General features: G+C 46.5%; 1 protein-coding gene and 1 long non-coding RNA gene across 6 annotated transcripts; both read right to left on the bottom strand.

Moving 5' to 3' along the window:
• Nucleotides 1-9,638: 9,638 nt before the first annotated feature.
• Nucleotides 9,639-15,891, bottom strand: LOC134129065 (uncharacterized). 4 transcript variants are annotated; one of them, XR_009956251.1, is made up of 4 exons: nt 15,204-15,891; nt 14,652-14,759; nt 12,048-13,768; nt 9,639-11,974 (listed from the first exon to the last, which is right to left on the bottom strand). It is a non-coding gene; the product is annotated as an uncharacterized LOC134129065 (long non-coding RNA). The 4 variants fall into 4 exon arrangements; XR_009956252.1 differs by having other exon boundaries at nt 9,639-12,114; nt 12,210-13,768; XR_009956250.1 differs by having other exon boundaries at nt 9,639-13,768; nt 15,204-15,365; nt 15,750-15,891.
• A 26,366-nt stretch (nt 15,892-42,257) lies between these two features.
• sema6a (sema domain, transmembrane domain (TM), and cytoplasmic domain, (semaphorin) 6A) lies at nt 42,258-131,094 on the bottom strand. Of its 2 annotated transcripts, XM_037483412.2 has the most exons (19): nt 130,661-131,094; nt 91,768-91,925; nt 90,889-91,006; nt 81,938-81,998; nt 80,597-80,659; nt 80,048-80,149; nt 74,780-74,870; nt 73,551-73,670; nt 72,928-73,016; nt 70,520-70,737; nt 69,072-69,203; nt 67,132-67,287; nt 64,809-64,982; nt 63,142-63,282; nt 62,971-63,048; nt 58,898-58,956; nt 58,087-58,107; nt 54,569-54,748; nt 42,258-45,214 (listed from the first exon to the last, which is right to left on the bottom strand). In XM_037483412.2, the coding sequence occupies exons 2-19, from the start codon at nt 91,865-91,867 to the stop codon at nt 44,061-44,063; spliced, it is 3,057 nt and encodes a 1,018-aa protein (XP_037339309.2). In that variant the 5' UTR covers nt 91,868-91,925; nt 130,661-131,094; the 3' UTR covers nt 42,258-44,060. The 2 variants fall into 2 exon arrangements, with proteins under 2 accessions (XP_037339309.2, XP_037339310.2); XM_037483413.2 differs by lacking the exon at nt 54,569-54,748.
• Nucleotides 131,095-144,179: the final 13,085 nt, after the last annotated feature.

Here is a 144,179-nt window from a genome sequence, read left to right as displayed (position 1 = left end):
ACGTGAAATCCAGCGGAGCATTTCACAGAAGACTTGACGATAACAGGCTGCTCTCTCCGGGCTGAGATGAGCTGACCGCCCGGTGCTGGAGGGTCTGACGGTCCCGTTAACTACACCTCACATCTCCGACATCCACGGAGCAAATTGTTACAAAGGCTGAATATTGACAAACCGACCGCAGAAAAGTTGCTTAAACAACTAACTTCTCGTCTGAAAAAGTCCTAAAATTACATTCCGTTTCTTAAATTAAGTAGTATTTAAAACTTCGATATACAGTTGTGTTTGTTTCTCTCTATCTTTGTTTCCTGTTGCTGAGGTGAAATGCATTATGGGATATTTGGCTCTCACAATAACAGACGAGCCTGCTCCGATGCACTCGCCCCGCCCGGTGGACATCACGTGGTTCCATTTGATGAGGTCATTCCAAGATATCACATGATTCCTTTGATGACATCACACGCTCTGATGTTGAACCTTCTATTCCATTCCCACAACTGAAAAGCACAGTGAACTCAAGTCTTAAGTTTTAACTTAAGTTTCACAGTCCACTGGCTTGTCTCACCTTCAAGATGTTAGACACAAGCCTTCAGGATTTGATGGTACAGAGACGGGCACCATTGACTCTTAATGAAATCCGTCCCATAACTTGTCAGCTACTTATAGCATTTACCGCACTAAAGGAAATTGGCATTCTTTACACAGACCTGAAACCAGACAACATTATGCTTGTCAACCACCAAGATGAGCCCTTCAGGGTGAAATTAATTGACTTTGGTTTGGCCATTCCAACATCCGAAGTGACTGAAGGAATGATGATGCAACCTTGTGCATACCGGGCACCAGAAGTGACCTTGGGCCTCCCCATATCAGAAGCCGTTGACATGTGGTCACTGGGATGTGTCTTGGCATCTCTGTTTTTTGGCCAGGATATCTTCAATGGAGAATCAACATACAAGGTAATGAAAACAGTTTGCTGTCTGTTGGGTCAGCCACAAGACCACCTGCTAGATGCTGGAAAAAACACTAACCAGTATTTCAAGAGAAATGACCACCTTGCCAATTCAGGATGGACACTAAAAACACCAGAAGAGTACAAGGAGCAAAATGATAACAAGCTGCAATTGTCAAAGTGGCGATTCGACCATGTCGGAAATTTGGCTGACGCAGTAGATATCTATTCAGATGCAATTGAGGAGGATGAACTTGAAGACACAAGGGCATTTTTAAATCTCCTTCAAATGTTGCTCAATTCAGATTCTGAATCAAGAATAACACCTCAGCATGCCTTGAAACATTCTTTTGTGACTATGAGTCACCTGGCAGACTACGCTCACAGAGGCACTTATACACAAACTGCCTTTGAGCTGATGATGGTCGTTTACCCTGCGTGTGAATCTACTGACTCACGAGATTTATTCTCAAACATTGACAGCTCCAACTCTGAGGAGGCACTCTGCATAGAATCCAACTGTGTAACTCCAATGCCACTGGAACCATCACAGAAAAAAAAGCTTTCTATAATCTGCAACAAGTCTGTACAATACAAAGTATTGGAGTGTGTTGGAGAAGGAGATTATGGACAAGTAGTGAAGTGTGTCAATTTGAACACAAACGAGAATACGGCCATAAAGTTCCTCAAAAACGTTGATGAATACGCCAAGGAAGTAGAAATGCTGGAAAAGCTCAGGACCCTTGACCCAGAGAAAAACAACTTGGTGAGATTCATGGACAATTTCATAATCGATGACATGTCTTTCATCACTTTTGAGTTGCTAGACAGGAGCCTTCAGGATTTGATGAAAAAGAAATTGTCATTGACTCTTAATGAAATCCGTCCCATAACACGTCAGCTACTTGTAGCATTTAACGCGCTAAAGGATATCGGCCTTGTTTACACAGACCTGAAACGTGACAACATTATGCTTGTCAACCACCAAGATGAGCCCTTTAGGGTGAAATTAATTAACTTTGGTTTGGCCATGCCGGCTTCCGATGTGACTGAAGGAATGATTATGCAACCTTGTGCATACCGGGCACCAGAAGTGACCTTGGGGCTCCCCATATCAGAAGCAATTGACATGTGGTCACTGGGATGTGTCTTGGCATCTCTGTTTTTTGGCCAGGATATCTTCAATGGAGAATCAACATACAAGGTAATAAAAACAATTTGCTGTCTGTTGGGTCAGCCACAAGACCACCTGCTAGATGCTGGGAAAGACACTCACCAGTTTTTCAAGAGAAATCACCCCTTTGCCAGATCACGGTGGACACTAAAAACACCAGAAGAGTCCAAGAAGCAAAATGATAAAAAGCTGCAATTATCAAAGTGGCCATTCGACCATGTTGGAAATTTGGCTGACGCAGTAGATATCTATTCAGATGCAATTGAGGAGGAGGAACTTGAAGACACAAGGGCATTTTTAAATCTCCTTCAAATGTTGCTCAATTCAGATTCTGAATCAAGAATAACACCTCAGCATGCCTTGAAACATTCTTTTGTGACTATGAGTCACCTGGCAGACTACGCTGACAAAAGCGCTTATACACAAACTGCCTTTGAGCTGATGGTCGTCTGCCCTGCGTGTGATTCAAACGAATGTGATGAATATCTCAACTCCAGTCCTGAGGAAGCACTCTGCATAGAATCCAACTGTGTAACTCTAACCTCACCGGAACCATCGCAGAAAAAAAAGCTTTCTATACTTTGCAACAAGTCTGTACAATACAAAGTATTGGAGTGTGTTGGACAAGGAGGTTTTGGACAAGTAGTGAAGTGTGTCAATTTGAAAACAAACGAGAATACGGCCATAAAGTTCCTCAAAAACGTTAATGATTACGCCAAGGAAGTACAAATGCTGGAAAAGCTCAGGAACCTTGACCCAGAGAAAAACAACTTGGTGAGATTCATGGACAGTTTCATAGTCGATGACATGTCTTGCATCACTTTTGAGTTGCTAGACAGGAGCCTTCAGGATTTGATGAAAAAGAAACAGACATTTACTATTAATGAACTCCGTCCCATAACTTGTCAGCTACTTGTAGCATTTAACGCGCTAAAGCGTATCGGCCTCCTTTACACAGACCTGAAACCTAACAACATTATGCTTGTTAACCACCAAGATGAGCCCTTCAGAGTGAAATTAATTGATTTTGGTTTGGCCATTCCAAAATGGAGAGTATGGGATGGAATGAATGTGCAACCTCGTGCATACCGGGCACCAGAAGTGTACTTGGGGCTCCCCATATCAGAAGCCATTGACATGTGGTCACTGGGATGTGTTTTGGCATGTCTGTTTTTTGGCCGGGATATCTTCAGTAATAAATCATTATACAATGTAATAAAAACAGTTTGCTATCTGCTAGGTCAGCCACAAGACCACCTGCTAAATGCTGGAAAATACACTCACAAGTATTTCAAGAGAAATACAAACAGCTTTGCCAATACAGGATGGAAACTAAAAACAACAGAAGAGTACAAGGAGCAAAATGCTCAGCAGGTGGTATATACAACGTGGCCATTCGACCAAGTCAGAGATTTGGCTAATGCAGTACACGTATTTTTAAATGCAACTGACAAAGTTGCACTTAAAGACAAAGAGGCATTTTCAAATCTCCTTCAAATGTTGCTAAATTCAGATGCTGAAACAAGAATAACACCTCAGCATGCCTTGGAACATTCTTTTGTGACTATGAGTCACCTGGCAGACTACGCTCACAGAGGAGCTTATATGCAAACTGCCTATAAGCTGATGGTCGTCTGCCCTGAATATCTCAGCTCACTCGAAGCACTGTAAAATGTTATGAAACCTAATCAGATCAATAAAAAGGATCAGACTTCATTAGTGAACAATGTTTTGGCAAAAAAGTATTTCAATAATGGCTTAACAGTGTGAGACAGTCTGTGAGACAGTCTCTGAGACAGAGTGAGACAGTCTTTGAGACAGTCTGTGAGACAGTCTGTGAGACAGTCTCTGAGACAGTGTGAGACAGTGTGAGACAGTCTCACACACTGTCTCACAGGCTGTCTCTGTGAGGAGTCTTCATGTTCTCCCTGTGGTTCTCTCCGGGTACTCCGGCTTCCTCCCAAAGTCCAAAGACTATTTTCAGTCTTTCTTATTTCTATATTTACAGCAATCCTTTCAAATTAAATTCAGCTTTTTTCATTATAAATATTAATTAATTAATTAATACACTTCAGCTCCTCCTTTTACGTACACATCAGATATCGATAATCTAGTATGTGGAGCTAACGTCAGCGAACAGCTAAGTTTTTCAGCAACATTTATAAATCTGAACACTGAACTGGATGAAATCTGGAAACTGTCAGGTGGACATCTGAAGCTATCAGTCACGAGACAGGAGAGGGACAGAAAACTTTTATTTATATTTTTTCACAGAACAAAAACAAGGAACATAATCTGAGACTAGGGCTAAGAAAAAAAAAAAAAAAAAAAAAAAACAGGAAGATAATTATAATCGGCGATAAAGAAAAAATAGCGCCGATAATCTATTCTCAAAGTTGGGTTGGGAGCTGGGTCTATACTACGCAAGCTATGATGATTTTCACCTTATATATTCTAGCGCGGATGTATACCTACGAGCGCGGATGTTTACCTTACCAAATTGCACTGTAGGGGGCGAGAACGAGACGTGCTAGCATGGATGCAGCTATGAAGTCACCGGGTTTGCTTCAGGGAAAATTTATTTTTAAGAAGCTTCCCAATGGAAACCTCGACAAGACAAAGGTTGTTTGCACATTTTACAAACAGGAATTAGTTTACTGTAGAAGTTCTTCAAGTCTCAAATACCACCTAAACGCAAAGCATCACTTAGCTAACACGGAAGATGCCGGGCCAAGCACTGATGTAGCGCAGGGGAAGAGTCGTCGTCAAACTACTATGTTTGAGTGCAACCGAGGCAAGAAGCCCGTCAGCACAGCTCTATCGGCCAAGCTAACGAATCTCCTCCCTCACTGGATTGCCACCAGCTGCCGGCCCATCAGCGTGGTAGAAGATGACGGGCTCGAGCTTGTTCTTCAGGCAGTCACAGGTGATCCATTACAAACTACCTGCTAGGCGAACTATCATGAGGAGAATACATGACCAGCATGCCGCAGAGAAAGGCGCAAAAGATGAGAAGATGAGGCGAGGTGTGTAGTAGTGATGTGAGGTTCGGATCTTTTTACTGACTCGGTTCTTTGATTCTCGTTCAGTAAAAAGACTGAATCTTTTTTCGGGTCATTCGTTCATTTCAACGGGGGGGGTGGGGGTGGGGGGTAGGGTGGGGGGTGGGGGGGGGGGGTAGGGTCAATTCTACGGCCAAATAGCCAATTCCCGGTATCGATCGACGGAGCCACAGTGAAGCACAACACGGGGGATGTAGAAACATTTCGGCTGATGTTTGGGGGGGTGGGGGGGCATTGGTGGTTTCTCAATAAAGCATGCGTGGTTACCCCTTGCTTGTAAACAAATATCGTTCGCGTCTTAAAGTGAACCTTTCAGTTTCCTCTCGCTACCAGTGCTGAGCCTATGCAGGTCACATGAACAACGAACAACTTACTCGGCCGACGACCGAATCGCCTCCCGACCGTGTCTTCGGATCAGCGATTTGTTCGTCTGCCGAGTAAGGGTCTTTGGATCGTTGTTCACGTGACCTGCATAGGCTCAGCACTGGTAGCGAGAGGGAACTGAAAGGATTTGTTCGTTGGTGAACTAGGTCTATGTACGAGTCTTTGGATCGTTGTTCACGTGACCTGCATTTTTTGTCGAGAAAACAGTTACCTCATTCCCTTTTGCGTGACCGCTGTTTTTAGTATAGAAAGACGTGAATTATATTGGTCACAAGTCATAGTGACCGGTTTTGTTATTTTCACTTTACATTTACACTTACAGTTTAGTGCAGAGCAATTGGTTGATGTGATAATTAAATGCCACTTTGAACATAAATGATCATTTAAATCCTTACAAACCTTCACGTTGTACTGTATTTTTCTTTCAAAAATATGATCTGCCACACATTCAAGTAAGCAATTCAAGTAAAATGGTATTTTATTATATGGAAAATTCAGTTTAAGACACTTGAATTAGGTCTGTGAACTTTGGGTGACATTGTCCGAGTAAGTGCAGTAAGTTCACAAGTTCACACCAATTAAAAGAGATCAGGTTACGCATGTAGGCCCTTCTGCACTTCATGTTGGTGCCAAATAAGGGTGGATCTGCCTTTGAAGTACAGCTGTCAGTCATGGCTGTCTCCAAGGGAACCATGGCTCTCCCCCCCCCCCCCCCCCCCCCCACAGTTTTGCAGCTGAGGAGACCTCAGACAAATTGGAATAGGTTAAGAGAATGAGCACTAGAAAAAGGAGTGATGTTTGGTTTCATTTTGAAAATGTATCCTCTACGAAAGCGAAATGCCAAGTTTGCAAAAAACTTTTATCCATTCAAGGAGGAAGCACCTCAAACTTGAGAAGGCACCTTAAATGTGCACATCCAACGGTTCTCTTAGCACAAGTTAGAGGAGACGGTGATCATGATACTGCGGCAGCAGGAGCTGTTTCTACCGGCAACACCTCTTCAACTGGGCCTGCAACTGGTACGTTGACCATGTCCACAGCATCCACTATTCCAGCTGCACTTACCACCACCCAAGCAGCAGTTAGGCCACGGAGGCCACAACAGCAAACCTCAATGGGCAGTTTTGTTACAAGGCCAATGGATTCGTTGAGACAGAGTAAACTGGATGAGGCTCTGGTCGGAATGATTGCTTGTGATTTCCAGCCCCTTTCTGTGGTTGAGGACAAAGGATTCAGGGAATATTCAAAGCTCCTGGACCCATCATACAGCCTGCCCAGTAGAAAAACAATTTCAACAAATGTTCTACCAATGATGTATCAGAAATTAAGAACTGAGATCTTGGACAAAATCAAGTCTTCCACAGCTGTATGTCTCAGACTGCTGGACCTCAGTGACTACAACAAGTTACATGTCTGTGACTTGTCATTTCATGGAGGATTTTCAAATGACCTCAAATCTCCTGGACTGTTTTGTCATGACAGAAAGACACACGGCTGACAATCTTGCAAGGGAGCTGACCAGGGTGTGTGAAGAATGGGGTGTAAAGGACAAAATTGTAGCCTGTGTCACAGACAATGCTGCCAACATGGTGTCAGCTGTGAGAGAGCTTCACTGGGACCACATACCCTGTTTTGCCCATGTTCTGAACCTTATTGTCAGAGCTGCCCTGAAGATGGTCCAAAGCATAGTGCAAAAGGTCAAAGCCATTGTAGTTCTTTCACAGGAGCACAGTGGCTTCAGAGAAGCTCAAGGCCACACAGCAACAGATAGGACAGGAGCAATTACATCTAAAGCAGGATGTGGTCACAAGGTGGAATTCAACATTCTACATGTTGAAAAGAATTCTAGAGGTCAAAGATCCTGTCATCTCCACCCTGGCACTTGTGAATGCGTCTCTGCCAACATTGTCCCTAGAGGAATGGGAAATTATTAAAGAAACTGTGGATGTTGTCAAGCCCTTTGAGGAGGTCACAACTGAAGTGAGCGCTGAGAGGTATGTAGATTAACCCTTTAAGTGATTAACACCTATTTTAAATCAAGATTGCAAACTCAATTTCTCCTTAATGATGCATATTTTTTGTTACCCTTTTTTCACAAACAGGTATATATTGGGTTTTTAATAATACATTGTATTAATTACTTTAAATAATTGTTCATTTCTTTAGGTTTGTGACTGCCTCCAAAGTCATTTTAATGGCCAGAGGCCTTCAGAGGAACCCCTCCATTCATAAACCTGTAAACAACCTCATGGACAGCCTGATGACAGAAATGTTGAAGAGGTTCAGTAAAGTGGAGTACATTGAGAAGCTTGCTGATGCTACCTGCTTGGACCCGAGGTTCAAAAAGCAAGCCTTTGTCAACAGCAAAGCAGCAGACGAGGCAGTGAAGAGGATTACATCAGCGGCAGCACATGTTAAACCCCTCCATGGTGAGGAAAAGGATCTACATTCTGCTACAGCCACCAGCACAGGGGCCATGTTTTGGGAGGACTTTGATGAGAGGGTTGCAAGCTTGAGGCCTTCTACTACCACACAAACGGTCTCTACTGATGTCATGATGGAGATGCGGCCACCACATCAAACCCTCTGGCATGGTGGATGAAGTGTTCACCAGTTTACAAAAGCCTCTGTGGGGTCATGAAGACAAGACTGTGCATCGTGGCCACATCCGTGCCTTCTGAGAGAGTTTTTTCCAAAACGGGTCAGATCATTTCGGATCGAAGAAACAGGCTCAGCCCATCCAAGGTGCGGGAGCTTGTTTTCTTAAATGCAAACCTGCCTTAGAGCAGGCCCTAGACTGCAGTTTTGTTACAGAAGGTTCCTTTGGTGTTTAGTGTGATTTAATTGATGTTAATTGTATGGATGAATAGTGTGATTTAACTTAATTTTTATTTAACCTTATTTATGTCTATTGATATAGTTTTGTTACAAAGCACAACATACGGTTGTATACTGTTTTCTATAATGTAAAGTGTCTTATTATATGCAGCGAGTAAAATATTGATAAATGTAGCATGGTGCAGTATTGATATTGGGTTACAATAAAAACATTTTACATCATGATTATTTTGGCATTTCATTCAAAGGGACACACTAACTTCTAGATGGCTTGCGAGTCACCGAGTGCAAAACTGTGGGGCAGCAGGCTGCCAGGCGTAACGCCGACCCCGGCTCGCCAGCAGGCTCCGGGCGGCGTCCCGGTCGACGCCCTCGCCGCTGTCCAGACACCGCTTGGGACTCGCAGTGGGAGGCCAGCGCCCAGCCTCCAGTCCTCAGCGCACGCGGGGAGCAGGTGCTGGAGCTGGCCGCCCTCCTCCAGGCCAGGTACGATCCCCACGTCCTGGACCTCCGCGTTCGGCGGCAGCAACACCGTCCACGATGCCCGTCCCAGTCCGAGGGGGCCCCCAGACGCCCGTCCCAACCCGAGGGGGCCCCCAGACGCCCGTCCCAGCCCGAGTGGGCCCCCAGACGCCCGTCCCAGCCCGAGTGGGCCCCCAGAGTCTCGTCTCCGCCCGTTCCGGCCCCCAGAGTCTCGTCTCCGCCCGTTCCGGCCCCCAGAGTCTCGTCTCCGCCCCTTCCGGCCCCCAGATTGCTGGTGCAATATTTGTTTACAAGCAAGGGGTAACCACGCATTCTTTATTGAGAAAATACCAATGCCCCCCCACCCCCCAAACATCAGCCGAAATGTTTCTACATCCCCCGTGTTGTGCTTCGGTGGCTCCGTCGATCGATACCGGACTCCGCGCTCCAGCTGGCGGGCTTCCAGCTGCTCGGAGCGGACCGCGACACGGAGCTCGCCGGTAAGACGGAGTGTGCTTCTACTCAAATATGTGCAACGACCTATCACTAGGATTTGTTTTATCATTAACTGCAACCCGTTTACTCCCCCGTGATTTTGCTTGTTTCATCCTGGTCGGTGTTTGTTTACATGCTGCCGCCGGGCTACGTGCAGGAGGCACAGCGGACACTTGCCGACCCGAAAATAACAAAAGCAGTCATTATGACTTGTGAATGAATGTCTTTCTAAAACAGTGGTCATGTGAAAGGGAATGAAGTAACTACTAAACCAATGCAGGTCGCGTGAAAAATGATCCATAGACTCGCCCACGAAAACCCAGTTGGGAAATGAACGAACCGTTTCTGTTTCCTTGACTGAAGTCACGAATGCGCGGCCACGAGGAAATGAACGAATCGCTTATTGAGCGGATTCGTCACTTCCGAGTCATTGTATAGATTCGTTCAAAACGAACGAATCGTTCACGAACGACACATCTCTAGTGTGTAGCACTGACTGGGGACCATTGGACATCTGTCAACAACGATAACTACCTCGGCGTTACTGTACACCTTATCGATGCCAGCTGGGAACTTCACTCCTTCGCTGAATAAACAGTTAGTAAACACAAGTACATCTTATTGAGCATGCTTTATTTTCATCACCAATTATCATAGTACAACAGCTTTCTCAAGCAGTTTGTGATGAATTTTGGAAAAAGAAAGATGAGCCCCTGGTCTAATGTGCCACCTGGCTTGAGAAACCTGTTCTCAAAGACTTCCTTTTAGCAATTATTTGGTTCGCACACTGTCGTGGCGGGCATGTTTTCAGCTCGGCTGCAGAGGGGAAAGAGGGGGAGCGGCTCGGGGTTGTAACCAGCCACTATCCAACAGGCAATTAACGTTAACCCCTGAAAAATTCACCTCCCCATCCAAACATTCACCAACCACATTACATACGTCTGGATTAACAGCCTGGTCCAAGCCCTGCAAGCCCCCCACCAGTGCTTGGCTCTGCATACTGGCGTGTTCCAATTTTCTCCCTTGCTTGGTAAAGTGAGTAACATCGTTAAGATCCGTTTTAACAATGGTGGGACAATAACGGGCAATGTGCCCACTCGGTTCACACTTAAAGCAGATTGGTTTTCCATTAGCTGTTCTCCAGGGTCTAAAGCTGCCCTCTTTGGATGAAGGTACATTACTAGGCCTTCATGACCAAGTCTAATTGAGTCTGCTGAGCCTTTGACAAAGACACTAGTTCACCATATTCAGTGGAGCTTGACGCTGCGCTTTCACGTGAAACAGACACTTCATTCAAGACCGGACTGGCATTGCACTTAAACCTAGCGGGCTGATCCCCAAACTGTGCCATCTATTTTATGGCTTCCCCTCTAACCTCCCGAATTGTCCACCGTGGATTAGCATTCGCCAAATCTCTCAGTCTAACTGTCATGGTCCGATCCCTCACCCCATCACAAAATTGGTCACGTAAATCTTTGGATGTCACTTGTGCATCAGTCTTGCCCACCTGATCCATTAAGCCCATCAATGCAAATGAAGACTCAAGCAAGGACTCATCATCTAGTTGATTCCGGTTATAAAACCTGCGTTGTAATGATATTCGCGAATTCATGCAGCCATACACTTCCTTCAGAACATTGAAAACACATTGAACTTGTTCCCTTTGGGATGATGGTAAGAACCTTATCTCCGTTCTGGCCGCTCCCTCTAGATGGTCAAAAATCATCTGTGCACGATCTTTTTCGGTTCGTCCCCGTGTCTGAACAAAGTTTCTCATTTGCTCGATCCATTCATCCAATGTTAACGAATTGACAATGTCCAGGTTTCCAGAGAACAGCGCCATTTTCCGGTCCTTTCGCACATAAATCACAGTGTCAGTATGTCCGCTGCCTTCTCCACCTGTCGCTCCCGATGAGGGGGAGGGCTGATCCGGATCAGTGGTTGACGCCGCGGTCTTCAAATTCGCCAATTCCTTTTCAAGATCCTTCATTTGCTGTAACATGGCTGGTCTGCCGGACTCTTCCTGCTCTCCGCCGCTAGAAGCACCCTCCATTTGTCTGCTATCTGTCGACCGCGCCTGCTGTCCTTATAAAGAAAAAAAAAGAAAAAAGGAAAAAAAAGATCACTTCCCCAAGGTTCTTAGTGTCAAAAGCAACGCCAAATGTTAACTTATGAATATAAGAAACAGAAGCCGAATACATTTTAACAATATTTATTGCAGATAGGTCTAATTCGACCCCACATACACCGACACATTGCAGGCTCTGAGCGCCCCTGAGTTACCCTGCAACACACCGCGGTCAAACCCGCTTAAAACGGCACAGCACACTTCGGTATAAGGCCAACCACGGCAAATCAGGGCACAACACTGCAAACAACCCCCCCCGTTCAGTTCACACTATAGGTACGGGGTTTGCCCGGGGCACTGCTGTATAACTAGGAATGTGGGGAAAGTGATCAGAAAAACAGACAAACAAACAAACTTAAAGTGGTTAGTCCGCTCTTACATCAAAAACACGCAAGAAACAAAACACAATGAACCAGGAGCGGACTAACCACAGAGAACAAAAAACAAAACTAACAAAAGGACAGCAGGTAGCGGGATAATAACTGAAACACAACACAATTACCAACAACGAACTTTAATTCATACCTTAATTCATACTTAAAATACCCAACATACCTGCTGTGTCAAACTCTCACACCCATTCGTTCTCTCTTTGCCCGGATCGGTGCCTCTCCTCCCGATCCTGTCATGCATACTCCATTAAAATCTACCACCCGTACATATGAAAGAATAAACAGAAATATATTTACAGATCAAAAGAGAATGGGGATTTCTCACCACTACTGGGGGCCCAACCATACCCTGGCCACCCAACAGGAAACTGGCACTTCATGGCAAAATGCCACTTCCCCTTTTATAGGTGCACCGCCTTGACCCCACAGCGCCACCCCATGGTGCCACCTGCTACATTAAGACACTCAAGATTTTCACATTGTTTTTGATTTTATTTGATTTTCTCTCTCTCTCTCTCTCTCAACATGTTTTTTTTACACATCATTGTCGGTCTCATCATCAACGTCCGTCTCAGCAACATCAGTTTCGTCATCATCAACATCAATTTCATCGGGTGCCTCACCCTCTTCACCATACCAGTTGAGAAGCTTCTGCAGTTGTTTAATTTTGTGTTTGTCTTCCCCGATCAAGGTCTCATACATTTTTTCGATGGCTTTGTCTGCAGATTTCAGCCCGTTTAAAAGTACTTCCGCAGCCCCCATGATGCGGGCTCCCCCAACATGGACGTTATTCATGATCATAAACATGGAGATGGAGGGTATGATGTTCTCATTCCATTGCCAGTGGTTCAGTGGTTCAAAACCCGAATGTCTAGGAGCCATGTTTGATTTCTACCTGGATCAGAGGGGGTGACCGGTCGTATAAAAACACCTTCTGATAAAACTTATGTTTATTCTTCCTCTAAAACCATTTTATTGTTTTATGACTACTAACACCTTTAACAGACTCTTTGATTACGCACTGTCAGTCATAAATTATGACAGGTCAAACCCCCATACCCGCCCTCTTATTACTACTATTATGCAGCTGGTGACACAGGCATTCACTGGAGCATGTCTGATGTTACGCATACAGTTTGTACAAAGACATCCAACACATTGGACAGGGGGCCATCAGCATTGCAACTGAACTTCAAGGACCAGAACATGTGGACATGCAGTTTAAAGGGTTTTGGTTGAAGGGTCTGTTCAGCCAAAAGTGAAGTTCTTATGGTCAACATTTCTGAGTCATTTTCATTTAGTTATTCATTTTTTCAGAACTGTGTTGTAAATATCATTGGGTTTATAACTTCCTTGGATTCTGGATGAATATGCCATGAACAGCTATGGCATCAGAAAGAGATGGATTACAATCCCAGTGTTAGGGACCCAATCTGCATATCTGTTGTTTTTTGCCCTGTCTGTGCTTTTGTTCTGTTTTGTCAATCTAGAGTTTCCACCTCTGTGTTCTGCCTCTCTCGATAGCTCAGCTGTGGCTCATTCCAGGGATCACCAGTGGCGGGCATAAAGGCTTCAGAGTTCCCAGGCTGGTCTCAGGTGCTGTCTTTAATCCATCAGAGTTTTCTTGCCTGTTTGCACATTTTGTTTTTTGGCCTCTGCAGTGCCAGAACCGCGGCGTACCACGGAGTACACGTTCTTGATTGGACTTTTGATAATGGTGCCGGACCTCGGGTTTCCACACCTGAACCCTGCCCCATCCCCTCGGACCACAAGACGTGGGTGGAGTTTCCCTCCCGACTTCAGTTGAGCCTGAGCAGCGCTTTGTGTTTCCTCCCTTTGAGAATCTGCCTTCTTCGTTTGTTTTGTTTTTTCTTGTTCACCTCCCTGGTTGGGCGGGAAATAAAAGTCATTGGCTAGAGATCGAACTGCTGTGTGCGTGCTTTTGGGTCCACCGATTACACCACATAACACCCAGAGAGCCGATGAATTCATTTAAGAAGAACAGAGAGCCATGATGTATAATCAGCTCTCTAAAACACTGCTCCTCGTTTGATCACAACATCTTAGCAAGTGCCCATGATATGCAGACTAAAAATAGACATGCTTCTGATATGTGGACTTTGGAATTCCCCATGTTATTTAAAACGTTGTGCAATGTTAGATACAGTTCATGTTGACATTGTCCCATGTAGAAAAGTATGGTCATAGTAAAAATAAAAAATAAAATGCAAAAATCTAAACTAATTTATAGTGATATTTCTGCAATATTTATTAATAGTAACCACATTATTCAAAATCAACATGTTAAGTGATCAGGCACATATTTTATTTATTTGTTAACAACTTCATCAGGTTAGTGTTAACTGGGGTTGGAGAGAAGACCTACAGGGCACCCCTGCTTCTTTTTTTTGTTAGTAAAAAAAAAGGAAACGATAGTGAGCTCAACATTAAATGAATTATTAATAATGTAATAACAATAACTTATAACAAAAACTTATTTCACCAGTAAATTACTGTTAAACGACAAAAACAATGGGAAAAGGGTATTTTACAACACCTTCGAATGCAGCACAAGGCTGGCGAGGTGAATTTCACGTGAACGCAACATCTGTTTGTTTTTCAGACAACGGCAGCTACAGACTGTTCAGTGAAACACAGACACACTTTTACACCGTTTAGCTGTCAGTATTTTAACCGTGGTTGCTCCATTGACATATTTAAAATAAGTATATACTTTAGCTGCTAGCTAACGGTAGGCTAACGTTACCTGCTGTCCAGTGTAGTGTTTACTAGCGTCCCGTGCGGCGCTGTTTCACTTCCCTCAAACGTCCGTTTTCGGAGCATCAGGGAGAAGCGGGAGGCATTTAAGTGGCATCTAAATAAGGCACCGAAATCAGAGTTACTATTCGGTCTGGTAGATAACGACCGTTAAGACACCTGTACCGTATTAGCACCGGGTCTCGGACCCCCCCCCCCCCCCCCCAAAAAAAACCTCTTCGGATCTACACGATTCACGTGGATGACATTTTCCCATTCAAAACTCACAGACTTGAATTAAGTCCTCGCTATCTTTCGTAATCACTGACTGGACAATTATGTTGGCATGCTAGCTTTGAATAACTAGTCTAGCTAACTGCTAACTGTCTGCTATTAGCTGGCAGTTTGGCTTCATTCACATACAGCAAGAAACGTTGACAAACGCACTCTTCTAATCATTATGCACAAACTAATGCAACTTTTGATATAGGAACACCAACTCCAAATATTTTACTATAATAAGCAATTATTATGGAGATATAAACATAATCGAAGCACTTACGGGATTTTCATTAGGGTTCTTTAGATTTCACTCTTTGTGAGGCTTCGTTTTTGCCGCGTTCAAGGACCTACGTGTATGCGTCACAGACTGTACTGTTTACTCCGGAGGACCACGACAACAATCTGTGACGCTATTAGCTGCCCTGATTGCTGCTCAATCGCGCTAGGAAATAAAGTAATTTTTTGTTATAAATATAAAACGTCACTAAAGACCTATAATTACACAATCATTTTTAATGTTAAAAATATTTTTCGGGGACCCCCCAAAATCTAAAAATAAATTCTTATGGGGGGTCCCCAATGGCTTTATGGGGGATCCGGGACCACCCCAGACCCCCCTCATTTCGAACCCTGCTTATATCTCTACGGAGACGTGAAATCCAGCGGAGCATTTCACAGAAGACTTGACGATAACAGGCTGCTCTCTCCGGGGTGAGATGAGCTGACCGCCCGGTGCTGGAGGGTCTGACGGTCCCGTTAACTACACCTCACATCTCCGACATCCACGGAGCAAATTGTTACAAATGCTGAATATTGACAAACCGACCGCAGAAAAGTTGCTTAAACAACTAACTTCTCGTCTGAAAAAGTCCTAAAATTACATTCCGTTTCTTAAATTAAGTAGTATTTATAAACTTCGATATACAGTTGTGTTTGTTTCCCTCTATCTTTGTTTCCTGTTGCTGAGGTGAAATGCATTATGGGATATTTGGCTCCCACAATAACAGACGAGTCTGCTCCGATGCACTCGCCCCGCCCGTTGGACATCACGTGGTTCCATTTGATGAGGTCATTCCAAGACATCACATGATTCCATTGATGACATCACACGCTCTGATGTTGAACCTTCTATTCCATTCCCACAACTGAAAAGCACAGTGAACTCAAGTCTTAAGTTTTAACTTCAGTTTCACAGTCCACTGGCTTGTCTCACCTTCAAGATGTTAGACACAAGCCTTCAGGATTTGATGGTACAGAGACGGGCACCATTGACTCTTAATGAAATCCGTCCCATAACTTGTCAGCTACTTGTAGCATTTACCGCACTAAATGAAATAGGCATTCTTTACACAGACCTGAAACCAGACAACATTATGCTTGTCAACCACCAAGATCAGCCCTTCAGGGTGAAACTAATTGACTTTAGTTTGGCCATTCCAACATCCGAAGCGACTGAAGGAATGATCATTCAACCTTGTGCATACCGAGCACCAGAAGTGTCCTTGGGGCTCCCCATATCAGAAGCCGTTGACATGTGGTCACTGGGATGTGTCTTGGCATCTCTGTTTTTTGGCCAGGATATCTTCAATGGAGAATCAACATACAACGTAATGAAAACAGTTTGCTGTCTGTTAGGTCAGCCACAAGACCACCTGCTAGATGCTGGAAAAAACACTAACCAGTATTTCAAGAGAAATCACAGCTTAGCCAATTCACGATGGACACTAAAGACACCAGAAGAGTCCATGAAGCAACATGATAACAAACTGCAATCAACCAAGTGGCGATTCGACCATGTCGGAAATTTGGCTGACGCAGTAGATATCTATTCAGATGCAATTGAGGAGGAGGAACTTGAAGACACAAGGGCATTTTTAAATCTCCTTCAAATGTTGCTCAATTCAGATTCTGAATCAAGAATAACACCTCAGCATGCCTTGGAACATTCTTTTGTGACTATGAGTCACCTGGGAGACTACGCTCACAGAGGCATTTATACACGAACTGCCTTTGAGCTGATGATGGTCGTTTACCCTGCGTGTGAAACCACTGACTCACAAGATTTATTCTCAAAAATTGACAGCTCCAACTCTGAGGAGGCACACTGCATTGAATCCAACTGTGTAACTCCAATGCCACTGCAACCATCGCAGGAACAAAAGCTCTCTATAATCTGCAACAAGTCTGTACAATACAAAATAGTGGACTGTGTTGGAGAAGGAGATTATGGACAAGTAGTGAAGTGTGTCAATTTGAAAACAAACGAGAATACGGCCATAAAGTTCCTCAAATACGTTGATGAATACGCCAAGGAAGTAGAAATGCTGGAAAAGCTCAGGACCCTTGACCCAGAGAAAAACAACTTGGTGAGATTCATGGACAATTTCATAATCGATGACATGTCTTGCATCACTTTTGAGTTGCTAGACAGGAGCCTTCAGGATTTGATGGTACAGAGAAGGGCACCATTGACTCTTAATGAAATCCGTCCCATAACTCTTCAGCTACTTGTAGCATTTAACGCGCTAAAGGATATTGGCATTCTTTACACAGACCTGAAACCAGACAACATTATGCTTGTCAACCACCAAGATCAACCCTTTAAGTTGAAATTAATTGACTTTGGTTTGGCCATTCCAGCATCCGAAGTGAGAGAAGGAAAAATTATGCAACCTCGTGCATTCCGAGCACCAGAAGTGACCTTGGGGCTCCCCATATCAGAAGCTGTCGACATGTGGTCACTGGGATGTGTCTTGGCATCTCTGTTTTTTGGCCATGATATCTTCAATGGAGACTCAACATACGACGTAATGAGAACAGTTTGCCGTCTGTTGGGTCAGCCACAAGACCACCTGCTAGATGCTGGAAAATACACTCACCAGTATTTCAAGAGAAATGACTGTTCTGTCAATTCAGGATGGACACTAAAAACACCAGAAGAGTACAAGAAGCAAAATGATAACAAGCTGCAATTGTCAAAGTGGCCATTCGACCATGTCGGAAATTTGACTGACGCAGTAGACAAATATTTAAAGGCAATTGACGGGATTGCACTTAAAGACAGAAGGGCATTTTTAAATCTCCTTCAAATGTTGCTCAATACAGATGCTGAATCAAGAATAACACCTCAGCATGCCTTAGAGCATTCTTTTGTCACTATGAGTCACCTGGCACACTACACTTCCAAAAGCGCTTATAAACAAACTGCGTTTGAGCTGATGGTCGTCTGCCCTGTGTGTGATTCAAACGAATGTGATGAATATCTCAACTCCAGTCCTGAGGAAGCACTCTGCATAGAATCCAAACGTGTAACTTTAACCCCACCGGAACCATCGCTTCCTTTACTCCGCAACAAGCCTGTAAAATACAAAGTATTAGAGCATATTGGAGAAGGATCTTATGGACAAGTAGTTAAGGCTGTCAATTTGAAAACAAACGAGAATACGGCCATAAAGTTCCTCAATAAGGTTGATTATTACGCCAAGGAAGTAGAAATGCTGGAAAAGCTCAGGACCCTTGACCCAGAGAAAAACAACTTGGTGAGATTCATGGACAATTTCATAGTCAATGACATGTCTTGCATCACTTTTGAGTTGCTAGACAGGAGCCTTCAGGATTTGATGATAGAGAAGGCAAACTTTACTCTTAATGAAATCCGTCCCATAACTTGTCAGCTACTTGTAGCATTTAACGCGCTAAAGCGTATCGGCCTCCTTTACACAGACCTAAATCTTAACAACATTATGCTCGTCAACCACCAAGATGAGCCCTTCAGAGTGAAATTAATAGATTTTGGTTTGGCCATGCCAACCTGGGAAGTATGGGATGGAATGATTATGCAACCTTGTGCATACCGAGCACCAGAAGTGTCCTTGGGGCTCCCCATATCAGAAGCCATTGACATGTGGACACTGGGATGTGTCTTGGCATGTCTATTTTTTGGCCGGAATATCTTCAATAATAATTCAACATACAATGTAATGAAAACTCTTTGCTGTCTACTGGGTCAGCCACAAGACCACCTGCTAGATGCTGGAGAATACACTCACCAGTATTTCAAGAGAAATCGCAGCTGTGCCAATTCACAATGGACACTAAAGACACCAGAAGAGTACAGGGAGCAAAATGATAACGAGAAGTTATATACAAAATGGCGATTCAACCAAGTTGGAAATTTGACTAACGCAGTAGACAAATATTCAAAGGCAACTGGCAAAGTTGCACTTAAAGACAAAGAGGCATTTTCAAATCTCCTTCAAATGTTGCTCAATTCAGATGCTGAAACAAGAATAACACCTCAGCATGCCTTGGAACATTCTTTTGTGACTATGAGTCACCTGGCAGACTACGCTCACAGAGGCACTTATATACAAACTGCCTATAAGCTGATGGTCGTCTGCCCTGAATATCTCAGCTCACGAAACGTAACCAGATCAATACAAAGGATCAGACTTAAACAATGTTATGGCAAAAAAGTATTTCAATAATGGCTTAACAGTGTGAGACTGTGTGTGAGACAGTCTCTGAGACAGAGTGAGACAGTGTGTGAGACAGTCTCTGAGACAGAGTGAGACAGTCTTTGAGACAGTTTGTGAGACAGTCTCTGAGACAGTGTGAGACAGTCTTTGAGACAGTCTGTGAGACAGTGTGAGACAGTCTTTGAGACAGTCTGTGAGACAGTGTGAGACAGTCTTTGAGACAGTCTCTGAGACAGAGTGAGACAGTCTTTGAGACAGTCTGTGAGACAGTGTGAGACAGTGTGAGACAGTCTGTGAGACAGTCTCTGAGACAGAGTGAGACAGTCTTTGAGACAGTCTTTGAGACAGTCTGTGAGACAGTGTGAGACAGTTTTTGAGACAGTCTGTGAGACAGTCTCCGAGACAGTGGGAGAGTCATTGCCCCCCCTTTCTACAACAGCTTCTGGTTGTGTTGTGTGGTAGTTAGCACTGTCGCCTCACAGCACTAAGGTCCTGGGTTTGACTCTGCTCGTTGGCCTCTCTGTGAGGAGTCTTCATGTTCTCCCTGTGGTTCTCTCCGGGTACTCCGGCTTCCTCCTTAAAGTCCCAAGACTATATTCAGTCTTTCTTATTTCTTATTTGCTAATCAAAGTTGTTAAATAATAAATGTTAAATGTATATGTAAATGTTAAATGTTATATATAAATGTTAAATCTAAATCTAAATGTTAAATGTAAATCAGAGTGAGACAGTCTGTGAGACAGTGTGAGACAGTCTTTGAGACAGTCTCTGAGACAGAGTGAGACAGTCTTTGAGACTCTCCCTGTGGTTCTCTCCGGGTACTCCGGCTTCCTCCCAAAGTCCCAAGACTATATTCAGTCTTTCTTATTTCTTATTTGCTAATCAAAGTTGTTAAATAATAAATGTTAAATGTATATGTAAATGTTAAATGTTATATATAAATGTTAAATCTAAATCTAAATGTTAAATGTAAATCAGAGTGAGACAGTCTCTGAGACAGAGTGAGACAGTCTTTGAGACTCTCCCTGTGGTTCTCTCCGGGTACTCCGGCTTCCTCCCAAAGTCCCAAGACTATATTCAGTCTTTCTTATTTCTTATTTGCTAATCAAAGTTGTTAAATAATAAATGTTAAATGTATATGTAAATGTTAAATGTTATATATAAATGTTAAATCTAAATCTAAATGTTAAATGTAAATCAGAGTGAGACAGTCTGTGAGACAGTGTGAGACAGTCTTTGAGACAGTCTCTGAGACAGAGTGAGACAGTCTTTGAGACTCTCCCTGTGGTTCTCTCCGGGTACTCCGGCTTCCTCCCAAAGTCCCAAGACTATATTCAGTCTTTCTTATTTCTTATTTGCTAATCAAAGTTGTTAAATAATAAATGTTAAATGTATATGTAAATGTTAAATGTTATATATAAATGTTAAATCTAAATCTAAATGTTAAATGTAAATCAGAGTGAGACAGTCTCTGAGACAGAGTGAGACAGTCTTTGAGACTCTCCCTGTGGTTCTCTCCGGGTACTCCGGCTTCCTCCCAAAGTCCCAAGACTATATTCAGTCTTTCTTATTTGCTAATCAAAGTTGTTAAATAATACATGTTAAATGTAAATGTAAATATGATATATAAATGTTAAATATAAATGTAAATGTTAAATATAAATGTTAAATCTAAATGTCAATGTTACATTTAAATCTAAATGAATTGATTGATGATTGATGATGATTTTGTCTCAAAATGTTTGAAAAAGTGACATGTGAATATTGTCCTGCTTTTTTAATTCATATGATAATGCTAAATGTACGAAAACTGGGCAGGATTTTAGAACGTGCAACATTTTACAAACGGCGCCCCATACAGAGGCGCTTATATACAAACTGCCTATAAGCTGATGGTCGTCTGCCCTGAATATCTCAGCTCACTGGAAGTGCTGTAAAATGTTATGAAACCTAACCAGATCAAGCACTCAATTACCAGCAACCAGCACTCAATTAGTCTGAGCCTGATTGTTGCAGCAAACCTGACTACCACTACAGGTGACACAGTGAGGTCTTCTGCCTCTGGCCCCTCCCTAAGATGCAGCGGTCAGCCAACTTTCTGTCACGGTTTGGTTCCGCTTCCTGTCTTATGTTGTATTTTCATGTCTCTTGTGTCCCTGGGTAACTTCCCTTCCTGCCTTGTCCGATGATTGCCTGATTGTTTCCACTTGTGTCCAATCACCTGCACCTCCCTAGTGTATTTAAGCCCTGTGTGCCTGTTGTCCCTGGTCGTGTCATTGTCTAAGTCAGTCATCGTTGGTGCACGGCCTTCCTCGGTTTTGTTTTGAATAAAGAGCACCTGTTTGCGAAGCCTGCGTTTGAGTCCTCCCTCCTTCAGCCTGCACCAGCAGCAACCCGGTCCTGACAGAATGACGCGACCATGTAAGGACTCAGCAGTCTCCTGGAGCGATTTGGGCCCCGACTACCTTGATTTGAGGAGCCCATTTTTCCAGCGGAAGACCAACTTCGTTTTCAGTCCCAGGAGCTACCAGCAAGAGTGCTTCGAGCTCCGGGATCTCCTCAACCCGAGGAGAAGGAGCCCGGGGGGGGGAGGAGACCACGAACCCCCCCCAGTCCCGGCTCCTGACTCTGCCCCAAGACGCCAGATTGGTATGATGGTGGTAAAATGGGCACAGCTGAACAAAATTTTCAGCTCCAAATTACCCATAAACACAGCCAAAACAGCTGGAGAATAGGCCTACAAGAACAAGAATCGTTTTACTTTTCTGAAATTGTTCTCGGTCGAAATGATTTCCAATGCCCAATGATTTATTCATCTCGCTCCTCTACATGGGCGTATTTCTGTTCATACCACTATTTTTCTCAGAGAACACTGTAGGGAGCAAGCCAATCACCACCTAGTCCACCTGGTTTGGTGGGCTGAGGATGGCCGCAGGTCCCCAAGAGAGCAGGGGCCCTCTCTGGGCTCCAGGCCTGCCTCCGAGGCCCCCCAACCAGACAGAGCCTCCAGACAGTGTCCTCGGGCTACAGCGTAACCCATCGAAAACTGGGCCACTCGAGCATCATCGTCTACAGCAGAAACACTCTGCAATGGTGTGGGATTTTAATGTTTTGGCCCAATTAAACTTTAAACCAATCACACATTGAATTGAACCTTTTAAACATTTATAAAAAAATGGATGGTAGCATGATTTTAATCATTCTTGTCCCCTGCAGATTGATTGATTTTAATTTTCGTTCCTGTTAGATTTCACAGAATGTTTCTCAGGTCCCACACAGGTTAGCATTGTGTGCATCAAGATATTTTGATTGGCGTCCGGTGATGGGTTGTAAAAACAAGATATTCCCTTTCAAAATCGGAATAGTAGAGCGTATTAAAATCCCAGTTGAAGAGATTTTATGAAGTGTGTGTTCTTTATTTACTTCAGTAATGAAACATGTTCCATTTCAGTAATCTTGATAATAAATCCAATGAAAATGATTTCAACGCATCGTAAAATTGCAAAATTACCTAGAAAAAACGTGCGTGACGGGTTTGATGGGTTGAGAAACACTGTGTAAAATAATTAAAGTAGTCAGTAATTTATTATGCGAATGAGATATATTGCCGGGACTGTATATCATATTATGGGTGACCAGTGAGGGGTCTGAGCACCTCTGTGTGCGTGGGTTTGCTTTCCATTACTAGGGTCTGATGTTCTCACGATAATTGTGCGTGTGTTTGTGTGCGATGGCCTGGCTTCTCCTTACAATCTCCACCAGCCAGGAAGACACTTAACATCTGGACAGGGACTCAGGCACATTGCGATAAAAGTCTCTGGGGGGATTGAGAGAGGGGGACGGACCACACAGTGTGCATCTGTGTTTGAGAGCAAATGGCACAGTGATGATTTTGTGTGTGTGTGTGTGTGTGTGTGCATGGAGGAGAGTGAGTTTGTACACAAGATACAGATATAGACACGGAGAAGCGCAGCAGGGGGGCAAACGAAGAGGAGGTGCAAAATAAAAGCATCCTGCAATCAGTGCTTCGCTGAACTGGTAACCCCCCCCTCCCTCCACTACACTTCGCGTCGTCAGCACATCAAATGGCTGGATGAGGGCCAGCAGGCATGTAAATGGCTGGACCAGATGAAAGGCAGGGGATGGAGGGGTGAAATGAAAGACGACGCATAGTAGAAGGAGAGAGAGAAGCTGAACAGAACACAGCCAAGAACAGCTTGGGGAAATGGGATGAGGAGAGGAGATGACCCCTGGGGAGCCTAGTCTCCCACATCAATTATGGAAGAAGTGTGTGTGTGTATGTGTGTGTGTGTGTGTGTGTGTGTGTGTGTGAGAGAGAGACAGGGAGCAAGAAAATGGTCTACTAGACAACAGCTGGAAAACAGCTCATCAAATGTCATCAAACATAATCCAAACAGTCTTCAGTCTGTCACAGCATCCAGCTCATTCTTTGGAAATAAGTTCACAACCTCAGGTTAGTAACAATTTTGATAATCAATTATTTTGGTATTTTAAGTATGCTCAAATAAATAAATACAAAAATATAAAGCAATACCCAGCTGAGAAAAATACTCAGCTATGAGTCATGCATACAATATTTGATGCCAGTGTGATCACAAACATGCACTTTTCGGTGTTCTGCTCCCGGAAGTAAACAAATGTACGTTAACTAGGGGAAAATATTTTGTTGCGTTAATATTGGCCACATTGATCGCATATATTAATGCGTTTATGTTACTTATATATATATATATATATTAAGCGAATATAATTTCCACCTATGCTGTTCATACATTTACACTATAACAGTACTTCAATAACATTGTGTTGGGGCATTAGGGAATTACTCTTCAGAAACACTATTAGTCATGAAGTGGATCAAAGTACTGATGTACTTCATTTACATTATTTAAAATGCATTACCTTTAGATGCATTAATCTCTCAAAGTAAATATTCACCATGGCTTTCAAATAAATTCATTTTATTTAAATAGCTGTCATGGAGTACAATTTAATACATTTTCCTAAAATCGATGTCAGTATAGAGTAGCAAACTAAAATACAAAAGTAAAACGAATAAAGAAATTGGAGCTCGGAAAAAAATACAGTTTATGTGCAATTTTAATCCAAAGATCAGAAAGACGTAAATTGCCAAATAATGGCCATATCAAACGGGTAAGAAGAGAATTATACAAAATGCGTCATTTTAAATACAGGTCAAATTTGTTGGGTGGAAAGCTATTACATGGCGTGACGCCACATTATGGTTCTCCTTTTGTGGTGTCTTTTAGCATAAACTCCAGCTGTTGGTGTCATCACTCACGTGTCTCCACTTACGCAGCCGTGACCTGTCAGTGGGGCCGGGGCTGTTAGCACGGCAATGAACAAGCCTTAATGGTAACCTCCATTTACAAGAAATGTTTAAAGCCAGCAATAAATGGCTTTTTCAACGTGTGGCATGGGAGTGTGGGCTGCAAATTGGATCGCGAGTGTGTGTGTGCGTGCGCCTCCACACGCCCCCCTGCGTGTGTTTCTATGCATTCCCATTCGTTGCACCTTTGCTGGTGAACTGTCAGCGGCCTCACAGCTTCCACTCTCCCCAGAGGTCATCGGCAAATGTCAAGTGTGACTGATGCTCCCTTCAAAATCTGCACGACCCCTGACCTCCTTGTGTATCAGGGCTGGGGCCCAAATAACATTTAATGTCCATGCTGCACGGGCCTCCCATTATAGGACAATTGGTTTCCTGGACCAGTGATCGCAAATGGGGATCAGTACATACATTCACGGATTCATCAAGTCCTCTCCTCTCATGCATATTGAGGAACAATCAGACGGGGGCCACAGCTCCATTCATATTCATGTGGTAAGATTGAGTAATGCTGGGGGAGACGGGTCATTTGAATTTCAATAACATTTTAGCCTTTTTTTTAATTTTAGATCTAAATTCCAGATGTAACCTTTCCTCATAACCCCTTTTGACAGTTTGTCCAGATCCTACAGAATACATTTCTGGATGTTCACTGAAACCATCAGCGAGCTGCCAGAAAGCCACCCTGAGCCCTCACCTTTTACCCGCTATCTTTGGAATCATCAGTCTTAGGATGATTAGTCGGTCTGTGTGTGTGTGAAAGAGATAGAACGACGGGGGTTGGGGATAGAAGGTGCCGGTGTACAGTATGAATTTCCATCTGGAGTGACAGGAAATCAATGTGTAAGTGCAGCAGCTTGTGCTCCAGACCTGATGCCGCTGAAGTATAATCACCTCACCAATGACCTCCAGGGCTTTAGACAACACACACATACAAACACACGCACATACTCCTGCAACATGTGCTGGACAGCTGGTACATGTACTGTACATGCACACGTTGGGCTGACGCAAGTATGCATGTATGAACACACATATTGTTGAGCTTTTCTCATACACAAACACATAGACACATATTGTCGGGTGAAGCATCATTTAAGATGCATTGAATTGACCTGAAATGAATTTCCGGTATATCTTTTTTTTTATGCCTCACACACTTTATTTAGTGTGCCAGAACTTTCTGGTGTGGGATCAAACATCACAACACAGTGTTAAAAGAATCATTTTCTTTGGCCTTGACCTCTGACTCCCACGGGTCGACCGACACATCGAAGGCAGCTGCAACGAAAACCAAATTGAGGATGCCCAATAAGGTCCCTAATTAGACAAGCTTTCCCAAATCAGATGGTTTGAATACCAAATTGTTTGAAAAAATCAGAAACACACACACACACACACACACACACACGCGCAGTGTAGAAAGTCATCCCCAGGAGGACTCACTGATCCCTGCTTCCCTCACAGAAGAGATGGCCAGGCCAGCTGAGACCCTACTGATTACAGTCCAAAGGGGCAGCGGGGGGGGGGGGGGGGGGCAATCGCGTGTGTGGGTGTGTGTGTGTGTGTGTTACAGATATCCGGCAGCCATGGCCCATAGAGTGACAGGTTTGTGGCTGAGCTGATAGTCAGGAGGAGCGATGCAGGGATTTGAAAGCAGAGATGCAGACAGAAGATGTGAGATGATTCAACAGTGGTGGGGGAGGGTGGGGGGCGAAACAATAGACATGCATGTATATCTCGGTCTGTGGATGTTATTATGCCAATGAATATTCGAGATTCAACAGTTTGGGGATTAGAGGAAAAGAATCATTTGAGCCATTCGATCTTGATTTTCTTGGTTTTCTAATTGTTACGTTCCCACCTAGGTTGGAACTCGTTTTACAGGTGGGGAACGTAAAAACCTGTGCTGGCGCCCCCTGTATAATGAGCAGTGGACAGTGACGTAGTGTGGGGGGGGGGGGTGCAGCTGAAACAAATGAGGCCTGACACGAAATATTTGTGTTTGGTCCCCGTCGGACATTTAGTTGGTGACACAAACAAACAACAACAAAAAAGGTACACACATAACGAAATCAGGGAGGAGAAGGGGATTGTGGGGATTGGGGTCAAAGTAAGGAAATAAACAAAAGGTCCCTTTTGTTCTACGCCCCTTTCCCTGCCTAACACACTCTATCCCTAACCAGCTCACCTCTCTAGTGCAAAAACTACAGGGGTGACCCCACCCAGCTAACTTAGTGTGTGTAACAAAGGTTTACCTACGTGATGGAAAATGTACACCCATGGGCAAAACTACCTACCCCTTCTCCAGACTGAGGTAGAGTACCATTTGGTCTCACTCGACCAGCTCTCAAACAAAACCAATGTCAGCCAGGCCATACGACAAAACACCGCCTCTCCTTTCTCTTTCTCTCCCTCTGTTCCTCAACGAGGCTGGTTATATGGGCCACCAGCTCGTTAGCTGATTGCTCCCCAGGTTTTATACAGCCACGCCTCCTCGCCAACAGCCAACCAGCACTGCACACCTGTAACCCATGACAAAAAACAAAACACTACCCCCACACAGTTAAAGGCAGAGACACAAAACATGAGGACATGTAACACTAATGAATTCACAAATTGACTTCTCTACTAATTTTATTCTACCTACTTCACCTATTCTCCAATGAGGGCCCCTTTTGGACTCAATGTATGAGGAATAATTTGCTCCATAGAAAACACATTTTCTTTGTAGGTTTTACAGTGTAAATAGATGAAATCAGGAACTAATTATTCACTGGAATTGAGCTTTTTCTGCATAATGCTGATCAAACGGCAGTCAATATTTAATAGTATTGAAAAAGAACTTGGCAACATGTATTGGCATACTGTATATTTTAGTTAAATCAGGATAATGCTGTTTCTGCTTTTCGTTTGCTATGCATTCAGTTTTTTATTTTCACTGTGTGTGTTGCCGGCTGGCTTGCATCCACACAATATGTATGCGTATGTGTTGGCTCAGCCCCACCCAGGCAGAGCAGATGGCCCCCGCCTTACCTTCTCCTCGTCACACATCATGTGATTATGGCCGCAGGTAATCCGTGTAATTATTATCAACACTAGAGTTGTGTGGTCTGAATTAAATATAGAGAGACAACAGCAGGGTGTGTGTGTGTGTGTGTGTTTGTTTGTGCCCCAGCAAGGGCCACACATCATCAGCCTGGTTGTGGCTAAAGGTGAACCTGCATGTGTGATGGAAACATTGTATTTTTAGTTTGTGCATTGTCATGTGTTCAAATCCAAAAATGCATATATTTGAAATAGAGGAATTTAGATAGTAAGGAAGAACTATTTTAGCGTGACCATCAAACTTGCAAGGTTCAGACAGCTTAGAAGCATCAAACCCCATTAAATCAATTGTGTATTTACAGCTCATGAAGGGGCTTTTTCATCCTTTGTCTTTTTCTCCAATGAGAAAAATCTGTGTCACGGTTTGGCCTCGCTTCCTGTTTTAGTTTGAAGTTTCATGTCTCTTGTGGTCCTGGGTTAACTTCACTTCCTGCCTTGTCTTGTGATTGCGTGATTGTCTCCACCTGTGTCCAATCACCTGCACCTCCCTTGTGTATTTAAGCCCTGTGTGCCTGTTGTCCTTTGTCGCGTCATTGTCTATATGTCCATCGTCGTTGGAGCACGTCTTAAGTTTGAGAATAAAGAGCACTTTGGATCGAGAAACTCTGCGCCTGAGTCCTCACTGCATCCTGCCCCAGCCCGAGTGTGACAATCTGCTTTTGAAGCTAAACAATTTTCATATAAACCTTTAAAAAGGGCTACATTTGTGCTGGAGAATACGAAGCTGGCCTCTTGGGACAAAGTCTACGGCAGAGCTACCGAGCAGCAGCGTGTGACTTCAGGTGTTTATTATTTCCCTCCCGTGTTTGTGAATACACCACTGCCCCACTATTTGACCAGCCGCTCCGAAAGACTCTCTCCAGATGGCCGTTCCGCCTCTGGCTCCGCGTTTGGCTTCCCTCTCAGCGCTGTGACGGCGCCACAATCAGCCTCTCCTCAAAGCCTCAGCTGTGAAAAAGGTGAATGAATTGGACGGACGTTACGGCGAGCAATCAATTCGTTTAGACCGGTGGGGGGATGGGGCCTCAGCGCTGTTTATAGCAGGGATGCAAACAGCACACTTTTCTGCGGGGGCGGGGGGGTGGGTCTGATTATAATTTCATCAACCGTAATTGGCGCGCCAACAGCTGACCAACCGTAATGGAAATGGCAAGGTTTCATTAGCCATAGGCCTGTCGCGGTACGCTATTGACATATCGCACACTCTCTGAAAGTGTGTGCAATAACATTTGGATATTTGCCGCGGGGGCGAGGGCTTCAATTGCCACTCTCGTTTTTGACCGTACATGTGAAAGAAGGAGCGTGAAGAGAAAAGTGTGCAGCCCTTTTCCTCAAAGCAGGACACGCTCAGCGACGTCTCCGCATCTGTTCTTGTGCTTTGTCAGAGGAGATGTGGCGAGCAGAGGGCACAGGGGATGAATCATCACGCGCGCTTGAGCCCGTGACCTTTAATGATACTGGTGCACATCAGCTTGCCCAACGGGACCCGCCGGTGGTGTTTTACGTCTACTCAGATTTGCAGGATTTGATTTCTCTGTCACTCACTAAAGGCGGGTTGGATTTGAAACTTTCAGTGATGTGCAGTCCTCTCGCAGACCTGCTGTGCTTGTCATCAGGATGTATATTCAAGGACCGTCTCTCTGTGTGTGTGTGTGGGTGTGTGCGGTTATGTGACCTTGACCGACCACCAGGCTGTAAGTCGCAGCTGTGAGCTGATGGATTGTACTCAGCTTTTCATCCCAGTTGACATGAGAGCAGAGGACTCTGAGCCAGCTCGGACACAAGCGACACCACACACACACACACACACACACACACACACACTCTAAAATGGCAGAGTTGAGCAGTATGGGTGCTACTTCTTAGGTAATTGGAGAAACCACTTAACCACAATATGTAGTAATGTGTATTTTCAGGAAAATGTTCCACTTATAAATGCACTGAACTTCACATTATATTCACAAAAAATGTGGGATTTTTTTTTACATGGAAAAAAGGGAAAATGTGCAGCTGTAATAAGTCGTCCTGTGTGAATAAGAGTTGTTTTGTCTTGGTTCACAATGGTCGGACTACACAGCCTCTTGATAATTTCCTTCATAAGTATGGACTAAGTTTTCACTTAGTGTGCGTGACACATCCTGGTAAACGTGGGCACAGCTAGGACGGTTCTGTGAGCAGGAGAACCCTGTTTTGTCAGTAAAAGTAACATGGACGGAGGAGTGTATTGCTTAAAAGAATACATGTACTGTTAATTAGTTGGAATGCATTAAGCATTTCAAGTATTGTTCTTCTTTTCTTTAATCAACTTATTCTTCTATTTCTTCCGCCGCACGTTTCAACTCCTTCACACTATTTACTATATTCAGCTATTAAGACCATTCAAATATTAAAATGTTCAGCTCCTTCAGGAGAGGGGGGCTATGACTTTTCAGATTTTTAGCTTTTATAATTGAATTAATATAAATTAAAATCAACCTTTTTAACATGGTTTCCAATGGATTACATTTTCAAATCCTCTCAAAACTTCTTCAACTTTTTCAGCTTTTCCAATCTTTCAGCTAGAGACACCATTTAAACTTTAAAATGTTGACACATGTTGATATCTATTATACTTTTTTCATAATCACTAATTATGTTTCATTAGTTTTGGGGTTCTTTTCGAATTTACAGTGGAGCTAGAGTGAGGACAAAGTCAGACAACAAAAGAAGGTCCATGTTTTGTAAACTGTTGGTAGAGCAGTTTTAAAACACATAGAGACATAAAAACTACACTCATGCGTTCGGTAGAGTCTTGTGTCTCTCAAAATGTCATTATTTTTTCTCATACTCTACTCCAAATAGTTTTGCTCCAGGAAGCATTTGTTTGAGGTGTGGATTTTGTCTAAATCTCTTCGCTCTCTTTGCTGTGAGCTCATTAGTGACCAGCTGGTGATCGATGGCCATTTAGACCGCAGCTCAGGAGTCATCCTGCAGGGACGTGTAGGTTTAACCGTGTTTAGCTAACCGTACATGGACGTGCGTGTCGTGAGTTGGGACGGACACCCGGGACGAGCAGACCGCAAGTAATGTGGAGGCAGGAGGTTAGATATTTGGGACATGGGAGAGCGATAAGTGCTAGCTAGCTAAACTGCTAACGAGGCTACTCCCCGTATGCTGGATTTAAACAGGGGGCGTGACGTCATTAAGCTGCTGGCGGAGCCCGGGAAGGACACCTGTGATTAAGGAAGCGAGACGGTAGGATGTCAGCCCATTGCAAGTTTAGCATCAAGTTAAGTTCAGGGTCCGTGTCGAGGAAGAATGACTGTCGGAGTGGCCGTGTGATGGACGAGCGTCTACACCTCCGGCGTTGAAGATTGTCCGTCGCTGCGGTTAGCAAAGTATAGCTCGTGTAGTGCTAGGCGGGGTCTCCTCGCTAGCTAGTGAAGTGTTTAGCTAACTTTAGAAACGTTATTAGCTCGTCACCAACGCCGAAGGCTTCACCGCGCTTCACCGCGCCAGCGAACAACGACAGCCTCTACAGCCCGTGACGTGCAGCACGCCTGCTTTCTCCCCCTCCCACGCCACTACCTGACGTAAGTAATATCTTGCCACACGTGAATCCATCTTGTCCACGAACAGCAACGTGGCCAGCTGATCGTGGCTCCTTTTTTTTTTACTGAACGGGTAAAACCGTGAACTGCAAGTGGACATAATACATAAAAGGGAGCAGTGTGAATAATAACGTTGGACTTTATTGTACACAAGGACCTCTGCGTTATGGGTAGTTTTAAATGATGTGATTACATGTTTTGCTGCATTCAGTGTTACAGTTCAGTGTTAAGCTTGGCCTGTCGTTTACTGGATCTATGGCTATATGTTGCTTATGACATTACCACGCAGTGGAATGAATTTACGTTTGAATTGTGGAATTTATTCATTTTGTTCTGGTTAATGAGCCCCCTTCAGTTAGAATAACTCCCCCCTTGAGTAAGACTGGTGTTTCCCTGTTAAAGCATGGTCATGAACAAGGGGAAATGTTTTAGTATGAAGTAATTGTTCTAAACTCCAATTAAATCCTACATTGAATATAACTTTCTTTATGGTTGGTTCGACCTGCTACATAACTGTACTATAACGAGTCTTCATACGTTTTAATGTGGTGTCAGAGACTGATGTTGTTCACCGGTTACGTCTGTTTGAGGACAGAGTTTAGATTTATAACTAGTACTAAACCTTATATTACTACAGAAAATGTATTTTTTAATTCTCAGCTTTTCCTATTTTGATTATTTCAGCTTTATTATTTCTGTGTTTTCAAATTCATAGAAGCTTCTCTCATTTCTGTTTTTTTGCAATTCTTTCAAGTTCATTTAAGCTTTTCTCATTTCTGTATTTTCAGCAATTTTTAAATGTATTTCAGCTTTTTCTATTCCAACGCATTTTCTGTAGGAAATGCATTTTCTAGTTGGAAATAATCTGCTGCATAAATGGGCGATATTTCCTTTGAGTAGCTTGTTAAAAATTGTTAAATCAAAAGAAGTTAGTGACGCTAATTACGCAGTGTACAGTGAAGGGAACTCAGCGGTGCTGCGTAGTGACGACATGTATGAAGACTGACTGGAGGGAGAACCAGACCAGGGTTGAGCAGAAACCGACCTTCAGAAGTCAGACCGGGCTGAAGTAATATTAGAAGTTTTCTACGACACGACAGCCCTTCCATCAACACGGGTTGCCAAAATGAACACAAAATAAAAGTTCCTTGTTAGTAGCTTCAAAATACACAACCGTATAAAATACTTGCACCTTCCAATTAATGTTACTTTACCACTAGTCGCTGCTACTGGTAACATCAAGTATAAAGAAAAGGTTGAAAACAGCCATGTCTGTTAGTGGAGTAACTTCACTCTTATATTAGATACATTTTAATGTGTGTTAATGATAATTATTCATCCGGTGTCCCTTTTTAGTCAAACTAAACCTCAAAATAAAGTCATTATAAATGTTTACAACGGGAAGCACAGTAACATTGTTGTTAAATTGGTCTCTATACCCTTTCCACACCTGCTATCAACAGCGCCTTCTTATATTTTCTTTGTGCTGCATTTTTTGAACTATTCCTCTGAGGAGCAGTAAAAAATGTGCTTTCAGTGGCTCAGTAAGATATCATCTTCTTTTTATTATATCAAAACTGCAGTTTACAGCCACCGCTACGCAAAGCTGCCCCTGCATACAGACGACCGGTGCCGGGCTGATAGAGAGAGAGAGAGAGAGAGAGAGAGAGCTTCTGTAAGGTGAAGATATGGGAGGAGGCTCGTTTGGCAGAAGGGGAAGTGCTTACACAGGCCTGTGGTTCATGCGCGCATTCCACTTGAAAAGGAAACAACAATGGGTGTGCCGTCCATTAAAGCAGCGAGCGCATGGGATCTGGAGACTGAGATCACCTCCTTTTCAACGCGTGCACACAAATTCTTCTTCTTCTTCTTCTTCCATGAGCGTGCAGCACTAGCTGGTACTTCCTCGTGCGTCGTTGTGCACCTGTACTCGTACTACATCCGTCTACTTGAGTTCGTCCCTCCTTTGCAGACGCTCACCTCAAGCTTCTTTGGGCAAAATAGCATCCGCTGACCTCTCCACCCGTGCAGCCTTGGGGGGAGGGGGGGGGGGGGGGGCGCTTTAGCCCGACCTTGGCCCATCGGTGCGAGGCCAAGTCTGCTCCACTGTGTCAGAGACAAAGACGTTACACAAGCATCCGTTCTCCCCGCGTTCTGTGGCTTGCTTTCTTCTCGCCCGTGTTGCTGTTTCAAACAGACAAAGCTGGTGAACTCTCTTCCATTAGCTCTAAACCTATTCACACGAGTGGCGCCGGGGGAGACGTAATGCGCTAATTTGAACAAGAATAATAGCTCAACCTTCTGGGTCAATTCTTTCACAGCTACCTAATCATAATGGGACCCCTCTGCACCCGGTCTGACGCCATAAGTTTGGCTTCTTTGCAAGCAAACCAGATGAAGTGCAAAGTCTTTAAAATGCATCTCCGCCTACCTGTGCTGCAAAGACGTGGAGTATCTATCCATCTTGGGGTGTCAAGGCTGTCCTTTTCCAGTTGCGTCTCGTCTAGGAAAGCGAAAGGTTGTGTATAGATATAGAGACAGAAGAAAGGTAATCATGTCGAGCTTTTCTCTTTTTCCATCTGATACGGACTGACGTGGATGTCTTCATCAGGCAAACCAGACAAGGCCTGTCAGGAGGTCGGACATTTCCTTTTCCTAAAGCTTGTAAGTCGTGTCTAGTGATACGCTCATGTGTAGGGAAGTTAACTAAAGCACACTTCTGACTCCACTACGTGCCAACATGGTGCACGGTGAAACATGCCCTTGAATCCCCCAGCGATCTCTGTCAGATGTTCTTGTTGTCGGGGAATGGCAGCTGGAAGAGAAGCGAGATCACAATCACCGAAGCAACATGTTTCTCCTCGCTTTTCATATCCGACAAGCCCAAACAACAGCGAGTTATCGGGGCGCCATGACTCGCGAGCTCTTGTGGACGAGCACCATGGGAGATGGATGGATGGCGGCTGCTATCTGACTGGTAACATGTTTTCATCTTCAAACATGGGTCCATTGGTTCCAGCATAGGTGCATCTTCGCCTGCATTCTGTCCGTCAACCATTCCAGAAAAACCTCCACTTTCTCTGGTACAACACTCATTGTCCCCGAGAAGACAATATAATGCTTTTCATGGTTTCTCTTTTCCTTTAGTGCCTCTGAAGGCACTCGTCCTTCTACGCCACTTATCCTTGGAGGGTCACGGCGGCTTCACCCTGGAGTGGTCGCCAGTCACACACGAGCCCTTTTGGGTTCTCGTGAAATGTTTCTGGCCGTAATCCTCTATCTTTTCGAGCTTGTTGTTGTTAAGGGAAGTAAGGATGCTGGAGTGGACATTTCCACAGTGTGGGAGAGCAAAAACAAGATGACAGAGTAGATCGGTAGATGGATGAGACCCTGTCAGCTAATAACAGCTACGTGGCAGCTTTCACACGTGCGTGTCTTCACTCCCGTCCCCTGTCGCAGCAGCGGCCCGCCAGGGTGGGACCGAGGTGAGACTTTCAACACTGTGCTCTCTTGACCTCTTCCTCCTCCTCCTCCTCTTCTTATCTCACGTTTTTAAACTCTGTGAGGACACTGAGGCAAGTCCGGGCTCAAGGATTCTTTAGGTTCTACTAAAGACGCCACTGGATCTTTACATTGAGTCAATTTAAGCTGTACTTACATGGTCAGTGTGTCATGTGTGCTTTAGATAGTTCTTATATTAAAATGCCAACAACACTAGTTGTTGTGTCCCTGAAAAGCAAAGACTTTATGGTGGCAATTGGAAATAAGTTTATGAGACAGGGATTGCAAAGAACTATTGTTGTGGCGTAAAAACAGACTTTAGAAAATAAGCAAAGGGGAATTATATAACAAAACGTTATTGTTCAGAAATAAGATGGATTTATGCCCGAATGAGGGAATTGTTCAGAAACACAACGATTAGTCTGTCCTGTGTAAAAGGATAAACATGTGCGCAAAACCATAAAAAACAAATGACATCTCCCATCTATACCTTTGCCACAGATGGTTGTGAATCCGGAAATAATTTATAATAATTCATAAATTCAGACCTTTGCGTACATGTTTGCCGCACAATTCACACGGGTCGTTACAAACTGTATAGCTATACAGCTATGCATGTTCTGACCGGCCAATCGTAGCTGTCATTTTTGAAATAGCAGAAAATGTCCTGAAACCATGAGGTGTATTTTCCCCATTCACAGATTGTCGTGGCATGAAGTTGATTCGCATCTTCTCTCAACTTTGTTGAACTATGCTTTCTCAAAGCCACTGAGACCAAGTGTCTCCACACAGGCACTGTTTCCCAGAATTATCTTTTCACCCCCAGCAAGTTGAGCCTTATGGTGTGTGTGTGTGTGTGTGTGTGAGAGAGAGAGAGCTTGCCTTCTCTCCCTTTGTGATATGCCTCTTCATTATATTTTTCATTATATTTTTCGGGTTATCTCCCCTTCTCTTATGGCCGTTATGCTCTGAGACATCTTGAAGATACGTTAGTGTGTGCATGAAGAGAAGCAGTACTCCCATCCCAAGTCCCCCGAGGTCCCCTCCAACATCCCCCATGGGCTTTGTTTTGATCCCCTCGCCAGTCGTTCTCCTCAGCCACCTCTTAAGCCCCCGTGCACACTGTGATGCGTGTGTGTGTGTGTGTGTGTGTGTGGGCACAGGGATGCATGCACAGTTCCCCCTTAAGCCTTTTGTGCTCCAAATTTACACCGTGTTGCCCTTATTCCCATTGCCAATTTCTGCCGTGCTCGCTGGTCTATGTATGCGGCGCGGGGCTTATAATGGCAGACCGAGGCTTGGCTCTTCTTCCTGCTCGCTCTGCCATCACAAGTCTCGGAGGTATTCTGTTCTTGCTGCCTCTTCACAACCCAAGGCTTCTTTTTTTTTTTTTTTTAAGCATGCGAGTTCGTAGCTCCCGCCCTCCTTCCTTGTGAATCCTTGCCGAGAATCTTCTGCTGGAGTTCTTCTGAGGAGTTTGAGCTGAGCGATGCCTGCTTCAGTGCGCTGGAAATGGTACAGGAATAGGTTGTTACTGTGGAGTCAGCGTGCTTGTGCTTCCAGTCAGTTGTACCATAACCATTGAGGAACATTTTAAGAGTTTCTTGTTAAGAGTTGAAGAAACGATGGAAGCTTTCTCCCTAACGTAATGCTAGTGACACACATTTTGCATATTGCATGAACACGGGCGTTCAAATTCCATGAAAGAAGGTACGCTTACATAATCATGCAAACACAATGGTTTGCGTCACTCCAGTTTGTTTAATCTGAACAGTTTTGCTCAGTGATGAAAGACGCTCTCCCCATTTGAATCTCTTTGGATTTTACTTTTGTCCTCTCTCTCTCATGACTCAACAGCAGCATGTCATTGTCTACACCCACGCGGACCTCTTCACAACAAGGCCACCTAAATGCCTCATGGGTGCATTGTGTGCAGTTTAACTGCCCGGGACGTGTTGTAGTTCCTTCCAGGAGAACACGTGTGCTTTATGTGTTTCTCAGGTGTGGTTACATTGACGCACCTGTAATCCTGCACTTTCTTTTATGAAACTCTAGTTCCTTGTGGTGAATAGTATGTCGGGGTGGGTTTAGAGCAACGATGAGCTATGCATCTTCCCCCGCAGTCAGGGTTTCTGAAAAGTAATGGATTTTAATTTAAAGCTCAGATGTACTTATCGCATGACACATTAACGACAAACGAACCCACATTGACCTCCATTAATGACTCCCAAAGAGCCGTTTTCATTCCCATGGGACACGCGACTTGCAGCGTGTGGATGTTTGCTGTATTTAGACTTTACTTCAGTCAATGCAGGGATTTCTTTCAACAAAGCATCTACCGTGGCCGCCTTTTACTGCTTTTTGTTGTTGTTGTGTGACCAGAAATGGAATGTGTGCCACTAAGAGCAGCAGTGGTATCGGTATCAGTGCGTGGATAATGATTGCTGGATGGGACTGCGGGGATTAGCGCATGGCTAAGCTTGTTTTGACCACAGATTGTAGGGCACTTGAAATGAGCACTGCAGGGCTACGGCCAGGCCGGATTAGAGTTTTGCTGGACTGGGTGTGTGTGTGTGTGTGTGGGGGGGGGGCACACATACGACGGTTGGCTTGAGAGCTTAATGCCTGACTGACTGGGTTAGCTGGTTAGCTGGTTTGCTGGCCTGCTTGCTGGGTGGCTGCCGGGTTTTTTCTAATGTGTGGCAGGCTGCCCTCTGGAGCTGTGGCTGGCAGGGAGAAGAGCCATCCAGCTCCTGGATGGACGCTCCAAATCGTCGGGTCATGAGAGTGACTGCTGCCCATTTACCTACCGTGGAGGGATTTGCAGCATACGCTGTTCCTCCAGCAACTGCTAATCAAAGAGCGACTCTCTTCTAGCTTACTGGATGCATTAATGTATTAGTGTATGAAGCCAGAAAGGCGCAGCAGCAATGCAGCTGTCCCTTTTGGACAGTTGGCATCGAGCAATCCTTCACTGACAGGTTTCTCTCTCTGGCACTCTGAGCTGCAGTTTTGACTGAGACGCCGCACGCATTACGCACACTCTTTGACGAATAGATATACTGCTGATGGAGTCCAATAAAACCAAGCTTTTGTAATGGTTATAATTTCCAGGTACGTTCAGAAGTGTTGATTTCCCCTTCATGGTCATGTTAAAAGCTGTAGTTGCTGCTGCCAAATTGCATAGCGTTCTACTGAGAGGGGTTTCTCATATTTCTCGTATTTAGTCTAACCTCATTGATATATTCAGGACATAAACATGCAACACAATGTCCTTTTGTTGTGCAACGAGGCTACACTGACAGGATCATTTATCGCTATCAACTACAGTAATAATTAAATAAAACAAATTTATTATACACCGGGAAACTCAACATAAACCACATTTACCTTTCCTATGATGACTGGAAACTAGGGCTGTCAAAAATAGCGCGTTAACGGCGTTAATTAGCTGTTTGTTGTTAATTACGTCAATTTTTTTGACGCATTTCACGCATGCGCAGTGTGACAAATTATTCAGGTCCGGAAAGAACCTCTTCTTCTAGGGAATGCACTTCATCCTATACAACACATTACTGCCACCTGCAGGCATATGTCAGGCCGTCAGGTTCAGCAAGTCGTTTGCGCCAGAGACCCGCCCCCCCCCCCCCCCCCCCCCTCCCTCCCCGGTTCTCGCGCAGCCGAACAGAGAAGAAAAAAAGCTCCGCCCAGCAGAGCAAGAGCAGCGCTGAGATAGAGGAAAGACCATCGGAGAGACCCGTAATATTGTTCTGAAACATGCGGAGGAAGAGAAGCCAATGCGACCTAAATCCTCCCAGGTATGGGGATATTTCACACTGAAATGGGGGCTGCTAGCGGATTTCTTTGCAGCGCCAGTCGTTCTAATCGCCGCGCTCGACTTCAAGGTGTAACCTTTATTATTGTTCGGTCTGAAACGGCGCGCCCAGTGACGGGTGGTGCAGCAATATTGTTGTTCGGGTGGAAATCGGGAGAAAGGTCGGTCCGGGAGATTTTCGGGAGGGGCTTTGAAACATCGGGAGGGTTGACATGTCTGGTCATGTCTGGTCATCGCAGGAGCACAAACTCACAGCAGAGTGGGATAAACTGCAGAGGCTCGAGACCCTTCTAGAGCCATGCAGGGAAATCAGTCTGTAACTTATCAAATAACATTGATTTGATTATTTTCTGGAATGAATTAAACCAAGTCAAATATCAAAAACATGTATTTATGTAAAAAATAATAATTATGATAATAATAATGATAATTATGTATCTGTGTCCTGTTATTTATCTTTAGTATGCATTTCAGAAAGAAAAAATGGTTAGGATTCAGGTGTGATTAATCATGATTAATCCACTGAAAATTCTGATTAATTTGATTAAAATTTTTAATCATTTGACACCCCTACTGGAAACTAATACTGATTTTAAATAAGATAATAGTGTTCTGTACCCACACACCAAGGTTGTTCAGTACTTAGAGTAAAATGTATTCTCTTAATGTTCTACATTTTGCTTTATCTACTAACAGTATACTATTACATAGCTACCAATGTAAATTCTTCAGAGAAACATGATATCTGGTGTCTAACTAAGTCTGAAATAATGAAACCACTCAGTTACATTAACTTGAGCTTCGATATTGCATTAGCATTGATTGGGATTAAGTTTCATGCTGTGGATAACTGATTTCTGCCCTGACTGCCACGTTACCTTTATCTCTGGATCCACCCTGCACGCACACACACACACACAATTAAGAATCTGCTGCTTTGGGCCTTGAACACGAAGCTGCACTCTGACTGACTCTGTGATTAAAACGGGCTCATGCCAGTCGCTGCTGGATCGCATTGTTCACTCGTCATGTCGGCAAAGATTTAGTGGTGAATATCTGGATCTTGATCTGTGAGTAGTACAACAACACACGGGGGCCTGAATGGAGGCTGAACAATGCGGCATTGTGGGGGCAGCGACAGGCCTCATTAGCTGCACCACATCCTGGTTATCTGATCTCATTCTGACTTGTACCAACGCTCGCAGCGTCTGACTCACCTCGGGGATCAAAGGGTTGAGCTGTCAACCTACACGTCAAGTGATACCAAGGATGTGCTAACATGTGAAACTAAAGACTTTCGACATGGGAGCTGTTCCGGTCGTGGTCACAGATGGTGGTGTTTTTAAGATCTTCATTAAAGCCAGTGGTGGCGTAGCAATGTGGGACCAACAGGGGGCTGTGACATGGTCATTGATATCACTATCCTACCAGGTAGTTTATTCCCCCTCTGCCAAATTAACATATTCTTTGCTTGCTTTGGAAACCTCATTATTAGTTTTTAGTTTTGTCATTCCACTGGTTCATAAATCTGAGTTTAATTTGTACAGTGTGTTCAGGACTTAAAAAATGAGGAGACTCTCGACTCAAGCAACACAGGACATAGTGACCCCGGACTGAGTCCTGAACGCCAGGAAATGAGCCGGCAACAAGTGCGATGCTAAACTTTGCCGGGGTTTGGCTTAAAGAAATACTCTATCCTGGCGACCTTTGGCAGAATCTCTGTGGCCGTTTAGGTCTTATAGAACATATATAGTTTCAAAATGGAAAGGAACTTTAGCCAGTGAACTTTTACAAACAGAATTGATATATTTTTCCCTTGTAAAGTGTCTATGACTATGAATTAACTGAAATAATAGAACCATCAGCCATATTTTTTGCAATCCTTCTTTTCATTACAATCGTCTTCAGAAAGGTTTATTGATTTCCTATATGGGGTTAAATGGATTACCTGAAACGTTCACTACACTCCTCTTAATGTCTCTGGGGAGTGTTGCTATTTAAAAGGTGATGTTGAGTTCCTCCCGCACCAGACTCCCAACAGAAAGATCTCCATCAAACTGTTTGCTCCACTTAACTGACTAGATGAGTCGGGCACCAGAGGCCTCTCCTCTCCCCTCTGCTCGTATTTTCACATATTTGTGAAGAATTTTCCTTTCAGTTTAAACCACTTCAATCCACTTGGACGTGGTTTTTATCAGAAGTAAAACTCCATTCGGAGGAAAAGTTTCTTGAATCTCAAAGGTTTTAAAAACAAAAGAAAAGTGAACTTGAGGTAAAACATAAAGCACAATATTTCCCGTAAATCGGCTTCTCAAATGAAAGAACCTTTCATGTCCTGTGTAAAACTTAGTTTTCCCTAAATAGGTAGATAATATAAAGATAACCCACCTGAGGCAGAGAAACAAGTGGAAAAAGTCAAGGACATACCACAGTCTTCATGACAAGAATTTTATTTCCTTTTTTTTTTTTATTACATTTTGCATTAAATTAAAGAGTTTTTTTTCTTTACAACATACATTAAGCTGTGAATCAGATGTTAAGGAAGTGGAGAGAGTAGGGCAAAAAACTTTGACGTCACAATATCTTACAAGTTTACAAAGTTCAAAAAGGGTTGAGAAGAGAGTTGATTCGCGTCTAGTAGCAGTGTATTATAACAAGGGTGAAAGACAAAAAAGGCACACACCAAAGAACCTCACTGTCCACAGCAGCCATCGCCGTCAGGAACCCCGATCCAGTCGTAAAAAAACCCGCTCAAACCGACCCCAAACCGACATTAAACATCGTGCAGAAGCTCGTAACCGGTCTACGGCACGCTGGAGGGATCACGCAGCCGTCTGAAGGGGGGACACCCACCTCCCGCTTTGTCCCCCCGAGCTGTTGACCCCCCCCCCCCCCCCGACCCCAACCCCCCCCCGTTATTTTGCAAACGGAAGCGCCTCTGTACACGTCGGCCGGGTTGCACGTTCCTTCTCAGCGTCGCTGTGGATTGAGACGTTGTTGGCTTTCCTCCATCGAGAAACGGAAACATCGCTTGACATCAAGAAAACTGTTACCTAGCTACACATACAACACTAAGGGCGTGCTCTGTTGATCTTTAGTGTCGGGGAGGCCAGGGGTGATGAGTACAAATCCTCAAGCTAAAAAAAACAATATGATCAGATTAGTCCGACTCTCGTGCCGTTCCAGGAGGCTTTGATGAGGAGAGTTAGCGGAGCCAAATGAGAACTCAGCTTTCTTAAACATGTCTTACAAAAAGGGGGTTCAGTAAGGTACATTTCTTTTTAAATTGTTGATTTTGAAACGTCAACGTTGTTCACAGGAACCAGCCTGTTTGTGTGCGGTCTAGAGGTGTGTTAACAGCACACCTGTGGGGTGCCTGTGTGTGTCCCACGCTGTGGCTTTTCCTAGTGTTGTATTATGATTGCAGTGTACCAGAAAGGCACCCCTACACTGGCCTTCTCATTAACATGTTAATTGTTTGGTTAATCAGTCAATGAACCACCACTTCAAACCAACAGACAGCAAATAAAACACAAAACAAAAATACCAAGACTTTAAAATCGTATAAAAAAAAACGTCTTCATCGACACTGCCAGCACAACATAAAGGGTTGCTTTAAGCGCATTAATGGCACAATCAGAAATGAACCACAAAGGTGTGTGTGTGTGTCTGTGTGTGTTTGAGAGATGCAGGAATTGAAATCCTCCTTCCTCTCCTTCCTCCAGACTGTAAGTGTGTTATGTCTAGGGACCAGAATTACAACAATAACATCTACATTCTTTAATTTGAAATTTGATCAAACCAGGGGAATATCATGATGTAAGAAAAATAAAAAAGAAGAGATACTACGAGGAGACAAAGTCAACAGCTATTAAAGAAAACGTTGTCACTACTTTAGGGTGTAAGGCACAAATTTACATGTGGAAAAAGAAGCAGGCCAGTTGTTTTTTGTTGTCTCTTTTCCCGCCTGCCCCGTCGGCGTGGCGCCACCCAGGTGGAGGCACAGCTTCCTGTACGCAGACGTCCCCGCACCGTTGCCGCATCCGCTTCTCTCGCGCTTTGCACCATGCAACGGCGAGCTTAGATGGCACCGGTAAGCCAGTGACCAAATGGGGACAAACGTCACCGACTCACTCAAAAAACCACAGTGCTGATTGAGGGGAGGGGGGGGGGGGGGGCGTGGGGGTTGCTCATTGGAGTAGTGAAGAGGTGAGATTGGGGAAGTCTATCTATTTTTTGTTCATGATTGGTCTTATACCACGGGAAGTCCGTTCCACGAAGGTAGAAGTCTGGCACAGTAAATAAATATCTGCTCCTCATAGCAGAGGTCACATCAATGTCAGTCTGCAGGTCTCACTGAGCGCACAGTACGACCCAGCCGACCTTCAGTCATCAACAAAGTTCTACGGGCTCCAGTTTAATGACTTTAAATATGTTTTTTTTTCTTCTTTTCCATACACATGATTCATTAATATTAAAAGATCTCTTCTGTGTTCTCCCTCTTCTCTCTCTCTCTCTCTCTCTCTCTCGCTGAGCCTAGAAAGTTTAGTTTTTTTCTTCCAAAAGCACTTAATAAAAATAAATACAACAAGCTATTGGTATTAACAGTCATGTGTTATTCAGTAACCAGAACAATAGACGATTTCCCCACGGTGTTCATTTGAAAACCCAGGCGGGACTTGATTGCTGTAACACTGAGAGGCCTTTTCACAGTTTGTGACACAACTCGGCAGAGACGTCTGTCCTTTTCAGTTTCTTTCCTTTGCCAGTCCTCAAGGTACTGTACAACTCTCCCAACCCCTTCCCCCAGTGCTGTCTGCTTGTGTGCTTTCTTTCTTTTCAATTTTTTTTTTTTTTACCATCGCAATAGTCTGAAGTCGCGATGGCCACAGACGCCACAAACCAGAGAGCCACCGTCTCGGATGCTACAGGGCGCCATCGGATCCACGGCTCGTCGCCTGCTCGCACAGTCAGCCAGAGCATGAGCTCTGTGATGGGAAACAAATGACGACAACCAGTTGTATAATATTTACATATTTATATAAAAAGAAAGTGTTTTGTAAAAAAAAGAAGAGAAAAAAAACTGTGTCGCACTGTACTGTACACCAAAAACATACAGACCAAAAGAACACTAAAAAGAGACGCAACTTGTACAGTATTTCCTGTTTTTTTTCCTCTCTTGTTCGAAAAAAAAACCCACAAAAAAAAAACCTCTCACTGCTGTTCACATTGGACCGACCAGAAGAGTGACCGACTATGTGCAGGAGTCACTGGACTTGACTTTTGTTGACAGCGAGACCACGGAGGGTTTCGGGGGGACGTCGGGCTTGAGGTATTTGAGGCCCGTTCGAGGCAGTGACCCGTAGGAGCTCATTCCAGGCTGCCGGGACAGAGACACGCCCTGTGCTGTCATTTGTATTGAGTCCACCCTCTGGGGAGCCGGGGGCGGCGTCTCCACGCGGTTGAAGCTGTGGTGCCTCGCCAAATGGGAGGAGTTGGATGAGTTGGTGTTGTGCCTCTTGAGGGCGGAGGATCCGGACGCTCCGGACGCCGATCCCTTCCGGAGCCCGTACACCGACGAGTGGACCTCCAGGCGTTTGCCCATCTGCGGGACGGCCGGGGGGACGGTGAGCGAGGCCTCGCGCTGGGGCACGCGCGGCGGCAGCGCGCCGTCTGGATCCACCATGTTGAGGCTGTGACAGGGGCCCTTGACCGTCTTGTACTCCAGGGTGGCCCCCTGGTCGTCCATGACGCCGTGGCCCATGCCCAGGTCGCTGTGGTGGGGCTGCTCCACGTACTCATGCTGGTAGGACTGCTGCAGGTGAGGCTGGAGCTGGTGCTGATGCTGCGGCAGAGGCAGGACCACCACGCTGGGGATGTGGCCCGGCGAGGCCCTCAGCGGCAGGTCCGTGGAGATGACGGGCGAACCCATGGGCGGCATGTCCTTGGTGCAGGCGTTGATGAGGTTCTGGTTCCTTTCCCACTCGCGGCTGCCCCTGCTGGGTTTGCGACGCGGCTGCATGGGGGTGGACTCGGGCGTCGGCAGAGCGGCGAGGTCCAGGTGGTGCTGGTCCGCTTTGATCAGCATCTTCCCGTTGGCCGTCAGCCTCCCGTTGTGCATCAGAGGCGTGAGGATGGCCTCGGGGCGTCCGTCTTTGGCCTGCGTCTCGAACAGGCCCGTCAGCTTGGTCACGCTGTTCATGGAGCCCCGGCGGAGGTGGTGGTGGTGCGCGTCCTTCGCCTTGCGGCCCGTCAGGTCGACGTCCCGCCGGCGGTGGTCGCAGACGCAGTAGACGATGATGCCGGAGAAGATGGCGCCCATGGCGAAGGCGAGGATGACGGCGATGGCCAGCAAGGTCACGGGAACGAGTTGGTCGCGACCCTTCTGGTAGCTCTCGCGGATCACACCTGCGGAGAGACGCGGAGAGGACGTTGTGACCGGCGCAGATTAAACTGCTGCAGTGCGTGGTGGGAAAGGATTTCTTAGACATGTCGGGTGAGACGCTTATTTTTAGACTAACACAATAATAGAAAACAATATTGAATTACTCTAATAAAAAAAATATTTTCTGGCTAAAAAGATTAGAGGTTTCAGTAATTTCATCAAAAACATGCAAATGCAGATGGGTTTATCCCATCATGAGGAATACCTTCTCCAAAGGGGCACAAGTGGAAGCTCGATGAAGCAACATTCAATATTTTGCAGAAAATCCAATTTTCTGAACTGAAAATGCGTTTTGGAGGAGTGATTATGTTTCACATTTTAAATCCTAGATAAAACCTTCTGCTGAAATGAAAAAAAGATATGAGCGCTGATAAAGGGAGTCTGAAATACCCAAACCCCCTTTTCTCCTCATGGATGCAAATGGGAGACTTTTCATAATTCTTGGATCCAATCTCATGAATCACAGAGAACGCATTAAAAAGCTTCTGATTAGGCATTAAATCCAATGAGCTGTATCATCAGCTTCTTGTTAAAGCGCCACTGTCAAAAGGCGCGCTGCGCGGCCGCCATATAAAAGTTAATTCAATAAAAGCAGCTGCAAAGCACCGTGCTGGTGGGGGGGGGGGGGGCGGAGGGGGCAGCATGGTGCCCGTAATAAAATGGGGTCAACAACCATCGGCGCTCACAGATGATATCCTCCACCCTGATGAATGTGAACGCCTAATGCAGCACTCTGTTGCTCGGGTCAAGGACACCGTAACGCATTCACACATGACCCGTGGTCAGCACGGATCAGTTATGGCAGACAGGGGATTAGGCAGGTGGGTTCTGTCGCGTTGAAAAGCTCCCACAATGCAGCGGCGTTCTCTGCGAGGTCGCTCGATTACATGTGTATGTGTGTGTATGTGTACACGCTGGTGTGATGGCATGTATTATTCACACTACATGTGGAAGACTCCCTGGATGATAGTATTCGTGTGCATCAACGTGCGTCCAGGAGCTGGAATAAGCACTGTGTGAGTGGTATGAGCTGAATAACAGCTTTCAGCAATCCTTTTGTATTTACCGTAAAGCTGTCAAGAACATCTAGAACAAGAAGTATGTCCTTGTTTCACTTTGACAGCATTCATGAAAGTGGGTTTTTATGTCAGATTTTCACTCAAAAGTCACTTTTAAAAGCGAAACGGAATTTGAAAATTGACTTACTGCAAGAGAAAGTTGTTAGCTTTGCAAACACAACTGTCACATGAACATTCATTCAGTTTCTCATGTTTGCTTGAAGAACACTGACGAAAAACATATACTCACTAAAAATGAGCTGCCAAGCAATCAAAACAAGCAATTGTCAACACAACATATTGCTGCAATTTTGTTGCCATGTCTGTGCCTCTATTATCGTAATTCCTTTCCCAGATAATCAAAGAAGTGTTCCAATCTGTTCTGGAATTTTCCAAAAAGAAGATGCCACAAATGAAGCGTTATTTGCAATAAATCAGTCAAATCCTGGAGGGGAGTAATCGTGTTTATGGATTTTCATCTTCTGTGTGTCACCGAGGACGCACTCTGATTATATCTCCTTTCTGCGTCTCAGCGAGACATAACACAGACACAGAGACAACGTGCTAATCTGTTCTCATGGAGGCAAAACCCAGACCGTCTTAAACAAATCCTCGCTCTCTGCAGTCATACTTCATTATGACTTAAATCGCGTAAAGCACCGAGTCTCTGCTTCGACTCTAAAGCTCAACCTGGATTTAGAACTACTGGTGTTTCTTACATTGTGTTAGATCGTTCCTCGTTAATTGTTAAATGAAAAGCGAAACGTTCCTCTGCTGACAAAACGCAGCGCAGACGTGTTAAACAAAAGGAAAAAAATGTCTTCCCGGGGCCAAAATGGTTTCTTATCAAGGGCCCTGCTGCGTAGATAGCGTGAGACGGGCTATCTGCAGTGAAGCATCGAGGGTCAAACCAAGCAGCCGGGCCTCTCCCGCCCAACATCTGCTTCCAATCCCAACTCCTGACAACCACAGAGATACTTCTGCCGGAGGCCATCTTTCATTCTGTCCTCACTTGGATCTTTTTCCTTTCCTTCTTCCCACTTTCTGCCACATCTCTCCTTTTGTAGAAACGACACGTCACTTCTCTGACTTTCTCCGTGTTTCTCTCGCACTGTCCGGGCCTCCCTGCGGGAAAAAGGCTTAAATTACAACCGTGCGCCCTTTTGTGAGTCATCCCCCTTCGGCAGTGACCACACGACGGTGGCGTTTAGACCGCCAACAGGAAGGGGCGAGTGCAGCTTCACTGCGGTTCAGCAGCCGTGACAAACGCTTTCAAAAATGCAATAAACAAATACTTTCATCCGTTGAATGAGCTGCTTGAATGTATCATGCTGAATGTTAGGGGATTCGTATTTTTTCATTGAATGGCGTAGACGAAGGGGAGCGAGGCCGAGCGGTGGTCCCGTGACCCGGTGCAGGAGGTGAACCGCATGGCTCTTCCTGTCACCCCTCCCCTTCCAGCCATCACTCACGTGCATCCCGCTCGCTCGCTCGCTGGCGCGCACGCTTCCGGATGGTACTTAGCCCGAGGCCTTCGAGTAAAGGCCTGGATGAAAAAGGGGAAACTTTTGAAGACGTCCGCCTTTCATGTGTGACACCGGAGAGAATGAAAGTAGCCGCGGAGGACGCGTTGTTCAATCACAGGACTTTGGGGTTACCCACCGAGTTGTTTGCGAAACCCTTTCAACAGCGTGACCTTGAGGAGCATCAGCTTTCCTGCTCGGGGTCCCGTCTCACCTGACTGTACGCCGGCGTGTCCTCTCCCCCGGGTGACACTCTAGCCTTTTAGCCCCAGAACGGATATATAAATATCACAACGCCTCGGGCCTCAACATTCAGATATGAAACACATAGCTCAGACCCACAGGGCCCGTCTTTGTGTTGGTGTTGGGGAATCTCCAGAGGTAGTTGAACATCACAGAGGGGTCACGCCGAGGCCCATAACCTCTGACTACAGGCCCCCGACACAAAGACAAGGTCTGCAGAGCGGTAGGAATCTTAATCAGCCTTAAGAGCGCTCACTGATGTGCCACTTGTTGAGAGTTGAAACCCTGGACCTCGATAACTAATGTGGAGGAAGAAAAATGCCGTAGAGAGCTATTATTTGCCTTGTTTTAGGACAATGCTGTTCATTATGTTGTGTTTAATCCCCAGTTCGGATATTATCCCATTAAGTCTTGTGTATGTTTACGTTTTGAGAGGCACTCGACGTAATGGTGCTATTCAACATTAAAGCGTTCATCAGACAATGCAAAGTCAGTACGGCGCCTACTGATGAGCCAGGTCATTTATAATTAAAGCGCTAATTATATCTTTCTGCGCCTGGGGTATTAACACCAGTGAACTAACCAATCCACCTGTGTGCATACAATCTGTAGTATTTAATGCCAAGAGGAAATAAAGCTGAATGACTTGGAGCTTAATCATCAGCTGTTTGAGGACTGAAGTTGACTCCAGCATGGATGGTATTAATGGCCGATAGACTTGTGACCAGCATCAACACCACAGCCAGAACAATTCATGCCATTCTTTCTGAATTCCTCGCCCATCACATGTCACACTGGTTTACTGCAAGCGATAAAATCCCCAATTCTTTCTCCTCCCCCGTAATGCTAAATCTGGTTGAGCCACGGCCCGGCGACCTATTCAAGTGCTGAAAATGTGTGACAAGATTTGCCTTCTTTTCATGACTAAAGTGAAAGGTTTTGAAATTCATCCAGTGAGAATAGATAATCATTGGTGAATGTTTTCTTATAGAAGGGGCCCTTTGTGGTCCCCCCCCCCTCCCTGGAGGACAGAGACTGCGCCCGTATCTACTTGATGAGACGCTCACTCGTGGACGTGACCATTTGAATTCAGTTCAAAGCCGAATAATGACAGCTGAGTGTTGGTTCGACAAGCTGCAAAGGCACAAAAGGATGAGCGGCCCTGATACGAGATTCGTGCGGCCAAAGAAGACAAAGCAAAGCTTTTGTATGAACCCCCGCATTAAGGCGGGAGTTCTTACTGAAAAGCATTATCAAAACATTCAAATGGAAAAGTGAGCAGCGAAAAAAAACAAGGCGGCCTGAGAGAACAATAAGCTAATCAGCGGAGGAAATTATGGCTTATTGCTTGACGTCAGTCGGGGGAAGTGCGTAACGCCGGGAAAACATCCAGTCCAATGTTTCTCTAATGATTAACAATGAAGCTGTGAATAATTCATCTGCCTCACAGAGATCCATCACAATCTCTGACCGCCGCCATAGAACAAAATCCCGCTGTTAAAACACGAATGAAGGTGTCCTAGTGCCAGGATTACTTAACAAAATAACCCTGTTATTCTTTTGCTACAGTGCAGGCGTCCTACCTTTTTTAAAGGACCACCTCACCAACTATAAACCTAAAGCCTATCATCCTTCTTTTATGGGATTAACCTAAATCCTATCATTCTACTGCAAGGACATATGAAACTACCAACATTAAATTACCCAATGTGCCCAATCGCCCGCAAAAAAAAAGTCACCAGCCGAATGCTTCACCTGACAGCGAGCAGAGTTCATGTTAAACCAAAGCGTCTAATCTCATGAGAGAAGACTCTAATCAGACAACCAAGAAATCCTTCCTCTAGCTCTTTTACTCACCAGCAGAGGAGGGAAATAAAGCTGAAAGGTAATGTGTGGTATTTATTTAATGGCCATATTGAAGAAAAATGGCGACTGAACCAGGGGGCAACGTGTAGTTCTTAAAAGTGAAGCCAAAAGGAGTTTAACTCAACTTCCTGATGGCCATCATGGGACGGCTCCTCTGTCTGGTTGTTTTATTCATGTTTAAGAGTAAATGATTCTCCTTTCCTACTTTCTACTCCTAATTTAGTACCTTTAGTAAACATTTTAAAAATGTGTTTGTTGTCACAATCTATTGTTTAAAGTCTTCAATACGTCACAATGTATTTTTAGTAAACAATGCTGCGTTTAGAATGCTAAACTAGATTGTGATGAAGTGTGGGAGTGGTCTTCTTCATTGTCATTAAGATCAACCCCTTCGCAGTGTATTATTAGGGTTAGGGAGCATAATAAACAGCCAAAGTTGACTTTTTTAAGTGTTTGTACATTGCTGGAATTATTGTCTTTGCCAAAAGTGCTAAAAGCACAGTTACAGTCACGCCCGTTTAGGGGCATGTAGTCATGGCAACAAGGGTTGAATTTCTTCTTCGTCATATTTATACTCTGCACTGCAAGGAAGTTTGAAACCAGAATATCAGGGCAGAATATTTTCTCTGCTAGCACTGGATGTATTTGACTGCCCCCCCCCCCCATAACTGCAGCTAACATTCAAGATTGACATGGTTCCCCCGATAACCATGGTGAAAAGTTCCTTCAATTGCCTTCCAGAAAGTGAGGTGAATCAGGATGCTGAAGCTATTACACTTTTTGGTATGAAAAAAAAAGAAATTGAGCTGCAGTCCCGTGTGAGCAAGGTCATACTGCCCCTCTATCATGAAAACAACCCTTGCAGAGCAGCTGGCAGTTGGTATTACCATGAAATCCCTGAAGAAATTCATATCTCTCAATAAACCTCAGAAGCCCTCTTCGAACGGCAAAGAAATGCCATCATGATGTCATGTTCTGGAAACATGAAGTTGGAAAAAATAGTATTTCCCCAGATTTTCAATCACAAATCATGTTTGTTGTTCATCAAGAGGTAATCTGCATCGTCTTCAGTTGTCAATTGTCCACCTGTGAATCACAGTGAGCATGAGGGGGAAAAAAAGATGTTCCCAAACACAGTCCTAATGTAATCCTAAGAGACACCTGGATTAAATTCACAGACATGTTATCTTTGGGGATGAGGGGTTGCATGTACGCCTCTAAGCGGCCTTCATCGTGCCACTAGCTCGCCGCTGACAGCGCTAACGGCGCTAAGGGGAGGGTCGTGCATGTGGAATCGCGTCCCAACGTCCACCAGGAGCATGCACGGACGGCCCGCGGCTACGTCAGCGATTCCAGGAGAAGCTCCGGTAACAACACACGCGGAGGAGTGTCAATTTACTCGACAATATCTTTACTCAGCACATAGACGTTCAGCGATTGGTTTTCTTTCCAAATGGATTGGCTTTGGAAGAAAAAAGTACATATCTTGTATACATTTTTACATCAGCCAAGATTAGTGGAGTTAGTTAACAAATGTAGACAGCTCAAGGTTAAGTATGGAAACACATGACTGAGAGGGATGGGCAGAGTCATCTTTGTATCTCGGTATCTTATATTCTCTCTCATCCCATTCTTTTTTTCAAATTCTGTCCTTTAGCTAGTTTGTCCACATCCTATCTCTGCATCCCCACCCTTATAACCTTCACCACTACGTTATTGTGCGGTTATGTTTAATAAATCTTTATCATGTGCCCCCCCCCCCCCCCCCCCCTCCCCCACATTACTCCCCCACCCTCATTTCCCATGTCCCTTCCCCTGTTGTGTCTCCATCTCTCTTTTCTTTCACCTCTACCCTTCTCCTTCTTCCCTGCTGTAATGAACCCATAAATTGGAGAAACACAGCGGTGGCTACAGGTCGGGTTGGGCGGGTTTAAGGGGCTGGGGGAGTTGATCCATTGACAGACAGAGAGGTAGAAAGAGGAGAGAGAGTGGGGAGGGAGGAGGGGGGGGGGGTTGAGGGAGCTTTGCTAGGATTCATTCCTGCAGAGACAGGGGAAGAGATATGACTCCAGTTGGAGAAGAGACAGTCTACAAGGGGTGAGACGTAGGTGCAGAGATGGAGGAGGAAGAGAGAGACAGAGGGGAAGGGGGAGAGGCGATGGGGGGGGGGGGAGGCTCCATAAATTGGTTTCAGGAATTAATTTGCACTAGGTAAGGTGTAGCCTTGGAACATGCCCTCCCAGTCAAATGAGAGGTCCTGTGGAAGGGAGACTGATCACAATGGCAGCAGATGGTGGTAAAGTGGCAGTTCTGGGCGATGGTAGGAAAGGGGAGAGGTGTATGGTCGGGTGACACGGGTGGAGGAAAATATAACAGAGACAGATGAGGCCCAGACAGACAAACACCAAGCTCAAATGTACTGTGAAACACAAGTGGCCACCTGGCAACCACGATGGTCCCACTGAAATGTCAGATAATGATGATGTTGGGTGCTAAATATCCTCCGCGTGTGAAGACTCATCACTTTGCAGCATTTCTAATTACTAGGGTGGTGTCGGGCTAATACATATTGGCAGCACTGTAATATTCATTAGCAGATAAGATTCCACCATCTCTCAACTGCAAATGAAAACATTTGGGGAGTAATTGTAGTTTATTTTAAATTGCCAAGTAGCTTGTAAAATACTTTGGATATGGGCTAATAGGTTTTCACTCAAGCATACACTGTTTTTCAACTTAATTTGAAAGATCGATAGCATGGTTAAAAGTGTATTCCTCATTGCTCCTGTAAAATGTGCTGCATGGATTTATTTCTGTGAAATTAAAACGAAGGAGGAAAAACGTAGCTTCTGACCCCATTATCAGTTCTCATATTTATTCCTTTTCTACTTTCACACACGCACTTTGCTAGGTTTTCACAGTACAGTTGACACCTGAAGCCAAAGAGACTGAGGCCGCGAGGAAGGAAGAGGAGGCAGGATGGGTGGAGTGGGAAATGAATACAGTTCACTGTGGTGCTCGATTTGCCATGCAGAAAAGCATCAAGCTGCAGGGAGGCAAAACGGTGCTTAATACCATCAAAGCAATCAGAGGGGAGGAAAAAGGCAAATATATAAATAGCAAAAAAAAAAAAGAAAGATGAAAAACAGTCTCAGACCAAGCCATGCAAAATATCCATAAACCAACACAAGGAAATCAAACAAATGTCATCACAGCGAACTTATATAGATAAAGGAGAAAAGACAGTTAAGCTGGAATTGAAATATAACTGATAAATAACGAAAGAAGCTGCAAAGGTGTCCCGGAAAAATCATAATAATAACTGCACAGAAAAAAAATCAGCAGGAAGCTTTGTTTTGAAATATGAAGCCCTGTTGCAGTTACCTGAGCGTCCCCCTTAAAAACCATACTGGCGTTAAATGTGAAGCTTTGAGTAGTTTTACACCTGCTCAGGTAAAGGCAACAAGGGCAGCGGCAGCATGTGGTGATGCTGGCTGCAGGCATGCTGTCTCTCTGCCACCATTGTGCTTTTGGTTCTTTTGGTCCTACCCAGCGGTGCCCTTCTGCTTCCAGCTCACACTCGAGAATGGGCGAATGTCGCTTAAATGTCGGCATAATCAGGGATTTAAAGTAACGATGTAACGCGCAACTTTCTGAATTCCCACTACGCCACACAAGTACAACACGTGTCCCTCTTTGTTTGCCAGGGTCTGTATTACGCCACGTAACCCACTATAACGCTCGCTTGATACACCACGTCTCCGTGCGTCACATGACCTGACCGACTGCTAAAGCGTGCGATGTCAAACGTTATTTTGTGACGACTCGGCTGCGCTTTGAATTCTATGTAATGTGAATAAATAACCGAAAATGCTCAGACTGAGGCTAGTTTTGACCATCAAGTCTTTATCGATTCAACTGAAAGCCCCGACTGTGACCAAATCACGGTGGAGTCATGTATCAGGGACGTTCTATTAAGGGACGAAACATGCTACAGTGACCTTTTTAGTTCTTTTCCTACTCCCTACGCCCTTCAACATGTGCCGACTCCTTGCTTCCTCTCCTTTTCCCTCGGTCTCATTTATCCGGCGAATCGTCCTTGAGGCGGTGCGGCGCTGGGCAGGTTGTTAACGGAGGAGGAAAAGGGCGTTCAATGTCATGTCATTGTGTCACAAAGCGTGACAGAGCCGGCGGGCCGGGCCATCTTCTCCGGGAAATGAATACATGTGTGGTTTTTGTCCTAGTGAGAGTGGAATGGTGTGGATATTACGTCTCCTGTGGCACATTACGGCCCGTTGATGATAAATCCATCCTGCTGAGTGCGCCTGTTTGTCCCTGTGCATGTGTGTAATGAGCGCAGGTTACGTATGTGTCTGAATGGGCCACGTAGGTGGGTTTTCATACGTTTCTTTCGGGGGAGGGGGGGCTTATGTGCACAATGAGGCAATTTGTACCCTGGGGAGAAAGCGATCCACCATCTCTAAACCGTGTCAGCTGGAAGCAGCCAGGCAGCCGTAAATCTCAATTACCCAACCCAACCCAATCCCCCCCCACAACCCCCCCCCCTTCCTTGCCACAGGTGACAATGGACCAGATTGACTGCTCGCTGTTGTGTTCCAAGGCTTACCATTGGCTTCGGGCTGGGTCTGAGAGGGCACGGCTACGTAGGGGTCCTCCCCTTTGTCTGAGCTCATTGGGGGGTCCTTCCGCTCCACCATGCGGCCCCGCCCCAGGGGGCCCTCGGCCGCCTCGGGCAGGGCCGAGGTGGGGAGGGAGAGGGTGCGGTGATGGTGGCGGTGATGGTGGCCTGCCGGACACAACACAGGTTATCCGACGCTCGAGGCAGGCTTCGGTGCATGTGAGCACAGGCCAGCTGGGGTGCAGACACGCACTCGCACACACTACACACACACACACACACACACACGCATCTCTTCCTCCTAAGCGCACACACACGTACACATGCGCGCATCTGAACATCTGCTAGACTATGCGATGCAACAACGTGTTTCATCCTGGTGACCCCGGGGAAACTCATTAGCAAATTGTGTGTGTGTGTGTGTGTTTCTCAGGAGAGACGGGTTTTTTTCCTCTTTTTCCTGTCACTTTCTGCCCCTCTCGCTCTCCTCCCTCCTGTTCTGACTGACGTGTCAGAGCTCCTTTGGGCCTGTCAGAGTAGAGCAGAGTACAATCGCGTAGCTCCACCACGGGGGGCCAATCTTTGATATGAAGGACGAGAGACAACGTTTCTTTCCATCGCTCCTGTTGATAAGTCTGCCTTAAACTTTTTCTCCAGCTGTGGAGCTCTGTACGCTCATGCTCCTCCTCTTGTCAAGCCTTATGCTAATCGCAGCCTAATTATTCAAAACTTCTCTAATTTACTTTGACTTTTGTTATGTTTTTTCTGATTTCAGATTTGCCGCTCCACGTCTTGTGGCAACTACATATAATTTGGTTTTGGACTTCAGCCTTCCGCTCTTGAAATAAGTGCTAATGAACTTAATCATTAATGGAAAAAATAATTAAGGATAAATTGTAAAATTTCTCTCTCATTCCTCCTTTTATTATGTCCTAGGTTTCCACTTGTGTATTCTTGCTTCCTCATTTACACCCAATTTCCTCCTATTTAAACCAAACATCCCCCCAGAAGTTTAGCATCTGCACGCATGGTAATCTTTATCTAGCAAGGCCTTCCTGCAGTAGGTCTAGATCAATCAGGGGAGAAATGTGTTGTTGACGGTTAATGAATTTCCTCAACTAAATTCCTTAGTGACTGAACCCACGGAAGAGGGAATCAGCCAACGCAGCCAGAAACGCTGTAACGAGAATAGCGCGAATGCAGGACATTTCTCAACGTGCTCTAAGCCCTGAGAGTGACAGTTGCTCTTTTATCTGTGGGTGATGGATCATACCTTCCTCCTCCTCCTCCTCCTCCTCGTCTATCTCCAAATGTGGGTTTTCCTGCCTCAACCCGTCCTCTTCTCTTTTTTGTCAAATTGTCTATCAACGCATTGTCTGACTGATTTTTTCTGAACCGTGCTAATCAATTTCCTCTTTTATTTTGTAGTTTCCTGCCTCTCGTGTTCCTGGGTTAGCTCCACTTCCTGCCCCGCCCTGTCATCCCCTGTGATCGTCTGCCGTGTCCCTGATTGCTCCCACCTGTGTCCAATCACCTGCACCTTCCCAGTGTACTTAAGCCACGTGAGTCTCTTGTGGCGTCGTCGAATGTCGTGTTAGCGTGTGGTCCACCATGAATGTCGTCAGCCTGGTGTAAATGTTGGGTCCTGCCTCTGCCCACCCCGGTCGTGACATTACCATCCTGCGCACTAATGCTTAAGCCACCCTACACAGGTTTGGACCAGCTACACATTGTATTAAACATAATGTTAAAAAGAAAAGAAACCTGCCCTAGATGAAGACTGACAACACTTTTATCAGCAGCCTCTGTGGAGCTCTCCCTGTGGAGGAGGTGACAGCAGTGTGTGTGTGTGTGTGTGCGTGTGCGTGCGTGTGCCTTTTCAATATGTGTTTATGCTCTTTGAAGAGGCTGGGGAGCATTTCATGGGGGCCAACGTCGGTAATGCTGCTGGTAGACTACGCACAACACCACCCGGAGCCTCGTCCTCCGTGTGCCACGGCAATCATTAAAATGATTTATTTAACTATTGGCCCAGGGCTGAGAGATTAGTGTGACAGGCCTATTTTATAATTCATTCCCCCACCGCCAGGGGAAGTGCTATTCAGGCAGATGACACACATAGAGAGAGAGCTCGGAGCCTTAAAGCTCCTCCGCGTATCAGGGAGGGTAAAAAAAAAAAAAAAAGAATACTGCCGACGGATGCACATCCTTCTCTTTCTACAGATTAAAAGAGCGGCGAGGGTGTCTAGTCGGGAGTGGAGGAGAGGAGGATGAAGAGGGGGCATGCATTTATCTTGAAATCCATATCAACCTCCAACAGATAGACGGAGGGGCTTGGGTAATGGCAAAGACTTTGTTTGGGGTGTTGTAAACTGCTTGGTGTGTGTGTGTGTGTGATTGCCTGGAAACACACACAGCCAAGCCTCTGGGAGGGTGTTCAGCACTATAGGGGTGCACAGCAACACAGAGGCCTATTTTTTACCATGGAGGGAGGAGCACAGTGGGGGTACAGAGAGAGAGAGAGAGAGAGAGAGAGATGGGCCGAGCTACGGTTTAAAACCCCTATTCTCGTCCCTCTGTATGGATCTGGCTGTTTGAACTGACAGCTGCAAGGTATGGCTTTGAGTGTGTGAGAGAAAACCATAAAAGTAAGGTGGATGTGTGGCTCCTCCGGATAAGACCGACCTTTTCCGCTGCAGGCTAATCACGTCTGTTTATTATTCTTTAAATCGAATCGAGCTATGAACGCCTCATCGCTCTGATTGTTATATTACTGTGTGCGATTATGAGAGCAATTTGCGGGAGCAGAAAAATGTGTCTGCTCATTTTTGCATTAGCCTCTTTTTTTTTTTTGTGGATGCCAACTGCACCTGCTCAGTGGCAGTTGGCAGAAAGGTATGAAATCTTTCCCGACTCTAAACAGGCCAGTCCAATCTACCTGTCCCTCTGTTCACACATGTCCTGCTTAATGTGCACACTGGGGCATTTGTGCACCATCCAAGTCTTAAAGCACCAACAACCAGATCCATCCAATTAGAAGCAAAGGTCAGAGCTAATCGATGATGTTGCACAGGGGGTAAAGAGGAGTGGGAACAATTAAGGAGGGAGAGGAGGTGTACTAGAATCTCAATGTGAATAGAATGAGCAGGAAAGGTTTTTCTTGGGTTTCTAATTCATCGTCCTTTATTCTAAACTACAAAGGGGGAATGGCGGGGGGGGCGGGGGGGGAAACACCACGAGAAATAAATTGCACAGACTGTGCATCGTTTCATTACCTTCGTAACCGGAAGGAACGTCTATGAAAAAGAAGGAACGAAATGAATTTCGTTAAAAGCATGAGTCATTAATAACCTGCCTTTACATGTGTGGGAGGAGTTTTCATTTGGTTGAGAGGGGATGATTGATTGACTAGATGAAGGGGTGTGGCCAGAGCTAAAGAGGAGGACATGAAACGCAGCTCCTGTCTTTTATTTAATTGGCTCGACAGTCAAATGTGGGATACTTACCGTTCAGCGCCACAAAGGTGTCTGGAAGAAGCAGAAAAAGAAACAAGGGGAAACGTGTTATTGCCGGCAGTAAAGAGAGCTCATGCTTCGACGTGATCAAAAGCCATGACTTCTAAAGTAATTCAGAATCGACTGGCTGCTCGATATTCTCCTAACTTTAAACCAGAGTTGATGTACGGCCTATACACCTAATGAAGGTTCAACTTCACGGCTTCCCTTGACTGAACCAGCTGATGAATTTGAAGGAAATTTGAGTAAACGGTCGAGATTGAGATGAGCGATTTGTTCAGAAGTTTCTCTTGAAAGCTGTCAAGCTCAGTATGAATCCAACAGAGTATCACATTCGACAAATCCAAACAGCTATTCCAGGCGTGAAAAAAATCCAATTTACATTGAGTAGAAGCGGCTTTTCGAGACTTCGGAGGCTGACTTGTGTTTCAAACTGAAGACTCGCAAGTCAGATCCCGTAGCCCTGAATGTTTGTGTTGTGTATTTTGTAGCCAATCTTAAAAAGGCGATACAGTCTTGCCCAAGTGGACACAACACTCTGTTGACCGAGAGACCAGAGAGGCAGCGGGGGGAGGACAGAAGAGGACGATTGCTCAAAAGGGACAGATGGATGGAAGAGGCTGAAAGAGAGGATTGTGAGGGCGGAACAGACGGGGGGGGGGGGGGGGGGGGAGAACGAGGTGACAAGCAGCAGCGAAGAAGGAGAGGAAAGAGAGCCGCTCGGTTAACAGAGAAGAGAGGAATGGTGGTGCCGGGGTGTAGAATAGAGGAGGAAAGATAAGAGTGAAGAGGGCCTGCTTACTTTGGCAGTCTCCCAGGCCATCTGTGTTACCATGCTCCACGTCCTGCTCAAAGGCCGATCTGCGGGGAACAAGAGACATCATGGTCAGCAGCGAAGAGAAAAAACAGGCCAGGACCATGCGGGCTCGCCACACCTAAAGTAACAGAGCTATAGGGAAGCGCTCTACAATAGCAGCCCCGAGCACAGCGCACCCTATGCTCGCACACAGTGTGGGCTGCAGAAAGCGCTGCACTGGAACACAATCAAAGAAAGACTTGCAGGTGCCCCGGAGGCCTCAAATCAGTGGTTATGAGGAATGCTGGCAGCCTGGTAAATCCATAACTGGCACAAGACTCATTGCCAGAAGTGGCGATATAAATAGAGTTGTATTTTATTTGATTGTAAGAAGATCTGGGTCCGTGTTTTGTGGTCTTCAAGATGACGTTTTGGGGTAACGTGCCTCTTCGCGTTCTTGCTGGGAGTTAGATGACAACGATACCTTTTTTGTCTCGGTGTGATGAATTTGAAGCTGTTGCAAGTAACCTGTTAGCTTAGCTTAGCACGAGGACTGGAAAACAGCTAGCCTGGCTGTGTCCAAAGGAAACACAATCCACTGACTCCGCCTTGAAGACATTTTATTTTGTTCCTTTGAACAAAACAAAAAATATATGTGTAAAAAGCAAATATGGGCTGGTTGTTCAGAGAGGTTGCCAGGCAACCACAGAGACTCAAACAAAGTTTCTCCGAGACAATGGACCCTTTTCACAAAAAACGTAAAGATGACATGTTCCTCCCGTTTCCATCTTCGTGCTAAGCTAAGCTGCTGCTAGCTCCAGCTTTATATTTACCATACGGACAATGAAATACTATCGTGGAAATGTTAAGAAAGATTGTTTTCATGAAAATGTATTCTCTCTCCTTTTTATCTGGTTTGAGTAGAGATATGAGGCTCTAGTCCCAATCACATGGGCAAAGAGCAGGGCCGCGAGGGGTAACCATGCTTGGGGGGGGGGGGGGCATCATATGACACGGAGGGAGAGAAAGAGCGGGCCGAGCGAGAAATTCGTAGATGTTATTTTCTGATGCAATCTGCACGGAGACCTGTTTTCCTCCTGAAAGACCACCAAGCAGGCAGTAAGGAGATATGTGAAACAGAGCGGACCAACTGTCAACCAGGATCGCAGTCACGCATGGCAGCTCCCCCCCTCCTCCTCCTCCTCCTCCTCCTCCCGCTCCCAAGTCCACCTCCTCCTGCCAGTCAGCCGGCCTCTCGTCTTCCTCACCCTCCACTGGTCACAATTATAGCATGAAGAAGAGGACGGATCTTTCCAAAACAGCATCACCCCCTTATCCCCCGCTCAGACTTGACAACAACAACGTGGAGGGTTTAAGAGTACAACATTTCTGTTGTTCTGTTCTGAAACCCTTCATGTATTTCCATGGTTGAGATCCTTGTAAAAAGCAATACATTCCTTTTCTATTCATCTTTCCCTTCAGTTTCACAGACCCTTAATCGGGCCAGAGAAGGTACATTTTGAATACTGCGAAGTCTTGAAAAGCAGCCACAATAACAATATTTTTTATTTTAATATATGGGGATACTTTAATCTGCTTATCTGATTTGGTCAGTGTCTGTCACGTAACCATCACGCTTCAGTGAAACGAAAAGAAGAAGATCTAATGTGTTTATCATCATAATCGCAGATTGCAGAGTTCAAAGGTGACCCAAAATCTCCTGGCATCCGAACTTTGTCGTTCCACCCGTCCATGAAATGTGTAGCCTCACCATAAAACCAGCGACGTCATGGTTTCATTTGTTTGTATAATAACATTATAACAGACCTTGTTTGGGAGGAGGACTACAGGGTTTCTAACTCCCATCGGCCCATCGAGATGAATCAACAATGAGGCGTCGCACTGCGGAGGCTGTGTTTGAGCCCCGTGGAGCACGCGTAAAAGTGAGTGAACTATAGTATGAACTCTTAGCTGAAGGCCCGACGTCCCGTTGTGGCTGCATTAAAGCAACAGCAATTCAGTGTGTTCAAATGTGAAACTACAGACGGTTGAGCTCCGGGCTAACGTCCTGCTGCAACCACACCATGCATATTTTAATCGGATCCAAGCGGTACTGTACATAACCGGAGGCGGCGAGGGGCACGTTTCATATCGTCTACCCGCTTATTATTATGTGGGGTTTCAATGAGAGAACAAAGTGCAGGTCAGGTGTAATATTGTTGATTATTCATATCAGAAATGAGTGTAGATTGTACATTTGCAGTGAGAAGAAGGTGTCCATTCATTATGATTAAATACGCGCAGAGAACTCCTGCTTACTCATCAGGGTTATGAGTCAGTATATGTGTGCACATTTAATTAGTGTAAGAGACCTCCGCCCTGATTCAGAGAACATTTAGTGCCGCTGGCCGTGACAATGGCTCGAATAATAAACCTATGATTTTTAATTTGCTGTCGGTGAAACCCGCTCGTACACCTTGTTTACATAATGTTAACCATACGGAATCATATGCAGTATTTAGCATGAGTGCGGGGGGGGGGGGGGGCGGGGTCTGGGGACCATTTTGCAGGAGACCAGAGTGCGAGCTCTATATGAGCAGTAGGATTGAGAGGCATAACTCCACATGAGAACGCTGGCACGCTCCGGCCGAGGCCAGATGGAAGAATAGAAGAGGGAAGGAGTGCAGGGGGGAAAGAATATGTCAGAGGAAAAATGGAGGAAGAAGGATGGATAAAAATAGACGCACGGACAGGGACAGGCAGCTTGGAAGATATATAGACTAGTGGCTGGGCAGACAAATAGAGGAACATTCAAGGTAACAGGACATGGTGAGGAAAAGAAAAGGTTCGGCTGATCTCTGTTAGAAAATCTTGTTATTTAACACCAAAATGCCTCTGACTTGCTTTCTTTTATCCCCCCCTGTGCAGCCTGGCAAAAGACTAGCTCACCATGGACCGACAGATCCTCTCGGGCCTAATCCCCCCCCCCTCCCACCCCCTCTCACTTAGAAATATTGTACAGTACGGGACGGCGGTCATTTGCCCTTTTAATGCCTCAGTGTTCGGCTTCAGCTCCAAAGTGGAAACTCAATCAGTCGGCTGCAGCTTTACGGAATAATAATAGGATAGCTCTCTGTGCTTTTTGTTATGACTTCATCAGTAAAATGTTTTTTTTTCCCACCACAAAACCCCATGTGCTGTTTGTTCATAATCTGTTTCTGTGTCATAAGTCCAGCCACAATTTATAGTCACCGAGGCTTTCCAAAAGTCTGCGTACCCAACCCTTGGCCTGTGGCAAACAACCTTCCATTCATCCTTCCAATAGCCCTTTCAGCTGGGGGGGACTCGCACTTACAGACATTAAAATCAGATGGATCACAGGCACGACAAATCGAGAGAGGAATGCCACCGTGCGTGACAGAGAAGGCGCTGTGCTGTTTTATAAAAGTTTCTTGCAAAACACATGTGTTTCAGGCTTTTTTTACAAAAATCAAAGGCATCACAGATGCTGAAGCCTCCACTGCTGCTCAGAGCCCCCCCCCCCCCCCCCCACGGAGGCCACACTGTCACCAGCGTCGCTCCCTCAATATCTATCATAGCATTTTTGGAAAGACAATTTCAGATAGAAGATGTCTTTGAAGGATAAATCCAGTATTTCAAACTTGTAGTGATAACAGGTTAAAGCCTACAGATCTCAGTGTAAAAGTGAACCACAACATGAGACCGAAGGAACAACACAGTTTCTGTGAAGCGGGTAGGTCTTTGGTGACTAGTCTGTGCCTGAGGGGTGGCACTTAGTGAGGGGTCAATTACTTTTCCAATTGCCGAACAATGGCATGTTTTATTGTATTGTCCCTGTGAATTCCCACGTGAACTCTAGATGCCAAATTTTCCTAGATATAGAATCAATAGAATCTACTCTGCAATTAAAACAACACTACTGCAGAATGATGGGACTCACAGTTTGGATTTCTGCAACTTTGATTTTGAAAAAGAAAATACATCATTTTATTATTCACACCTGCATGTGCTTTGTCACGTGGCTACAGTGAGAGTGCATTAACTGACATGTCACTTACTTTGTGTTACCAACCACCTGTTTGCAGGCTCCCTCTGACACCCAACCACAGTACGGGTCTCTGGCGGCTATACAGGACCTTGGTGGAGCAAACACACACACACACAATCAGCCCACCGTCACATTGCAAACTTGTTAAAAGAACGCGTCGAGGAGCAAACATCACACTCACTTCTTGCATCTCCCGTGTCTTTCACAGCGAGACAGCGGCACCTTCACCACACAGGAGGTGAAAGCGACCCACAAAGCGTGACTCTTGCTGTCGATCTGCATGCCGACGATGCGCTTGTCCTCCACGCCGTCTATGCTGCACCTAGGAGACGGAAGAGAGGATGGCACGTGGGTCATTTGGACTTTCCTTCAACTATCTAGGTCTGCCAAATAGGTAGAGGATGGGAGAGGCCAGAGAATCGGACCATTTAGAGAGATAAAAAGGTAGAAGATTAGGAGGCGGCAGAGAGACAAACTGCGAGGTCAGGGAGAACAGAGATAAAGCCGGACCCCAGAACGACAGAGGTCAGCAACAGAGTGGGAGATAAAGAGAGATAAAGAAAGGGGTGATACAGATACAACAGCTAAACAGACAGATGGCCACTGTGAGCAGTCAGCAATAACACTGCACTTAACTGTAAACCCCCCCCCCCCACTCCACCCTTCTTCTGTCCCGGCCAGTCTTCTTTTGTCTGCTCGCCCCCCTCAGGAGCACAAACTCTAATCCCTCTGGGCGTGTCAAGCTTTCCATCCCTTCTGTACACCCATCCCGTCGCTCCATCCCTCGCATCCAGCTCCTGGGATTTAATCTCCCCCCCTTTGCCGTGCTCTTGTCCCGCTTTAACGCTCTCAATTAGGGCTTTGAAGTCCATCTACACTGGGTAATGCACGCCAATCGGGCGAGGCACGTGAGCAGGCAAAGTCCCTTACTGTAAAGCCAGATGGCCAGTGGCCGAGGAGACAGAAGAGGAGACGCGGGCTGCAGGCAGCAAGGAGACAGAGCTGCGGGAGAGTAGAGGAGAGGGCAGGGCCCGCCCTTTATCCCCTCCATACCTCTGGTCACATGGCCGCGGTGTGTCGCGTAACAAACTGTGGTGACCTTGAAAGCTCTCCTGTCAAGTCCTTCGCTCCCCCCCTCCCCCCCGCGTCTCCTACTCCTCGGCTGTCTAACACAATAACGCATCATCCGCCGCGCTTCTTTGCATTTCCCCTGTTCACCGCGGGCCTCTGTTCTCTCCCCCCCCCCCCCCCCCCCCCCCCCCCCCCTCCTCCGTCTGTGCCGACGTTCGTTCTCCATTCATCCATTACGCCTCAGCTAAATATTTGTTTCGGCTGGGCCCACCGTGCCCGGCTCGCTCCTTGAACAGCCGCGGAACGTATTAGCGAGAGATTCGATGCTGCGCTCTGAAGACAAACACAGGCCTCGTGTGTGTGTGTGTGTGTGTGTGTGTGTGTGTGTGTGCGCGCGCGCTGGTTTCCTTTAATCAGCCAGACGCTTTTTGAGGAGCTGGGCTCCGCTGAGGTCGGGAACCACAGCGCTGGGTTATCCAGGGTCTACGTCTTTAATTTAGTCGATGTGGTTGGGCAGAGCGTAACCTGATAAAACTCTTTCAAATGATAGAGTAGCCATCTGGCTGGCTGGCCTCACTACATAGCTTGGGTCGGGGGGGGGGGAGCTGACTGGTACTGATGGAGCTGCCGGGTTTGGCCAAGTCTGGTGTTGGTTGGAAACAATCACACACTCTTAAACACACATATGCAATAGTCGGCCGTCCTTTGTATGGAGTATCCATGTGTTCCCTCTATTTATATCCACTCACACACACACACACACAAACACACACATACTTGTCCGGGTTGTAGACGTTGAGCTCCTCCAGAAACACGCTATCGTTTAGGAAGCCGCTGTTCATGTTGGCCAGGAACTTGACGATGATGCCTTTCTCTGATCCCAGGAAGACCACCGTCTGGTTACTATGGGGACCCGCTTTATTGTCCACCACGATGCGCGTCAGACGATACCTGGGAGAGACGACACCGAGCAAAGCAAATCAGTCAATTGAGAAAGAGCACTAGCCGGGTGTCAATGATTTGAACTCCATCAGGATCCTGGTGCTGATTCTTCTGGACTTCATTTGACAACTTGTGACATCAAGCCTGCATCGCTAAAAACATACTTGGGTCAAAAGAATATGCCCAAATGATGTCTGTCTGTCATTCACATCAGTTTTTTTTAAAGAAAATAAGTAAAAGCAGGCAATTACCGTCTTAATAATATGCCATTTGGCATGTGAGGTCGATCCTACGACGCAAACATTACAAAAGCAGCAGACGCTTTGAGGTCCACTTCCCTTTTTTTTGTAAGTGACAGCTGGTGATCCAAACCAGGTGGATACAACTCAATTGTCATTTCATCATTTGTGAAAAAAAGACAATCATAACACAGCAAGCAGATTCAAGTTAGCATATTAGACACCTGCCAGTCAGCATGCTCTGGATCGGAGCCCTGCTGCGTTGTTTGTGATCAGATAACAAGAACAGGTTTTCAGACACACCTCTTGAGGCTATTTCCTTTTTAGCCCTGATTTCATTAGAAGCCAGATGCCAGCATCTATTCCTCAACTAGTTAGTAGTGTCTGCACATAATTGTGTTTTAAATGCAAATGCATGTGTTGGTGATTTTGTTTTTTTACTGAGGGAGATGTGATTCAAAGATTAAAGATTATCTGAAAATCTACAATGGTTCCATTTCAATCCCCTTAAAAAAAACAAGGTGAAAGGGTTACTTTAAATCAAACCTACAAAAGAGCAGAACCTCTTATCCCTTCTCCCCTTTGTTTTTTTTACTTTAAATGCCCGTTAAAGCGCTGTGTCACACCGGCCTTATTTAATCAGAAATAACAGCAATCCGAAGGTCTGTTGTGGTCTGCATCTACTGAACCGTAACAAAAGCTCCAAGGACTGTGTCAATGGGATTTGATCCCAGCAAAATAATAAAATCTCAAGGACTAAGCTGTCACTGTCGTTCCTATTCTGGATAATAAAAATCTCAAGTGTCTCCCCGCCCCCCCATCGCCAGTTGATTCACTGTGCCCAGCCAGCTGAGGCCTTCACAGCAGTAGCCAGTCTCAGGACAGGGAAGCTTTTTCAAAATTGCAGCGAGAGCTCTTGCCAGATATTGGGGTGTCCTCTTTAGGGCGTAGCAAAGATCAAACCACTTTACTGATTGTGTTTGCAGTTGACTTCAACTCCAGAATGGAACCACAGCACCCAGAGACCATGACGGATATATATCCCCGTCCACCGCCTTCATAAAGCTCACTGAGCTTACATAATGCTTTTAACTGCTGCCTCTGACCAGCAGGCTCGGCTCTGAAAGGATGGTCTAACTGCTGATTACGTAAAGACAGATACAACGCGTTACTCCTAATAAGGTGGTATGGTACGGTGCACTAATGAACAGCGAGAGTTGGAGGGGATAACCTTGATGAAAGCTGTTCCTATTCTTACTACCGCTGGCGCGGTATGTAGGTCAGACCTCAGCAAACCAGCAAGCAAGATGTGTTATACGATGCAAATAATTAGTGAAAACCTGTGAAGAATTTCTCATGTAGCTCGCGATGCTGCCGGCCGCGGTGTCTGGCCAGCGACGCTGACCTTAAATCTGACGAAGCTGCAATCAGGTCCAAATTTAAAGCAAGATTTTTTTTTTTTGCTTTTCAGTGCTCTGATGGCTAGTTACGCCTTGCCGATGGGATCGGCCAACAGGCTGGCTGAAATGCCTCGGTGTAGCGAGCTGTAGAAGCCAGACGGACCTTTATGATCAAAAGGCCTCAGCCACAGCGCACTGGCTTTCGGGGGGGAAATGGGCTCAACTCTAAAGGAAAAAAAACGAGCAAAAATAACTTTTTTTTTTTTACTCTCAGCACCCTCTCTTTGAAAGATCCTCAGAGGACTCAAACAGGCAATTTGGGAGAAAGATTGAACAAAGCTGAAATCGTCCTCCTAATAAGGGCTCACAACAGACCCGAAACATAAAGAATAGCATTTATGAGAACTCAAATAGTTTACTCTGTCATCACCTTCTCTCCTACAGAGGAAGGAGTGTGTTGTGGCGTCTCGTTCTTAATGAGTGCCAGGCCGGGGCGGCTTCGGGCTGTGCGATACCTACCGGACCATGGTCTTGAGGAACCAGGGCCTGTTGGCGATGGACGGTACTGCCTCGTCCATCAGTGGATGCATCTTGATGAAGTTGAGCGTGTCATCTGGGAACTCGTTGGATACCTTGTACCTTTCCATGGTTGCAGTGCCGGCACAGTTTCCAGGCCTACGGATGGAGAGGAGGAGGAGGAAGAGGAGGAGGTCAAAAAACGCTGCTATGGTGCCGTTATTGGCCGTTTATTTCTTTTGCGGAGGCCCGGTTGCTGCATCCTTTGCTCAACGCCGACCAACTATGAAATACCGAAGAGGAATTAAAATGTGCGGAGCCAGGCCTTTTTTTTTTGCGTTGCATTGAATCTTTTGATTGAGCAATTTGTCGCGGCCAGAGCTCCATTAGAAGAAAGAAAGTTCTAAAAAACTACACTCTCAAGCCCAAGAGGCTTTAGTCGAGCCAACGTGAGGATACGACTGGACGTGCAGTAAAGCAAGAGATGTTCTATCTATCTGATCCGTTTACAGGGAGTTTGTGAGCTGCTTGTAAAAGAGAAGCAGCTTTTGATAGCAGATCCCCGTCGTGAGCATCTCACCTCTGAGAGCTGGTAAAGCCCCTTTACTGCATTGCTCTTTGATACCCAGCCACAGCGCGTAATATTAGCCAGCTGGCCCCCGAATGCCTGACACTGTCAACATTTCAAGTGCCGAACCCAAAATATATAAGTGTGTGGACTCAAAAGAACTGTAAGTACATTCATCTTCCAATGGAAATCTTTTTCTTTTTAAGTTGTCGGGTGTAAACGTGAGTATAAACGGAATCCAGTAATAGAGACAAATCCTGTGCATTCCTATGTCCCTTTCATGTATATAAAGGGAAAGGACAACATTAAGCAATATGAAGCAAAGTGGTTTAACTATTCGAGCTGCACTTTTATGTCCTCAAACAAGCCACGTGAGAAGCGGACGCTGATGTTAAATTAACCTCTGAACTCATATTATGTTTAATAAATGACCAGCAGAACCAGTTATCCCTGTAAGAACATGATAATAATGGTTTTGATACTATGAGACTGCTGTTGCGGCAGCTACATTTATGTCAGCGACCGTATGGCAAGCCGAATGGAAGCAGACGTCTCTTAAATACGGAAAGAAAAATCTGTCAATGATTCATCACGAGGGTGTAACACATGGGGGGGATCAGTGTGGTGCAGGGCCGGACCTCGGTGGCATCGCCACAACTCTCCGTCTGTTTGCCTGCAGATAAAAAAGCTCTGGACACAAGCGAATAAGAGACGGAAATCCAATCGCATCAGTCGGTGGCGACGTCATCGCTTCCACCCAAAGTTGACCTTGTTCAACGTGAGCAGCCGATGACATGTGCGCTCACAGAGAGTACGGCTCGGGCTGTCTTCTGGTGGGGCACCGCCTCCTCAGACATATGGGAACACACACACACACACACACCCAGCACGCGCGGTAGCAACAAACACCACGGCCCAGATCTTTGTAGTAAATCAGTTTTCTTTCTAGAGGATAGAGGAGCAGCTCTTAGCACGCTAATTAGCGAGCAATTGATGGGAGATTGATCAGTCTGGTGCATTTGTGGAATTAGCCAGCCATCTGTAAAATGATCTCATGCTTCATTTGTTGATAGTGAGCCTTTCTTTGATGCTGCTGCGTTGTGAGGTAATGGGTTGTGTGTGTGTGTGTGTGTGAGCGTGGAACTGTGAAGAAAGAGGTGATATCTGTGTGCACACAGAATGTAATCCCTCATTGAAAAAGGGATGTATTGAAAACTGACGCAACGCACGCTAAAAGTGCAGCGACATTAAGACTTAATTCAGCTAGCTGTGCGATGATACGGCGGCATGTAGCCTCCCCCCAGGGGGAGAAAGAGGAAGCGGTGGATACTCTGTGACTTGTGTGTGTGTTGCGGTTAATTAACCGCATTTGTACCTTGGCTTGGGAACCTTGTCTTCAGGAAACGGCGTCCAGGTGGAGTCTTGGGACTTCTGCTCTTTGAAACGCCCTGTGAACGCGTTGGCCACCTCTGCCATGTCATAGGCGCACACCGCCGAGCCTGGGATGCTGCCACAACACACACACACACACACACACACACACAGCTCACATAAACAGTCCTCTCATCTCAACATATCAAAGAAACACCTGGCCCAGTTTGGACCATCACCAAGTGACCGAAACGGGGATTTACGAGCCGTCTCTCGGAGGGTTAAATTCCTGGAGGACGGCTCGTTGTAGCTGCTGTTTGTTCCCACCAGGTGATGCGGCAGAGTTTGCGCTTTTTCCAGATAAGCAAGAGTCCTTTTATACTCCCTTTCCTCAATCATTCACAAAGCAATGCAGTTTCCTCCATTTCTTTCACTAGCGTTGCTGCATAGTGCTAAATATAGTCAAAGTTATTTCTATTGATTACAGCGTCAAGGCCATTACATCATAGCTCACACTGTAGCGTTGTTGCACAGTCTGTGAGCTGCAGTGTCTCTGCCTGCCAGCCTCATGAGGACACACATTCCCTAACCCGTCCCTTCTAACAATGGCTTTCCCCAAAAGCCTCGATGTGATGATGAGTTCATCACAGCTCCACTGTTGGGCAACAACGACGGACAACAGATTTTTTTTCTTTGCCTTTCACTTCACTTGTCGTGGCAGCGTTGCCTTTCTGTCCGAGTGGAATCGATGCGCCACACGACTGCAGAGTCACTTTGCCACATTTTATGATGATAAATCCAATTAGAATGGTAGGGAATTGGTTATTCTTTTACAAATAGGTTCAGCCAGCTGAGAGAGATCTCTTTCTGTCTGTTGCATCAAGAGATGGGGGAGATGGAGCAGGGCATGTGTTACAGAGAGTAAGGGCAGAGTTTTCCTGCTAACGAGGCAGATGGATGGTCAAATCCTGAGCGTTGCCCTCAGTTCGGAATGTGCTCCTGCTAATTTCACCCCCTCGCTATGAAATGGAAAATTAACACCAGGATCAAAACTGGCGCTTATAGAAATGTTCAGAGGCACTGCTTCATTGGGTTTTGATGTCCATTAACCACGCTAAATTGCATCGTCACAAGCAATTGTCTTATCGGCTAAATACCAGCCATAAAATGGGGAAAATTACAATATGTGCAAGCTATCAGCCTGGCTCGGTGCCTTTGTGGTAATTTTCAATTTAGATAACAACTCCCCCTGCCTATGAATATGAAAGCAGCTCTGCATGTGAACTCTCAAAAGGGGAAGGGACGATCTGCCTGTCAAAAAAGGGCAGATCGGGGCAAACAAACGGGACATGCAACACAGTTGATGACAACTGTTTTAAACTCATGTAAGACGAGATAAACGAAACTCAACTGTTGCTTCCCTCAAATCTGGTAAAGGTCTTTTCAGGGTACCTGTTGTAAGGTGTGGAGAAGGTCGCCATGACTACGTCCCTCCCATTGATGTGGATGACATCGGTCACGGCCTGCAGGATGTTAAAGTAGAAGTGGGAGTCGCCGGGGATGGAGCAGTTCAGGCGAGACTTGAGAAACGAGGTCCACTGCTTCTCCAGGACACGGGGCGAGCCCCCTCGGTCGTTCATACACACCCTGGCCACCCGGGGAAACACCACCTGACCGACACACACACACACACACACACTCAGTTGAGCTCATTGCCAACCAACATTGGTAATGTTGTTATATCTTTTTAGACTAGTGACAGACTCCAGTTTCATGTAATGGGTTCTAAACTTGCGGGAACGTATGTAGCTTTTTAGGGGGAATTTATTTGCAAAGAATGAATATAATATTCAAAACAATGTTTTCATTACCTCAATTACCTTTAGTCACCTGAAACTACGAATCGTAACTCCTACCTGTAATGAACATCCCCGATATGATCAAAAGCTAAATAACAGCCAACACAACTAGCTTTTTCAAAGTTAAGAATGAACTGTGAACACCAGAGGATAAGAAACATTGTCATTTGATTCCCAGCTTGAAACAAAACGCCCTTTTGGGTTGTTTGAGTGACAGAACTCATTGGGAGACACCGCAGCGTCTTAATCCAACATTTCATCACTTTATGGCAAATTAAAGACACAGTTGAGTAAATTGGTGTGTTTGATACGCCGTTAAAGAGTCAGCACCTGGCAACAGAAAATGTAAAGCACGCGGCTTCAAATAGGAGCCTGTGCTGTAATTACATATCTGTCGTGAGATCACAGAGTCAGTATTGTAATTAGCTGTTGTCACACTATAATTAACAGCAATAAATCTAACTCTGAACTCAAATAGTGCGCTAGAGTAAACAGTGTGAATGGGAGCGAACATGCATTTTAAACCAGATCTCTATACACACACACACACACACACAGGCGACGGCTGACGACCACAAATAAACACACTCTCACCCGTGCGTGCATTGCAACCAATGCAAGAGTGCATGCATAAAAGGCACAGGAAAAACTCCCCAAAATATGAAAAAACCCATCAATGGGGAAAAAAAGGGAAGAAACCTTAGGGAGAAGGTCAGAGGAGGGATCCCTCTCCCGGGTTGGACAGACCACACGTTCTCCCAGAAACTCCTCTACCACTGTTTGTATATCAGTTTTTTCATGGAGCATTGACCCGCAAGGGCATAAACATTTAGGTCAACAATTAGGTGCAGTCTGTTCCCACACCTTGTTGTCTATTTAAAACACCACAGTGGCGGCTCATTGGGTCCATTTCTCCACCAGTTCTTTTCTATTTGAGTTCATCAATGCTTGATCGCACCCTCACCTGTACCTATGTTCAGAGACAGTGAGCATGAATTAAAAAACGAATTTGCACCTCCCGTTGATGCTGTTAGCCGCAGAGTAGCTGTCGGCCTACATTTGCAAGCTCCTGTCGTTTTCATGGCAGTGACCCTCAGCGAGTATCGCCACGCGGCGTTTTCCAGAAAACAATTCAACTACCCAGCATTGACGCTAAAGCCAACGTGAGGCCACCAAAGCAGATTGATTGATCTGCCGTGAAGCACAAACCCACGGCTCACTCAGTCTATTTTGTAATGATGAATATAGAGATATCATTGGGCGAATGTTCGATTGCTCTCTGCACCATCAGCTCCACCACCACACACATAATTATACTGACGCTGCTTTTCAAAACATCCAGCAGATTGAGAAGCCCCATCTGTATGCATGCCCTGCATAACACATGCCTGTCACTTCTCCCGCTGGATCCATTATTTCTCTGTTTCTCGTTACCTCCGCTTTCTCACCCTCTCGTGTGTGTCCTTTAATTTATTCTGAAGAACACGTATCGAGTGATTCATTTCCATTACAAATGATCTCCTACCTGCTATGCAATTAAACTCGTTCGGGGCAAGGTCCAGTACTGAATTGAGAAAATTAATAGAAAAATGTCTTGACTGCTATTGTAAGACCTGAGGAAAGCCCGCCTCTCCTTCCACCTCTGCGTCTCGTTTCTCAGAGAACAATCGAGACAATGGGTCAAACATTGCTGGAAGGGACGTGCGATTCAAGCGGTATATTTAGGCTTCAAAATAGGATCTCCAGATGTCCACAGATTTTTGTTTTTGGATCTATTTTAGGTCCTGTGTCCCGCCCAGTGTTCATATGTTTCTGCAAAAAAAAAGAAGAAATATTTGGCCGCTCTACAGCTCCTGAAATCATTCTTCCAGTTCCAGCTTCCAGTGTGATACACCCATATCCTGTTTGTTTCCACAGGCACTTCCTGATGCTCCCGGTAAATAGGAAGTCACCTCTGATTACGGCTCAAACAACAGCGGGAGAACAGGGCAGGGTTCTTACCTTCCCCATTGTGTTGTACTCCATAGCAATTTCCCGAAAGAAGAAGTAGATGAAGTCCCCGTAATTGACTGCCTGGACAAAGTAGGGCTCTGCAGGAGCAGAAGACATGAGTCAAAGTGACGTTTTCACCGTGACAAAACAGTTGTGACACCATATTTCACAGTAAACAGCCAGAATATCTGTCATATTATGCAGAAAGGCACCCACGCTGTGAGCCTCAATCTATCATCCATCATATCAGCAAAACAATTTGCATGCACGGAGAGAAGTATCTCTCTATTACGCTCTGACAGGCCGGACTTGTGCTTTTTTTTTTTCCTCCCCTGGGCAGAGCAATTTAGCGGCTACATTGACTCTACCGGGCCAGTTTGGCAAAATGACTGCGGCAAACAGAGCGTGTAGCATTAGCATAAGTTCTGCTGCTCTTCATACCTAGATTCACACCCTAATCATAAATCACAAACACACAGTCAATCATGCAAGTTTGTTTTTTTTCGCAGCTTTTTAAGTCAGCCCGAGGCTTTCCAGCCCCCAGAGACTTTGTTTGTTTGTTTGTTTGCGTGTATGCATTCGCGCGTGTGTGTGTGTGTGTGTGTGTGTGTGTGTGTGTGTGTCCCTCTCACCTTTCAGCCACTTGGAGTCATGCTTGACGGTGCGCAGAGTCGGGCTGTCTCCCAGGCTACGATAGATGACCGAATCGATCGCTAGGAAGTCTGTCACGGTGGCCGAGTACAGCTTGCCATCTGGAGAGAGAGAGAGAGAGGGCAGAACAATGAAGAGACAACCGTAAAGGACAAAAACACATAAAACCACCCAAGACGTTCCTGCTCTCCGCTGCGGCCGGACGCACAAACACGGGCGGAACCACACAAAGCAGAGAGGCCTCTCCGATGGACGACCAACACACGCACGTTTGGGATCGCTCGCCCTCCCTACGAAAACACGCTTTCAGCGCTCAAGACAAACAGCGCGCAGACGCACGCTAACAGAAACGCACCCGCGCGTCGGGAACCCGCCACGTGCTCCACAAACGCAATCCGCCACCAGCGTGACCTCGGCCCCCGACCTCGGCTGGAACCGCAGTGGAAACTCAAACTGCATAATTGAAAGGATCGCAGTCAGAGGAACCCTCTGACTGATTACTCAGTGCTCCCAGCTGGTCGAGCTGGGCGTCGCCGTTCCTCCCGCGGCTTTAAACGGCTCATCGATGCCGCCGCGAATCGGCTTCGCAGCAACCGGGGCGTCCTTGGCAGCCCGCGGCAGGCTCCCTGTCGACTCGGAACAGTGTGACCCGAGCCAACGGGGGGGAGCTGACTCATCCCGATCCCAGCAGCTCGCCGCTTGGTTTCGATCTGGTGCACGGAAAACGAACGGGAGACGGAGAGGGCGACAGAAAGAGGCGAGCTGAAGACGTCCGCCGCGGCGCGTTCTGCGGGAGAATTAAGACGCCGGGGCGAATGCGGCCTCCGCTTCGGCAACTTACTCCGGCGAGGGTAACGCAGGCTGGCTTTCCATTCCTGACGTGTTGTCAAGGGAATTGGAAACAACCGCAGGGTATTAGGAACAATATTAAAACACAACCGCATCTAATCCACCCGACTCAATTTCCCCATCTAGCTCACACATGTTCCAATGTTTAATACGAGCCGATAGGAGAAAACGAGGATTAATGGCTTTGCCTCATGGCAGTCATTGAGTACTATCACACGTATTCCATCTATCATCACCTCGCGGTGTGTTGTTGCTTCGTCTCGTGTTGAGCCAGAGGAAAGGACTTGAATAACATTACTGCTTGCTTTGTGAATAGGTAAATCGTTAATGAGATGCTAGAATGATGCATTTCATATCTTACCCGCGAAGAGGGCGACGTTGGCGTGCTTGGCGTCATACGGGCAGCGTGCCATCCCACTGATCTCCTCCCCCAGAGCCTCCAGGGTGTCCGTCTGCAGGGGGACAAGCGAGTTCAGAGGTCAACAGTAAGTCAGGACATGGAGACGGAACTTTTAAATATGAAATAAAACTAACGCCAGGAAACGGTGATACCCAAGGAACAGAGCTGAGGGAGGAAAACAAGGATTTAAATGATGACCATAATACTTGAAGTGAATGGTGATCTAACCTCAGACCCCTTTGATGCCACTTTGCCGTCGGCCTGAGAGCTTGTCAAGGCCCTTCTGGACATTAACAAAAAACAGACTGATTGAACTGACTGAATGTTGTGGATGTGGTTTTCTTCTTCCTGCCAATCCATTATCCTTCAACCTCTTCAAGTCAGATCTTTAACCCGCACGCCGCTGTGCCCTGATTTATAAAGTTGGTGCTTTCGCTGTGAAGAGGGAATAAATGGGCAGTTGAACTGGGTGAGATTATGGCCCTGAGCGTGTGAAATGGGAGGAAGTCTTTCCAAACCACAGTGGTTTTTAAACAGCATTTCATCCACTCGTCATTATTACGGTTTTCCTTTGGCAAGACTTGTTCTTTGACTTGGTTCATTTCTAGTTTAATTCTGCACCTAGACAATGGAAAAGCGCATTTGGGTAATTCACTCAGTTGTCCCATTTCTATAAGCTATTCTGAGGCACTGTCCATTGTCCAAGAGGCTCTTACTGGATCAGGGCTCAGCGGAATGATCTCTGGCCATTGGAATTTAAACCAGTTTTTCTTGTTTTGCGCCAATTTTTGGCTACACTGGGCTGTCAGTGTATGGCGGAGGACGAGATGTGGGTGAAAGGTCACCAATCGTCCCTCCACGTTTTCAGCTCCCTCCCTCCCTCTCTTTTCTCCCCCCCGGCTAAACACTGGAAGAGGAGGGAAGGGAAAAGCCACACTGCGCTGGTCCAGAGGCCGAGGGCAACGAGCATCACTGCCAACGGATTATTTTCCTCCATCTCTGTTTCTATCTGTCAACCCCCCCCCACCTCTTCCACCCTCCACCCCAGCCCCCTCCCTCTCTCTCTCTCCCTCCCTCCCGACAAAGAGCGGAGCCACGGCGGCAAACTGCTTACGCCGCCCTTTCTGGTCTCTAAACAGGTCATTTTGTTTTCTATTCCTGTCTCGGCGGAAACGGTTATCATCTGCCCACTGAAAAAGGTCACACACACTCCGGCGCAATGCCGCAAAAGCCTGCCAGAGAAATTGTTGATGCTGATTTGGCAGGGAAAATTACAAGTGACCTTTAACAACAAACACAACACAACCACCGGCAGCGGCGCATTTCTCGGATTTCTCATTCCGTCTGTTTCTTCAGAAATCATTGGAGGATAATACACGGCCACGCGTCGGTTGGAAGATACGTGTTTTATTAAACAGGGCAGGCTGTAATTATAGATAAGGTTAAGTTAATCATAAGGGACGCGAGGTAAATCCACTCAATCACAGCGTCTGGCTGCAGCTTGACACCGTCAGCAGCTTCTGCTACAGCTACCTTCTCAAACGGCTCCTCCTCCTCGGACACACCCCACACTGATGCAGTGACCTCTGTCTGTTGGGCTCGGCCAGCTGTCACTGATCTATTCCTGTAGTCTGAACAGAGGAAGACACTCCCAGGCCGGCTGCAGATACGCCCACCACCCCTGCCATCGAAAACAAAACACCCCAAATCACACTTTCCTGCCTCCTAGCCTTGTGCAAAGCAATAGGCAAAAAAAAAAAGGCTTGAAAGGGGAAAGCAGTGATTCTAGATGCGTTAATTACTACGGCGGCTCAATCGTGTTTTCCATAGGCTGTGTGCCAATTAATTAGACAAACACAAGTAGATCCCAAACATGCCCATCAGGACTGTTATAATTGGAACAGCACTCAAGGTGAGGGACACGTCCTGCCTCTGTGTCTCTTGTATAGGCTTTACTTACTTACTTACTTATTTATTTATTTATTTATCATTGCTGAGGGATTTGTGAAATCTTACCGAGGACAAACCCAGCGTACCCATCGTCCCACTTGATAACCGTTGGCTTGAATCTGCTTCCCTGTTTGTCTCTTTGAAAAGTTTTCTCTTTGGAGCAAATCTCATTTCGAAACGCTCCAGAAAAATATGGGGTTTACTTAATTCATGCCTTTTTCCCCCCCTGATTGGGGGGGGCGTCAGTAAACGCAGCAGCTGACAGATTAATCGCAACGTGGATCCTGGCACGTCAATCAACTTTCCACAACGGTGTCCCGGCAGCCGGCAGCTCAGTGGAATCCCCGAACATTTCTTCGCCGCGGAGCCGTCTTCGCCTACTGTTTAGAAGGTCAAGTGCACAAGTGCACACCTGGAGCAGGAGGGGGGGGGGTGAACCAAACAAGGACACGTCTCGCTGGGAGATTAATAAGCGTGGCCCATTTCTCTGAAACCTTTAACACAAGAGCCTGCAATCAACAGAAATGTTTATTTTTTATAATATATTTCTTAAGCTATCTTTAGCGGGGGGCTTATATGGGGTGTATTGTCGTCTTTGTTGTAGAAATAGCGGGGACTGGGAGGGAGGAGGGTGTGACATGCAACAAAAGTGCCAGAATAAACGGCTAGAAAGGAAGAACCCAATGTATTTTTACCCTCCAACCTCCCATCTAAGACACACGTGAATGTCCTCAATCCACCAAAAACAAGTCGCGTCACCTGGGACCGGATAATACTACCCCTCCCAACCCCCCCCTCCCCCGACCTCCCTCGTCCCCCCACCAGCAGCACCCGGCAACAGGCAGTGAAACCAACTCCAGTCTTAGATCTGCCCAGCTGGATGGGGTGTTCATTATTACTACACAGCAAGGGAGTGACGGAGGGAGAAAGAAGCCGAGGGGGGAAAGATGGCGGAGTGGTGGAAGGGCGGGGTGGGGGGGGGTCAAGGCTGGCAGGAGAGGAGGGAGAGAGCGGCAGGATGAATAGAAGAAGAGAGGCACTTGGGCGTTGTGTGGTACCCAGGGGTGAAGATTGTGCCCTGGCTGCCAAGGTGTCTGTCTGGGTAGTATGTGGGGGTGGGGAGGGGGGGTTCTGTGCGCATGCCCGTGTAAGCTAGGCTTCGATACCAGCCCAGGGTGAGGCCGTGTTAGTATGGTTTGTAAAAATAAAAAGGTAACTGGGCAGGAAAGGTGTTGGAGCGTGAAGACATCGCGGGGGTGTATCACTCCCCTGACCCCCTCTGTAAACCCCCCCCCACACACCTTTGCTCTCCCCCCCTCCCCCCCCCGCTTGCCCTCACAGCGCTGTTGATTAATGTGGGATGAGGCTGGCCCCGAAACAGAAGCTCCTTTCAGCGATGTCACACTGGGGAGATGGAGAGGCAAACTGTAGCCAAGGTGGACTTAACCACAACACACACACACACACACACACACACACACACACACAACACACTTTTCACCAAGCAGAGTGGATGAGCCCAGCACCCCATCAAAGGCTTGGTATCTGCCCACAGAGCCTGCCAGCCTGCCCCTTGTACAATGTGTGTGTGTGTGTGTGTGTGTGTGTGTGTGTGATGATTTTGTAAAAATGTGTGTTAGCCTGTTTGCACAGTTGTCAGTGTTTCTGTGGGTTCATGCACACTTTTTTTTTTTTTCCCCGCACACACATGTGCCCAGGCATTTGAATTTCAACAGCACAATATTTTAAATGGCGTCAATATTGTTTTTTTGAACAGCCTTTACATTTCATTTAAATTCAGTCATGGCATATTGATTCAAGTTATTTCCAGACTCAAATGGCTATTTCAACCAAACATAATTACAGGGTAGCCAGTGTGTGGGTGGGATTACGCTAAAAGAGAATGAGCAGTTGGAGGCACATTAATGACTCACTCAAATATGGGGTCTGATGGGACCGAGCAGATACAAAACGCAAAAAAAAAACATTTGAATGAAACCATCCTATTTCATCACGTTGTTTTCACAAAATGGAAAAATTGTTTCTGTAAAAAAAACCTTCATCATTCCTTTTGAGATAGACATCTATCGGCCATCGTGTGCACTGGTTTGTGTGGGACACACAGTACTCTACATTGACTTTCATGTGAGCTAAATGTATTCACGGCCATGTTACCCAGCCTTAGCAGCAGCGGTATCGGCGCAGTGACAGCTCAAACACAAACCTTTCCACCGTAACCGGAGGGGATGCAAAAAACCAACAGCGCCTGATAAATGCACGCACATAAATTCATCTTTTTCCTGCCGGGGGGGGGGGGGGGGGAGGAGAGTCGGTGAAGAGATGTCCGCTCTTTGTGCTTAGGATGCAAAACCACGCAGCGATGGTGTCTTGTTTCTCGGTGTGTGAGTGCGTCCTACAGGACCAGACCCAGTCTTTCTGTTTGGGTCTGATTTCGGCACATCTCAGGCTCAGCTCTGGCCTCAAAGGGGAATATTTAATGCCCGTTCAGGCTCGGTCAGCCGAGGCGCTGCGGCTGCATCGTCTCGTGAACGAGAAGATTTACTCGACGCAAAGTAGATGCTGCTCACTTTTAGGCATCAGAAAACCTCCGATTTATGTCTGCAGGGATGTAACCTTTTTTTGTGTGAATGCAACCCATCTGCTTTACATGCCTGTAAGCCCTAAAATTGTCTGTATTTCTTTTTATTTTGTCCATCTGCTTCACTGTATGTCAATCTTTCTCGCCCCCCCCCCCCCCCCCCTCCCCCCCATACTGCTTGACCAATCTTGACGTCAACCTGCTCCTTCTCGACTCAAGGTCATCATAATGCATCGACTTCTAAGTAACCCTAAAACTATTCCAGGCGGATGCAGGCTTTAAACGGGTAGGGGGCTTAGGGGGGGGGTTGGGGGGGGGGGGGGGGAGATTCGGATTCCATGCCTGCCTCTGCAAAGAGGGAGTGTGTGTATGCGTGACAGCGCTCTAGATAGTCTAAATCAAGCGTGTCAAAGTACACCTGGAGATAAAGACATAGCAGGAGGCCTGCTGTGAGTTGTGAAAGTCATCCATCCATGTCCATCGCGTCAACGCCCCCCCCCCTCAAATTCTAAACTCTCGCATGGTTGGGGTTGCGTGTGAAACATGTTGCTGTGTGTGTGTGCCAGGGGAAGAAAAGAGACGGGTTTTAACAGACTAAATGACCAAAAGGTCAAAGGGCACCACCAGGCTGATTCCGTGCATGTCGGTGCGTGTCGGTGCGTGTCTGTGCGTGTCTCTACCTTGTAGGTCCGGCAGGAGGGGTTGAAAGCATTTGTGCCACACACAAACAAAGTGTCGTCGTTTTGCTGCAGGAGAACTTTGATGAAATTGTGACACTCATCCTTCGCGGGGGGAACAAGCCGGGTGGGACGGAAAAGAGACAAGTCGTTAGACATCAGCGTCTTTAACACTGAAACCACATCTCAGTCATTGTTTCTTTTAAAGAACAGCGCGCGGTGCTCCGCAGACAGGCGGGAGGGAGGGATGGGAAACAAACATCAAGCGTAATCGTGAAATGCAACGTTTCCTCACGGGGCATTAATGGAATCTTTATTTGTTTTGACGGAACGTAGGAGAAAAGGCAATTTCACTTCGTGTTTCAAATGAAGATTACCGTTGGTATAAATGTCACAGGAGCCGGATGGAGTGTGTTATTAAACACAAATGTGTGTGAGTGTGAGAAATGTCATCTGTTCTGCGTTGTATAATGCGTGATTTGTTCCAGAAGAGCTTTGTAAACGTACAGGGGAACATTTGTTCAGCCCGAGCCGAGTGTGTGTTTTTTCTACCTTATGTTTCCCTTTCATTCGGCAAGTGTCCACATCTGCCTGTCTGGACTTCCATGTCATTTTCTGGAGAAAAAAAAAAGATAGTAAAGGGGGAGAATGAAAAATCAACAAAAGCACCACATAGCTCAATCACCAATCCATACTGGGATCAATAATCCTCTCATTGATTCCCCTAATGAGGCACCTGCTCTAAGGTCATCTCCGCTCCAGGCGCTGAGTGGAGATTAGCTTACTTCCTTGAACTTGTAATTCGCTAACAGCGAAAGAGGAAATACGATACTGACCCCGGATCAGGAGGCGGGATCTGTCCTTGGATCCCGCCTCCTGATCTGAGAGCTCATTTGAGTGGATTGATAGGCGGGTCATCCTTGTGTGCGCACAAACACACACACACACACACACACACACACACACACACACACACACACTGCCTTGGCCCATAGGTCAGCAGTAGCCAATACGTGCCAGTCACAGTCAAACATACGAACGTACGCGGCCTCTTTCGTTGTCACACACACTTATCAATCAGTGCTAAGTTCTACCTGACAACACCCCTCCCCCCGACCCCCCCCCCCCCGCCCCTGGGGTCAGCGCCGATCCGGCGTTTCGTGGATTTCCCGAGTCGCACAGCGAGTCTGGAGCTCTGGCGCTGATTAAAGACCCCTCAGCCATCAATCAATCGGTGCGTCTCCCATCGGCCTTTCATCTGCAGCCCGCTCTCATTAAGGCCCCCCCTCGCCGGAGCAGCGGCATTGAAGTGGATGAGGTTGAGGGTTGGCGGGTTGTTGCACAAACCAGAATGGCCTTGTTTGAATTCTGGTGGCATGCATTAAGTTGAGAGCTTAAATGATGCCGGGGACAAGTGGCTGGATTGGAATGGAGAGTGGCTTATTAGCGCGTGAGTACGAGGCGCTTTGTGAACAACCCAAAAACGTCCATCTTGTCTTCCTCGCAATCCTCCCCAGCAGCTCATCCTATCTAACCTTGTGCTTTTTGTGTCCCGCTCTCCTCCTCCTCCTCCTCCTCCTCCTCCCCCACTCCTCGCTGTGTCCTCCCAGCTTCCGTTACACACCCATCGGCCTCCCTTCTACTGTCTCCGTGACGAGCACCGGTGACGCAGGCGGCTCGTTGGCTGATTGATTGGATAATCTTCTCAACGGGGTCAGCGCGGCGAGCCCGGCAGGCTCACGCCGGTGAGTGGGTGAGTAGGACTGCTGGCGGTCACACACACACACACACACACACACACACACAAAGACCTAGTGGCACCCAGGAGGCGAGTCATTAGGGGTTACGTTGCCGAGAACAACTTGCCCTCGGAGAGGCGGACGTCTCACTCACCTTACTGAAAAAGATCTCGTCACCGTTGGCGGTGTCCGTGTCCACTGTGTATATGTGATCCCTGCGAGCGAGCAAGGGAGGGAGGGAGGGGGGGGGGGAGAGGAAGGGGGGGGGGGAGGGGGAAGAGAGATGAGAACATAAGAATCAAGACAGCAGACAGCCAAAGATATTCCACGAACAACAAACCCATTTCTATTTATTCCCCTCTCCTTTTCCTGCCCTGCGGGCGGCAAACACCGTCTGAAAAAAGGAGGCTTTGTATAAACTTTGTTCCAAATTCAACAAAAAAAAAGAAATGACAATAAACAAAAGGAGGCCAGAGCTATTTGCTCTGTCAGACAGAAACAGTCAACAAAGGTTTAGAGCGATGTGGCGCAGGCCCAGGGACAAAAGCCTCTTTGTCCACGGAGGAAAGGGTCCTGAGAGGGGGGGGGGGGGTAGTATGTGGGGGGGCGAGGCAGGCGGGGAAGGGTTGAGTCGGAAGGTGCCAAGTCACTCAGAGCTGTTCAGGTCAATTAAGCCTCGTGTTTGGGCCACAGGAAATCTATACCAACACTCATTATGGCTCAGACAAGACGACCTGTGTGTGTGTGTGTGTGTGTGTGTGTGTGTGTGTGTGTGTGTGTGTGTGTGAAATGTGCAGACTGCTCCTGCCGCTACACGGGAGGCACGTGGAAGGCATAAAAGCCAACACATGGCTAGACGGGCCCCGAGACGAGGTAGGCCGCACCCCGCTCACCGCCGAGAGGTGAGAGCGGGTCGAGAGACAGCGAAGATCTACGCCCCGTTTTTTTTTTTTTTGTGAAAGGAGCGAACCGGAGGTGACCGCGCCAAGCGGTGGTACCGCTTTAATTTGTGGGAGATTAGCCGCTGAGCGCGTTTTTAATCAAAGTGTGCAACAGTGGCGTCGTCTGAACTCGCGGCTTAATTACGTTTCCAGCTCCCTAACCTGAGCTCAGCCAGCCGGCTCCGCCTCGCTCCCTCATTAAATAAATCTAATAAAGTCTTGGGATGGAAAAGGCATCTCTGAAATGAATCCACTCATATCGCTTTCCTGGAGGCCACCGTCATTTCCTCCAGGGTAAAAAAATAAAATAATACAGTGTACTGTACATTATCAGCCGCGGCACCCAAATTGAATAATTAATCTTGGAGAGCAGGTTGAGATTAAGCAAACAGCACTGCTTCTCTGGGGGGGGGGGGGGGCAAAAGACCGAATAATCTGTCGGGGAAATCCATGCTTTGTCTTTTTGTCACTACCACTGTGCTTCTTTCACCTCAGGGCACGCTATTTGTAAATTGTGATTATAGATCTGTACAGATGATGATTCACTACATTTGTATAGTATTTCATCTTTTATAGAGTGTACATCTAATTTGAGATTCCATAAAAGAATGAATAAACGTTTTGAATGGATTTTGAAGCATAGTGTGGTTCCTTGAAAAATAGAAATCCCGTTCTATAAAGTCCATTAAAATCTAAAAATTGTTCATGCAATATTCAGCCATGAAAGGGTACAAAAGAAGGAGGTTGGCTTCAGCTCGTGAGATGCGTGCCACATCCTTCCTCCATTCGACTCCTCGAATACCAAACAAATGCCACTAGTTCCCCCCGTGGAGTCTGCCGGGACTCCAAAGCGAGGGAGCTGAGCGTTTTTCATCTGAAACCACCGTCTCACCACTCGGGCTAATTGATTCGGGTTGAATTTCCAGGATTCCTGAATGGCCTCCTGTTTTAGTGTTTCTTTCACCTTGCTGCCACGGTAACGGGAAACAGAAGCGAGTGGTGTAGGTAAATGTCATTATTAAAATGTCAACTGGGATTTGTCAATGGTTATATATATTTTTTTAAATCCACACCATCCCATTAAAGATAAGACGTAGAGGACGCATTTAAGCAGAAAAGTACAATGATGGTTGATAAATTCACTGACTTGTTAATTGAACCTCATTCATATCTTTATATTCAAACCGAAATGTTATATGATTAAAGACAAAACTGAATCAAAAGCTATTAAATCGGGGGATTACGTGGCAGATTTAGTGTAATCCCGCAGGTTATTTAACTGCCTGCAATTTGAAAGCTGCTCATTAGTAATCTGCAATATACTGGACAGTAGTTCTGGAGAGTAACCCCCCCTCCTTGTGCCTCCTCGCGGGCCCGAGGCCTCCAGGCCACGTTTTGTTTTTTTGTTTCCAGCTGAGATTAGAGCGAGCCAAGCGATGAGGCGTCCCTCAAACATCCTGACTGGACTCGGAGAAGGACAATGAGCGTCTGTGTCTGTGTCAACACCAGCTCTCTAAACACACACACATGTGCAAGGAGACAACCCCCCCCCCCTGTCCCCCCCCCCACCTCCTGCCCTTTTACCCCAACATGCTCACACAAACACTCGCATCTGCACCCTTTCCTTTCTCTAGCATTGCACCTGAACTCACACCAGGACACATTCCGCTGTGTGAGTCACAGCGTTAGGACCTCACCGCGATAAGGGGCTGGTGCCATTGTACGATGTAGACCATTAACTAAAAATACAGTTGAGTTGATGGTATCGTGTACAGTTTTAGAATTGATTCCCTTCCTTCCAGGCAGCCAGTGGTTGAAGGCTTGGAACCAGCCTGAAACAAGTGGTCCATGCAGCTGTAACCTGACAGGAGGCAACTATTGCTACTATCAGAATTATTGGGAAATACAATTCTTCTGTAATTCTTCCCTGAGGGATAATTAAAATAAGTTGTTGCTGGGGATAATATGGAAAATTAAACTCATATTTACAGTGCAGTTGTATTCTGACAGCTTGATTTCTGGTAATTATTTAATTATATGCAACAACATCCAACATCCCCCATTTCACGTGTGAATATTTAAATTCGTAACACTCTCAAAGCTGGCGTCGTGTTTGGGAAAAGCTACGGCAAAGAGCAGCGATCCAACCTCCTTCTAGTGGGCAACAGCCTGCTTCCCTTTGTTTGTGGGTGTGGAAGGAAGTGCTCTATCATTTATTGTTTCCTAGAATCAATTTACATTAGAGATGTACATATTTACATCTCACTTGTAAAAAATATTCATGAGTCTGAAAAATGCTGTAACAATATTCTTCCACGTTGTTTGAGTAATCCTGGGACTAAACCAAGCATTTTAAATCAGTTAAATGCCTTTGAATAAAGTTACGTAATAGCCCGTGAAGCGCAGATCAAGATGATAAACCGATGCAGTCGGTCGTTTATTCTGTCCCTCTTTGCCACTAGAGACGTCGTCTTCAAACCCATCCACACTGCATCATAACTAATGAATAATTAAAAATAATAATACTGTGAATAATAATAATGTTTATGTCTTGAGTCGGTGTGATCCAGCCTTAGACTCGGCTGCTTTAAGTGACTTAATGCACCCCAAACTTTCCCTGCCCGACTCTGTGATTCCCATCATTTCTTCACCCTCAACCGTAAACTACAAATCAAACATGCCCCCGAGGGAGGCCCAGTGTTTTTACCCCAAACACAAGAGTCTTCTGTTTTGCAGGCTGTGCTGTGAAATATGGAAATAACACTGAGATACTGGTGGAAAAACCAAATAAAAGGAGCCTTTTAGGACCAACGAGCCCGGGACACTGGTCCCGGCGTCGCGTTTTCCCGGAACGCGGCGTCAAGAGTCGGTGAGTTTGGCGGAAGTTATGCGACACAGACATGGAGTCACTGTCAACGGACCAGCACAGGCGGGAGGAGGGGGGACCGGATGGTCAGAAGGCAGGACAGTAGACCAACTGAGCTCGGGCGAGAGTGTGAGCTGGTCGCCGTTAGAGGCCCTTCGGCCCGGACGCGACGCGTAGCCGTGCGCGGCCCGGGGGAACAACCGGGGGCTTTGTGGGGAAGAATGTCGTTTTCATAACGGCGCATTTCTTCGGCCCGGGTCCATCTGCCGGGGGTTCGTCAGGCCGTCTTGGGAGAAAGGAGAAGCCATTAGCCATTCAGGCCATTAGCATGCAGCCCGCACCTTAGGCCATGCACTGCTAAATGCCTGCACGTCTGCCTTCCTCTCCACCTCCCGCCACCCCCCCCCCCCCCCCCCCCCCCGTCTCCCATATTCCTCCCTCTAAATAACTGGATCACGGGCTGTGTGAGGAGGCTCCATTGTGCATTGTTTCGGGCTTTCTCCTGGCTCAATCCTCTTCACAAAGTGGATGGGAGGGAACCGGGGAAGCCAGCAGGCACCTTTGGGCTGCGTGGGGGGCGGAGGGGGGGAGGTGGCGGTTGTGAATGGGCCGAGGGCACCGAGGGGCCCTCGCTGATGCGGTGGCATGAAATACGTGGAGCCAGAGTTCATTCACCCCCCGCCAGAGCTGAGGCAGGCTGTTCTTTTCGAAGGCTGAGGTTCTCATTACGATTTTTAGACATTCTCTCCGCATCTCCTTTTTGTGAGTGTGTGTGTGTGTGTGTGTGCGAATGGATGTGTGTGTGTGTGTGTGTGTGTCTGGGTCAGTGGGGTGACGTTTTCAGCTTGCACACATGTTGGGCAAGCATGCATACTATCTGCATAAAAGATGTGGTTCATGTTTGTTTATCGATTGAATTTTGTCCAGCCGTCTCAAAAGATATTTTTCTACATGCTCAGGCGAAAAAGTACGTTAACTAACACCTGCTATCCAACTGACCTAAAACCATAAATTTTGCTAATTAATTAAAGATGTGTACACCAACAGAGAGAACGTGGCCTGAAGCAATATTCTTAACATTGTAACATAATGCAGATCCACCCACCCAGATCATGCTGTTACAATAACTCATCATTAGAGAACTTGAATTCCTATTTCCAGGGTTCCCTTAAACATAAAAATGATTCCACATATCTTCAGAGAAAAGGTCAGCAACTGCGTTCCGACTTGTAATTCAGGTGATGCGACCGCTGGGGCTGCGAGCCTTTGTTCCACAGTGTGGACGTGGCTGCATGGCGCTGGCGTTGTGCGCGGAGTGAGACGAGGCAACCGTGTAATCCCAGTCATTAGTGGGTTTTAACAGGATTTGGTGCTGCTACAATAATGGAGACTCTAGCGGCCTCCACTGCGAGGCCCAAAGAGACCCGACGGGGAGGAACGGCGGCCACAGAGGCTCGACTGTTCCGGCGGGACGCAGCGGAGGGAAGGTAATCGGGATTTTTGTGTGCGCGCAAGCCTTTGTGGGGATGTTTGTGTCTCTTTGTGAGTGCAGTCCCACAAATTTAGTTTCCTCCACTCTCACACTGATCTTTCCCTCTGTCTCCCACTGTCTCCCCCCCCCCCCTACATTCTCTCTCTCTGGTTCCCATGCTGCCCAGCCTCATAGAGGGGCGTAAACAGAGTGTGGTTGGCGTTGCCATGGTGAAAGCCAACCGAGGGGCCGGGAATGGCGACTATGCGCTGCGTGTGGAGGGACCTGGGGCATGCTCGCTAGGCGGGCTATACAGTAACACATTCACACACACAATCACATTCAATTACGTGTGGAATGTCGGTCTCCTTCTCGGCTTGTCTCTTCCTCTCATGAGGGCTTGATGGAAAAGTCTAGTTCCATACAACCTTGCTTTGAATCCAGTCTATCATACTATCAAATGTGCCAGTATCTCCAATAATCCAGGTGTGCTTGACTCTTGGTGTTACCTCTCAATAAATTTGTTCGAGATGACTTCCTGATTGATTACTCATCTCAGGCCCCCTTAAGTCTAGGTCTTTGGCACACACAAGAGCCCGTTGCGTGGCCCACACACACACACACACACACAGCTACACTCACACAGAGATATAGGTTTTCAAAGTTCACAATGATAAATCTTTGATGAATTCCCACTAAATGGCCAACACAGTGTATCCTGACTGAAATATGGGCCGCTGGGGCAGAAATCCTCCTGCGTCCATCTCTCGCTGCACTTACTGCATTTTCCAAACGTGACTCTGCTGCTAAACACCTTAAAACATGCATGACGCCAGAGACCCCCATAAAGCACCAAGCTTGTGCGTGGAGAAGTCTTTATGTTGCTTGCCCGCGCTCTAATACACATCATGTCTCACTTTGTCATGGATAATGTGCGGCTGAATGCCACGATAAAAATGAATGAAGCAGCAGCTGAACACCAGCCGACTTCTGAATCTCGTCTTCATCTACGACTTCACACTCTGATTTCTACTTTTTTCAAAAGGTTTCTTTACTCTGTGTGTGTGCAGGGAGGGATTTTTAATGCTTCCCTCTTTTTCAGCGCAGAGATATTTGATGAAAAGTGAAAGAAATCACCGTCCAATGCCTGTCTTGTTGAAAATGAACAAACAAGAGGCTTTTTGATAACCTATGAATAGACATATTTTTGACGTCTGATCAGGCCTCTTGATAATGCACCTGATGGAAACTCAGCCGTGGAACACAATCCAGAATATTAAAGGACTAGTCACGCGCCGAATTCCCAATTGTCATTCGATATGTGTGAGTCCAAGAGGGCTAAATATATTCTGCACATTTTGGACAAGCCATGACCGCCATTTTCTGCAATGACGGCCCACATATAAAGACTGAACACACCACTGCCAAATCAATACATCCCATTCAAGGCCCAAACTCCCCCCCCCCCCCCCCCCCCGGGGATGAATTATCAATCGCTGCATCTGTTCCTCCCTTTGCCAAAGACCGTGCCTCACATCCTCTATAAAAATAAGCCACTTTTGTCTATTTACAATTTCATCAGTTGCTATGTTTGTATGCATCTCACAGCTTAAAAAGCTTGTGATTGTGCTGTCGGCGCCCTAAACACGAGCCAAAAAGGGACTCAATACACTGAGCAGCCATTCAAGAAACAGGCTGAAACAGTGTTGAGCTTTGGACCGCGTTCATAGTGACCATCTGCGAGCTGCCGTGCACCAAGAACCCAGGCGCACTGGTCTGGAGGCATGGTGGCAAAGCTGCGAGACGTTGGCCTCAGAATAAACAAGTCATTTGACTGGACAGCAGTCATGAAAGCAACTATTGATACTGCCCAGTTTTTTTTTTTCTTCCTGCCTGCGGCATTGTCGGCTTATTTGCAGCTTGAGGCTCGCAGGGGTCGACTCTTGGCTCGCTTTCACATTGATTTCAGAAGTGGTGATTGTCTCCTCTGTTTTCCTTAAACCGCTTTGTCATTAAACTTTTAACATGTCTTCATCGATATCCTGTTAGCCACGATGGATCTTTGCTCGCTGGCTGTCGTTGGTGCGTCCATGTCATTGACACCCGCGTCCTTCTCTGTGCCCGGATCAATGGCTCGGTCTGATCTGGGTCAGCCGTTCCAGTTATTCGGGGGGGGGGCCACATACCTCGGGCCATTTGTCAGCATTCCTGTCGGCTTTGAGCAAGTATGCTAAGAGTGGGAGCGACACACCAGGTGACCTCGCACATGCAACATGCAAACACACGCGCAAGTCACTGCACCGGCACATGCTGAAGCATCCGCGCCAACAGGCGCACACACACGTGTTTGGCCCATTCCCAAAGTACCTCCGCACATATCACACTCACAAAATGACTTTCAAATCCATGCGACAACTGGCCGGCATACTGAAGTGGGCAAGCCACAACCTCTCTCTCTCACACACACACACCCCCACACACACACACATACTAACAGTTGCTAACACACCCCTCCATTAAACCCGTATGTCTGCTTTCTCTTCCATACCCCTCAGGGCCCTGGTCACCCCATGTGGAGCAGGTGGGCGACAGGCTGACCAAAGGCTCTGGCACCCCACCATACACACACACACACACACACACGCACACTTGTTCGCTCTGTTGCCTTTTCCACTCTCCACACACCTCCTCTTAATGACCACAGATACGTGAAAGAGCTCTGCCAGTAGAAACCTCCCTCGGCCACTTCATTTGACATGCTTGGGAGGAAAACAAAGGAAGACCCCTGTTGTGGCTTTTAACAGAATCCAATCAAGCCTGCCACTCAATTAGCCATGGGCGGCACAGAAAAAAACCTGATAAGGATCCATTATCTTGGTCGCTTCAGTGGTGCAGTAATGCCCGCAAAAATTGAAGACCTGCATCAAAGCATCAAACCTGAGTGCCGGTGCTTTGCACATGAAGCCCACTGCTTGTATTGAGTTATCGCTTTTCTGTGAACATTTCTAAAAAACAACAACGACAAGAGAGAACACAGAATCAATAATGGTTTCCAGGTGGTGTAATCGAGCTGTATTATCTCTGAAAGATGAGTAGCACAAAATTAAAGAAGCGCAGTCGGAAAAAACACATTGACGGACAGACATGAAGCGATAAAGGCAGGTGACGAACAAGGGAGGGAAACAACAACTATTTGTTGGAATCAATACATGGCCAACAATTAAAGAGCCTGTGTTATTATTTGTTACCATTTATTGACAACACAGAAGCTGCATTGAGGCTATCTTGATGTTACATCAATACCCTAAATGTGGATTATACCAAGTCCATAGTCTTGTCTTTTGAGATTGGTGTTTAAGTAAAGTGTGTGTGCCTCCCTGGGTGTTAAAGGAAAACATGCCCCAAGTCTGCAGGCACATCGTAAGAGGCAAAAGTGGTTCTGGCACACGACGCGCCCTAAATATGAAAAACAACAGAGACCTGGCTGCAACGTGCTCAAAGGTCGCAGCATCCTGCTCCAAATGAGTCCCACCTGATCCCAGAAATATTCAAAAGCAGCTCAACCACAGCCCTCAGCCATCCGCAAATCAAATAGCAGGATCACGTGTTCACCATCCGGGGTCGACAACGGACGAGACTCTTTCATGGCTGTAACTTCAATGAGTGGCTGTAACAGGAGAGGGGCTGGTGATGGGATTCGGCTCCGTTTAATTAATCATAATGTACATTGGCAGTCAAACAGTGTTTGGAAGGACTTCTTGAATGGATGTCTCTGTGTCTGAAAACAGCATCAGTAGCTATAATAGCTGTAAGCTTTGATCACCCACCTGGCTGCGATGTACAGCGTCCGGTTCATGATCATGATGAGCTGGATGTCCAGCTTGTGCCGCTGCGTGTTGTTCCTGCCGGGTTTGTGTCCTACAAACGCCGGGTACTGCTTTGTGTCTGCAAGGAGAGGACGAAAATGAAAAACCCATTTGCGTGCCCGCATTTATAACTTCGGTAACTGTAGTACAGTAATAACACTTTGCCAAGTCTCGCATGGGTCACGGGGTCCAATGTCAACCCGCGTGTTTCAGCTTGAAAGAAATGCCACCGCAGCTGCTGGCGGAGCTTCTCCTCTGACCACAAACTGTGGGCCGCAGCCCGGTCTGCACTCCACACCACTGCAATCCCTCTACTGTCGTTTGGCGTGGGATGAGAGGAGCAGGTCTCCGGGCCTGGGAGCAGCCAGTCCCACAGCCAGAGTAAAGGACAATAAAGGACACGCGGTGAAGCGGGGGGAGGCGGCGTCTGTCTATCGTTTGCAGCCTGCGACGGCGCGTACGCCATCGCGCGCAGCATTAGCAGCCCCGGACAGCAAAATCGAGGATTACCCTTTGATGTCGGGTGGGCTCCGTTTCAAATGCTGCTTTAAGTCCTTCCTTTTAGTGTGTGTAGAGGGCCTGTCCTCGGGCGCCAAATTATACTCCATGCCTCCAAAAGTGCGTTAAGTGCGGGGGGGGGGGGGGGGGGTGGGGGATCAAGGGTTGAGAGGGATGTGGAGGAGCGAGGAAGGGGGGAGGGGGGGTTTTGCGAGGTGGAAGACAAAGGGGAGAGGGAAAAGGAGTGCTGGGAGAGGGCGAGGGAGGACTTTGCATCGAGAGAAAGGACCCTGCGCGAGAAAAAGAATCTGGAAGAACGAGAAGACGGGGCGGTAGACTTACAGTTGCCGTGTGAGATGCTGATGGGCTCGCTGTCCTCGGGGAAGCCGGCCCCGGCTATGTGCAGTAGCGTGAAGTAAAGTAACAAGGCCTCACACCTCATGGTCGCAACAACGCTGCCCGCTGCCGCTGCTGGTCCTCTGCTACAGATCGACCTCAGCCTGCACAAAAAGAGACAGAAGCAGAAGACGAGGAGGACACGGAGGAGATGGAGAGCAATAAGGGGGAAAGAGAGGTTGGGGGGGGGGGGGCAAAAAGAAAGAAGTTTGTTAACAAATGTTCACCTGACTGCCTTCTCAATTGTTTTTCCTCCGTGGGACCTGTATTGTTTGCGTGAAACAAAGAAACAGCGGGGAGGGTTTGGGGGGGGATAACCACACAGATTTCAAGCCCACCTGAATTAGTTACAATCTGTCAGAGGTATATTTATACAAGCATTTGCAAATGAGAGCGAATTAATTGGATTAGGGGGGGGGGGTGATATGCGTCGTAGATGGATGTCAAACAGAGGAGACCTCTGTGCCTCTCTCACTCTGTGTGACAGCGTCTTAGCGGGGGCAGCTCTAGTTGGGATTAACCCTTCTGTAAAGTATCAGCGGTACCTGGAGATGGGGCCGTGTGGATGGCAACTGCCTGATTTCCCACCTGTCAGTCCCCAAGTGTAGCAGTCCCACACGCAGGCAGAGGGGTGGCGCTGGCTAAACGTGTGTACCAGTATGGATGGTAAACTCTCTAAACGTCACCTCATTTCTAATTGGTCCCATAGATTTAATGCCGGCTGTTGACTCTCTTATTCTAAATAGGAGCAAAAGAAGCGTGCAAATAAAGAGCCACCTGAATGTGATTATTTACCGTTAGAACAATGTCCTCAACAAGCCAATTTTCTAATGTAATGTATATGAGCCAGCGGAGGGGTATTTTATTGCAGGTGCCCTACATTGGTTTGATCTAATGTCTTCATTGCACAAACCATGGCAACAGAGTTTTCCCTACTGCGGTTTGAGGCAACAAATTACACCCATAAATCAACCAGGACAATTATTGCGTTTGTAATCTAATCAACAATAAAGCATTTAATTTGCATAAAGCACTTCTTTTCTTTTTTTTCCCCCAGTTGAAGCTGCAGGAGGTGAGATGTTGCCGGGTAGATAGAGTGAGAGATGCTTCAGGTATGAGGAATTGAATAAAATAGTCAATATTATTTGCTTCGGTGTGGTAAAAGTTGTTTATCCCACGCTGTATTTTCATTCGCTATTGTATGACGGAGGTGAGGAACGGCTGGGGGGTGGAGGGGAGAGAGGGGGGGGGGGATTACTTTCTCTTTTCTTTGTCATGTCTCGCTCTCTCTCTCCATGCTCCTGTGAATCTCATTCAGGAGTGGAATGAAAACACTATTCACTGGGAGAATCACTTTAACACTGAGGAGAATACCAATACTAAAGCCTGGATACGACCTTGATCCCACAAGGCGCTGCGCTCTCCTCCCGCCTTCCCGCCTCCTCGGCCCGCTCCCATCCTTACAGTTTCATGTCTCGCATTGCACTTTATATTTGATGAGAGAAAGAGAATAGAAATGCTCTAATGGATTTTTCCCTCACCCTCACCCTCACCCTTATCACACGGCGAAGGTTGACCAAGCTACACTTGTGGCGAGAGTTCCAACTGCGAAAATGTCTTTCTCCTTCGCTGCGTACTTCATTAAACCCTCTGTGAGGGGACTCAAATGGCTTTTCTCCTCGATCTTGAACCCGGAAGTCCCTTTAGTAATTGACTGATTGATGAGCAGGAAGAGGCAGGAGGCGGGGCGCGCCTGGCCCCCCGAGGGAGCGTCCACGGGGAATGACGGATGGAGGTCGCATCAAGGCAACGACGTTGTAATCCGTGCTGGAGTCTTAACCATTCCGTAATTTCATTTAAAAAGATGTGAGCGGCTTACGTCAGAAGCGAGTGTCAAACTGTAGGATGCTGTGCGTGCTGCTGTATTGTCGGTAGGAACCCGATGGGATCGATTGTGCTCCGTCTTTGTCGATGGGCCGTAATAGAATGCTAAGGGGTGTTAGCCGAAACCCCCCCCGCCCCCCCCTCACACTGCCTCTTGTGATGCACGAAGCAAATTAAGCGCGTAATGACTTAAGTGCAACTCCGAAGCCTTCCAGTGGCCGCTTTTGCTCTCCTAGCTGCCACAGAGGGGTAAGAGGAGTAAACGAGACGCTGTCGTTACCCGAATGATGCTCTTATTTTGTGGAGGATTAAAACGCTCCCCCGTGTGCGAGTCCGACAGGGTGTAGCGCGTCGAATCTCAACCCAACGTGCTACTTTTTAAAGCGGCGCCGCGGAGCGTTCGCAGGCGCACACACAACCCCGGGAGCATCAGCGCGCAGGGATCAAGCTCCGCAATGTTCTCAAACTTCACCATAAACGATGCGCCACACGGAAGGAAAACCGCACACACGACGCAGGTGGAATGTGGCGGGTTTCCTCGCTTGTAAAAATTCTTGAAAAAGGAAACCAAAGAAAAGACATAACGAGTAACACGGATCCCTGTGCCTCCTCCTCAAGCTTTTAATAGATAACATTTTGTGAACCGTAGTGTGTGTGTGTGTGTGTCAATGTGATGTAGAAAGGGGTGAGTTAATCGAGCTGCATGCTGGCAGGAAGCCACCAGCAGGTAATAAAAACACAAAGACCCCCCAGAATCCCTCTATATGCCCACAGCATCCTTAGTAATCACACGCATTCCTCGGGTCAACTTCTATCCGTGTAAGAAGCGATATTCACACAGCTAGGACCAGAAAACGTGAGTTAAAAACACATAAAGGTCGCTTTCTCTCAACAAATAGATCAGCCCCACGGGGGCGATCAACTCAAACCGCATTAGTTTGAACAATAAACACATTACCGGGCCTAATGATGTCATTACTGCTGTGGCATCAACGTGTTAGCTGTGGCTGCAGGAAGCTTGAACACACACACACACACACACATTTGTTAAGGTCATCCACGGTGGACTTCAGGTTGGTAGGAAAAGGAGAAAAAAAAAATGTTAACGAGGTTTAATTTGTCTTGTTCAGTACGCCAAGCGCCGTGGTTTCAGACTCACATCATCAAGCTCGGTTCCCAACATGCACACTTGCACGCAGCTGGTTAATCTTGAGAAGGTCCCAGCCATTCATTTCCTGAAGCCCCCCCCCCTCCTGCTGTGCACGCCATCAGAGTGCACACAATGAAGTGAGAGACTGCCATTTAATTACACCAGGCCTGATGGTAGAGCCATGCTTCTCAATGTGTTTGGGAACCGTCCCCCGGGGGGAGAGAAAGCCGCCGCGTCAGCTCTTTAAGAGAACGCCCCAAGAACAACATGTGTTTACGCTCAAGTGACGGCGGCCTCGTCTGTTACAGAGCCCCAAAGTCACCAAGTCCTGTTCGGAGCATAAGCATGAGCAAACCGTAACAATATCCGGGTAAGATCTGTCAATCACCAGGTGGCCTCGCCAGACATTCCTGCTTCATGGTGTATTTTACTCTAAATGTGTTACCCAATGCAATCGTGCTGCATTGAAGAAGACTTGAACTAGCGATTGTGAACATAAACTATACATATACACTTTAATTTTTACTGAAGTACACTACTGTGCAATCAGACTTCTTATTGCAAACAGCAAAGTCACCCCATGATGATTACAACCACTAGACTGTCAATTTAGTTCCATCTAATTGTGGAGGGCGGCTTGTGTTATTTGTATTTGTTTGTGCTGGCTTAATCCATCAGTGTACCTGAGTCTTCTGGTCACATGCTGTAGTTTGTGTGGCTGCCATGTTTACAAGGGGCTTTACGGAGTAGTTGACCTGGTGGGAAAGGACAGTAATTGGTTGTATGTCGTCTCAGGTGTTTTCAGAAGAATGGATTAGTCTTGAGGCACTCAGGTTTTTGATGGGGTTGGGTGTGGAGGAGGTTTTTCCGTACGAAGGTAGCAGCAGCTTCTCACAAATGCTGTCAGACAGCTCGGACGAGAGCGCAGCCTGCTTGTGTATATATTTGGCAGCCCGGTTAATGTCCACAGATCGCAGTGCAGAACGGACGGCGGACAAAGCCAAAGCAAAGGGGTATCTTATGGCACAAGCGCCGTTACGTTATTATTTCTTATCGGGAGTGCCAGAAGAGTATTTTAGTTCAGGAATTTTGTGCAGTAACAAACGATTTGGCTTTCACCAAATGCAAAGGGAATGTAGTGTTACTCGTGATTCATAAACACCACCGTCAACTCAACTAAACTAAACTAACCATAGTTCCAAAGAAAACTATTCACAGGTACAGCGATTAAAATGTCGTTTTCAGGAAAGTGATTTTTGTAATGCTATGAGTAATTCATTGGCATTTGTAAATGGTTGGAAGCAGTAAACCCAGTATGGGAAGGCTCAAAACCACAGATGAGCCTTTGAACATGGAAAAAAAAACGTAGAGAGAGAGGAGTGGTTGGGCCGTGTGTTGCTTTTTCTAGTCGCTTTTCATGATTGCTGGAACCAAATAAAAGCCAGATATTAGAAGATATTTTACGAATGAATGACACAAGGGATTTTCCTGCCACTTCAAAAGTTACAAATCTCACGTTGTTACGGCGCAGAGACAGACGCGCAGGCCCCCGACCCCGGACAACGCTTAGAGTGCCAAATTGTTGAACTGAACAGAGATTTGGACAATTGTGCATCGTAACATCTGTGCAGACTGAAAGAAAAGGGTGCTTTAGGAAAGGTGTAAAAGTATAAGAGAAAAAATGTGCTTAGAAAGACAGCCAGCTGAGAATAATGCATTAATCCACCATATGAGATTAAAAAAAATGGAACACATCCAACCACCTAAGGCGCCCACATGAGGAAGACACTTTGGCAGGTGTTTACACTTGTCAACCCAGGCCTGATAAATCAGAGAGACAAGACAAGTCTGCCTGAACCCAGGAGCCCATGATAACAGGGGGAATAGAGAGGGAGGATCCTGTCTGGGGGAGCATCTAATATACACACTCACATACTTGCTCCAACAAGTAGTTGAAACCAAAAAAAAAAGAATTCTTGTGGGGTTTTTTTTTTCTCACCCATTTTAGTCCCTTAGATGTGGCTTTCAAATGCTTATCTGTAAGGGTGCAATCCATCATGGCTTGATTATTAACAGACAATGAAGTGGACATGAATAAGGCACCCTGCCGCTGTGGGCCCTACATTGAAACACAAGCTCAAATGCAAGAAAGTCTCCCTTTAAAGAGGTGACGGGTTGATCCTGGAAACGGGCCAAAAAAGGACTCAAAAAGCAGGGAACAAGGGACACGGAGCGGCGAGAGAACAGAGGCAAAGTGCCAACATGTAAGAACTGCAACCAAACAAAGGGATTCGGTGACTGGAGATAAGCGGCTATCTTTAAAACTCTGCCTCTGTGATCTGAAAGCCATTAGGCCTGGACATGCCTCTGTACTTCTTAATCATTAAAAACAATTATCCATCACAAAGCCACGGATATCCTCTCTCAACATGCGTGGAGGACACTCTTTGTAGCAAATTACCATAGATTTTAAAAATAAAGATAATAAATGAAATGCAAGTGTACAAGAAGAGTAAAAGTGAAGGAGGAGAAAGGATAGGAAGGATGGGAGAACACGAGAGGAAAGAAAAGGAAAAGATGAGGCGGAACAGAAGTGGGAAGAGAAGGTTGATGGCTGTTCTCTCTGTTTGAGAATGAACTCGAGTAAACTGACATCGCACCAACCCCCGCCACCAGCCGAAATCATGCAGGCAGATAGATGAAAGGAAACAACTACCTCAGACTTTGGAAAGTAGGTCACTAACTTGTTAGGCTGCTGGGGCAGCTCTCCAAATGACTCTGGAAAACCTCTCACGGCTAAAAGGGTCAGCATTTGACCAGAGATCTGTCACGTGGAGTTTCTGGCCCAAGGCCAAGAGGTACACGATACATTGGAACAAAAACTAAAGGGAGTGATTTTAGATATAATGAAACGTTTCGACAATCGCCGAATGGGTTTCCATGGAATATGTCACGGACATTTGTGCACCCCTCAGAATAATTTATAATACCTTAACTTTCCATTTAGCGTGACGATCCCAGTCAAACATCAACCTCTCAGCGTTCCCATTTTGAGCCCTCTCCCATGCTGGTAAAAAGCCTCACAGAGCCAAGCTAGCAGGGCTGTAGCCGGTTAACTCTACCGGTCCGACATGGACACGCCGGCTGTGTGCTCCCTCGCTTCCTCCTGAAGGCTTAACAAAAACACATCTCTCGTGCTTTGTCTGAAAAAAACATTCTCGGCACGGAGTCAAAACGAGCTCCCACGCTGTGACATTCTGTACATTCATGTCACACACACACACACACAGCTGCTGCTTTGAATGGCACCACCTCTCCCAGGCCTGTCAATCATCGCTCCAGATGATACGAGTGGGGCGACCTAATCAACCTGGACGCAGCTGATAGGGAGCTGTGTGGGCAAAGCAGAGGAAATTGCTGGTGATAAAGGCATGTCTGGTAACACATGGCTTTCTCCATCTCTCCCTTTGATCCAATTATCTCTTTTGGTCTGATGGCACAGTCCTTCGCCTGCCTCTCTTATTTGTTATTCCCCCTGTTTATCCCTTTGCACTCCACGTATCTCATTACATAAGGCCACACGTTTTATAATTCCGCATTAGTGCTTCTGTGCGAAAGGCCGTATGCTCAGTGTTGAGTTTGACCACGAGTAAAAGAGTACTGCTGCTGCTGCTGGATGCAGGCTGAGGCTGAAGAGTCTCTCCTGAGGAGCAGCACAGAAAACACAGCAGTAACACAAAAAAAAAAAAAGAAGGCAAAATGTCACTGAGCTAAATGCCACATTAACTCCACACAGTGAGAAAGAGAGATGGTGGGAAGACTGAAGCGGCGCCATGTGGAGCGGCAATGGGGGTGTAGGAACTGTCACACGGTGTAGTGCACATTGTACTTGGGAGCGCGCTCTGCGGAGGGCGACTGCAGGGCCCCTTCGGGCGACTCCGAGAAAGCCACACTGCGCTTAGTCATGACACAGACCTGGGACTCCCCGGCCCGTGGGCTAATGCGGAAAAATTAGGCTGCCCGGGGAGGAAAACGTGAGACAACAGGGTCGAAGAAAGGAGCGTCCGACCCGGGAGGAAGTGAACGCAGGGGCACACCGGGCGCCGAGGGGTTAAGGACGTCCTCCTCGGCCTCTCGCCCCCCAGTAAACATCGGCTAAGCCATCAGCTGGGAGAAGCATAACAGAGAAATACATTTCTGTGGTCTCTGGTTAAGTATTTCCAAATCCAAAATGCATGAGCCCTAAAATGATTTTTTGTGTCATTCTAGAGGGGGGGGGGGGGGGGGGAACGGGGGGAAACGGGAAGAAGAGAAAGCTTGATAGACTTGCAGCAATTCATGCATAAGTACTTTGAGTCCTAGCAGAAATTAGATTGGGTATTTAGGAGAGTATGGGCGAAGCAGCTGAGGGACATTGTGTTCCTCGGGTCGTTTTCCCACAAATAAAAGAGGATGCGCAATCAATAAAACAATAGCTGTCTGGCACAAGAGTTACCGATGGATACGAACCCCTTTTCCTCCACAGACCCGGACTGTAAATGAGAAAAGTCTCAAAGTCAATATTAAACGGCGGCTCACTAAATGTTTTCCACTGTGAATATAACAGGCCCAATGAGATTTGGAGGAAAGAAATGGGTTTTTACTTATTTCTTTTTTATCTTCGCAAATAGCTATAAAGTTATAGTCCACCACGACATGTATGCATGAAGGCCTATAAATCACGTGCATGTGTGTATCGGTGACCGGCACGACCTCTGCTACTTGGACAGAGACAGAGAGACCTTGGCGATGACACAGCATCTGTTCAACCTTGTGCTTCTGGCAAAGAAGTCCAAATGCCTCAGAAAAGTATTTCACTTTCCAATGACAAGACTATTTACGTTTCTACATGTTGTACAGTTGTTTGCATGGGCAAATGATGCAGCTGTCATTTTGTTGTGTTCTTCTCTTCTTGTCGCAGCCAAACGCAGAGAACGCAGACACAGGATATGAGCGGGTGGCCTGCAGGGACCGAAATAAGAGGTGTGATGCTTTCCTGTCGTCGTATCCATCTGCTGCAGTTTTCACATCTCGCGGCATCCTGCCTCCTCATAATAGGTGTGCTTCAGAGCTTCACAAGGTGTGATACAATCTCTATCTGTGCCTCATTGTGTGCATAATGCCATCCTCTCTGCTGCTCACAGAGCTTTCCCAGCCCTTCTGTTTGCTGCCCCATCGGCTGTGCGACACCACAAACGGCACGCTGGAGACAGCCTCTATACGTCCTGGTGACCAAAAGAATGAGGTAAAAAGCCGTTAAAATGCCACGTTACCTCGTGGATAGCACATCCTCCGGCATCTGTTTCGGTCAAAGAACCCGGCGACTTTTGCATGATTTCGTTTGCCGCCGCAATCGCCATCAAAGAAACATCATTTAAACTCTGTTAATGACTTTTATTCTGCTGCTGTTGTTGCTGAGCTGCCAGCTCATTTGATGCCGGTTCCGTTATGCTAAGGGCTCGGGTCTGTGTCCCCGCTGATAACCGGCTAGCTGGCCTTCGGTTCCACAGCGACGGGCCGATCGGATCTGACGGAGCAGGATGCTAATCTCCACCAAGGTAATGTGCTTCAGAGCACAGGCCTCCCCAGTCCCTCTCTCTGTCACTCATTGTTTGTCTCTGTTTCCTATTCACTTCTTTGGGCATTAGCATTTCTCTTTCTCTTCCTGCCCTCCCTGCACCTCTGCACCACATACGTCTTCAGAGATGGAATGACACCCCCCCCCCCCCCCCCCCCATGACACAAAATAAATATATTCATAATGGAAGACAGAGCAAACTAAACCCAATTACATTCAGTGCTGGCTCCTGATATTGTGACACTGATAACCGAGTATCTTGTCCTCCGCTCTCGCATCATATCCAGTAGGCGTGCCGAACCACTGACGACGACGCATTGTGCCCCAGTAGCTGCCGGGCTGCCAACAACGTCGTTATCTCCACCGACCACATTGTAGGCGCGATGCAGCTCGCATCCAGCTCCTGGACTAATGAACGAGACGAGTGCGCCCGGGCAGGCGGGTGATTGGGCTGCCCGGGCTAATGTGCAAAAGAAAATACACCAAAAAAAAAACCCCGAAATGTATTACACGGTATTGTGTCATGGCTCTTTGCGAACGGCCCGCTGCCGGCCTGCAGCAGGGGCGGTTATTGTCGCACCCATTACTGTAATGTGGCAAGAGGAGGCACAATACGAGGAGCGCGGCGATCAAGGCGGGGAGTGCCACAGTAAACCCCACTGCATGCGGAAGTCAGGGGGAGGTAGTAGGCGGGGGGTCTTTCAAAGACACAAAACAGAATGGATATACGCATGCGATCCCTCAGGAAACCTACGTCTGTAGCCCTGATTAGAGCCAAGCCAATCAGAGCAATTAGACCAGTTGTGTCACTGCACCCACGCTCGCCTGTCTTGTCGCCTGCTGGCCGTAGGACACTTCCCAGATCAACAGGAACAACGGCACCAGCTACTGGCAAGCCGTGACCCAGTGAAGGCGAATAGACGAGTGGAAATCCTTCCTCTTTGCCCGCGTCAGACTATGAAGTGAACTGATTCTGCTGCCACAAATGTATGTAAAAGTTGCAAAATGCTTAGCCGAACGCTGCTTCTGCGTCTGTGGAAAGTAAAGCAATGTGTGCTGCACCATCACGCAGGAAAACAACCATAAACAATGAGATACAACGCAAGATGCCGAACCCATCGACAACAAATCCTCCTCAGAGCGTGGGCTAATCGCCCCGATGGCATTTTAACTACGAGCCTGCAAACCAAATCCCCTTAGGGCTGTACGTACATCGTGGTGGATTATAGGTTAACCTCCCTTAACTCAAGATGCGTTCATGGGGGGCGCAGTGCACACAGCACTTTGGGTCCCGTGCGAGCTTCATTCAACAACAACCGACACTGCGACAACAAGCGATTGTTTTTTTCGCTGTCGTGTCAAAAGAAGTCATTTGCATGACTCGCGCCGTGAGTCGACGTGACGAGCTCCGCGGGTACCACAAGAGAGGCGCGTTCTTTATAACGAGACCACGAAATCAATACGGAGAAGCAGCTCTGCGGCGCCGCCGGTTGCTTCACGCAGCCGTGTGAGAGAGAGAGAGACAGCCCCGGGATTAAAGTGAATGGAGTCAAATCTGTTGTGCGATCAGCATAGGGGAGAGAAAAACACAATCCTCCTCCTGTTGCTGCCTACTGTAAGTGATGTAACGGTAATGCAAGTGCCCACAGCGCTTTAACCGCTCGGCTGCTTGGGAAGCATGAGCGGGGGGGGGGGGGGGGTACACACGCTAATTGCAAATGTAACAGCGTGCGACATCTAAAATGTGGTTTTTCTTAAGGGATGTTAAGAGAGAAAAAATGAAGGAGGGATATATAACACAAGCAGGGCAGCTGGTGTGGCGAACCAGCTGTTTGAAGCTTTCTCAAATGCGCAGCAATTACACTGGCAATACAGCGTGGTTTCAATAAACCGCCATTACGCTTCGGAGACTTCCAAAATATCCTGTGTCGATTGGGGAACAGAGGGAAATTACATCCAAGTCTTCTCCTTTGGATTTCACGAGTGCGTAGAACATAATTGACATCGTTGGTGAAATTAATTTCAAGTGTCACGTGAGCCTTTTGACAAGAAAAAAAGGATCCTTCCCTGCGTTCAACCTGCTCGGCTGTGCCGGGCCTCGCGTCCCCGTCTCTTGTCTCCCGTCACAAGTTGTCGGCAAAGAGCCTGTGGCGTTTCTCCAATAATTCATTTTGTGTGGAGTGTCGCGCGGCCTTTGTGATCGCTAACTTCTTATATCGGCCGTGTCATGCAATCTTTCTAATGGAAATGTTACATTAATGTGAGCGGGGGCTATACATCATGGCGGTATAATTTCCCCTCGTGTGGGTTTTAGAGCTGAGTTGAGTTGGGTGGACCATGCTGGGCTAAGCTAGTTCAGCTTATAAGGTAGAGGCAACAATGGGCTCCATTGGGAGTTTCTTAATGCCAGCCTGTTCTTATTCTAAGGGCGTCTAATACCAATGCTTGGTTACGCCCCCAAGATCAAGGACATCAGGATGGAACACATTGCACGTTATGAAAAATGCATAAATCTTCATATGCCGAGAGGACAGAAACATTAACCTTTGCAAAATGATGCTACAGAAATAAGATAAACCTTTGTGACCATGCAGCTACGCTAACTGTCGTCATTTGAAAACCAAGTCGGGTAACACAATGTAGGAATTTCCTCCAATAAGGCTAAAAGAATATGCGTAGTCAGAAAGAAATAAACTCAAGATCAACTAAAAATATGAAAACAAAATAAATCATAAGCGCTAATGTCATTTCCACAGGGCAAAGGAGCAGTGAACCGAAAGAAACCCCCTCCTGTGGTTCACAATAACTGTGCATGATAGCTGCAAAGATCTGGAAGCTGAAGGATACAATTATCATTATTATTTTTAATTATTTTGTTTTTCACACCATACTCACTAAGTGTTGTTCTTCTCAAGTGTTAAAAGCTGTAACAGCCTCCCATTTCACACTTACATATTTTTTTATGGGAAAACTTTTTTACTTCAACCACTAAACAGAGTTTTTAGCAATCAAGCGCACACACACACACGCACACACACACACACACACACACACACGGCTTCTGTTAAAGAACTCAATTCCCTTGGCTTTCATCTTGAACCTTGCGACCCTCTAATCGCTTCCGTTACCCCACTCGGGCCACATCTAAGGACCTGCATTTATGACTTCCTGACAGCATCAGCACGCAGGAAGGGGGAAAAAGAAATGGAAAAGTAGAGGGAGCCAGACGGGAGGTGGCGGGAGTCTCGGCCCTGACCCCGTTGTCCTCAGTCTGAGTCTCAATGAAGGACGCAGTGTGAAGAGGCCGAGGTGAGAGAGCGCAGGGATCCAGCACGCGGCTCCGAGCTGGAACCCTTGCAGGTGTTGTGTTACGGCGGGGTCGCTCAGGTGGGTGGGCGTGTGACTACCTGCGGCTCCCAGGCTTTGCACAGTGGGGAAACCCAGAGGGGGAAACCGGAGCCTGTCAGGCCCACTCTCCCTAATGTTAGGCTAATGCCAAGATTACAGCTTCCTTTCAATCAAAAGCATGAAGAAAGAGACCCAGCTGTTTCCCTGTCTGCGTATCTTCTCTCTCTCTCTCTCTGGTTGCCTCCTGCTCTGTCCCCCTTACGGGCCGCTAGACATTCAGGTATGAAAAAAAAGGAGGTTGGAAAAAAGGCTCCTCTTTATCTTCCCAGCTCACGGGAAGATTTGATGAGGACCTTTGAAGGGAAATTGGTGACCGGTGGCTAAAATGTGCAAAAGAGGGTCGGTGTGTTGAAAAGAGAGAGAGAAAAAATCAAAATAAAGTTTGTCTGTCGTAACTGTTTATTCAGTGGATGAAGAGTTATTGCGTCAGACGGATCATGCGGAGGGGGGGGGGGGCTTTTTGTTTTGTTGAAAAAGGGACAAAGGAAAAGCTGAGTGATTGAGAGGCAGAACGCATTGACGCTCCGCCAGGTCCGCATACCTTTATTTTGGGACGCATTCCGTATGGATGACTGATGATTTGCTTTTATTACAAAAAGCCTGTTCCAAGTTTCATGACTATCCATCAGAGCGTTCCTTAAAACATTTCACTCAGAAGTACAAACGACCCCACTTCACGGCGCCGCCATGGAAAAAGTCAGGTTCTTCAAAATCATTTGGAAAATCCCTCCGGGGGAAGTTTGTACAAATTGTTACGGAATAAGGAGAAATGAGAAAATATCCAGTGTTCTTCGGGTTTAGAAAATGCATCGGGGCAGGTGAAAACATGTAGCTATTATTTCTGACACATACTGTAGGTGACAGGGGAACTACCATCATTAGAAAGAGATCAAATGAAAGGAAACGAGAGTGCACAAAAAGATGTCAGCTCTCACAAAGTTTTCCATTGTTTTGCGATGGACACGTCCTTATAGCCCACGCATGAACATCTCCTCTCAGCGCTAGAGGCAAACGCTGTCCAGACATACACGCCTACTAAGAGATGCCAGGGGCAGCTGTGGCATCTGTACACATGTTGACTACCTCACTGCGGTGCCGTGTTTACATGAGCAAACAGCCAGCAGCTCTGACTTGCATTTGCTGTACATCCAGGCGCATGGGCGTGCATTTGAGGGCATCTTCGTGTGTGTGTGTGTTTGTGAGCTCTACCTGACCACCTAATCTCCACATCGGACTTAGTCCGACGTGGAGGCCTCCTGTGGCGCACTTGCATTAACATTTCGCCCCGATTGTCTCTGTCGGGAGTCATTCATCAGGAAAGACCAGACGCCAGCTGGAGCCTCCGCATCCCTCTCTGTTAGTTTCCCCTTTCCCTCGTTATTTCCATTCCTCCTGCCTTTACCACCGGCGAGATCCTCTACTTCTCCCCCGTCCATCAGGCTCCTGAGAGAAACACAAGTCTGACTCTCCTCAGGCAGAAAAGTATATCTGTAAAGATGAGGGTAATCACCATTTGACTGGTTGGTCCGAGCGACCCTCCAGCAGAACATAATCCATCCTTCGGCTCTAATTCCCCTCACCTAAATGGTTCCTTTTTCTTTCTTAACCCCCCCCCCTTCTCACTATTGCCCGGGTTTTGATTGACAAGCAGATTATTATTCCAGAGGGGGAAATATGATTAATGAGTTTGTCTGAATAATGTAAATCAACTGAAGACGCAAAAATGAAAGTGCACGGAGGGGGTAGGACTAGAGGCTGCTGCAGGCTGCTGTCAGACGGGCCTGAGAGAGAGAGAAAAGAAGAATGCAATGTCCTCCCTTCTTCTTGTTTCCCTCATCCTGTCTTCTTCCCACGAGCCCCCGGGATACCCCCCCCCCCCTTCCCCTCCCCCTCCCCCTTCCCCTTCCGTCCATCCCTCCCTCTCTGATCCTCCTTTCATCCATCCTGATTGCTGACATGACCCCCTCCAAACTATTACAACCAGAATCCCCACCACCCCCTCCACCTCTAATCCAAGGAGGGGGGGGGCGCGTAGCGTAGCACCTTCACGCGCACGTAATGACGGAGAGAGCCCTCAAGACAGCACAATGGAATCTGTGCTCCAGTGACAAGAGTTTGGGTCTCCAAAGACGTAAGAGGATCAAATTGCTCATCCGGCAACTTAAACCATTTAACTGTTTGTGCTTTTAATTTAAACAGAAAACAACCCGTAGGGGTTACCTCGTTAGACAATGCTGAGGCTTAAGACCCCGAAAAGGCTTAACCAAAATACTCTGATGAATTTGGAGGACTACTTATGTAAAAACCCGATTTTTCAAATTTTGACTTTAAAAGCGGCATCTTTTACCGGAAAATAAGATTCAGGAGTACCACCTGTTATTGTACATGCCAACTTTGTCTCTGTGTAACTTGACTTCTTAAGCTAAACAGCAGCTGTCTGGATCGCCACAGCAACTAGTCTCATTGTTTAAGGAGGATCTGTGGATTACTGTCTTTACCTTAAACCTGTGTGGTAAAAGGGGATCACAAATTAATGGGATAACTAGCAATACGACTAATGTTTCTTTTGGACCTAAACAGCACAATACACAGTCCGCTCCCACTAATTGTAGGTGATACGGAAAATGATTTTGTGCGCCACAAATGACTGCAGTAAGCGTTGCTAAGGGTTTTTAGGTGGATGGGTCAGACGGGACTGTTGTTGTACAGTTACCTATAAGCCCAATTGTGTAGAGAAAGGGAAAACCAAGAGGAAACCCCATAAATGACCCGTGAACCTTTTGCAAATGTTCTATTCATATGCCTTCCCATGACCTTGAGTTGCAACACAATAACTATACTAATGCTTAATCCCACAAATCCCAAGTCAATAAAATATAATAAATGAAACACTATCCTTGATCCAATGGTAATGAGACTAAAGAAACGGCCAGCATGTTTAATGTGTGATTATAGTTTAGTTTTGATTAGAAGCTCAACACAAGGACTGAGGACATGATTTTGGTGTCCTGAGTCCCCTTCCCAGTATTTCATGTGTTTCGATTCTTACCCGGATTTTACAAGTGGCCCAAAATACACCTGCACCAGTAGAGAATGTTATTCATTAGCACGAGTAAATCTATTCATACAGTATGCGCTGCGTGTCTAATCAGGAGCTGTCTTTGTTTCTTTCTCAGCCCCCGCTTGTTAATTGGTTTCTGAAAGATCAAATTCAGTGCACCATTCCAGAAGGCTTCTTCTTTCGTTTCCATTTTTCACCGACAAAGATAAGCCATCTGTGGAATAATGTAGAGATTTATTCTCTCGTGGCGTATTAATGTGATGAATTAAAACCACCTGCTGACAGTTTCATGTTTTCACTGTAGCTTAAAGCTAGCTTGGAATTAGCACTAAAAGCTTGTTCAAAGCAACTTAAAAAATGTTCTCCTTAAAATCCCCCTGCGTCTGACATGTTGTCCAGAAGCACACAGACGTCGTCTTTGCCCTTTGACACCAGTTCTACATCTGTCAAGTGATGCTGACAACTGAAATGCAAAACGGCCTGTTGTGGAAGTGAAACAGCCCTTCAGTGCGCCTCCTCCAGCCTCCTGGCTGCTGGTCCACTGACTGGCTGATGAGATAGAGGCAACGGGCAGACAGGAGAAGGCAGCTAATCCCCCCCCCCCCGCGCGCGCCGTCGCCGCAGAGCCGTGAGCCTTGAGGCCACGCAGCTCACTCACTGGAGGTGGGGTCAAAGGTCGCAGGTTTCCAAGGCTAACACGGACCCTACTTCCAAGACCTTTGTGTTCAATTGACATGGAAAAGCTATGTTTCATGGTGGCCAAATAAAATAAATCATCTTCTATCCTCTCTATTCTGTATCCTCAGATTCACACCTTGATGATCTAGTGTTATCTTTGCCAATGGACAAAAGTTGTTTACTGAACATATCGGATGATGGTCACTCCATGACAGGAGTGTGTTGATCAGAGTGATCCATGCAGCATATTTATATGGGACTGGAAGTGTATTAAAATGCACCACTTTAATCCTAATGGACAGGATAATCTATAGGGCTTCACAGACTATAATCTCTTTCAAAAACATAATATAAATTAGTCCAGTTCATTTCATTACCTCCATGTCAAAGAGGTTCAAATCGCAGCATAATTGGTTGAATACATGCCCTGGAACTGTTTATTTTACTCTTTTCAAATGGTAGGACGGACTGAATACTATTTTTAAGAGGGCCCTTCTTCCTGACTTCTACAGATAGACTACAGATAAACTACGGGCGACTGTGGGTGAGTGGGGGGCGGGGGGGGGGGCGCGCTCGTCTTCCAATCAGAGGGTTGGCGGTCTGATCCCAGACCTGCATGTCGATGTGTCCTTGGGCAAGACACTTAACCCCAGCATTCCTCCCGAAGCTGGGACTGCAGTGTGTGAATGTTAGTTACTGATGGGCAGGTGCCACATGGTGTATGGTAGGTCCTGTCATCAGTGTATGAATGGGTGAATGTCATCTAGTGTTAAAGCGCTTTGAGTGGTCAGAAGACTAGAAAAGCGCCATACAAGTACAAGTCCATTTACCATAGACCCATCCATCGCAATACATGTTGTGATTTTGACTCTTTTGTAACAAAGACACAAGCAGCAAATCTGTGATGCTCCTTTAAAAGCCTGAAAAAACATCACTAGATTTTATGTTTAGTTAGGTGTATGAACACTGCAGATAACTTCCAGATAATCATCTTATTCTTCCCCTTATTGCACTGCTTACCCAGTCTATAAAACCGCTGCATTTGCATCTAGAGCTGGTGCTGTGGAGCCGAGGAGATGCAACAACAACACGAGCTAATCCAAGCAATGTGCCTCAGAGGGGTTTAGCTCATGGGAGGGACTTAGAAGAGAGAGGGGGCGAGAGAGGTAGAGGGAGGGAGAGAGAGGGACTTAAAGCCACCATTGTCCCTCCGGGAGGAGATTAACTATTTTAAAAGCAGAGGTGACGTCTTTCGCCGGCTCGCCGTGCAGGGCAGCCAAAACTCTCTGAAAAGTCCGACTGAGGTGCATTTAATTGTCTGTGTCCGCAGTGCACTCTTCCCCCCCCCCGAGTGACTCTTTTCCTCCCTCCCTCCGTCACGTGGTCGCTCTTCCCTTTTCTCCCAATCATGGACGAGGCCGGCGAGCCCCCGGCAGTGAAGGCTCGGTACCACGGAGGGCAGCACAAACGGGTGACTGGAAAGAGGGTACGCGGAGGAGCGAACAGGGGTGAGGGGAGGAGGCTACTACTTGAGAAAGTAGGACATGAGGGAGTAGAGGACGGTGTGCCGATGGGGAAGGGTGAGTTGAGGAGGCCCCGCGAATAACCGCGCGCAACGGAGTGATGAGATCGGTGCCGCACCGGGGAGGGTGGGGCTGGTGCTGGAGGCCCGGCGTGAGGAAAAGAGAGGCCAATGCGCACAGGATACACTCATGTTTACCTAAAGGAAAGACAAAGAATGGCACGGAAAAGCATGGCGTGGAAATGCAAATAAATCCCCCCTCGCAACTAAAGTGTTTTCATTAACTCCAAGAAGCAGCATGAAGGATGGAAGGGGGGGCGGCGGGGGGGGGGGGGGGGGGGGGCGTTAAAAAATAAATACACTCACATTTCTCTTTACTTTTCTTTCTGGATATGTAAGAATGTGTAAACAAAGCTGCGTGCCGCAATAATTCGCCAAGGAGCCGTACTTTCCACTGTGTGCGTGTGCATAATACGAAGTCCTGAGGAATTATTACACTCGCCTCTCAGCGCTTATATCCTGCAAACTGTAAGGGTCTTCTGCCTTCGGTGTATGAAGACGTCCCGCCTCAAGTGTTCACTGAGAGGAAACACTCCAGCACACAAGGGATGCCCGGGGAGTGGGGCCACACACACACACACACTGAATGAACATGCTGCACATGAACAAACATGAAGAACTTTATGTCATTCTCTCTCTTTATTGTGCTTCTTCTTCTTCTTCTTTTTCGCCTTGTATATACAAACAAGTCACAATGAGGCCATCGGGATGAGGGCAACGCGAAGTTAACAGACAGCCATTCATAGCACACACAGCAGGGTCCTCTAAAATCTAAATCTGTGTGTGTGTGTGTGTGTGTGGCTGCCAGGCCGGGTGGGCCTCAGTACAGAAGCCTACATGCTATGACCTCAGCAATGGACTACTCTCTTCCAGGCCCTGGCATGCACACACACACACACACCACGCAGTGTCCCCGGCGTTCCTGGCAGCGCCGGTCAGACCGGACTCGTCTAACGCGTCTTCACACTCACAGTGTTTCTACCGGTTACCCGGTGGCTGCGCGTCTCTCCTTTCTTACATCCAGAAGTGTTCCACAGAGGGCCGAAGGACACCGAATATAACGCATACACAGCTCTATCTCTATCTACTCAACTCTTAGAAGCTGTGAAAAGATTCAAGGGCAGCAGCGGTTTCATGGCTCATCCCCTTCGTCTCCTCCCAACGCTGCTGTTTCTTGTTGTTTTGTTTCCGTCTGCTGGTTTCGGTCCAAAAGCCAGAGCAAGAGAAGCCACCCTCCTCTGTCCTCCAATGCAAACACTTTGCATTCACCCATGTGTGTTGTTTGACATATTTGACGTTTGACAATGTGTGTACGCGGTGCATTATCTCTCTCCTGCCCTCACATAAACTACAAACAACTTCCTCTGAGCCCGGCGCACAAGGCTGAGTCCCAGATTTCTGCCAAACCGCAGCCGGCGATGCGCAGCGCCGCCCCGTAAGTCGCTGTTGTATTATTCATCCACTTTTAAGGTAACACCTAAGGAAAATTCAATATTAGAGCTCTGCAAAACAAACATCCAGATTAAATTTGAATGAGAGGATTCCAATGCTAGGGGATAACTCACTGGCTGTAGTGTCAAACCCGGAAAAACACAGATCTTTGTTGGTGGTTTGTGAATATTTGATATTTGGCATTTTTGCATGCACGATTTCATGGAGAAAAAAAAAGTCCCCTGAATTAAGGGCGAATGAGACGAGAATAGTCAGTTGAAAGGAGTTCATGCTCGGAGGAGATGTTGCGTTGTCACGCTAACGAAGAGAATGAATTATATATTGAGCCCGCATCGCCCCGCCCCAACCTCTCTCTCTTTGTCTGTCAAAATATGATGAGCTAAGAACCCAGAGAAGCAGCTTTGGGTGTGAAACTATCGCCCTCTCCGGGGGTTTCAGCCATTTTGTTGAATTAGCATCTTAACAACCTTTCTGAGTAATTGAAAAAGTGGTGTCGGAGCTCAGAGTCCTGATCTCTGATATGGTAATTACCTCCCATTTACGGAGGAGACTTTCAGGGGGTCCTGAGATCCAGAGGCGGCAGCTGTCTTTGAGGGAGAAGCCGTAATGGCCTGCATATGTCTCCCTCTCTCTCTCTCTCCCTCTCTCCTCGGGAGCTATCAAAACGCATTTGGCAGGGCATTTTCATTCGCGGTTGACATCTCTGATTATAAGACGCAGTAAAGTTAGTCTAATCGTCCAACAGCAGCACAGGGGAAGGAGGAAGGGATGGAAAAAAAGAAGAAAAAAAAAAGGATGGAGGGATGGGGGGGTATGGGTTGAAGGCGAGGGGCAGACCTTTCATGTGGTTTCTCCCCCCTCTCTCAAACACACACACACACTCACACACACTCACGAAAATGGGTTCCAGAGGCGGGTGTTCTGCAAACACGCAGCGTCTGAGCTTTTTGATGACATGCTACTGGTTTGGTGTGGTGTGCACTGGAAGATGCATTTGAGGATTGCTCCATCAGCGACAAAGCCTCTCGGAAAGATGTGTACCGTGTAATCCTCTGTGCATAAAAACAGCTATTTAAAGTGGCAACGTGAGCCAAAAATAGAACTTTAATTGAACAAGGTGATTGACACAAAAGTGTGTAATTCAACACTTAGCCATACGTTGTTTTTACGCTGCAAACAATTAACAGCGACGCAGCCTTTGATACAGGACCCCCCCTTTCTGAAGACGCCACCCAACACTTCCACGCTCAAGTATCTTCTGTCCAACATGAACGAGTGTTTGATCCCGCCGCTGTATCGGGAAGAAAAAAAAACATGCCACCTGACTGGCGTCAGCCGGCTGTATGATCGTTGTTGTAACCATGGCGGGCTTTCATCAGTTCACTCGGCGCCATCTTTCATCAAGCAGGACAAGCAGCTCTGCAAAAATCGTCAAAACAAATAGCTGGATGGGGTGGGGGGGGGGGGGGGGAGAAACAGAGATCTGACGGACAAATTGAGTTGCCTTTGGGTAAACATCTTATTAGGTTTGTGTGTAGAAAAGTGTGTGTGCAGTTGTTGCGTCAAGAGCCGTGTCACATCTGTAAATGTGCACGTGTGGGCTTGAGCTGCCGCGCCTTCATGTGACGCAACGCTCTTTCCTTTGTAAATCACCACCAAAATCACTTGATTAGCTCAAGTCATTTGTCAATTACATTGCTCCTTTTGAGAGCCGGTGGCGAGTCTCTAATCATGGTCAAATGGAGAGGGAGGGGTGGAGGGGGGGGGGAAACGGTTTGCGGCGAGGGGGGGGGGGAAATGAGAACGAGCTAAATGATCCGTGATACAGTCGAAGCTGCCTGACTTTAAGATAAACTATCGGTGGCAGCTTCATCAGCTGCTTTTATGCGTATAAAACGCCTGAATCTAGATTGAATATTGGCAAGGGCACATAGGCTAAAAGGCTCGTTAAAAAAACTGATGAAATTACTGTAAGCCTTTACTTCTTTCATGTGTGTGACCGGTGCTGATGGCTCTCCGGCCTCAAATGTCCCGCGAAACGTCCCCCGTCGGAGCTAATTACACATACGGGACGTAATCTGGTATTCATGTGAGTCTCCCTCTAAGTCCCAATCAATACAGAGTTTGTTAAAGAGCCACTAATGTCAGTCGCTGCGTGCTTCGCAGACGCTAACGACCTCGCTCTGGATCCAGATAGGACAGCTGAAGACACCCGGCAGCCTCTGCGATCAATACTTTCTCATGGCGCTTTTGGGTGCTTTCTGTCTCACCATCTGTCTTACTGCCTCGCTCCTTCGTCTCCATTCTCCTCTCTCGTCAAAGTTTTTTATCTCCTCCCCCCCCCCCCCCACCCCCCCCCAAGATGTAATCTCTCTCAGTCTCGTTTACCGCCAAACACTTTCCAATACCTCACCCAATCCATCACTTTAGCTACCCGGGTGACTCTCGGACCGCTCCCCATCCTCGCTCGATTCTTCACTCCGTCCATCTCCCCCCCCCCTCTCTCTCTCTCTCTCTCTCTCTCTCCCTCCATCTCTCTCCGCCGGGCCAACCGCTTCATTGTCCTTCGGTCGGGGGGGGACAATGTCGGCCCACATGGGCCCCAGTGCAGTCCCAGCCGAGAAGCCAGGGAGCACCAGAGAACACCCATAACTCAATGTTTCAACGGGGCTGCGGATAAAGGGAAGCCTCACACATGGCTGACTATGTGGGTCAGCCTTGGATCATTTGTAGAAGAGGAGGCCAGCAACTGGCACCAGAATCCCCCATTGACAGAGTGCATGTGTGTGTGTGTGTGGGCGAATGAGTGTGTCCTGTCCCCCTCTGCAACCCAGTGCCCCCCCCCCCCCCCCCCCACCTCACTTTCCAGTTCATCCCAGCCAACTATTCTATGGGAAACCTGCTCTTCTCCGCTCTACGCCACTGCACCCCAACGGCTTTTGTGAGCGCTGGCTACAAAACAGGGGGCTCTCAGGGGCCACCAATTAGCCCTCCCCCATGGAGCGACATGGCCGATGAATAGAGGGACCCCCGAACCGTCCACGCATATAATCTCCACCTACCCTTTTGGAGGCTGCGCTGTCATAGACACACAGATTCCACCTTGTTTCCCTCTTGATTTAAAGGCACACCAAAAAAAAAGAACGAGCATCCGGATGCCAGCGAGTCACTTGGTCAGGAGAACGGGATGGAGCTTGTTCCTCTCGCTGTGTGTTCATCCCGGAAGGCATGCAACGGTGGCTTTGGAAGGGGAAGGGGAGTTCGGGATGGGGTGGGTGGGGGGGGTGGGGGGGGGCGTGTGTGAAGGGAAGGTGCCTTTTTCTCATCAATCACCGTATGACATAAACAACAATAGCAACTTGGAATCCATTACCGAAAGTAAACAAAGACATAGCGGGAGAGTCCGCAGCCAGAGGCTCAGACCGGAGGGAGAGGCTATGTAAACTAAAGTGGTGACTGAGTCGGCACAGGAGGGGGGGGGGGGGGGGGGGGGGCTCTCCAGAAAACACCCCTGATTGCTGTTGAACTACAACACATGTCAGAGTGACGAGACGTCTCAATGGGTCGTTACAGAAGCGCGTCGCCGAAGCCCCCCGCCACTGTGTATCGCCGTCAGATTGGATTTTTTTTAAGGGAGAGGGAAGGCCAAACCAATTTCCATATCAATATCATCATTTACAGAAAAAGCAGATTCTTGTCTGTCTGTTGTCACGTCTAGACTCACACTCGATTCCTGCGTGAGTGACTAGCTCCTTTCTACATTCAAACATCCCTTTAAGTCTTCTCGCCTATTTGAAAAAGGGAGATTGAGAGTGCAAGCTACCTGCAGACAGTCTGGCACTGACCTTCACTGTGCACCCACACAGACAAACACATGCAGGATGTAACGTGCCATTTCCCCCTCTCACCTCTTCTAGGCACCGGACATCGGCACAGAAGAACATAAAGAGTCAGATAGCCAGAGTGGGGAAGACGGATGTGGGATGTTTGTGGGACTGAGTGTTCTGCAGCAGTTCTTTTTCTCCCGCTGCGTCACCCTCCTCGCTCCAATGTCACCGAGCACGGTCCCTACAAGTCAGGTGGAGCCTTCAAAGTGACCTCATACCTGCTCAAATGGAAACGGGAAGTCAAAGGAAATGTCCCACTGTGAGGCAGTGGTTTGACATTTGCAGAGAATTTGTGTGCACATTTTCAATTGGTGTGCGTTAAAAAGGCAGGCAATGCGCTGAAAGTCATCTTCTGCAGTGGTTTAATGGCACGCGATAGGACGTTTGCACCGGCAGCTGGTTCTCAATGCACCATCTCCTTGATATTCACATAAACTGCAATGGATGAAAACACACAACAGTTAGCATTTATTTGGGCATTTTGTTTAAATATTGCCGTAATTTGGACGGATAACTGACCACAAGGCAAAATCCCTCACAAAATGCATAAAGTAATGGGTCATTTCCCCGTCCATCTTTCATATAAAACCACTTCAGCTCCCCAGCTCTATAAAGGGTTATCCATCACAGATAATGTGCATAGTCCCTCTTCAGCTGAATGATCCACTCCAGGAAGTTGTTATATTCGAAAAAAGCTGAACATCAGCGACACAGTAAAACTGAACCAGTAAAGTGTCTGCTCTCAACCAGAGGCACATGTGCTCTTTGTTCATCATCATCAGCAGCAGCAGTGCTCGGGCCGGGCTATTTAATGCTCGGCCCGGAGAGTCACGCTGCGTTTAGCCTTTGTTTCACATCACATACCTGAGGAATAGGTTTTTATTCCCAAACACTGCGTGGGGCAAAGGTCCCAGAGTCTATAATTCATGAGGTACGATTCACAGCGTGCAGCAGGCACTAAGCGCAAATGTCTCTAACAAGGGGTTGGGGTGTTGTCCCGTCGGTGCTAAGCGTGCAACTTGGAGCATGTTCTACACATTCTTCTGTCACACTGACATTTTGTTTCTCCACACAATAGCTGGTACGCCGTGTGAAGGTGAAAAGCTGCCGGGTAGCAATGCTTTGTGGGTTCTCACTTTGAGGCAATAGATCAATGACTTCTTGTTCCCACTGAGAGGCATAGGAAGTGCAGCAGCGAGCCTCGAAATAGCTCCACTTTAACCCAAATAATGGGAAGGCCGACCAAGGTTTGCAGAGGTCTGTACATTGGTGATTAGCTTGTGACCTCCGGGTCGAGTGGCGACAAGAGAGAGATTTCGTGAGGAGGAGATAAAAAGAAAAATTGGATTTGTTCCGTCTTTGTCCGCAGCCTTGATAGTTTTTTTTTTCAAACTGTTGTTTTAAACACTTTGGAAGTAGGAGCGTCTTTGGCTTCTCTGTTTGAAAGAAGAGAAAGGGACCCAATCAAATGTGAGCTCTGAGACCGGCGGCATGCAGTTGAAGTCGGGCACCGCTTATCTGCATGTACATGAAGGGACAGAGGCAAATGAAAATCTGCTACCTTTCCCCTTTCATCTTTCCCACTTCATCTAACGACAGGTTAAGGAAGTGTGTGTGTGTGTGTGTGTGTGTGTGTGTAGCCAACAGTCGTCTGTATCAAACGTGAAGAATCCGGGCAGATACTGAGTACCAATCCATATCGGTGTTTAATTACCAAGCTGTAGGGAGGAGACTGGGGTCATTCTTCCATGTGAAAGCCAACATTAGACTTGACTTAAAGATACAATTATTATTATTATTTATAAAATAATGGTATTTCCTGACAGATTTGTCTCAATACCCATAATCAGTGAATTTATATCCAATATCCTTTTTGGTCTCCTCTTAATACTTTGTGATCTTTTGGAAGAGAAACAGCTTCAGACATGAAAGCTTAGACAAATACGGTATAATCGAAGCCTCCTCTTACAAAGTGGCTGGCGCAGCTGAGACATTAGTGTACATTGACATAAGATTAAACCTTAACGATATCACTGGATGCAACAACTTTGAGATTTTGAGTCCACAATGATCAACAGAATGACAGTGGATCACATCCACGTGATTAAATAGAATCACAGAGCTTTTAAAGACGCTTCCCACCGCTGAGCCGCGGGTTCTTTGTGTCTGTAGTGAAGCTTGATGAGAAAAGACGAGACTCAGCGTTTCTCTGACCCAGAAAATAGAAACCCGCCGATCAGCATGCAATAAATAGGAAAACGCATAAATGGAACCATAAATAAAAACAAAAGCAACTAATTAGAAAGCTGATGGTTCTGGACATGTTGGCTCATTAGCAGAGGGCACTTCTGAGGAATCCATCTGTGCCCTCACCAATAAGACTCTTTCCTGACGACTGAGCAGATAAACTGGTTCCAGCGGAGAGCTGCCTCATAATGAAGCCTCCCCCCCCCCTCCCATCTCAGCTTGTTCCTTCCCCAACCGTTGTCTTGCATTGACCCTCCTCCCCCTACTTCACCCGTCTTTGCTCGCCTTGCTTGGGGTCAATTAGGCTACAGTAACTAAACAGCAGTACACCCTGTCACATTCCATCCAGTCCCCCCCCCCCTCCTTGAGGGACCACAACTTTCCCTAAAACAAACGGGCTTTGAAGGAACCTGCTGCAGAGGCTATTACCATATGAACAACTCACTTCCCTACCGCACAATGGACTACCTTGACGGACCTTCTGTGGCCTCTGTGGGGCCGTGGTCCGTGGAGCTGTGTTATTAACGGGGCATAAAGAAGGGTCTGTGTGCAGGTTGCCTGCCCTGTTTGGCCTCCGCCGCCCCCCCCACCCCCCGTCCGCCTGGCTCCGCTTTCCCAACGCTGCAATATAGACTTCATAGGGGGGTCTACACCTAAGTACACCAGAGTTCACGGCGGGGTGCAGGCATAAGCACAGAGAAAATACACTGAAACAAGAACTTCAGACGAGAGCACACAAATTTGCACGCATGCACTTTCATCTACGGGGGGGGGGGGGGCACCACACTGTGCTCCTGAGAGGCCCGACTCCACCAGAGGCAGATCCATTGCTCCGCATCCGCCTTCTCGCGGAAACTCTTTGTCCGTCAACGACTGAAATCTTTAGGAAAGGACGAAGCAGATGAACGCTCGTTTTGTCACTATTGCTGATCACTGCCCCGCAGTTTGGTGTCAATCATTCGTTATATATAGTATTTCTGAAGACGCGGTAGAAGTCGCACCTTTTCTCTGGAACGTTTTCAGACAACAGGTGTATATTAATTAAAGAAAGAAAGACATTTTTTTTCCAAAGGATGTCACTAAATGATGCGCAAGGGCAATCTGTAAATCAGAGTAATATTTCCTGTGGAGGGCACGCCTGTGCTGGGTTTGATCCGCTCTTCCTTCCACCTCATACTTTCGTCTGCATCTTTTTCCCCTAAACGGCAGAAACGACTGAAACAGATACAGTGTGGGGGGGGGGGGGGGGGGGGGGGGGGGGATATCATGTGTTTGTTTGCGTTAATCTATACATTTGATCTGTTTAGGGAAGGAGTTGTCGTTGAATGGCTCTTTGTGATCGACCGCCGTGGCTTACAACCTTCGGCCCGCGATGCGGTGCAGAAACAGCCGCTTTAGCGTGCAAAGGAGTCTGTTCTTCTCCTTTTTTGAGCATAAAAAAAACCCATCCCATCTACAGCAGGGTTCCACACAGGACACGCAGCCTGCAATCACCTCTGCGTCGACACGGCGAGGGAGAGACCGTACATTCGCCACCCTGCCAACATGAGTAATTAAAGATAAATGCACACGGTTGGAAACCGTGACACAGTGTTCTTGGTTTAGCCCTACACTCTGGTGTTCAAATTCCTGAACGTATTGTTAATGAAAGAAAATTACAAACAACAGATGGTGTGGCAACGTGTTTATGTTACTGTGTCATACCTTGATGCAGTGCTCCTGGTTGCAAGTGGGTGATCTATGTAGAGAAAATGTTATTTTAGATGAAATAATGATAGGATTGCATAATGCGCATTCGGTACTGCGTCCGCAGCGTGGCTGCAAATATTGCATTATCCATTAATCATTATTTGAATGGCCTATTCTTCATTTTGTCCACTGAAAAAAAGCCACTATAATTTTGCACTCATCTAAATTGCTTGGTTTATCAGTCAAACAGTCCAAAACCCAGTTCATTGTCACATATGAACATATCCACTTATAAATTAAAATGGTAGAACCACGTCTCTTTGAACAATTTATTGAATCAAAATACATCAAAATATTTCCCAGTATTTGGCAATGGTCTGTACACCTGGCTGACCTGATACTTTCATCATTTAATTGTGTTCTCCGGCAGGCATCTGACGCCAGAAACACAAAGAGGGCCCGAGTCAGAGAATCCGGCTTCTCACGGAATCAGATCTTCACCTGACCGCACAGTCACCCGACTCCCGGCACATGTCCGACCCACCGACACCGGATACACAGAGCCCAGCCCAAAGCCCTGATAGTAGATACAACAGAGGGACGCGCTCTTTGCCCCGGAGGCGATATGCGCCCCGCCGTGTAGCTCTGGATGCATATGTGTGTGACATTGAGAGGCTGTGTCTATGACATGTGATTGCTTGTGTGCGCATGCCTGCGGCCCTGAGCGGATGTGTACCTCTGGATGTTATGCGTGAGGGCCCATCGTCCAGAATTCCCTGCTCTCCGTCACAATGCCGTGAAAAAAAGCCCCTCCAAAGCCGGTTATCTTTGAAACCTACTTGTTGATCAAACCCCCCCCCCCCCCCCGTTAGAGGGGGATAAAGTTCCATCATCCGCCAGGTAATAATACACACTGTTTGTCCTCTCGCACACAAATGCCTGCAATACAGGTGCGCTCCTCTCTGTGTCTATTTGAGAGATGGCTATCAGTTAAAAGGGTAACTAAAGCCTCCTCGCTTCTTGCCGGATTCCCCCCCCTTCCCCCCCCCCCCGCCCTCTTCATTCAAATAACTTCTCCTTTTAGCTTTGTTTACTCAGGGCATATGGCGGATCGAGTGCAATCAGCAAGCTGTTACCCATGACTAACCTTTTCCCGCCGTGTTTTCGTTGTTAATGCAATCTTACAGCCACACCGTACGATGACGGAACCGGAGGGGCAGCGGGACCGGTCTTAATGCTCCTATTGATTACAATACCGCCATCAGCCCCTATACCCTCCTTAGATGTAACCCAATGCGTCCTGGGGAATGAATGACCATTGCTAATGGATATAATAAGCTCCTGAGAATCGGCCACCATTCTGGCCATCAAAATCAATACCTCCCCCAACCACAATCTTTATTTAATCTCAATACAGGGGCACAAAGAATTGCCTGTTAAAAGCGGATGAGGAGTTGTTCTGTCAGAACGGAACGGGAGACTTTATTTGTTGTCCCAAAACATCTACCACATCCCGCTGAAGGTTGGGCACAGGACAGCTTGGTTGACAACTGATCAGGCCAAGTTAAAAATCCACTCCGTTACCCTCCGTTTTTCCCAGTGTCCGACTCACTCATACAGGGGATCGCAAGTAACAATCGATTAATGAAATGCGTCTCCCCTGTGCTCACTCCTTCCATTCACTTGCCGCTGTAGTCACAACCCAGACAGTATTTACTGTAGCAATTAGCCCAGTGTTACAAGCATGGAAATCACCGTGATGAAGGATCCACTATCTGACCGCCTCCGGGGGGGGGGCGGGCAACGTGAGCGCTGAAACAGACAGTCACGCCTTATTATGCGAGCGCTGGAGGTAAGAGTGAGCACTGCCTCCGTGAGGTAATCGGGGGCCACGTAGGCCGCTCGCATGCAGACAATCACCGTGAACAGGACTGAGGCGACGCTGTGTAGATTGGGAATGAAAATAGCTGGAAGCCCACAGTTTCCTCTACTCAACAATCAGCTCATCTCACGGCTCAGGATGGGATATGAACTATTGAAATATGAAAAAGGGGCATGGGGAATTGTGCGAAAATTCTAATACCAATAATAATTCAAACGCTAAAGGGAATTAAATAGCTCTTCTCATTCCGTCTCGACTAAGGGGCACCACATATATCATATATCGTTGTGGTCGAATTGTGCTACCAAAAGCACATAAAACCACGGTCAACATAAAAAAAAGAAGGAATCGCGGATAGGTACTAAATTCTACCCCAGGACGTATTTCAAAGTTGTCATCTAATTGCTCAGCTGTCACTGTTTTATTGGCTGTAGGTCCTGCTTTATGGAGCTCAAGTGTTTATGTTCATGCTGCGTTTGAGAGCATGCGGGTATGCGCACAAGAGCTGTGCAGACCTGTGTCCGTCTGTGTCATCGGCCATTTAAACAAGTGATTTGATTATTTGTAATTGCCTTCTCATTCCAAACCGCATTGTAATGACTGCAAATATCTTGGCATGTGCTATCTGGGGGCAATTATTTACAAAAGTCTGGGTCAACCAGAGTTAGACACCGTGACTAACACAAAAAAAATCGCACGCACACACTTGCAAACAAACACTAGAGTCCTTCACCTGTTAATGTGTGATCCAAATGCTCCACTACCACACTGCCCTGGCGCCATGTCCCATCTTATCAGCTGGCTGCGAGGGAGGCTATTTGTTCTGGGGGGAAATTTAGTTGACCACCGGATCACGAGACCAAAACGAAGACACGAATGCACCACGCGAGGGGAAGTCATGTACCCACAGCGGGCCTAAGCCGCAGCATCGACGCAAACCCCCAGTCTTATCTAGGTCAGAGCTGCACCTGCGTAGACTCCCACCTCCTCTACTTGCTGTCTGATTTCTTTGTTGTCAAAGTGAGGTGAGGTGATGTAACCTACTGTAACATTGCAGTGTAAACTCGAGACCAGGTGGGTAGTGGCGCTGTGAAAATGAGGCTACGACACGACTCTCTCGAACGACCGAGTTATTGGGGAGGAATGGTGAAAAATAACGCTTATGGATTGGGGTTTTCTCATTTGCACTGCGGCCCAATTGAGCCTTAAATAAAGGTTTCAAAGCAACTGGAGGCCCGGTTGAGGGCACTGCAACGTTTTCATACAGACACAAATTACATCCGTTTGTCAAAATTGTAAAAAAAAAAAAAAGCCATTCCTTGATAGGTAGACGAAGCTGCGCCATGTAAATGATTAACACATAGCAGGCCTTAGGGTCGGATGGCCCATTTTTTCCTATCTGGTTACCAAGCTAGCATTACTAGACTACCAAGCATTAGTGGAGCTCGTGCACCCAGCGTTAGCTGTGCCCCGACGCAAGGACACCGAAAGAGGTAAAACGATAGGGAGAAGGAGGACAGGAACCGAAGAGGATGGGACTAATTCATTGAATGTCATTGTTTTTCCTACCGGTTCCTACTAGACAGCGTTAGTTTAAAGCCTCTATGCAAACAGGATTCAAACACACACACACACACACAATCTCATAACAAATCTTCCAAAACCAGATAATAATTCTCTTTGATGGTGTCTAACCAATTTTGACTCATCAAACTGTCTTCAGAGGAGCCTGGCGCTTAGCCATGCCTCCTCACTCCTGACTCCAAAAGCCAATTAAATAATCCCGGGATCAAACCCTGTGTGATACCGCAATCGATAAACGGAGGATTTGTTTGTTATTTAGATGAAATGAAACAGATCCCACAAGAAACGAACACCGAGGACTTGTCAGTCGGACCGGTGAGTCGGCCCTGGGGTAATTGAGGACGGGAGCGGATCAAAAGACGGGCCGCTTCGGTGTGTGCAGCTGCTGCGCTGGCCAATCAAAGTCCTCAGGAGACCCGAACGGGCCTCAGCCCACAATTCTCAGTCAGACGAACGGAAATGAGACACCAAAACATGCACATGGCCTCAAACACGTTCACGAACCCAGGAGCAATCACCTCTTGAATAATCCAGCAAAGGCACGAATCAAAACCTGGTTTAGAAAAGCACAGAGGCTATTTTTCTTTTTTTTTAAACAAATAACACACACATTAGAAAAAAGGCCCCTGTGAGACTGTGATGAATGCATCAAGACAGGCATGCTGTGAACATTATCAGGGCGGGGGGGATGAATGAATACATTACCATGCCAGGCACTACTTCTCTTTTGCTGCTTCACAGCTTGTCTGTCCGCCTGTCAACGCGTTTGCCTGATTACCTGTCCGATTTTCTCCGGAGTAAAGGGGGCAAGGATAAATATGATTTATTTTGGTGTGAATTAAGTTTTGGGAAGGAGACGTTTAGTTCCTTGTGCTCTGCGTGCCTCAAAGAGCTCCCTGCCGTATTATTCCTTCACAACAAAAAAGTGATGAAAGAAATGGTCCTACATTTTGGGTCAATACAGTCAATGGGAAGATCAATACCTCTTTGAAGTCTGTGTGGTCAAGGTGGACCGTATTTCCAAACCAGGACCGTTTGGCGTAGCACATTCACACATTCATGCAGGTGCACATGTAGTGCCGTTTTCATCGGGATAGGGTCTTTTCATCTTTTAGCAAATAAAGAGATCCCCTAAAATCCATCAAAACATAGTTTATGGAATGCTCTCCGGTAACTTTAGGAGTCTTTATCTCCCAAGCCCCGCCTTTTGCTGCCTGTGGCTCGTCGCAGGACAGAGTTTTATAGATATATTTATTTCAGCCCTCCGTGACACCGGGACTAAAGTGTGTGCGGTAGATACGAAACTCGAGCCAGCAGGCGATTAGCTTAGCAGAAGGACTGAAAACACGGGACACGGTTAGTCTGGCTCTGTGCAAAATCTGGCTAACACCTCCAAAAGCTCACTTGTTTCTTTGAAACAAAAACCGAGGTGTGAAAATGACACCTTGAGGTTTTTACAAGGTGTTCCGTAAAGGACAAAGGCAACTTCCTGAAAGCCCTACTTCAAGCAGTCAGTCTTAACAGCAGAAAAACAAAAAGCCCATAAAACCACAGGATGCCGTTTTATATGATTTCTGGGTTTTGTTTCAAATTAAACACTTATAGAGCCAGGCTAACTTGTGTCAGCTGCGCAATGCTACGCTAACCAACTGCTAGTGATAAGATGTGCTGTCCCTTTAACATGAACGATTACCCTCCTCTAGTCTTCATCGTCCACCTTCGTCTCCACCTACTTTCCTCCCAGTGACGGCTCAGTCTCCTGTCACACCATATATCTAATCAGTCCAGTGGACCCGTCTATAACCAGCAGTCAGCCTGTGTGGACCGTGTGTGTGTGTGTGTGTGATGTGAGTAGGCCATTGTGAGGCCGCCACTCAGCAGAGTGATGATAAGTACTCCCAGCCCAGCGCTCCGCATGAGCTGATGGACAGACAGGCCAGGAACACTGGGGGCCTTGTGGTTAGCCATGTGTGTGTGTGTGTGTGTGTGTCTTGTGGTGAAAAGAGGGAAAGGGCTACAGTGACTTGGGAGAGTGTGTGTGTGTGTGTGTGTGTGTGTCTGAGAATGAGAGAATGTGTGTTTGTGGTGTGTGAGCCTGAGTGCATTTCTTTTTTTTCTTCTTTTTTTTTCACCAGCCACCAGGCCATGCCACATGGCTTCAATTTGTTCATTAGCTATGTAATAAATGTACACACACACACACACAGAGGTAATATTGTTCCGAGTCCTGGCTGATTGGATTCTGAAATAGAGGACCCTCGGGGGAATTACTTGTAGTCTGCCAGCCACTGTGACCAGGAGAGGACTAATTTCCTAACAAGGTTTGAGACCAACCCTGAGGAGAAGACTGTATTTTTTTTGTATTTGCTGTAAGGACCACTTCCACTGTAAACTAAAATAACGCCGTCTGTGTATGGTTTCAGATATTAACAGCAGATAAGCCATACCTGGGTTGTTTTGACTGTGTCCCAGCGGCTGAATGTGAAAGTCTGTCCTTAATTATGTCTCGTGTTTGTGTGTCAGGTCATTTTGAAGATTTACCAGTCACCTGGAAATAATTAATATTCACCCAGGGCCTATTACATCCAATCAATCATCATCATCAGCGTGTCAGATGAGCTGGGGATGCTTGTTACAAATTACCTGCTGTCCGGGATATCCGTTGATGCTGGTTTGAGCTGAGCTCATCCCTGGCAGCTTTAGTCGGCCTGATAAATGTTTGCATCGCGAGTTCCCCGCCGACCAATCGTGCGGACAGAATGTATTTTCCGTCGGCGTGAAGCAAATCCAGAAACATGGATAATAAGACTAAATCTGTACGGCTGTGTGTTTGGCCTATGCGCGTGCAAACCAGGAGTGGGTCTGTGGATGGAAGGAGACATAGAAGAAGAAGAAGAAGAAGCTGCTTGTTTCGGCATTCAGTGAAGCTTATAGCTTCTGGGAGAGAATGAGTGCTGTCTGCCATGAGCATACAGATCACCTTACACACACTGGCTTTTCCTCTGCTTTGAAGACTGATGCACACACACACACACACGCACGCACGCACACACACGCACAGCCATGAACGCCTGCTTCCCCACATACTCAGGAGCATTAACCAGCCAGATTTGCACACACACTCACACACCGTTTCCTCATCCCCCCCCCCCCCCCCCCCACCTGGATTCATATTCACCTGCACCACCTGGGAATGCGACCCCTATGATGTCACTTGAAGTCCATCACTTCAAAGACACCAAAGCACGCCCCCCCCCACCCCGGTGCCAACGGCACGAAAGAAAAGAAAGGAGCAGACGCACCCTATCACTTCCCTCCTTTGTCCTCTGTCTCCTAATGGTAGTTCACCCGCGAGAACGTCCGTACAGGGTGAAGGCAGAATTACACAGTGTGCTCTACAATCAGGTACTCTTGGGTTTCTGCCCATTGGCACTCGCTGTGCGCCAGTCATACAATGACAAGCTCCCTTTATTCCTCTGACATGAAAGAAACTTCCCCGGCGCAGGGAATCTGCCTGCACTTACACGCGCGTCCTTTTGTTGTGTGCATGAGCGAGTTTATGTGTAACCGTGTGCACACGCGTTGCAGGGAGAGCAGTCTGCGTGCCCCTGAGAATCCCCCTGATCGCGGCGCTGCCGGTCGCCTGCTCCTCCCGAAAGCTCCCCGTCGGTAATGCTCACGAGCAGGGTGCGATGTGATGAGACAAGGCGATAGTAGAAACCACTGCATTAGTGCATGGTTAGCCATTAAGAGCCCCAAATGAGATTATGAGGTCATATGGGAGGCACAAAGCCTACAGCCAAAACAACAAGCGCCTTCTCTGAGAGTAGCAGCGTGTGTTCAGTATTCCCCTCTGCACACACAGAGGGAGAGAGAGAGGGGGGGTCTAAATGTGGAGAGAGAGAGAGGGAAGGTAACAGGTCAGGGAGGAGAAGACTGGTCGATGAACGCGGAGAGACGGAGATGCTTGATGGAAAAAGGTATTCCATGACTTGAAAATGTCCCCAGTGGTTCATTTCTACATGAATGCATTATTGAATAACACATGAATTCAGCGCAATTTACCATCAACGCGTCACCAACTGAGCATGAAACAGGAGGCCCAGGCCCATCTTCCATCTCGGCTCAGTGGAGGGCTTTCCCATTGTAAAGCAGAGAGAAAAAAGAAGATGCACCGCCACCCCCCCCCCCCCCCCCCCCCCACCAGCTGATGATGCCCACTGAGAAAACGTGCTTCTTCTCTCTTCCGGGAAGGAAAAGGGCGACTGAATGGGACCTCATCTCCACGCGTGTTGCGCTAAGGAAGAGACGGGGAGCACGGACGCAGATGGAGGGTTTGCTGCTGGGATAAAAATGGAATCCATTTTGGTTCTTTAAGCGCGGCGTGAGGGCCTGCTCGCTGCGTTGCTCTTTCCATCCCCTCTTCCCTCCTCTGCTCCGTTTCAATGGTTCTGCCTTTCCCTCGCTGCTCTGTTTGTACGATTTCCTTCTCTCCTCCAAAGTCACACCTCTTTTCCTTCCCTATTCTCCTCCTCCTCCTCCTCCTCCTCCTCTTCTTCCTCTCACTTCTCTGCTCTCCAGGCAGCCAGGCACCCCAACACCGTCTCAGGTCCTGAAACTATGGCAACGGAATGAGAGAGCAAGCGCTCTCTATGATTAATAGATGAGAGATGCGGTGCCAATCGCAGGGGCCCGGGGAGGAGGGACAGATGCACTTGAACAACGCACGCGTGGTCGCGGGGAGAGTGCACACATTCAAAGAGCCCCCACCTCCACTGCCGCCGGCATTAGCCACCCTCCCTGCTTTGTGGTACAGTTACATATATATATATATATATACATATGCAGAAAAAGGGGGGCGGAAAAGGCACAAGGTAAAAGAGCAAGAGAATAAGCAGGAGAGCTCATCTCACATCCAACAAGCGAACCAATCACAGCAATAGACGGGCGGGCGGACGGACGGACGCAGCCTGAACGCACCGCCCCCCCTCTCTTCGTGACTCGCAGCTGGCCCGCCGTCTCCCGTGAAAGCTTGACAGCAGGACAGCAGCCGGGACGTAATACTTTTAATGCCCGCGCGCCCGCGATTGACATCATCTGATCCGTATGGCATTAGACTCTTGGTTCTTTTCAAGGCCGGGCCATTCATCCATCTCTCGGGCAATCGCACACAAAGTCCTGCCGCTTTCGGATTATCCCCCGCAAATGCTTTTCCTCTGCAACCCATTTGAGTAATGACAGGCCACTGCAGCTGTGACAAAGGTATTACTGCGTGATACGGACGCATGTACTGAGTATTTAAAATGTAAATCAAATTCCGTGAGGAGGAACCTGATGCTACGAGGGGATTTTGAATGTTGCTTGTTGTTGCTTTTGGCAAGTGGGCCGATCCCCGGCGATCGTCTTCGAGCCGGCCTATCACGTTCTGATTCACTTCATTTCTAACAACAAAGACGTGCCAAAAAAAACACCAACAGACACTCCTGCCAATTCAACCGCTGACTAACAGCGCCAGGGCCCCCAAAAATAAGCCTTTTCGCCTGGTTTATGGCCTCCGGCTTCCTCGGCGTAGACAACGCACTCAATCAATTATGCTAATGTAACGAGTATCAGGACTGTTTAACACATGGACCGTTAATCCAAAGCGATGCACTGTGGAGTCATTTATTGGGAGCCGGAAGGGGTTAAGGCCAAGTGCGTGCGTGGGCGGGTGGCAGTTAGAACACCCAGGAAAACTCGCTGTGTGTGTGTGTGTGTGTGTGTGTGTGTGTGTGTGTGTGTCACATCCAACGGCTGATCAGCGAGTGATTACGTTTTCAATGAGCCATGCTGTGAATGAATGGAGCACCCTCGACCGAACCAGGCGCAGAGATATATTAGATCTCTAAAGCACCCTGAATTGCATTTATCACCACCTTTAAACAGGGGCGATGTGTTCCAACCTCACCTAGGAGAGGATGGCTCGCCTGCATACACAAAGCAGACATGAACCTATAGGCACAGGTTCGTCATGTCCCGTCGGCCTGTATGGCTTCATTACGGTAGTTTTCTTACATAAAACAAAAGGCATTTATCGACTAATGAGGTCGGCTTCAGATGGTCGGTGGAGAAAATCATGACCGAGACCGAGAGGGAGAGGGAGAGGGGGGGCGCAGCAAAAGGTTAGGTTAAATGGAGAGGGGGTTGCATAATTTGTTACAGCACGTTGGATTATCTCCACTGTTTCTTTTTTTGAACCTCCTGAATCACAACTGACTCCTACTGAATCTGAAAAAAGAGAGAGCTAAAATCCGCAACGGCGTCACATAACATTTGTGATGGACGGCTCCGTTAGAATGCGTCTGTGTTTACGGTGACCCACCAACAGCTAAATGTGCTAAAACACATACGCACGCCCATGAATGTCTTTTGAAAATGTACTTTATCGTTCCACGACTAGAGCACGTTTGTCATTTAAGCAGTGAGGCTCTGCAATTGGTGCGGCTGCAATTTAGAAAAGATGTGAGGAATCAGGGAAAATGGGTTAAGGGTCCATAAATCACATCTAGATGAGTGTGAGGGGGTGTGATGCTTTCTTGCGTTGTAATCGTTGCTATAGAAAACGAACTTGAAAAACACACCAAGGATGTGCATCCATAAAACATGGCTTTTTGTTATAAAATATGCATAAATACGCATTATTGAATGCAGGATAATGACACAGTCTGAGTGAAGACCTGTGGTTAACAGCAGCTGACCGCTCTCGTTGTTTATAATAGAGCGCCAATTCATTTATCAATTATTCAAACCTACTGTACTCCTGCTGGATCTGTCCTCAGCTGGCAAACTGCCCCCCCCCCCCCCTCTCTCTCTCTCACACACACACACACACAAACACATACGGGGTGACAAATCCACATCAGTCACACACTATGCCAACCCCATCGCTATTGTTAGGGGATCGGCGGATCAAATGCTCCACGGAGCATTGCTCCAAATACAAGCAACAACAGTGGTGGCTCTGATCTATTCTGCCTCTCCAGGAGCAGAGCAGACGGGCTGCTGTGACAAAGGTAATCGCGCTATGTAATGCATGTATCAGCACCGCAACGCGGCCACGTATATAGTGAGTTAATAGCAGGATTAGCACTTGGGTTTGGGGCTCCGGAGCCTCTTGTAAAACACCTTGGTAGGATTTGCAGCCAGTGCAACATCTTAAAAAAAAAATGTGCCTGCAGGACATTTGAATGCCTGGAGGCTAATGTTGTAGGACGAGATAAAATGTTCAAACATTCTACTATTTCATGTTTTAAGTTGCCAGCATGCAGCTATGCTGACTGCAAAAATATATATATGTGAGGTCATAAAAAAAAAATGCAACATGCAGGAGCACCAATATTCCCAGTGATGTGAATAAAAAGCAGAGATCAGCCATTCCTCTCAGAGCTTCTCCAAATCTTTTTTACTTATTTATTATTATTTATATTTTTAAAGGCTGATACCAGCACTGTGTGTTCAGCTGCCAAGAGAAGCCGTTCAATACTCCCATTTATATCATAACCCTTGCACACTTAATAATCTACAACCCATGTACAGTTGCTGAATCCCTTTTATCACCAGTGGGGAGGTTCTTTCATGCTATGAGGGGAGAGGAGAGGAGAGGAGAGGAGAGGAGAGACCACTCGCAGTGACATGGGTGTTGGCTGTGAGGCTACAGGAGGTGGTTTGTGAGGCCTCTATCTCTCCTCCCAGCTTGTAAAAAAAAAAAAAATGAAGCAGCACTTCATTTAATGGCAAATCCACTTCTAAAGAATGCTGCAGTTTGGCTGCAGTTCGGACTTCCAAACATCCAATTGCTCTTTTAGCACTAGAGTAGTAGTGGCCACTCCGCCTCGGAACAACACCCAAGACACGAGGGTGTGCGTGTGTGTCTATGCGTATGTGTGTTGGAAGAAAAAAAATCAGATAAAGTATCACAGTCCAGAACAGATTAAACAATTAATTCACCTCAAATATCTGCGACTGTGATTATTTTTGGGAATTGGAGGCCACAAAAACAGAAAGAAAAGTGCAATCACCGGCTGCATCATTGCTCTACGCGTCAATTGCTGTTCTCACTCGAAATTTCCAATGATAAATAGCTAATGAAAATCCCGAAATACTGACATTCTTCATTTATATTTTTCCGTCTTCAACTATTAGTTTGGTGGCTTTATGCTTTATTGAACCATTACAGTCTACGGTGTTGAGGGGTGTTGAAGCACCGAGTCCCGCAAGTTCACACGAGCACATTTCTCATATTGCCGTACATGTACCCGCTTTATACCCGGAATAATACTGACTGATTGCTTTTGCTTGTATTTGGACTCGAGCACATCCACAATAGGTCCTGTGGGACTGACACTTCTCTGTTTAACCATTAAACCAGTAAACAGCATAAGAGGGATTACGCACCAAATCGCGGGCTGTTTACACGAGCCGCGCTTCTCTTTAAGCACTGCGGGTCGCATGCGCACAGGGAAACAGTCACTTAATATTGTTCTAACAGTGCAGTATAATAACCACGGGAAATCACCCTAAGTTAATAAAGTAGTGAGCTGGGCGCACTTGTCTCGCGGCAGCCCGGCTGCCCAGACGACGAGCCGCCAGGGGGGGGGGGGGGGGGGGGGGGCTGCGAGGAAGACTGGCGCAGGCTATCAAGCGCACCTAAAGTTTTGAAATAAACACAGGGACCCTTACCTTCAGCTCATGAATGGATATGGCCCCGGAGTTGTTTCACAGCTCGGTCCGTTAGTAATCCATGAGGCAGGGCTCTCAAAGGCAGTTCAGGCGAGTCTCGTTTCGGAATAACAACACGAGCGCTACTTTTTCTCATGCGCTTCTTTTTGTTACATGCCGCGCTCGAATCGCACCTCTTCAAATCGGAATATCCATCGGAAATCCACGCTGGAAGGAAGAATGGGGGGAGAAACGGGTTTTTTAAAAGTACCCTTTGGTGGACTGAATAAACCGGGAGGGGTCCCAGAACTAGCTACGGATCTGAATTCGGTCCTTTCCACAAAAGCCGACGCTCATCCTATTTGGAGATGAAGCTTCTTACCACAGACTGGAGCGGAGCGCAGCGATCCCAGCTGTCACCCACCCGCTACACACACACACACACACACACACACACACACACAGGGAGGAGCTTGGAACGGGAGGTATTGTGTCAATGGGTACCAGTTATGGACAACTGTATTTCTATTTTAACGCGGCGGCATTTCACGAGAATGCGCGTCGGAGAAGGATAAATCCCGGCATTTGAGACGCGGGATTAAAAAAAAAAGAAAAAAGTATTGTATTGTCAAGGTTTGTTGGAAATTAAAATGAGATTAACTGGCGTGTTGCAGTCGTGCGTGCTGGTCTGCTGGCTCCGTGCCACATGCGAGCTGTCAACGCTGATTTCGAAAGAAACAATAAAGATGCAGTTGTTGCTTTTTTTTCTGGTGCGCATCCGTCGGGAATCGGAATGTGATCAGGTTCAAAGCCTCCCTTGTCTCTGGTCTCTGGAAGGTTCTTTTCTTCCCTGGTGGTCTGTCCTGGTCCCGGGCTGACGCACGTGTGCACACACAAAGAAACGCGTGCGTTTCCGTTATATATATCAAACGGGCCTTTTCTTCCTTTGGCCCAGATTTCATCCACGGGGCCATCAGGTGAAGTCCGAAAACAACTGCAAAGTTCAAAAAAGTTATTTCCTTGAATTTGTGGTACATTTAGGCTACAATCTGATGTCAGGGTGGCCGGCTCCATGTGCGCACACGCACACAAACACACACTCTTGAGACTTAATAGCAAGACAAAATCGACATCCATTTGTCAGATTGGAAACTGCAAAACCGAAACATAACTACTTTGCTAAAGCGCTCAGACGCACAAACACACATCAAATTATGGCGCAGACATCTGGATCGTTCATATATGCCCCAAAAGAACAAGGCTGTGTGTGTGAGGCTTTGGGCTTATCATGATATAATAGCAGGCCACCTGTAAAAGCAGCGGTGTGTGTGTGTGTGTGTGTAACGTGTGTAATTGCTCTGCTGAGTTGTGGCCTGCAGGCTCTATTGCTGTCTTGTTACTGTAACTGCTCGGTACATTGCTGCCTCCACAGGCCCAGTGCCAAACACCATACTGCTCTTCTGTAATGTACACTAATGTGCTCCCGCCTGCCAACCCCTTTTCTTCATCTGATACCATTTCATTTGCTCCAAAAATGGCGAAATCCACTCACGGCCGTGCAATTGAACCGGGCCGTGCACGCTGTGGAGGAGACGTAATCTCTCTTGTGCTCTCCGGGCTGATTTGCATTCTGTTTGTGTGGTTTGTTTAAGAAATACCTCATTATAAACAGACCAGATCAAATTAGGCAGAGGCATATGCAAAGAAACAAACACTTCTCGGGCAATTAAGTTCATTCACATATCATACATCTCATTTTACTGTTTAATGTGCAGCAGGCTTCCTTCAAGTCGATTTACATTCTGTGTTAGCGGCGTGCATGTTTACTGTGTTGCTGACGGCGACGCCGCGTGCAGGTGTCTGTGACATCAATGCAAAACCTGCTAACAAAACAGTTCACACAATCTACAACTCTCAAATCTGTATGTCTCCCAGTCTATCTCTCTGCCTTTCTCCTTCACACGCTCGCACACACACTTTGAAGTGGGAGACTCGCTAAGCGTGGGAGGCGGACATTGTATTATTCAAGCTCAATAATGTCAGGGTACACACACCAGTTAGTTCGAACTGGGGAAATATGCTCGTGTCAGAGCTTATCGGCGCTTATCTTGCTAAAGTCGTCCCGGGCGAATTAGCACTCTGTGTGTGTGTGTGTGTGTGTGGAAGAGACTAAGCAGTTGAAATTGAGCAGCCATCACATCCAGGATTGGGACAGACGGTAGCGGGTGCGTCTGCAGGGACCCGGCTCATCCACAACCAGGCGTCTTTTTTCCCCCCCCCATCATAATAGACTATCGCTCTCTTCTTCCCTGCAATGGCTTGAACCCGATCTCATCGGTGGTTTCGCAAGTGTAATAGACACATTCTGCCCATTTCACTTGCCAACAGCACTTCCCACAGCGAATTCACATCCTCGCGCTGCCCTGAGGGTGTACTAAACGCCGCACCAACCTTCCTTTAGACACTACCGAGCGACATTGGAAACCTTCCCTGCAGCAACATCGGTTCATTTCCTGTCTCAGACACTTCATTTTCTCCCCGTTGATTAAAAGCTTTCGCGGCTTAAGAGTACATGCAATTAAAATGGTACCATTACAAGTAAAAGTGGTGTATTGGAAATCCATAGGCTGTTAAAGTGTGCTTAGACCACGCAGGTCTCTGGCTCAGGCCGCTGCTCCAAAAGGACGCGCAGAAAACAAGTCAAGTAGAGAAGGCAAATCACACATAAATGAGGTAACCCTTGTTGGATGTGTTCAGATGTTCAAGCCTTGTTACTGGGTCAAAGTAAACAACGCGATTGTACATTTCTGAGTGAATACCTCAGTTGCAGCCCAAAGACTAGCAAACCATATCATCTGAGCATTACCTTTGTTCAGACTGGTCCTTAGAAAGTGAAGCAGAGCAAAGTTTTAATCAAGGAATGTAATGAAGAACCTTAAAATTGTCTTTTCAGGTACCATCTGTTCTCCTGTGATGGTTAGATTCATGTATTTCATTTCACTGTATTAATTCCATCTCAATACAACTTTTGTTGTTGTTGTTGCTTTGTTCAATGGTACCTTTACATTTTCCCATTTACAGAAAACCATCCATTGGTTCATGGGGATTGCTCTGGGCCATATCAAAGCACCACGCCTGTAAGATTTAATAAAGAACCGAGATTCATCCAAAACACGAGACATGTCTTAAATCATCTTAATGATCAAGCTGTGCTGACCCGCACAATGCACGTTACAGGTCAGGCAAATGTCAATTACACGTTATAGCTACTTTTTTTGTAGTTGCATCCCTCCTGTCTCTCAGTAGTCGTTGACACCTTTAGTGTCCCTGTCGCCCTCCGCTGTTCAAACAGCAATGCAGTTTGCAAAGATTCTGCTACTTAACAAACGTAACGTTACTTATTTCACCAAACCCATGATCTCATCTTTCCCACACGTTGTGACGATGTACTTTTGGTCGCCTGAACGTTCCCCTGGTAGCAAAACCGTAATCTAACACATTACGAGACGCTAAGTTCACGCTATTTCTCAGAGATATCACAAACAAAGGCCTCGGCCTCCTTGGCTGCTGGAGAAGCAGGGGTTTTGCTTCAACATCACAATGTGATGAAGGTAACGTGCTGTTCAACGCCCACTGAGCTGGATCGGTGCAAGAGCATCATTGCCGAGTCCTAATGGCCGTCGCTCACCTGTGGATCACAGACAGCTGAGAAAGGGACAGAGCTCACTTACAGTGGTAAGTGCCTTTGTGCCGTAGCAGGCCGGGTCCCTGGAGCTCTGGCTCTCATCTCAGGACTTTAATGTGCACTGCAGGCTGCTTAGTCTCCCCAAGAGGTTTAAAGTTGGAAAGTGTAAATATGTTCTGATATACATACAGCTGATGGCTAAACTTTTTCCATATACGACTTTTGGGAGCATAGAGTGTTTCTGTCAACTCACGCTGAAAATGGCAATTATTAAGATTTTATCATTAAGTGATATTGTGGGTTTTGGAAACATTTTCTGTTCACTGCACTGCATGAGTCTGCAGCACTTCCAGGGCTGTCAGAGCGATAAAATGATTTTGTCCATAAAGCATTGTTGTTTTCACTAGTTGTTTTTTAAAATCATAAAGTAAAGGCCCCAAAAAAGTAGCAACTTTAAAGTGCTCTTAGATTTTAAGTTTATGTGTATTTCTTAAAGGACAAACTACTTAGTAATAATTGCAAATGGCCAGATAATCAAGAGAGGAGTGTGTGATGATTCTCCTTAGACACAATGTGCCACAAAGTAGTCTACAAAATCCTGCTTTGTGGGAAAATATAAATCTTTGCAGTGAATCGCATGATATGCAAAAAGCTTACATATGCAACACCCTTTTCACACAAAACACATTCTGAAGGGATCTTAGAAGTCATTATATATGAGGTGATTTTCACCCCAGGGGGTTAAATGGAGTAGATGTTATGAACACTGGAGGTGCATTCACCAAAGTGTAAGAGTCAATGTGCGACCCGTAAGGTAGAAAGGAATATTATTACAGTGTTTGATTCCTGAGTATTCAAGGTTCAAGGTTCAAGGGTGTTTTTTTGTCATTACAATAACAAGTTATGCAATGAAATGCTTAGATCCCGCCCTCCCCAACATTGCAATACAATAATAATTTTGAATTTTGCAGTCTGGCACTCACTTCCATCATCAGAGAAAAACACAATTTGAAAACGTCCCAGAAAAGGTTTAAATGAACAATTAAACTGCACTGAGCCCGGGAAAAGGAGGCGTACGCCGCTGGGCTCCAGAGGTCGGCCTACAGAGGAGGAGGGGACTCATTTAGCTGTTGCCACTGGATATTTTTCACTCTGCGTCAGATTGTGGCAGAGGTTCATCAACTGAACTGAACTCCAGAAATGATACAATATGAATCCATAGGTGTGTTTAAACAGAACAAACTCAAGTGTTTGTTAAACCATTTGCACGTGGGTCAAAAATGGAATGGCACCAGGTAATGAAGGGCAGTGAATGTATCCGACGCCCCACCACACCTGAGAAATAGTGGACACCCACATCTGTCTGCATACTTCACACTGGTGTTTCCAATCCTTCCATCCACTGAAAGCCCAAAAAACGTGGGCTATATTAACTTGCTGGTAGATGTTCTTTTTTTTTTATATTCGTCACTGTTTCTAGCATGCATGTATTCTTTCCAATTATTCAACAGATCCTGAACAATAGAGTGTCAGTTAATACGTGGATCTACATTTTTCAAAAATCTGCACAGAAAAAAATTAATCTGAGATTCTGTTTCCCCTCTGCCTCTGTATAATGATCAGTAGTTATCTCAAGCAGGGAGATGTCACTCACACATGCACTCGTAGTCATGGATGTGTGCACATTGACACTAATTAACACACACACACACACACACACACACACACACATGCATGCATACAGTACTTGCAGTTGTGAGCGGAGCTTGGAGTATATCATTAGAACAGAAAGTGACAGTCAGATGCCCTAGTTATGAAATCAATGTTGTAAAGATTCCTCGCCCACACACACAAACACATACATTTGTGTATACATGCAGTAAAAAACACACATCCAGTTTCAGAGTGTACATATTTTGATAATCAGTAGACAGTGGTAATGTTTACAGTTACTATAAATCACCAACTTCACAGAGGAGCTTTGATATTTTTTATCACCATGTCCCTCGTAACCCAAGTACGACTTTTCTCACTATTTTCATTTGTGTCTTTTTTTACCGCAAAGGCTCTGCAGGTTTAAGCTGCACTGCTGCAAGTAAAATAGTGACAGTTACTGTCACTATTTTCACCTCAGGAAATGAAGAAGTGAGCAACCGTTGTTGTGGGTGCGCGTGTGAATGCTCGTCTAACTATTTTAATGATATCTTTATTGTCGTTTGTTATAGTATTAAGCTGCTGCGTCGTTACATTTTGGTCAATAACACGCTCCTGATTATCTTGGCACTTCTGAATCTAAAGAGCTGCCATTATCTGGAGGCCAGGCTCTGCACTGAATACGCTGGAACCTGAAAAAATGATGGGATAATACTTGGAAAAAATGGATCCTCCCCCCACTCAATGTGTAAATCATTGCCATCCTGTCAGTGCGAATTCAACCGTTGCCAAAAATATTATTAGCTTCATTAGAAATGGGCTCTGGGTGTAAGCCAGAAGCATTACGTCACATACAGTACATTCTGAGTGTGTGTGATTGTCGGACCTGTAATGATAAAAGGATGTAAAGCACGGCTGAGGAAGGTACGGTACACACAGCACTGTGAGACGACCAAACACACACACACACACACAAGCAGCAACCCGGGCCTCGCCCCAGCCAGCTTCAGTTTCCTCTGTGCTTCCAAGTTTGCATGAAAGTCATGAATAAGTCAGCATTTCTGCATGATAGGTCTGTAAGTAGGAGTGACAGTTAGAGAGCATAGTCTTTAGAATCTCAGATGGGACTCGGTGTGTGTGTTGTTGTTTTTTTTGTGTGTGTTGCGGGCTGGTAGGGGCTGAGTGCTTGTGCATGTGTGCTTGTGTTTTGCCCCCCTTTTTTCATCTAGCTCACAAATGGACGTCAAGCTGCTGATGAAAACAGAGAGAGAGAGAGAGAGAGAGAGAGACAGTTTGTTGGAGCTGGAAGGTAAAGAGGGAATACCACCAAAGGCATTCGGATAAACTAACTGGGTCATTGTATAAACAGAATTATTGGTTGATTGTTTTTTGATTCCCAGGCAAAAAAAGATAATGATAAAAGGTTGGTTTTCCCATTTACACTACCATTTTCCTCATTGATTTAAACTTGTTGACCCAATTGCAGCTTGTTTTTGTGATTAATGCATCGATAGTGATAGTTTTAGTACATATTTAGTATTGTTGGTGTTTACACAGTGCACGTTTAGCTCAAAGGGTCTCTACAAGGAATTCAATGCACTTAGTTCCGCGGCTGAGCCGGCGGCTTGCTGCTGACGGTGCAGGCATCGGTAACAGTGCCAGAATCAGCAGCAGTGCACGAGTCACCGTTATTAGCACAAAGTGGCGGGAGCCGCACGAGAGACTCCCACAGCCGCCCCAGCTATGTAAACAGAGCACAGAGAAGCTCAGATTACCAGGCTCACAGAGGGAGAGAGAGTTCATTGTCTGCTCAGGTAAACATGACTTACACTATATCTATACATAGCCATTGCCGTTTTGGTGTTTGCTGAATTCCCTGCATGGAAACTTTGACTTCTTGAAAGTCTCACTTCAGGTTGATTTGAGATAAGTTTGCCTTGAGTCATTGTGATATCCATTTCAAAGAGTCACCACTGCTGCCGCTGGAGGGACGTGTTGTCAGGCAATTGCAAAAGATGCTCTGATATAGAGGAACCAGCCATCACAACGTGCCAGGCGCAAAATCGGAAAAAGTTTGCCCAATCTGACATTCATCTCCTCGCTTCGGTTACAAAGCAAAACAGGGTTTTTGTGAGTGGTCTGTAGTGTACCTTCCCTCAACTTGTCGCACCTACGGCTGCATGTCAGGTGTTGAGTAGAATTGATTTCATGAGGAAATGATGCACAGAGCACAGTAAAGCTCGAGAGGACTACAATGGCATACAAAGTGGAAGCAGATATTCCCCTGACATTGCGTATTGTTATTCCCATCTTTATTCCCTCTCTCCCCTCAATCCAGATCCAGATTCCACCCTGGTGTCTCAATTCCGCACCTAAACTCGAGCTTCAACTCCACCTGGACAGCTGGATGTGGGTGGCTGATTTAATGACATTTACACACTGAATAAGTCATCGGGCCTCTGCTTACGCATCTGAAGTGCTCATCTATTTTTCAGACTGGGACATTTCACTGTCTTCTCTTCTCACCCCCATTCGGTCTCCTGTCTCTGGCCCTTGCTGTTGGCAAATAGCGGGCTGTTTCAATACAGCCAAACAGCAGTAAGCGACATGTAATGTCCGTCAAAAGAGTGATTCTTTTTCTCCTGCAGTTGTCTCTGTGACACGATCTCTGCGAAGTGGCCTGCTGCTGGCTGCATGGCGGTGGATGAATGAGCAGGATCTGTATCACAGGACGGTGGACAATTAGTTTGAATTGGACTTTGACCTTAATGAGCATCAGTGTTTGCATTTACTGTTGACGTTCATAACAGCACTCACTGAAGACAATGTGCCTCTCGTTGATCCACTCTTGATGTTTTGTAGTCTGCGTTCCGATAACGTGACGCAACCTTAAGATGCATAATATTGCACACTTTTTTCACAGTGTCTTTGGAAAATTAATGCTATTATGATTCAGCCCTCTGTGTTCCCCCACAGACAGCCTTTGCTTTGAACTGCTAAATGATTGATGGTTGGGATGAAAGAGAATGTAGGTCACCGTGGGTGAGGATCCACAGAAGCAGTATAAATCAGAGAGGCATAATGACCAGATATCATGGTGGATAATGGCCCAACGAGAGCCATTACAGGTATAGTCAACATCCATCACACCAAATGCTGGATTGCACATCCCCCCACGGACAGGCAATTTGAAGTGGTTGAGAATGTCGACGTACACTATGTAATCCTTGATTTGAGGTCAACTAGAGGGAATTCTGTTAATACGACATCCATATCAATTGCGGAAGGTAATGCAAACAGTATAGAATATTCCTACTTGAGTTTCTTCTGATACAAGATGCAGATGATTCCTCTCGTAAAGTGTCTTCTGTACCTTATATATGATCAAATGGGTGTTGTTTGAGCGGGATGCGTTCTGGGCGTCAGCTCTGTGATCTCTCCTTAAATCATGGGGAAATATTCTTGTCTCCTCATTAAGCAAGTTACCTGTGCATTCCCTTAGACGGGAGGAGGCAGCCACAGACACAGTGGTGATGCCGAAGCATCTGATGATGAAGAGAGCTGAGTTGAACAAAGTCGAAAAACATCCAGGCGGTGCTGCTCAGAAACGAATGAACCCCGCTGAAAAACAAGAAGGGATCCGCAGTACACAGGTTTGTGAATTTTAATATCTGATAAGTAAGATGCAATAGCTAGCCTTCAGTTCTTAGTGTGATATGGTTTTGTTTTAATAAAGTGAATAAAGTTTGCTTGGTTTTCAGGCGCCCGTCCTGCTTTGCAAAGATGGCTCAGAGGTTTCCCTTCAGAAAGTTGCATGGCACCGAACATAGAGACATAAAATGATCACCTCTGTTCCTCGGTTTAGTCGATACACATACATTATTCCATCCCAGTACATTGTTGAGTATAATGAAATATTCAGGACACTATAACATCTATATTGCATCACCACTTGCCCCAGATTTGAGGTGTCATTTTGACACACATTGCGCAGCGCTCTCAGGCCTCACAATGCGCGGGTAGTTCTCTCCTCCTTCACTAAAAGACGCACCAGAGATCCTCCTCTGACAGAATGTGGTTCAGGCTGTCTGGGAGAGCTGCTGTGGGGGTATGGTATCGCTGTTGCAATCTTGACATCGGCTGCAGACTCAACAAAAGATCTCCGAAAGAGGGACCCACCCCTGAGTTCTCGGAATCTGCAAGAGAACATGGCAGAGGGAAGTTGACAGTGATGTAGAGTTATCAAAAGAGCAAAAGAGAGACAAATAAAAGGACTTTGAAAAGCTTGCTGGGGAACAGATGGAGAGGAAGGAGGGGGAGATGTGAAAATCATAAAGGCAAAGTCAGACAAAAAGGAAAAGGGGGTGAGCGCTAGTGAGAAGCTACGGGCCGCTTCCACGAGTAAAGGTTGGAGAGAGAGAGAGAGAGGAGAAAGTTCTGTTGTCAGGTGACGGAAGGATAATGACAGAGGGGAGGGGCCTGCTTGACCTCCGCCGGCCTCTTCCCGGGATGAGGTCGCGGCAAAGTGGGCGCGGCGGCAGCCTTAATGTGATGGGATATCCTGCCGGCTGCCTGCTAACCCCTCTTCCTCCGCCTGTGAAGCCCGTTCGCGTCGTTTCCCACCTCCGAGCTGCACAAGCGCCCTCATAGACACCCCGCGCATCGACGCACGCTCCCGCAGATGGACACACGCGCCGCCCATGTACGCAAGGCCTTCGCGCACACATTCACACACACACACACACACACACATACAAGCGTGACTCCAGTTGACTCAACAACATTCACAGCCAAGGATGCCTCCGCTCAGGTCACTGCATTGCGCAGAAATGTCGGACAGTGTTGGAATGACGGAGCAGCGGAGGAAGAGCCGGTGGATTACAAACACGCAAAGTCTGCCGGAGGATCGCAATAACAAAAACACTGTCACCGCGCCGTGCAGCGCAGCTGCTCGGGTTTACTCAGAGCAAACAAAGCCCATTGTCCCTCTGTACGTGCTTTTTGTACAGGTACCAAAAGGAAAGCTTATCGTCGGATGAGTGTTTGAAGGATAATTGGAATTACCCCGACATGAGAGCATTGACGGTTCATGTGATTACCAAAGCTGAGCATTAAATGGCTAGTGATTTCAAAAGAACAGTTGAATTTATTTGCCTTCAAGCTTCATCATGGCTGGCTTGCTCGTCTGTCTGTCAAAGTTCAGAAACTTGTGGGTATCCCCCCCCCCCCCCCCCCCCCCAATGTGGAAAAAGTCGCCCCCCCCCCCCCCGCTCATGAACGCCCCCAACCCGAGTGGGAAAACATCAAAGCTCGACCACACTGAGACTTCAAGCCCATTTTGGCATTGCCCTCGTACCTCCAGATCCAGTAATTACAGCTCATACAAGACATCAACATTATTACTCGTCAAAACCGCGGCATTATAATACCACAAAACACTTCAAAGAGGCCACTCACATTTCAAGGGGAAAATAAAAACTGGTGGATTAAGCATCAGGAAGGACAGAATCCAGCCTCCTAAGCAGCTGGGGCTCAGTGCATGTTATCTGGAGCGAAACCCCAATTTTTTCAAGATCAGGATTTGTGTTTGGGGTAATTTGAAAATGCATTTTACATGAGTGTTGAAACGGAGCAGGCCAGTGGTTTGGGGTTCTTTCTGCCGGCCTGTGTTTTTTCGGTTCACCATGTGCTTCCGTGTTACATGTAAAGTTAGGGTTGCTCCCCCGGGGCCGAGCGTGTTTGCCCATGAGGTTAAATTGCAGCAACTTCACAGGTAGGACGGCCAAAAGCTCCTCAGCACAAATTTGTTTGTGCTTCAACACTGCCCTCTTGTGTCTGCTGTTACACAATAGTGTCACGTTTGAGAATATCTGTTTTTTTTGTTGTTTTCATGTTATTGTATTCCTACAATGAGATCGTTATATAAGAAAAACGTCATACTGAAAATCGAGAAACTCATTAACATGAGGATCGTTTTACCAATTCTACCTTTGAAAGAGATTAGAAGATAACAGATGTATAGTCGAGACAAAACACTTTGGAGGTGAAGGCGAAGATGAAGTGCGTCAACGACCTTAAAATGGTTGATGATCTTGTAGGTCTTTAGTGATGCTGACACATTTACATTGTTATAATTTTGGCCCCTATACAACTGACATAATAGCTAAGGCTGCCAGTATAGGCTCACTTTAACATAAAACTCTTTAGAAATGATCAGCATCTGTTCTCATTTAGACCGTTTGTTGTGGCACAGGGAGTTTTAACATTCACTAAACTCCACCTTAGTTATTTCCAATTTAAGATGGCAGAGGGTTTTTTCTTCTTTCTTTTTGGGGATCTTCACCACAAAGAAACTGTTGCTGGCAAAGCTGCTCATACACAAACTCAGAAAAACTCAAGATCACAAGAGAAATATCCTTTATACACCATGGACCAGAGTTTGTCTGTGAAAGAATTTCTTTTTTCTTTTCTCTGTGGATGTTTTCAGAGTCAAACCCATACGGGTAGAAAACCATGCTGAAAAAAGATAGGATGTTTTTATTACACTAGAATGGTTGGTATGTGTGTTTTTGTGTGTGTTTGTGTCTGTAGATGTGTGCACAAGCATGCATGAGTGCACGAATATAATGTCTCTTTTAAAAGAAATATAGTGCACATGCATTTAACTTGCAGATGTATATGTGTTCATTATAACTCTAAATCACAATTTATCACAGTAATAGAGCTGCATCTTTAATAAGTCAGTGACCTACTTCCTGAATGGGAAGTCAACAGTTTCCTCATCATCACCATCCTGCCACGACGATGAATGTCGCCAACCTTCCTTAATGTCACTGCCACGTCACCCATTTGAATTATTCATAGTGACTGTCTTTCCCTCTTATCTCCTTGTGTGTTAATCGAGTAAGAAGCCTTCCACCCTTCTGTCCTCATTAATTTCCCATTCAACAGTGTTTTACCCATCAACGGTGGAGATAGGGTTGAATGTGCAGACATATTTACAAGTAGAATTTAAGAAGTTAGCTCCAGGCTAAATGTTATGTGGCCGAGATTATATCTAGCACTGTGTAAAGTCTTATAGTCAGCGTGCAGTCATCTTAATGATAGCCATGTGTTGTTTTGAATAAGGGAAAAGGGTAAGAAAGATGTTCATGAATAACGTAACAAGAACAACAAAAAATAACATCTGATCATAACACCTGAAATATAGTCCAGTTTAACCATCGTTTAGTCGTCTAAGTCAGTGGTTCTCAACTGGTCTGGCTCCGGGACGCACCATCACCCCTTAATGACAAGCCGCAACCCAAATCGATCGGTCAACGGGGGGTGTGCTAGCGGTTGTCTTTGCGGCGCCAACTGAAAACATGGACGTCCCTTCAAAATAAAATGAATTTTTATTTTGGGGGGATTTTTATTTTCCCATGCAACGGCCCACTAAAAACGGTGTCGCGACCCACCAGTTGAAAACCACTGGTCTAAGTAAACTAGAGTCCAGAGTATTGAGCAACAGTGACATCCTGTGGTTGCCTATGAGCTCAACACAAGGACCTTCCACTCGCCAACCACCAAATTTGTCCCTCATCTCAAAACTAGAACGGTGAGTAAATCATCAATTCAGATTGAATTTACATTGGACTACCAAGCATTGTAGAAATTTGATTGAAGACTAGAAAAATAAAAAGTTTAAAATCTCAGCAAATGGCAGATGAGCAGTTCCCAAAATGTATTGGGCCTATCCAAGTAAAGAGAGTATTGCTGACACAGAAACATAGTACCTGTATAAGATGATAAACAAACTTGGTTTGACACACACTCAATGCACATATGAGAGGGTTATTTTTAGTTCACAGTGAAACACTTTATTTTACTAGGACATTACTGTTAATGGTAAACAGACTGCTTGTACAGCACTTCTAGTCTTGTCACCGTTCAAAGTGCTTTGACACTACATGCCATGTAGCTTACCTGCCCATCGGTAACTAACATTCCCACCATTCACACATCCTAGTCCTAAGCGCCTACACTAGGTACAACCATTGTCTATATAGCAGGACTAATCAGTTTCTGCATTCCCACCGATCTGCGTTTACATAGTTAGTGTGTGCTTCGTCTGCTTGCTCATATTGACACTGCGGATGGGTTAAATGGTGGTTGCAAATCTATTAAATGTAGTTAGTAAAAGCAACTTTAAGCCCTTTAGGG

Source organism: Pungitius pungitius, chromosome 5 (assembly GCF_949316345.1).
Source record: "Pungitius pungitius chromosome 5, fPunPun2.1, whole genome shotgun sequence".
NCBI lineage: Eukaryota > Metazoa > Chordata > Actinopteri > Perciformes > Gasterosteidae > Pungitius > Pungitius pungitius.
This window is presented reverse-complemented; position numbering and strand designations above follow the sequence as displayed.

Coding starts and splice junctions, on each gene's coding strand:
- sema6a (XM_037483412.2), bottom strand. CDS start 91,867: ATGAGGTGTGAGGCCTTGTTACTTTACTTCACGCTACTGCACATAGCC. Junction 67,288..69,071: donor GACAAGGTTCCCAAGCCAAG/GTACAAATGCGG, acceptor CTCCATCCGTAG/GCCTGGAAACTGTGCCGGCA. Junction 63,283..64,808: donor AACGTCTACAACCCGGACAA/GTATGTGTGTGT, acceptor TCCGTCTCCTAG/GTGCAGCATAGACGGCGTGG.